This window comes from Callospermophilus lateralis, chromosome 10, assembly GCF_048772815.1.
Source record: "Callospermophilus lateralis isolate mCalLat2 chromosome 10, mCalLat2.hap1, whole genome shotgun sequence".
NCBI classification, from domain to species: Eukaryota; Metazoa; Chordata; class Mammalia; order Rodentia; family Sciuridae; genus Callospermophilus; species Callospermophilus lateralis.
In genome coordinates this window covers 39,977,307-40,099,202 of record NC_135314.1, presented here as the reverse complement: position 1 = coordinate 40,099,202, position 121,896 = coordinate 39,977,307, and the positions used below count along the sequence as shown (strand labels likewise).

The following is a 121,896-nucleotide window of genomic DNA, read 5'->3' as shown; positions in this document are numbered from 1 at the left end:
AGATGTGTAGGGCCAGCAGCATCAGGAATGTTAGAGATAGGTGGAATTTCTCAAAGCACATGGAATACAAATGTAAATAACCAGAGCTTCCTGCTCACGGATGTGAGGTGGGAGATGAACCAAAATAACCACTTCTGGAGAGTGGGTGACTCTGAGAAGCCACCCCTTCTCCCCTAGAGTTCCCTCCTGCACGCCCACTCTAAGTAATTTCTAAGTCTGTGATAATTCACAGAAAGAAGAAGAATAGGGAGTTGCTGGCGTTTGTAGTAACAGGATGAGAAAGTGCGAGACTTCCTGTTATGTGCGTGTGACAGCTGGTGATAAGTGGAGGGCCCTGCACAGGAAATCCGCTCAGCTTCTGCAATGTGACCTGCCTGAAACTTGGGCGCTCCTTCAGTCAGGATGTCCATGGCAGGACAAAGGGGATCCTGGACCATGGGCGACGAGGTAGAGAAGAGTTTGGAAGGGCCCCTGGCACCCTCTACAGAAGAGCCCTCCCAGAAAGGTGGAGAATTGGTAGAAATCTTAAATGGGGAGAAGGTGAAATTTGACGACTCAGGACTGTCCTTAATTCTTCAGAGCGGCCTGGAGACCCTCCGAGTGGAAAACGCTCTGACAGATGTCATCTTGTGTGTGGACATTCAGGAATTCTCCTGCCACCGCGTGGTGCTTGCTGCGGCCAGCAACTACTTCAGGTCAGTGCGCCTGGAACCAGAGCCAATCTGGGTGCAGATTGCAAAGAAAATCAGTGTTGATGTGAAAGCCCAAGCTAGCTAGTTTGCTTTCACATTTATGGTTCATATACATCTATTGAGGTTTGTGTGTCTACTTAAAAGTACCAGAAAAGGAGGTATTGAACTTTAGATTTTAGGATGAAGGCCACATTTTGAGAGAGATTGGCATCATTTAAAAGCACGTTTATATATAATGGTGAACTTTCTGTGTATATGTATGTCCTTGTTCCAAAGGATGGGATATGACTTAAGTCATGGGGATTTTTTTACCCTGTCTTTGTTCTGACTAACATGTTGGAAAAATAATGATGTCTTTATTCATCAACAGAAATAGAGAAAAAGGATGTGGCCCCTCTTTTGAAGTTAGCGAGTGAGTGACTTGCTCAAAGTTAAGGGCCTTTGGGTGTGTGCGGGAGGTAGTGGGAAATTTAGAGCAAAAGGCTCTGGTTCCAAAAGATCTGTGGTCTCAATAGTGGGAGGACCTGGTGTCAGGAGACCTGGGTTCCATTCCATTTGATCGCCTCTTGACCATGAGACTAGACCGAGGGGAGTTTCTTAATGTTCTGAATTTGTCACCTGTCAGATGAGGACAATGATGATTACCTCTCAGGATTCTTGCAATATTCAAACACAAGGGTGAAAAGAGTCTGACAGAGTGCCTGGCATATGGTGGACTCTCATGTATCTTCATTGAAATTCTTCACCCGATTCTGCTTTATTCTGCTAAGAATTGCTTTTTGAGGGTTTACCATGAGCAAATCCCTGCAGTAGGAAAGTGGGAGAATCAACGAACCCAGTGAACACAGCTGGATCCAGCATTGTCCACGTGAACAGGGACTCAGGCAGGGAACCAGTCCATGAAAACAGTGTGAATGCAGAAGGTATTTTGGGAATGTGAAAAAGAAATACCTTTATCATTTTGCTTATCAAGATTCTTTTTAACTCTGGCTGAGGAAATCAAGTATCCTGAAAGGCGTTTTATGTTTTTATTTTTTTGAGGTACTTGGGGGAAAAAAATGTCTCTCTGGAATTCAAAGAGCAGGGTTGGCTGGTTATTGTGGGATGGAGTAGCTCCCGTATGTTGATAAAGTAAGGAGATAATCTTGAGTTTGTGGAAATTCATGCCTGTTATGCACCCAGTAGACATAGTTATCTGATTTTATTTTTGTAGTGGTATGATGGAGATAACTGATGTCCCCTTTTACAGATGAGGGAATAGAAACCCAACATTTTATATCTGGTCATTATTGCAGCAGGGAATCTGAACATTCTAGAGGTCCTGGTTTTTAATGCAATGCAAGTTTTGGGCTTCTTTTCACAGCCTAGAAAGTAGAGTGCAGTCATAGCCATAAAAATGCGTGGACATAGATAATCCAATAGTATCAATCACTTGCTTTCACAATTGATCACAGACCTTCTGGGGGTGAATGAAAGCTAATTTTGCTCAATGCCCTGGGTATTTGTTTTAGAGTCATTCTTTCTGTTTTGAGTCACTGGGAAAATGCTAAAATAAAATGTATACCTGGTTAGTAATTTTGTTAATGGGTCAGCCTATGGGACAGGACCACTGGCTGTGTGCCCTCGGCACATCACTGCTCTCTTCTGGTCCTTGGGTTTTATTCTGCTAAACAGAAGGTGTCTGGGCTCAGATCCTTCCAGCCCTGTTGATCGAGGGCACTTAGGGTAAGTCTCTGCCAGTCCTCAGAGGAGGTGGTGGCAATGAGAAGTTGGAGGCACACAGGGATGAACTTATCTCTGCATGTATGCAAAGTTTTTCCCAAACTGTCTGGTCATGAGGGGAAATGCCTTCTAATCTTCAGAGCAGTGACTTTAGATCTGTATCTAGGGATTTCCAATGTGGCTTTTCTTCTGTAATGAACACAGATCTGGAGACAGGATTCTTTTTTCAGTACTACTATTAGTAATGGCTTCTTTTTGTTGAACTTTTGTGTAGGCTGGCCCTGTACCACCAGTGTCACATACACTAACCCATTTAATGGGAACAACAATGCAACAAGGTAGGGATTTCATCCCCATCTCACAGAGGAGGAGCTTAATAAGAAAGTAGCCAAGTTAGGCTTTGGAACAAAGACTGAGATTGAGTCTGACACTGCCTCCTTGCCTCTCCTGCTGTTTCTAAGGTTTTGAAAATCATCTGGAGCTGGGTTCTTCTTATATTCAGACTTAAGAAGGCCAAAGAGGCTCCCCACACAGCCTTCTGTGCTTTGGGAGGGTTTGGAAGCTGGCTATAAAATTATATAGGCTTTTTTCCCTTTATTTCATTGAGAAAATAAACATTTTGGCTGACTATAGTTTACTTAACCAGTCCTGCACTGACAGATATTTGGTTTGGAATCTCTTGCTGCTGTGGACAATGTTGTAATGAATACTCTTATGCATGTGCCATTTCATATGTGTGCAAGTGTATCTGGGGATGCACTTCTGGAAGATGGTTGCTAAGTTAAATGCATCTGCAGTCATAAGAGATTTGGTCAACTTCTGTCGGAGACAGGTTGAATCACTTTACATTCTCCATGACTTTACCAAAAGAGAGTAGTATCAAACTGTTGAACTTTTGTATTATACACTGACAACTTAGAGCTGTATATATTTACAGGATATAAGAGATGTTATGATTTTTTAATACAACGAAGAATGACCAAATCAAGCCAATCAACCCATCATCACCTCAACATTTAACATCTTTTGCAACGAGAACATTGAACTGAGGTTTTGTACCTTTTGATTATCATCACCCCAAGTTCTTCAGCCCCAGCTCTGCCATCCATCATTCTGTTTTCTGCTTCTATCAGTTCAATCGTCTTAGGTTCCACATTTAAGTGAGATCACATGGTATTTGTCTTTCTGTTAAACCGTTGAATTTTTGCCAGTTGATAGATGAAAAAGAATATCTCAATTTAGTTTTATTTTTGCATATCTCTTATTTTAATAAGGTCATGTGTTTCAGGGTGATCTGAAGTTCTTCTTTTGTGAACTGTCTCTTTATATTGTCTTTCAAATTATCATGTTTACTTTTAAAAATTAAAATTCATTTTTTTATCAAAGATATGCAAATAGTTAACAAAAAGTCAAATAGAATTATGAAAAACAAAAATTCCTCCTCACTACCTCTATCCTTCAGTTTTGCTCACCAGAGGCCACCATTTTCAACTTCTTTTTTTTTTCTATTTTATCTCTATATTTCTTTCTTCTCTCTCTTTTTTTCTCTTTCTCTCTCTCTCTTTTTTTTTCCCCACCCCGGTGTCAGGGATTGAACCCAGGGGCACTTAACAACTGAACCATATCCCCAGCCCTTTTTTAATTTTTTATTTTGAGACAGGGTCTTCTAAATTGCTTAGGGCCTTGCTAGGTTGCTGAGACTTGTTTTGAACTTGCAATTCTGCCTCAGCCTCTCAAGCCGCTTGTCAACAGGCTACTGGGCTTGGCTTATCTCTATATTTCTATAAAAATATACTTATGCTATTTCTTGATTTCTCAATATTAGATATCATTTGTTTATTTCAGATAAGAACATAGCATTTATACCTAACTCCCTTACCATACACTCCCAATCTCTCTCTTTTTTAAACTTTATTTTATTTGTTTATTTTTTCAATAACCCAGTACCTCACACGTGCTAGGCAAGTGCTCTACCACCGAGCCACAACCCCAGTCTTCTCTGTTGTCTCTTAACATAATGTCATTGTAAACTTTTTGCTGAATCTCTGTTGAGTTTACATGATCATGTTCGTGAATATAGTATTTCCTGTGGAGCCAAATAATACAATATATTTCCTTCTTTGTAAACTTAAAAAAAAAACATTTATTTTTTAGTTGTAGGTGGACACAATACCTTTATTTTATTTTCATAGTGCCCCATGCATGCTGGGCAAGCGCTCTTCCTCTGAGCCCCAGCCCCAGCCCCTTGTAAACATTTTTGTTTTGTCTGAAGTTACTAGTCCACTCTTGGGCTAGGGATGCAGCTTAGTGGTAGGGTACTTGCCCAGTATTTGCAAGACCCTGGATTTGATACCCAGTACCACAAAAAGAAAAAAAAAATCAATTCCTTTTTCCATTTACTTAGTTTTTTTTTTTCATTTGCTTAGTTTTTGAAGTGTCTTTTTCTCACAGTCTCTCATCATGCTCTTTAAGAACCTATCAGTTCCATCCCCGCCCCACCCCAAGTTCTCATATCCAACACATGTTTTCTGGACTTGCAGTCCAGCTATTGCCCAGCTGCTTCCCACCATCCCCCAAACTCTCTCTGACTCTCTGCTTTGTCATATAGAGCCTCTCTCTCTTCATCCCCCTCTCTTCTCTCCTTCTTACTCTGATGAAACATATCCTCCAATAACTTCTTAAGAAAGGATGTATGGAAGGTAAATTTTCCAGGCTTTGCATGTTAAAAATATCTCTATTCACTTGATACAGAGATTGATAATCGTTCCCCAAAGACATCTATGTCTAATCCTGAAACTGTAAATGTGCTACTTTAAACGGCAAAAGGCACTTTGCAGATGTGATTAAGTTAAGGATCTCGAGATGAGAAGATCATCCTCGATTGTCTGGCTGGGCTCAATGTAATCACCAATCCTTACTAGAGGGAGGCAGGAGGATCAGAGTTGGAGTGAGGAGCCATGGCAGTGGGAGCAAAGGTTGGAGTGATTGGCTTTGAAGATGCAAAAAGGGCTCAAGGAATGTTGATAACTTCTAGAAGAAGAAATGAGCAAGAAAGCAGATTCTCTCCTTTAACCTCCACAGGCAACATGGTTCTGCTGATCCCTGGGTTTGGGCTCAGTGAAACCCATTTTGCATTTCTGATTGCCTGTACTGCAAAACCATAATTTTTGTTTTTTCAAAAGCAACAGAATTGGGACTGGGAATGTAACTCAGTGGTAGAGTACTCACCTAGGATCCTAGCAAATGTGAGGCCCTGGGTTCAATCCCCAGGACTTGGGGGGGGGGAAGCCACAATGCTTACAGTTTTTCAGTAGTTTGTTACAGTAGATATATGAAATTAATATACTAAGATATAGATTTTTTTTTTTTTTTTGTGCTGGGGATTGAACCCAGGGGAGCTTTACCACTGAGCTGTATCTCCAGTCCGGTTTATTTTTTATTTTGAGATAGAGCCCACTAAGTTGCTGAGAGTCTTACTAAGATGCTATGGGTCTGACTAAATTGCTAAGGCTGACCTTGAACTTGGATCCTCCTGCTTTAGCCTCCCAAGGCACTGGGATTAGAGACATGTACCACTGAAAATTCTTAAAAATAATTGTCCTTCCAGATTTTGAAAGTATTGCTACATTGTCTCTGGATTCCTTTATTGCTATGAAGAAGTTTGATGCTCTTCTGATTTCTGATCCTTTGACTGTGATCCTTTTTTCTCTCTAGGAAATTTTTAGGATTTTTAAAAAAATTCTAAAAAATTTAGAAAATAGGATTTTCTCTTAAAAATGTTTTTATTATAGTTATACATAAAATCATCCCGACATAATTATACATACATGGAATACATTTCCATCCTCAGTACTTCCTTGTTTCATGGTTATGTTTTATGTGTTTGTCTCTCTCTCTCCAGGTATTTTCCTCCAACCACTTTGATATGCATTTAATAGCACCTTTTAACTTGAAGACTTATATCATTTAGTTCTAAGAAATTTTCTTGGGTTTTCTATAGTAATTATCTGTCCACTTTTTCTTTATTCTCTAGTTTTGGATCACCTGTTCAGTTGATATAGATTCCTAATCCTCTAGCTTTCTTCTCTTTTTTCCTCTATTTTCTATTTTTCATCATCTTATCTTTATATTTTACTTTCTCCAGTTATATTTCTCAAATTTGTCTTCCCACCTGCTGGGATTTCAATTTTAATTTCCATTCTTATTTTATGAAGTGTTGCTTTTTTTTTTTTTTTAAAGAGAGAGAGAGAGAGAGAGAGAGAGAGAGAGGGAATTTTAATATTTATTTTTCAGCTTTCAGCAGACATAACATCTTTGTTTGTATGTATGCTGAGGATAGAACCCGGGCCGTGCTACCAGGCGAGCGCGCTACCGCTTGAGCCACATCCCCAGCCCCTGAAGTATTGCTTTTGACAACATCCTGTTCTTGTTTTAATGTGGATTGTATTTTCCTTAATCTCTTTGAGATTTTTATATATATATATTTTAAAAAATACTTTTCTTCAGTTCCTTGTGATGGTTCTACATTTCTATTTTTTCTTTTTAGTCTCTGCCTTTATTTCAAAGGCTATATTCAAATATATATTCAAATATCTAGTGATCTTTAGATATCAATTCATACTTACAAGTGAAGAGTGAAGCACTAAAAAGCTAATGGATGCTAGGATGGGGTGGGGTGAGGCTTTGTTCTGGAGTCATGGTATGGAGCACACTTTTTGTTGGGAATTTCCAGATATTAATATTAAAGGTTTTTGCTCCTTGTACCAACTTTCTAAGGAAAGAATCTCCATATTCTTACCTAGGAAGATATAAGATTCGTTGTTTGCTTTCTGGGAAAAGAAGAAGACAGGGTATATCACTTTTTGGGTTTTAGATGTATATTTAATTCTCCTGTTGCTGGTTCCCCTCCCTCCTCTGTGCTTGGGGGCACAGGTTGTGCCAGGTGTCCATGAGTTGGTTAAATTTCTCCAGAACAAACCTTGTGAGTCCTTAAGTGATTGTTCCTTTGACAGGAATGGTAGGGATGGTGATCTGAGCGCAGCCAGATGAAACTGCTTCTTTATATAGAATCTCAACCAGAGCCTGTGTTTGGTCCTATTCTGACCCTCCTTGCATCCCACCTTCATCTTCTAAGGTGGTCATGTGTACCAGAGTCTTTCTGGGGTTCTCTGGAGAGGACTATCTCAGGATGTCTTAGTGGCACTTTGGTTTCCGCTTCTTCCATATGGATCTTCTCTGAATTTTTTACCTTCCCAGTTCTCAGGAGGAATTCTGAGATGGCAAGAAGTAGAATTCATTCCAGGCTCAGCTCTATGTCTAGTCTTCTGTGACTCTCAGAGGAGGTACTGATAAAACTAGCTGTCATTCTGTCCTGATGCACTGGGCTTTATCTTTGGTGTCAGGCATTGCACCTAAGTGTTTTATAATAGTATCTTGTTTAATCTTTACAATATTTACTTCAAAGTGTTGTTATCATCCCCACTTTACAGAAGCAGAAGCTGAGATTCTGAGTGGTTAAGTAACTTGCCCAAGGTCATGAGCTAGTGGAAGGAAGAGTATTGCTTTGTCCCCCCTCCCCCCACCCCAATTGTACTGGGAATTGAATCAACCAGGGCATATGTTCTATCCATGTCCCTTAAGACAAGGTCTTTCTAAGTTGTCCAGGCTGGCCTGAAGTTTGTGATCCTCCTGCCTTAGGCTCCAGAATAGCTAGGATACAGGTGTGTGCCACCATGCCTAGCTCTTCTTGCTCTCTTACATGTGATAATTGGTGATTTTTGCAAAGACCTGCTACTCTAAAGAACTAAGCAAAATGCAGAGCATGTATATGGCAATAGCTCTTATTACTCTGTGACTAGTTAGATTTCTGTTAGCTAAAGAGATAATGAAACCAATGCTTTGTGATACTTTTTATATGAGGGAGAAAACCTTTTTGGCTACCAAGTATCCCATTGTTTCTGCCACAAACTGTTCTTAAACCCAAACAAACACATAGAGAAGCAATTTCAAGAATTTATTTGTGATGCCAGGAGACTAATGGGTGGGAACATGTTAACCAAATAGGGAGTACATTAGTAACTCAGACAATGTATTTCCTTTTGGAAGTCTATTTACAAGTCTTGGTAAGAATGAGGAAGTTGGGGGAAAAAATGTTTGGTTGAGACTGAGAAAAGGGTGAAAAAGATTAAATCTTAAAAAGTAGCCTATATACATTTAAATGTAAAACAGCCAAATGGCAAGATGTCCCAATATTTTTATGGCAGAAAATTTGGGGAAGTATAGATTTAACATCTCTAATATATTCTTTATTTTATGAAACTACTAATGTCTATTATAAGTTCACAATAAAGCTGCCATTTGTGTTATGCCTTTGGACAGATCCCAAATCAGTCACTGGAAGGGGTTGTGTGTGCTGCGCTCTGAGTCCTACCTCGTGAAGGGCTTCCATCTAAACCAGGGCTTCTCACCACTTGGGGGGCTCATATCACTACAAAATATGGCATATTATGTGACAGTGGTCTGTGAGTGTCAGAATGGGATGTAATAGTGATAAGGAAGCTGTTACAAGGCTTCTCTCAGTCCCATAGGATGACTGGCCCTTTCTATAGGTATATAAAAGCTGTCAGGATGAGACTGAATCCACAGCAAACTCTCTTGTTACTGCTGATGCCTGAAGTCTTTGCCTGGATTCTGACCCCTGCTGTGTACCTTAGTCTCTGGGTCTCATTTCCCGAGCTTATCCTGAGGGGATTTAGCCCACAAGCTACAACAATCAAGCATAAAGTCAGGAATGAGAAGGGAATTGTGGGTATAGTCCATGCATTTGTTATCATTATTACTTATTAACCAGTGACTGGAAGGCAGAGAGTGGGGCAAGAGGCTACTTGTAGGCTATGTTTCCATGTTGTAATCTTTAACTCTTTCTCCATAATGGTGTTAGGTGTCTAGAGAGGAACCAGCAAGTCTAGGTGATAGACTAAGTGAAGAAAACAGGAATGAGTCAAGGCTGAGTCTGAATTTAAGAATCTGGCAAATGGTGAAAGCGTTGAGGACTATGGCCGTCATTGTAGGTACATTACCAGTGTCATGTCCTGTATTTTATACTTTTAATATTTCCCAATATTGTGGACCAGAATCAATAGGGTGGTTAATACTTTAAGCATTGGAGCTTTATAATCACTTTCCTGCAATTCCAAAATTTCCAAAGAGCTGCTAAATGAAAAGTTTTTTTTTTTTTTTAAATAATTTATTTGACAACCAAATTCAACTTGAACTGTAGTCATTTGATGGAGATACCTGCCCTAAACTGAGGTAAGGCTACTTATGGCAACTGTTGATATATTCTCTCCTGTAATGCTAACACATTAAGTTGTGCTGGAGGTGCTATATAATATTGAATACAAGAATTCGGAATTCCAGAGCACATGTGGCTATAAGATTTTTGGGTAAGGGATTATGGGACTTTCTCATAAAGCTATCAGGTTTCACTGTGGTGTTGTCTACCTTTTATTCACATGCATGTTTTTACATATTTGTAAATGTAGTTTTCATACAGTTTTGCATCTTGCTTTGCCCCCTCTTGTCATTATGATCTTTTCCCCTATGGTATTCCATAGTTTTGTAATTATCACTTATTTATTTATTTTGCTATTAGATGCATAATATGAAGATCATTCTCTGTCTGTGGACATTTAAGTTGCTTCCAAAATTTTGTTTTTATAAATGATGTGGCATGATAATCTTTGTATTAAGTATTTTTTGTAGTTTAGAATATGGAAAGGATGAAATTTTTTGAATACTTACTACATGTCAGGCACCTTGCTTTACTTTGATTTCATTGAACCCTCACAACAACAATCTCAACAGTTAGATAACTACAATCTCAACAGTTAGATAACAAGTATATAGCATGGTCTCCATTTCACTTTCAGTGGAACTCACTTGGATAGGAAGAATGACTTTTCCATGGGGAAAACAGATCTGAACCCAGAGGACAGAAATGTGGCTAGAAGGGTGTTTTCCAGTGTAAGACCATTAAGTCTCCCCAACCCCCATGCACCTAGTGTGGGCTGCATAAGCTGAAAATGAGGAGAAAATGTAAAAAGTACCTCCCTGTGCAGGTACACACATGCATGGGCAGGATGCTGTCAGAGCATTCATCCCAATTTTTGTCTGAGGTCTCAGCAAATAGACCCCAAAGCAACAAAGACCCAGCATGTCTGAGAACACCCATCTAGGGCAAAGGGTTTAATAAGAAGTAAGAGGGTGGGTCAGGGTATGTGAGGTAAACACACGCTCTGAAAGAACAAGATCTCAAGATCCTGTAGGCCATCACTGGGCCAGCACCAGAAACTACTTGGTCTAGTGAAAGAATTCATGACTCTGGAAGTTGAGTCCAGATGCTGCCATTTACTGGCTGTGTAAATCTTGGAGGGACTGCTTGGCCTGTCTGGGGCTCAGCAATGGTACCTACAATACAGTCAGGCTAGTGGTTTATGTGTACTTATCTTGGTGAGTTGCTATGAAATGCAAATAATAAAATGGATTTATTTGTGAATTTATTTGTCTGCAAACATTTTATGTACAGTAATAAGTCAGATTTCTTAGTTTCAGTGAACAGGAATCGACTCTGGCTTATTTGAGGAGAGGAATTTATGTAAATGATAGTAGGAACTTGGAAATCCCCCCCGCGCCCCAATCCCCAAACAAATCTGAAGAACCAAAATGAAAAAACAGACAGGTGCAAAGGAGGTCAGGCAGCAGCCAGGACCATAGCCCAAGGCCACCCTGAACTATGTGGGGAGGACTCCCCAGCTGCTGCTGTCCTGGAGGTCACAGCTGCACAGCTGCAGTCTCTGCTGTTGCTGCATCGCTTTCTCTGAAAACTGGAGGTTGCTACTGCTTCTGCTGCCTCTGCTAAAATTGGCTCTCTCCTCTGTCCCTGCTTCTTAGACTCACTAGCTCCCAGTTCAGAGCCTGGAGTTGATTTATCTGATTGACCAGGGCTGAGTTTTACATGTTAATGCCTTAGATGGAATAGGAACTGAGAAAGACAATACCAGGCCTTTGTAACTTCTGCCATCACTGTGTGTCCCTCAGAGGGATAATTCACTACACCTAGGGAGGGTTTCAGATGTTGGACAACTGGAAACTGACAAATGGACCAGGCTTGCATAGGATGCAGAATAGATACTAAGGTACCATGAAAACTATACAGGCATTAGGGGACTCTGTGACTCTTGTCACATTAGAGATATGGATTCTGAGATCCTAGTAAGCAAGAGGACAGTTATTAGTAGCACTTTCACTCTTATTCTCCCCCAAACCATGAGAAGTCCTGTGTTCACTTGTGAGAATGTGACACAAAGGTGCCATCAGCCATGGGTAGACTAGAAACAGTTTGAAAAATGTGACCTATGTGGAGGCAGTGACTACATTATTTGTCTCATTGTCCTTGGCACTACTGCAATGGCTGGCATTCAGCAGACACCCTGGAAATGTTAGAAGTGAGTAAAACCTCGCTATTCCTCCTGCAGATTTAGTTACTGATGAAGTAGCATCTAGGCCTGAGCAGGAAGTCCTTACAGAGTTTGGAAGCTATCACATGCTTTAGAAAAGGGAAGAATGATAAAGTATTGCCTTCACAGGAAAAATTGAAAAGAGCATTTAAAAAATCCAAAATGTTTCAGAACATTGAGGATTTAACAGGTTACTTGTATCATCATGGATACAGATGTGCTATGCCTATAGATTCTTGTAGGAATTCAAAAAAAAAAATTTTTTTTAGCACTGGGAAGTTGTGCTCTCAGAACAGAAGTGCAATCAGGTCCTTTGATTTTTTTTTCTACTTTTTAAAAATTGTGCATTGTAGTTGTACATAATGATGGGCTTTGTTATTACATATTTGTTTGTGAATACACTATACCAATATAATTTATCCAGTATCATTCTCTGGCACATCTGTCCTTCCTCCCCATCTTCCACCCACTCTATTGATCTCCCTCTGATTTTCATGAGATCCACCCCATCTTTCTTTTCCCCTTTCCTCTCTAGCTTCCACATATGAAAGAAAACATGTTCCTTGACCTTCTGAGTTTGATATATTTTGCGTTACATAATGGTCTCTAGTTTCATTAATTTTCCGGCAAATGACATAATTTAATTTTTACTTATGGCAGGTCCTTTGATTTTTAAATAAAGTTTCTCTGTCACCTCCACTCATGGTGTCTAAGCATGTGGGACTTCTTTCAACCAGGAACAGAACATCTATTCTTCTCCAATTTTGAATAATCTTGTGTGTAAACTCCCAAATAAATCACAACAGATAAATACGTCTGTGATTCATATCGAGTCATGAGCACATCTCTGCATCAAGCCCATGGATACCTGTCCCTCCATTAAAATGTTTTTTATAGAACTGAGTGCTAATATGGTAAACCCAATGGCACAGGAGAAGGGCTGGCCACGTGCTCAATGGTTGTGTTTTTGGTAAAACTGCCATGGAGCTCACCATCCATCATGTTGCTCAGTGTTTCTGTACTAGTTAGCATTTTTGTCTTCAAGGGATTGAAGCTCAACTCAAATGAGCTCAGACAAGGAGGTAATATACATCATAGGAATTGCTGGGATATAGCAGAGCCCAGGGAGAATAGGAACCAAGTCCTCAAACACAATGAGGCTGCTCTCTCTCCTCCTCTCACTTGTCTCATGTGGAATTTTCAGTTTAAGTTCTGCCACATGGTTGGCAGCTTGCCTGTTGGCAGATCTGAGACTCACTTCCCCCAGCTTTAGTTCTAGAGGGGAATTGAAGGACTTTGTTTTATCTTAAGCCTGAAGAGTCCTTGGGAAAGAACTGATTGGTCCAGCATCATTCAATTACCCATTCTTCCACCAATTGCTGCCATCAGGGGGCACTATGATCAGCTCAGCTTAGGAGTTCACCATTGGTCAAAGAGGGATGTTTGTGTATGGTGGAGGGGAGGAGAGAGGGAGAAAGAAAAGAGAGAGGCAGGGAGAGAGAGTGTGAAGAAGGAGAGAGAGAACGAATCAGATCAGGAAATACAGACAGAAAAAGAGACAGAGACATCTGCAAAAACGTGAGAACTCCCACATGAACAACATAATTTGAGTGGCACTGGTTGAGGAGAAGAGAATTTCCCAGAAAAGGAAGACACTGGATGAAAGGAGAAGCAAATGTTCACTAAAAAGGAATCAAATCCTGTTTTTTTTTTCTTTCACTAGCCAATTTACCATATTTCTGATTTTGCTTTGGCTGTCCTTAGCTTGAATTTTAATAACAGTTTCCTCTTGAATCACTTAATTCTTGTCTTCTTATTTTGGTTAGCACTGCTTTGAATTTTAAAACCCATCTCCTTTTTTAGGATAAGCCATCTTAAATTCTTTTTGGCAAGTCCATCTCTATATAAAGTTGCCTTCCTTGCTATGAAAGAAGATCATTTAGGCAACTGTGTGCCCCCCACCAGCTGTAAGGGTATGTGTTCTTTCATTGCATGTATGTTTCGTGGAAAGCTTGAAGGTCACAGTAATTACAGGAGTGTTGATACTGCTCTGACTTTAAAACACAATCAAAATAAAACTAGCAAGATACATCAAGGATTTACAAAAAGTAATAGACATTCAGCAGATTTGAATGTAGTGATTCAGATCCTGGGGTCAAGTAAGAGCTTACTGAATTCAAAAGACCCTATGTCATGTAGAATAAGCTTGGGTTTAAAGAGGGCAGAAGAACAAGACATTTTAGTTTTGGGAAAATTGTGGGAGGGGCAGAGGCCCAGTGAATAATTCCTGGAAAGAGAGGTTAGCAGACACAATGCACACACAAATGGACAGAAGAGAGTGGAGATTAGGAAGAGATAGAAAAGTATCAGGTGTATCACAGCATCCTCAAAGCTCAGGACAGCAGGTTGGGTTGGAGGGAGGTGGCTGTCTCATTTGCTGGTGGACCCAGAAATGGAGAAGAGAATTCTTAGTAACCTCTATGAAAATCCTCCTTCTTCCCACACGTCTTCACCTTACCACTGTTCATTGGCAAGCCTTCAGTTGCAGAATCCTGGATCATATTACCTCTCCTGGAGTACAAATACCTGGAGAGGATGGAATGCAAAACACTAAACTTTTGTTACTGTAGTGTTGAGTGGGTTTAAGGAAATTTCATTTGTCCATTCATATAGTCAACCAATGGACCCAAATTTACTAAGTGCTTACATACTCTAGGCCTGGCATAACGTATGCAAAGGTGAATGAGTTATGGTTCCTTCTAACCCGGAAGACACAATCTAGTTAGGGGAGAGAGATGAGTAAATCGATGTTTAGAGTATGGGGTGACAGGCACCATGATGAGCCCTGCAAAAGGGCTATGGGAGCTATAGGAGGGCATATCAAGCCAGAGAAAAAGCTGTCAGAAAAGTCTTCCCAGAATAGATGAGAATTGAGGCATGAGTAGACATTGGCCAGAAGGGGCCAAGTGAAGGGGAGAAGGAAAATATATCTGGGGAGGAGGTACCATGCAGGGCCAACGCAGGAACCACAGGGAGAAGAGCAGAGGTGCAGTAAAGGAGATGTGTAGTCAGGGAGAGGGGCAGGTCAGGTCATGACAGGTTTTGTTGGGCGAAGCTGAGGGGTAAAACACATGTCACAGGCAGTGAGAAGCCAAGGAGGAAAAGTTAAACAGAAAAACAAAATGATCTGAGATCTCCCTATAGGGTCAAGGTCCCATCAGTCTTTGGAGACCCTCAGGTGGTTTCAAGGAGTTACAGTGAGAAGGAGATAAGGGTCAGAATGAAGGCAGAGGTGGTGGCCTGGGGAGGCCGACTTAAGATGCTGAGTTCTCTCTGAGGGCCTGCAGGGCAGACAGACCTCCCACAGCCCCAGGGAGAGGCTGCACTGCCTAGTGAGAAAGGGGAAGAATGGAGAGTGGGAAGATTGGAAGACAACTACACGGATGTCACACTTCCTTGAGGGTTGACTCTGAGCTTCAAGATTGGGAAGAGAAACAGGAGGTAGTGTGACCCTAGCAATCCTTCATGTGCTCACGCATCCCATTTTAGAGAAATGCCCCAAAACATAATGAATAATTTAAAAGTAAGTCAAGTTCTGAACTTGCAATTTTTGAAGACTTTGAAGGAATTTCACACTACAGTTATTACTAAAATCTCTTTCCCTTACCTCCGGAGCAGACCAGTGTTAGTTTTAAGGTATCTTCCTTTGAAAAATTTTTCAATTTTTATTTTTGGTATTGGGAATTGATACCAGGGGTTCTCTGCCACTGAACTACAACCCTAGTCCTTTTTGGTTTTTATTTTGAGATAGGGTCTCACTAAACTGCCAAGAGTAGCTTTGAACTTGCAATCCCCTTGCCTCAGCCTCTTAGGAGTTGGAATTGCAGGCTTTTCTTTAAATTTTCAAAAGCCCTCTATCTCAGAGGACCAGTTAGAAATAGGAGCCCCTTTCTCTGCAGCCCACATTAGGATGCATGACTTGGAAAGTGTAGCAGGGACTAAGTGAGACTGGGTCCTGGTACCCCTGGTTAGCACAACCTTCAGCGGCTCCTCCTCCACCTCTGGTCTCACAGCTGCTGCCTGTCAGAAGCTCCTGCGTTTCTCCCCTTTCCCTCTGGCTTCTGTATCATGAAAGGCTAAGGAGGAGGCCTGGCTATCCAGATTGCACTGTGACAGCTGTCAGAGAAAGTAGTCTGGAATACACATATGACCACCATTGTCCTGTCACAACAGGCATAGCTTTGATGAGGGGAGCCTCAACATCTGAATACCTTGGGGTGAAGACTGGACCCAGTGTCGGTTTGTGAATTTCTAAGTGGTTGAAACCAGGGAATGTTCAAAATATCTCTAGACAGGGCCAATCTTTGAAATCTGGTCAGTGACAGTAGTCAAAGGGAAGCCAGCCGGCATCCTGGGGGGAAGGGTGAGATGGAAAATGTTCAGAAAAAGAAGGTGATGTGGAACCTCCAGGGCAGTAGCCTGGTCAGGATGTGGCAGTGGACAGTAAGCACAAATGCTGACTTTGCTCCTGACCCTATAGGGAAGTGAGAATCTAAGCAAAGCTCACAAAAGAAGAGTGTGAAGGAAGTGGTGTTTGGTTAGGGGAAGCCAGGTTTTCATCACCAGCAAAGATGTGGGAGATGTACAAAACCAAAAGCAAATTAAAGCAGAGAATAACCACTGTGTTCTGAAATATAAAAATCTCTAGGTCCTGGGATAAACAGCAATGAACATGGAATTCTAATTCAGAGAATTGCTAGGTATTATGTCTCCTTGACACAATGCCTTGGACAAAGTCTCCCAGGAGCTTATTGCTAATTTATTCTCATAGCAGTTAGAGGAGAAGTGTGGGTTTGGAGTTTGGGGTCGAGTAGGCAAATCTGTGGGGCTTACTTGAAATATGGGACTACATTGTATGTGTGGCTTACTTTCCATCCATCCATCCATCCATCCATCCATCCATCTGTCTGCCCAACAACTACTAGAAGTGTCTCCTCTGGGCCAGTAATTTGAATTGAGAGAGAAATAAAATCTAATCCCTTTCTCTCAGATGCTTATTAGTCTAATAGAGAAGACATATTAAAACCAGACCACCAAAGTATATCAGAGAGGCCTGCCTGGAGCCCAGGGTGCTGATGTGAACGTATTGGAAACTGCTAGTCACTGGGTATAGCTGTACTGTAGGATGGGGAAGAAAGTGCACAGACCACATTGTAAAGGACCTTTATGACAGTGTTGACAGGACTCAAGGTTTACTTTTTCTGGGCACCTGTAATATAATCTTCATTGGCCCTTTGCTGTTCAGGATTTCTCTTGTCCAGTTGTATCAGTTGGAACTCTGCATTGCAAGTGACAGACAGTCAGTTCATACTGGTTCAAACATAAAGGAAAAAAAAAGAATTTGTTCATATGCTTTTAGTTTTTTCGTGGAACTAGATTAAACCCAGGACCTCATGCATCCTGGACAAGTGCTCTATCACCCAGCTACACATCCAACTCTTGTTCATGTAATTTTTTTTTTTTTGGTACCAGGGATTGAACCTAGGGGTGCTCAGCCACTGAGTCACATCCCCAGCCAGTTGCTGAGGCTGGCTTTGAACTCACAATCCTCTTGCTTCATCTTCCTGAGCCATTGGGATTAAAGGCATGTGCCACTACCCCTGGCTTGTTCATGTAATTTTAAGACACCCAGGAGTATTGTTTTAGTATAGTTGATCCTTGTCCTCAAACTAATCTCATCAGGACTCAGTCGCATTTTTTTTCCTCTCTCTCATTACTTCTTTCCTCTCCCAGGGAGGGTCTTCACTCAGGGAGGCAAGTATCTTTGAACTTTCATTTCTACCAGTTTAGCAATCTCATGGGAGGAGAGCTTCTGTTCCTCAGTAATTCCAGAAAAGTTCTGGAATTGGCTTTGCTTAGATCAGCTTTGTCGTGTGTCTGTCTCTAACCAGTCACTGTGGCATAGAGGACATAACATGTGACTTGGACTGTGTTCGTGTCTGGTCCAAGAGGTAGGGTCAGCCCCATCCAAACATCCCAGGCTAACAAAGGATGAGAGGTAGCTCCCAATGGAAAATACGGGTACTCCTACTGAAAAGGATAGGAATGGTGCTGGGCAGGCAAAACAAGAACTGCCCATTAGATCTCTGAGACTGAGTCATTGCTGAAGCCTGGCCACAAGTATTGTTATGATTGATGGTCTGTCCTGCCTGGTTGTGCAGATCAAAACAAGCTCTTCTTTCTGTTATAAATTTGAATGGAGTGAGTTACTTGGCATGTTGAGACATCAGCAGTGGTCCTGTAGGTCTTGAAGGACTCTAGTTCCATAGTAATATGGCCAGGTTCTAATATCTCCAAAAGGTCCAGGTGTCCTTGAGGAGTGGTGAACTTAGCCAAGGAGCATGGCAGAAAGCAATTATTTTAAGGTTTGGTAATGCTTAGAGTCCATGATGGCAAGCTCTGGGTTTCCAGTTTTGTCTGTCATCTTGGTGTAAGACTCAGCCAGTGGCTGGGGGTTCAGAGTTAACTTCAAACTCCAGAGAGAAACATAGAGAATTGTTATTCTTGTATCTGTACTGGAAAAAAGAGATGGCCATGAATATTCAAATGCTTCTCTGAAGATGTACTGGTCAGTTCTCCATTATTATAACAAAACATCCAGAGGCTGGATACTTTTTTAAAAAAAGAAGCTATTAAGCTCATCATTCTGGAAGTTCAAGGGTAGGCGTATAGCACTGGCTTGGGTTTGGTGAGGGCCTCCTTGGCTGTGTCACAGAAACAGTGTATCATCGTGGGAGTGCATGCTAGAGGGAGAGAACACATGGTGAGGCAGGAAGCCAGAGAGCACTAGGGAGGGGCCAGTATTGCTCTCCTACAATAACTGTCTTGTGAGAAGTCATCGGTGTCCCATGAGAACCACCTCAATTCCCTCTGAGTGCAGTACCCACATCAGCCCAACCACTTTGCACTAGGATCCATCTCCTAAAGTTCTTACCACCATACACCACCACAAGGAGGACCAAGCTTCCAATCCATGAACCCCTGGGGGACAAACCACATACAAACCTCAGCAGAAGGCATCACTCCAGCTGTATGCAGTTTGCATGTGCACAGCAGATAAGAACAAAATTGTATGCTATTATTATTAATAGAGCTTTGGTGCCAAGCCCTCTTCCAGAACTCCTACCTCCAATGAACTGTGCTACTTAAATATAAACTGTGGTGCCTTTTCTTTGCATCTAAACTAGGGAAAGACTAAGAAGCCAGGATGAGGCCTTCTTTCATCTGAGCTACGTAGGTTAGGAAGAAGAGATTAATTCATTCTCATTCTAGGATTCTAGGAGGCTAGATCTCAGAAGGTGAAAGGGAGACTCTACAGCAAGAGGGAACTTTCCTGGGACATGTCTGCCCGAGCACTGCAGCAATTTTTTTCCTTGACTTTAATCTTTGTTCAATCTCCTTCTCAGATGTGAACCAAGGGAGCCCGTGTAGGGGAGTTGGGGTGACTTCTTTTTAGGGCAATGGTTCTTAAGCTTTACTTTGCAAAGGAATTATAGGTGGAGCCCAGAGAAGCCTAATAAGATACATCTCCCTAACCCTACTGCCGAGGATTTTAATTAAGTAGGTCTGGGGTAGATGGGGTTTGGGATTCTGGGTTCTTAACAGGTACCCAAAGTACTAAGCAGCTGGGCCAGGGAACATGCTTTGTGCCTACCTCCCAAGGCTGCTGTATCTGGAAGCCGAGGATTTAAGCAGGACTCTAGTGTTGAGATGGGATCCACATGATAGGACTGAGGGACAGCTTGAAATCAGAAATTGGACTGAATTGAATGTTTATTTGCTTCCCTTGGTTAGGACTATATGGAAAATGGCAGGTGAAAGATTTCAGTGCCTTGAGCTTAGAGTTGCTGGGAAGCATACAGAGTGATGTCATGCCATACCAGGTCACATTTGCATCTGCTGACTCCCTGCTTTGTTTTGCAGTGGAAACCCCTATGATTGGCTGCATTGGTTTTATATCAAATAATCCCTTTTTAACAATAGTAGTCATTGTGCAGCACAGGATGACTAGTTTGAAACATTATTTTAGCTGATTCCTTACACATTGGACACTTGTATTCTTGAGTAGAACTTCACTTACTTTGTAACTAATGTTAAAGCCAGTCCAACACAGAAGATCTATCTCAGTGAAGCAGAGGAGTCAGTTCTTGGTATAAATGGGAATAGTGATGGGTTTGGAGGCAGAATAGAGTAGAGGCAGGCAGGGAGGAAGCCAGTATAAGATAGTGGAGCTGATGGGGTTTATAGGACTTAGATTGGTGTTTGGAGTTCAGAGCTATGGTGGGTTGGGGAGTGAGTAAGCTATAAATAGTCGAGCTGGGTAAAATGTTCTGAGCTGCTGAGTTTAAGAATTACAGGAGCCCCTAGAACTCATCAAAGTTATAAGTAGAATGCTTGAGTGCATGTGTGTCCTCAAATTTCAGGCTCTGGGATTTGGGGCTGTGATGTGTTCATCATCATGGGGGTGGAGAGCCCATGTCCTCTACAGGGTGCTTAACCATTCTTGGAGTGGCAGATTCCTGTCAAAAACAAAAGCAAAGGAACTAGGAAGGACAAGCTGACTTATACCTTCATTTGCTCATTCCCTCATTTTTTCTGGAAACCAAGTCCCTACTGGGTGGTAGCGCTGGTCTAGTCCTTGGGGATACAGTAGCAAATATGGCAGAACTCAAACCCTCAATCAGTTCACATTCTAGTCAGGGGACAATTGTTAAACCAGTTAACAAGTAGTTCATAGCAGGGTTATGAAGGAAAAATACAGGAAGTGAAGAAAGTGAAGGTGTTAGGGAATGACTATTTTGGTTTGGGGACAGCATCACGGAGAGCTTCTGAGGAGGTGACATTGGGTCAGAGATATGAAGTGAGGAGAGGTTAGAAGGGTGCGGGGCCCAGGCAGAGCTTGACTTCACCCCAGAACACCTTCAGGCTGTGGATGTTCTCATGGCTGATGTGGGAGATGGGCTCGCTGTACTAGGCGTCTGGCTCCATGTTATGAGACCGTTTATGCTGTAAAATGAGGATCCTAATAGCTACCTCTGTTTTACAAGAAACTCATGAGAATTGGTCAGCATCTTTGGAAAGTAGTTTTTATTATACAATATCTTAAATGTATGCTATGAGTTAAATTGTTACCAATTAATCCAGCTGTGTGATCAGAGAACAAAATGTGGGCTGGTACACTTAGGGCTGATGCTGAGCTGACACCCTCCACCCCACCTATACAAAATTTGGCCTTGAACTCTTGCTGATTTTCTTGCACTGTTGAGTTATGGACCAAGTCCAAAATGTTAGGTTCTGGTCATTGCTGATCACCTGTGAGGACCAAACTTTGACTACAGCTTTCCTGGATCTCCCGGCAGGAGCAGCGGGAGGCCTAGAAATTTAATTTTTGAGAAATAGATCTCTCCCCAGTTTTACTTTATTCATATTCAGTATGGTGGCCATGGCCCAGGGCAGTCTATTTAAGTGGCAGAAAAATAAGCAAAAATATCTTGGAAAAGAGCAGTGAAATGCTGGGATTTGGGAATCAAATGTGAGAGAAGGATACTGTTTTTAGAATACTTCCCTCCTTTCTCCCAGGCACAGTTACTGAATTAATGTCTTTAGAGCAACCTGGGTGTTGGTGTTTCCTTGGCTCTGGATGGATGGTGGGCAGAAATATAGCAACTCTGACATCAGTCACACCAGTCATCCAAACACATCAGGCCAAATGCTGCCAGGTCAAGGGTCACAAGCTGAAGTGATGCACAGTCTGCCCAGATACCTCTGGGTATCTCCCAACAGCCTGCTGAGGTCCTATGATCTGGTCTGAAAGGCCTTCCTTGATTGAGTGCTTACCAGGTGCCAGGTATTGTGCTAACCACTTGATGCACATTACCTTGCTTATTCTTCCAAACAATTCACAGAGGCAGTGACTGTTGTACCATTGAACAGAGGAGCAAACTGATGTTTCTTCACTTGCACTGAGTCCTGCAGTGAGAGCTGAGTGTTGAGCATGGAGCCTACTCTGGACTGCAGCCCTTCTCTGCCTTCCAACAGCTATCCAGCAATCTTCTTCCTTGCTTGCCCCTAGACTCCCCAAAACTCCTTTGCTTGTGCACATCCAATTCACACATAGAAAGAAAGCCACAAGTGCTGAGCATTTTCCTACTCCTGGGTTGGCCTTAACTGAAGGCTATCAGCAGTACCCACTGTCATAGCCTATTGGCTTTGCCTCTTTTGGGACCACTCTGAAGTATGTCTCCAGATCCTTGCAGGGTCAGGTTGAAGTGATTTTCTGCATGACTTTGGTCTTACTTGGCCTCCTCCCTTAACACATCCCTAGCATAGGAGGATCTTCTCCAGGTACTAGTTGGTATGGGCTGAGCTGGGGCAGGATGTTATCCAGTGATTGTGAATCCAAGAAAGAATTTGGATGGGGAATCTAGCAGTGACAGCCCAAATAAAAGTCCAAGTGACCCCAGAGAGACCAATAAAATATCACATTGAAATACATATTATTTATTTAAGAGTCCTCCTGTGTGTCAGGTGTCACAGGAGACCATTTCCACTCATACTTCATTAATGTTAGAACATCTCTCCATTAGGGTTTCTTAGTTTTCTTCTGAATGTTGAAGATCACAAATTGTCCCTGACTTAACAATAATTCAATTTGATTTTTTGATGGTGTGAAAGTGATGTGCACTCAGGAGAAATTGTACTTCGACATTTGAGTTTTATTTTTTTCCCCTGTTCACCATGTGCTGTCTCATACTCTGCTGTGGTGCTGGGCAGTGGCTCTGAGTCACACAGCTCCCAGTAAGTCATTTGATCACAACACTAAACCACAGAGGCTCAATAGCACACCGTGTTACTACACTGTGATGTTCAGTAGGTTAGGTGTGTAAAATGCATTTTTTTGTGGGGATTGTACCAGGAATTGAACCCAGGGGTGTTTAACTCTGGGCCACATCCCCAGCCCTTTTTATATTTTATTTTGAGACAGGGTCTTGCTAAGTTGCTTAGGGGCCTCGATAGGTTGCTGAAGCTGGTTTTGAACTTGTGATCCTCCTGCCTCTGCCTCCCAAGCCCCTAGAATTACAGGCATTTGCCACCATTGAGTGGCTTCATTACATGCATTTTTATTCTATGATATTTTCAATTTACTATGGGTTTAGAGACACAAGAATCCATAGAATGTTGAAGAGCACCTGCATATGGTTTCAAAAAAATTCACCTTTCACTAATCTTAAAATCACATTTGAAGTGAAATAGCATTTCTAAATTTGATGCTGGTGGGTTTCCAGAAGTATTGCATCCGTTATGTGAAACTTCATCCAACCCCATGATCATGCCCACTAAATGACCTATTTTCCATGTATTTGAACATAGGATGTTCATGTGGATGATTGAGGGATAATTGCAGATGTGGGTGACCCTGACACCGTGTGCAGGATTGATGCTGTAGAACTGTGCTGCCCAATATGGCACCACTACCACTTGTGACTGTCAAGCATTTGAACTGTGGCCGGTCTCAACCAAGATGATTTTAAGTCTAAAATATACATGTGGGATTTTTGCAGACTTAGTGTGGCAAAATAATAAAAATTATCTTATTAGTAATTTGAAAATATTCCTTTCATGTCAAAATGGTAATATCAGGTCTACACTGGGTTAAGCAAAATAGGTTATTAAAATGGGTTTTCATCTCTTTTTAATTTTTAAAAAGTGTGATGACTGGGACATGTCAAATTACATATGTCATTACAGACCTGCTTAGCAGCACTGCCCTAGAAACTCCAACAAAGGGAGGCTCACAGCCTGAGCTTGTCTAGTTCCTCCAAGCGAGAGGCACTAGCTGAGAAGACATTGTATGGTTGACCAGCAGGATTTTTTAAATGAAATCAGGAGGCAGCAAGGCAAGACCTGCATGACATCACTCTTAAAGGCATATGATTGTGGTTCTGCAGACAGCGCCCTGCTGCTGACCAAGAGGATTATGACTGAAGAAAGTGGCTTGTAAATCGGTCACCTGCCCAAGTGACATCATTGCTTCTTTGGTCCCAGGCTGGGATTTATTAACTTGGTAGCCCTGGAATTCACATTTTCTCTTCCTTTCATGCTGTCATAGTCTTGTGAGAAGAAAGACGCCAGTTGGGGGAAGACAGAAAAAGGAGGAGGAAGGAAGGGTGGGAGGGTCATCATTGGTTAAAGCAACAAGGACAGAGAAAGGAGGACAGAGGGACACCAGAGGGCAAGATCTCACTGGCTAAAACAAAAGCTTTGAGAAGTCAGCAAGTCAAATGATCCCTCCACCCTCGTGGGGTGTGTGTGTGTGTGTATGTGTGTGTGTGTGTGTGTGTGTGTGTGTGTGTGTGTGTGTTTGGACTTTTGGATGTTTGATCCTGGGAAGCCACAATCTACCTTTGTCTTACAGATTAGGTAAAGGGGAAGGGAAACAGATGAGTGACTACAATTCATCTTAAGACAAAATTTATTTCCAGTTGTGATAAATAGGAGGTGTGGGAAAGGAATGGGAGCAGGATATAAGGATATAATCCTCTCTGTGTCTAGATGGACGTCCCAGTTTGGGGACCCCTATTTTTTAATACCAGGACTCTACTCTGGGACCTTCCTATTTCAGTGATTTAGTTGGGAGATAATTGTTCTCTAGGCAATATTCATTTGTACCTGTTCAGGTGTCTGAGACTTACAGAGTTCATTGAAAACTAGCTGGAGAAGTTCCCCAGCAGCCTACTGCCTCGGTTAGTACATTTTCTGGGAAATGTCCCTGGCATTGTCACAAGCCTTGCAGCTCTGTTTGGATGCAGTTAATTCTTGACTCCAGGGGCATCCATCATCAGCAAACTATGGTGAGAATATACCTGTTAAAAATGTTCTCTCTGAGTTCTGCTGCTGTTTACAGACCTTCAATGGCTCCCCATTGTTCACTGAATAAAAACCTAGTGCCTTGGCCTTTTCCAGGACCCTCCACAATCAGTACCCAGGTTTACTTTCCCAGACTCCTCTTACTACCTCCTTTCAAATCCCTTGGACACCAGCTGAATCACATATAGACGCTTATAATGACCCTTTACCATTGTGCTCACATGGGTGACTGGGAGCTGTGGCTCGCTGCCAATGCCCAGCATTTTCAGAGAGTATTGTGTTGTATATCACTAGCTGGGGAGAAGATCAAAATTCTAAATTTGAAGAATGGTTTTTGCCCAATGTTTATGCCTTTTGCACCACTGTAAAGTTGAAAAATCCTGTCAAACCATTATAAATTGGAAATCATCTGTATTTGCTGGTTCTTTTATCTGCTCTTCTTCTTTATGTCCCTTCTACTCATAGTGTTTTTTTACCTGCAAATTCTATCCATAACCTTCACATATCAAAATTTTTCTTCTCCATGAGCAGCCACTCCTGGCTTCCACAGCACATTGTAGTCTTTTATGGCCTTTTGTTTGTGCCTATATATCCCTGCTAAATTGTGAACTATTAGGGTTTGGGGTTAATAGAGACTGTCAGTATTAGTCAACCTGAGCTGTTATAACAAAATATCATATACTCGGTGGCTTAACCAGTAGAATTTTTTTTCCCCCCTACACTTCTGGAGTCTGGAAATCTGGGATCAAGTTGCTAGTATAGTTGGGGTTTTGTGAGGGCTCTCTTCATGGCTTGTAAATGGCCTCCCCTCTCCCTGTGTCTTCATGGTCTTTCCTTAGTATATAAGTGAATGGGGGGGGAGGAGATCTTTTTCTCTTCTGATTTGGATATCATTTTTATAACTTTGTTTAATCTAATTACCTCCTAAATTCCTATCTCCAAATGCAGTGACATTGGGAATTAGGATTTAAACATGTGACTTATGGGAGGAACATAATTCAGTCTATGGCGTTCCACATTTGGTCCTTTAAAGTCATGTCCTTCTTATATGCAAAATACATTGATGACATCCCAACAGCCCCCTAACTCTTAGTTTATTTCATTGTCAACTTCAAAGTCTCATGTAAATATCATCTAACTCCGATATGGGTGAGATTTGAAGAACAACTCATCTTAAGACAAAATTTCTTTCCAGTTGTGGACCTGTAAACCCAAAATACAACAGTGGGACAGGATAGATATTCTCATTCCAAAGGGGAGAAATAGGAAAGATGGAAGAGGTGGTGGTGGTTCCCAAGGAAGGGCCAAACCTAGAAAGGTAAATCACATTTCATTTTAAGGATTGAGAATAATCCTCTTTGGTTTGATGCTGTGCCCTCCAGATCCAAGGAGGTGGCAATATCACTCCCATGCCTGTAAGCGGGAGTCCTGTCCCCAAAGCTTTGACAGAGGCTGTCCCACCTATTGAACCAGGTGGCCCTGATGCTCTATCTCTAAATCACCCTTCAGTGATTGTTTTTTCCTCTTGAGGAATAGTGCATGTTGGCAGTTGAGTACCTGAATCATCTTGTCCCCCACCATCAAGTCCAAGCTCAATAGCTTTTCCTCATTTGCCAAGCCTCCATCCCTTCAGTTAAAACTGGCAGTGTTTCATGTAATCCCATAAGTATTTTATCACCTCAGGTCATTTTATCAAATAATAGCCCTTGGTGCTCCCTTCAGAGCATGCTTTCTCATGTTTTATAATGTTGGTATGCTGAGAATTTCCCTAATCTTTAATTTCTGTTCCTTTTTTGCTTAAAAATCCATCTCCAATTAATTGCTCTCCCTTTTCGTTTTACTAAGCAGTAGGAAGGAAAGCTGTTCCTCAACCCTACTCAGAAATTGCCTCAGCTAAATATCTATTTAATCACATAAGAGTTCTACCTTCGACAAAATACTAGAACACTGTAGTGTTGAGGGGGTTTTTTTTGGCCACTTTATGAGAGCATACCTTTCTTCCAATGTACAATAACATGTTCTCAATTTCCATGTGCGATCTCACCAGAAAGACCTTTAATGCCTATATTTCTATGGACATTCTGTTCAAGGCAATCTAGGCTTTTTATAGCATTCACCTCAAAATCCCTCCAGCTTCCACGCATTACCTAGTCCCAAACCAGCTTTCATGTTTTTAATTATTTGTCATAGGAACGCCCCATTTCTTAGCAACCAAATCCATCTTACCTTGGGTTGCTATAATAAAAGATCATAGAAAGGGTGGATTAACCCACAGAAATGTCCTTTCTCACAGTTTTGGAGGCTGGAAGTGAGATCAGGGTGCCAGTGTGGTTGGGTTCTGGTGGGGGCTCTCTCCTTGGCTTGCAGCTGGTCACTTTCTTACTGTGTCTTCACATGGTGGGGAGGGAGAAAGAGAAGGGGGGGTGGATTTTGTTCTTTTTCTTCTTCTTGTAAGGTTAATAATACTATCAGATTAGGATCTCAATCTTTTGACCTCTTTTAATCTTAATTACCTCCTAAAGACCTATCTCCAAATATAGTCACATTGGAGGTTAGAGTTTCAATGTATGAACAGGGAGTGGGGGTTACAATTCACTTCAGAGCTGCTTAATATTTAAACCCCTCTCATTCCTATCCCAGTATCCTACATAGAGTGAGTGTTCTGTAAGTGCATGTTGAATGGAAAAAAATTGAATTCCAGCGCCTACAAGGAGTGTTTTTTATAAGCTGTGCTTTCTTAGCTTGTAGAATTTCTGAGGTCTCACATCTATTGGAAGGGCCACAAAGAGTGAACAGGTTTTTGTAGGAATGGGCTGAGGGAATTGTCTTAGCTACAGCTATTAAGGATCAGACTCATGGGGTAAGAATGTTGTGAGGCTGTTATTCATCCCCAAGAGAAATTCCATCTAGAATGTAATGCTAACAATCATAATTCTTCTAAGCATTTGGATTTGTTTTAAAAATATCTATCACAAGGATTATGAAATTGTGCATATGACCTAATTGCATTTCTTATGTGTAGGCTGAACCACCTGTGGTGATGGTGCTGCAGCCACGTGGTGGGCATTTTGACCTCAGTCACAGATTAGTTTCATGTTCCCACTCATGGTTTTCTATTGTCTTCCCTCCTATTTTAAATTTACATAATCTTGCCATATTTTTGGTACCTTTAAACAGAATTTGGTTACAGAATTTCAGAAATCTTTTCAGAAGCATAGTAAGATTTAAATGCATTTTAAAAATAAACAAAATTGCTCATACATTCCCTGAGGACTAGCAGCTCAAAAAAACCTAAAGAGTAGGATCAATTAACATATGAGCCCAGTATTGGGTGAAAAAAAAAAGCCTGTGTTTCTTCTTATCTATTAGTTAATGAGTTAATCCTTAACAAACTTTAAAAATAGCTCTTAAAGCCCCATTACAGATGAGAAAGCTGGAGCTCGTGGAAATGAAAAACACATCCCATTTTTGAATTGGTAGGGCTGATGTTCAAACCCTCATTCATCTGATGCTAAAATCAACATTCTTTCAATCCTGTTCCCCTGCTTTCAAGATAGAGGCAAAGTTCATTCCTAGGGAGGATCAGAGCCAAAAATGAGACAGAGTAATGACCTTGAAGAGTTCTGGTCCTGGGAATCCATGGACAAGTGTTCAACCTCTGGGCTGAGGGGCAGCTGCAAGAGCCATTTGCACTGTTGGAGGGAAGCTGGGTTCTGAATGGTATGGCTAAGTTCAGGCCACAGGAGAGCTCGTATGAGAACTGAGTCAGCTACTCCGGAGAATGAGGCAGGAGGATCACAAATTTGAGGCCAGCCTGAGCCTGTTTTAAAACAAAAAATATAAAGGGCTGGGTTTATAGCTCAGTGGTAGAGTGCCCCTGGGTTCAATCCCCAGTACTAAAAAATAAAATAAACATCAAAAAAATCCCCTGTTTGGTACTGGGCAATGAGAAGGAAAGAACAGATGAGGCTTTGAAATTTCCCAAGAAGGATCCCCAGCATTTTGAGTCCATAAAATAGATCTGAAACTGGTCTTGGGGACCACAGTTAGCCTTGGCAGAGCAGGACATTTCATTTCAGGAAGCAATGACTAAATGTCTGATGTGTGGTGGGTGCTGGAAAAACAGCCATAGCCAGGGTTCTGATCTTGGGAACCCCCACTGTTCTAGGAGGACAGACAAGTCTAAAAAGGGATCTCTTTAGGTCTGGAATCAAGGTTCCTAGTAGGATTCATATTCACTCATCTTTCTTCCAGGGCCATGTTCTGCAATGACTTAAAGGAAAAGTATGAGAAGAGGATCATCATTAAAGGGGTGGACGCCGAGACCATGCACACGCTCCTGGACTACACATACACCAGCAAGGCGCTCATCACCAAGCAGAATGTCCAACGGGTCCTGGAAGCTGCCAACCTCTTCCAGGTGTGTGAACAAAGGGGCTTGGTGCTCTTCTCTTAGGCAGGTGAAAGCAGCAGTCCCCAGAGACCTACCTGGACTGGCTCCCAGGCCTGTATCTCACCCCACCACACACACACTTAGCTGGGCCTGTGCTTACTTGAAAGTCAGAAGATGTTCATTTAGAAAATTTATGAGAGGTGGTGAGATGGGACATTGACTCCTTCATGAGATGAAGTCAGGGGATCTGGGTGCCTAGAACGTAGACATGGTTCTTGACTGCAGGCACAATGACACATCTTGCAACAGTCTAACTGGAGCCAGACCTGCAGCTAGTGCTTCATATGCATAACCTATGACTCTCAGCACAACCTGGAGAGGTGATTACTTCCCCATTCATGAGCAGGGAAAATAAGGCCATTCAGAGAATGATTGGCATGGCTGTGATTTGAATCCTGGGTTTTCTGAGTTTTCTGATTCCAGGGTCCACATGCTTTCTACAATACCATGCAATTTCTCAGGCAGTGATGTCTAAGTTCTGGGGGAAGCAGGGCCTGTTGTGATTACACTGTGTAGTGACTGAAAGAACAAGACTGAAAAATATGGGGTATCGTTGAAAACCCTCAGAATTAAGTTTAATTTTAATATAACATGTATTTCTTCCCATCCAATTATGTTGGCTTCAATGTGGTTACAATAATTGTATTTAACTTCATAAAATAATTAGACCCATAGATGATGTCAGTTGCATCCACAATTGTATCAGGGGTCCCAACCCAAGTCACCATCTTTACCTGAATTGAAGTTCACACCATTGAAATTGAGTCTAATGGGTTCAGGCAGAGACTGTCTCATTGCTTGGATGTTGAGACTTATCAGAAACATATACAATATGTATATACAGCATACTTTTTAGTATTTGCAAAACCGAGAGAAAATAGATACTTTCATTCATTGCTGGTGGAAGTGTGTAGAAATTTTCCTGGAAGTCATTTGGAAACAGATATGAAAAACTGAAGGAATAATTATGGATTTTCAAAGTAGTTCATATAAATAGTTCTGTAGTGAATTGGGTTATGTTCCCTAGAAAGATATGTCTGAGTCCTAATCCTTAGAATCTGTGAATGTGACCTTATTTGAAAAGAGGGTCTTTGCAGATGTAATTAAATATCTTGAGATAAGACTATAATAGCTGGTATCTTTGTGAGAGAAAGGAGAGGGGGGTTTTACCTAGAGGCAAAGGAAGCTTAGGACAACAGAAATGTATCCTCTTGGAGTTTTGGAGGCCAGAAGTTCAATATCAAGGTGTCCGCAGGGATGTATTCCTTCTGGAAGCTCTAGGGATGAATCTTTCTTTGCCCCTTCCAGTTTCCGGTGGGTTCTGGCATTTCTTCCATCGTGACCACAGCTAATCTCTGCAGTTGTGGCCACATTGCCTCTTCTTTGTCCACAGGTCCCTGGAGGTGTCTGTGTTTTATAAAGGTACATCTGAGTACATTTAGGTAGCATGCTGAGGAGAAACACCTCCTCTCAAGCTCCTTGCCTTAATCATGTCGTGTGTCATATAAGTAATATTCACTCCTTTGCCACACAGGGTAGTATTTATAGGTTCTGGGGATTATGGCCTGAACACAACTTTTGGGGGCCCAACATTCCACCCACCACAGAGGGTTTCTTCAAATACCCTCTGGTGATTTGATTCTTGGTAATCTAGTCATGTTTTGGATAGAGGCCTTGATATGCTAGTTTGAAGCTCAGTGTACATAGGCCAGGGTGGAAGGCCAGTGGACAGGAGAGTTTTTCCAGTGCTCTTAGCTAGTCTGCCAGTTTTCTTTTTATAGGGGGTTCCCAAATGTTAGAACCTATTGGGCTTTTCCTAGGATTGCTCAGTTTCTCCAGATAAGGCTCCTTTCTCCTGCTCCAGGGTTATAAGCCAACTGCATGTATTAGTTTGTGTGTGTGTGTGTGTGTGTGTGTGTGTGTGTGTTGTGTGCAAACCTTCACTTAACCCCTATATTTTCAATATGATGCCTGCATGTGTCTTCCTCAGGTTCTGGTGTCCCTGAGTCTACAGCTTCTTTCTCCAGAAATTAAATCTTCTTTTCTAGTGGGAGTGGGATAGGAATTATTAGACCATAAGAAGATAGGGGGTGAAAGGAGGCACAGGAACTTCTTCATCTGTCCCCCTGCTGTCACTGGCGCCTACCCTGGCCTTCCTTCTTCCATAAGACCTCAATAGTCCTGCTCTTTTGGGTTCAGAGGGGCAAGCTTGTTCCCCTTTAGGCCTGACCTTCCCTCTCAGCAGAGTCACTTGCCAGTCTCTTGTTTTCTGCGGTTTGGGGTTACTGATGCCGCCTGGTTTCATTGAGGATGGTGTTTTATGTTTCTGTTTTTTGTTCTCCTTTCAGTTTTGGGTGATTTTTCAAGAGATAAAAACTCTTACGATATTAAAGACTATGATCTTTTATAATGTCTTTTGAAAATATTTGTCACTGGTCATTTGACTCATAATTTTTAATTACAGCTTTATTCCACGTACAAAAGTATTTAGTCAGATCTATTCATCATTTCCTTATTTTTTTGCTTTTGGTATACATTTTTAGAAGGGCTTATTTAGAAGGGCCTTCCATTGCTCATTCTTATGCTTATTCACTTATAACATTTAATCTTTTGTATTTACAGCTTTGATATTTAAATGTTTATATATCTGGAATTATTTTGGCATCAAATATTTTCTTCTCCAATTCCCTTCTCCACCTCCTCCTTTGCTTCCTCCTCTTCCTCTTTCTCTATCTTCTCCAGGTGATGAGCCTCAATAGAGAGGTTGGTTTTTAACAAGAGAAGTGGGAGAAGGAAGATAGGATAGAGACAGGACAAGCTCTGTTCATTGTTTTTTTTTTTTTTTTTTTTTTTTTTAAGATCTAGTCTTTTTTTTTTTTTTTTTTTAAGAGAGTGAGAGAGGGAGAGAGAGAGAGAGAGAATTTTAATATTTATTTTTTAGTTTTCGGCGGACACAACATCTTTGTTTGTATGTGGTGCTGAGGATCGAACCCGGGCCACACGCATGCCAGGCGAGCGCACTACCGCTTGAGCCACCTCCCCAGCCCCTCTGCTCATTGTTGATTCCTCTACTCTGGTAATCCAACCTTAAAAATTTTCCAAATCTCTTTCTAAGAAAAAAAAAAAAAGTAAGTTTCTCCCTGAGGCTATTTTAAGAAAACTAGAGAAACAATCTGTGGACTTCTGGGTCTCCATTTAACCTACTGATTTCTCTGGACTACTTGCTACGAAGTCTCAGATATGAAAAACTGGTCACAAAAAATAAAAAGGAAAGTCAAACTTGAAAAAACAAACTGGGACTCCTTTCATGTGTTAAGGATAAAAATTAATAGGTCACTGAAATCACTTCATAGTTTTAAAAGAATTATTCTTTGGAATGGGTAAAACATGCCCATGTTCCAATTTCAGGAAGGCTGAAGGGAAGGCAGTGAGGGTTCACCATTGTCACTCCTAGTGAGGTCTCTCTGTTCTTTCTGCTCTATGTGCATACAAGACGATGTACACATATACCAGTCCCATTCATTGCTCTCATTTTACAGACACAGATGTTGGTATACTCTATTTCACATCCTGCTTTGTTTTATAATATATTTTGGAGATTGTTACAGGTCGGTGTGTGTAGAGCATTGTGTTTTCAATAGCCACATAATATCATTAAAGTCTCCTGAGATGGGACATGTTCTCCATAATGGTCTCAAATACGGCAGGGAGGGTAGAGGGGAAAAACCATGGGTTCAGAGTCAAGCAGATTTGGGTTTAAACCCCAAGCCAGCCATTTGTTTGCTGTGTGCTTGTGGACAAGTTACTTTTCTGAGCCTCAGCTTTCTTGTTTGTAAAATTAAGATGTAAAAATTAAGTTGTTTGTAAAAAATTAGCTGTCCTTCCAAGGAGCAATATTTTGAGGATCCAATGAGATGATGTTTGCAAAGTACCGAACATATAATAGATGCTGAAGAAAAGTCTCTTCCCATAATTTGTGTGTTAATTTTTACTTTACTTTGCATAGTTTGTGCCTTGGATAAACTGGCTGACACTGAGCTACAAGAACATTTCCCTAAGAATCCCTAAGTTTTTTTCTTTTTTTTTGGTACTGAAGATTGAACCCAGGGATGCTTAACCACTGAGTCACATCCCTAGCCTTATAAAGTTACCAAGACTGACCTCAAACTTGCAATTCTCCTGCCTCAGCCTCCTGAGATACTGAGATTACAGGCCTGCACCACCATTCCTGACAACATCCCTAAATCTTTTTGGTGTTATCCCCCCACCCCAAATTAGGATTATAAAGTACCATGTTTAAGTTTATTTATTTTTTTATCATGTCCACGTGGTATGAAGTGAACAGATGCTTTATTTCAATCAATTCAGTCATAGGTAAAGAAAAGTGTGCTGGAGTTGATATTTATGGTCATTTTTGAACACCCACAGAAGCCGGCACCTCCTTCGTTGAATTGAAATCAATGGCTGTGAGATTCTCACATGTCCCCTACCCCACCTGATAGTAAAGGTTTCTTCACACCACAGAGGTGACTCAGTTTGTTTTCTGCCTGTCCCTTTAGGTCTTCTCTTAGTCTCTTTCTGTTACCCATCAATTGTGTTTTTCCCAGAATTTTCCAGTCCAGAAAGGGCCAAATCGTTGACCAAGTCAGTTAACACTCGCTGTTTGGGAAGAGCAACTTCATTAGCTGCTGGCCAGTGTGCAGACTGGTGGCTCAAACCAATCAGGTATGGCTTGATATGGGACAGTTTCTGTCAGGAACTGTGTACAAGTACTGACTGATCTACCCACTACAGGACTTTTGAAGCAAGTTGACCAAAATTTATTGGTTGGTTATAGGAGAAACAGCTCTTCTCTGAGTACTTTTTGGAGAGATAAAGGTAAGAGAGACATCTAAAAGGAAAGGACCAGGGGACCTTTTCTGTGAGATGATGTCTTTGAGATGAATATCACCTAGCAGGGTGCCTTAACTGGACCTCCAGGCTCTGAGTTCTAGGTAAGCAGCCAGTAAGAAGCTATGAACACCGGACAATGATTGTATAAAGTTGGCAAAATTTCTCAATCTTGGAGAACTTCACCATGCTCATTACTTTTGTTTTTACTCATTTACTTTCACTTTTTCATTTTCTTATAAAAACTCATGAAAAAAAAATCAGGGCTTGGGAGCTTATCTACAAGGCAGTAAGAAGATGTAAGTTCAGGGTGGCCATATCCTGTATTTAATCTTGGAAGAGAAAGATTTTTAAAATACAGAGCAGTTGGTTAGAAGCAACAGCTTAGAAGAAGAAAAACAGAAAACAAAAATCAACACAGGTGGTTCTCTGTGAGGAAAGAAAGGGGGATGCTGGTCATCTTGCCTGGCCTGGGAAGAGTCACATGATACCTCCATGGTACCCTAAGAGCAGCGACATGACTTCTTTTCATGGTGACCATTTGAGGAGACTTTGGTGAAGATTCCAACGTTGCTTATTTTCTAGTTAGTTCTTCTGTGTGTGACAAATGAATGCTCGTGAGACCTATGTGGAAGACAGTCTTGTGGCCAGTGGCCGAACCAATTGCCTAGGTTGGCTCCTGACTTTCTAATCCATGGAACATAGTAGACACTCTATAAATATTGGTTGGATGAGTGAATGTGTGAATGAATGTGTGAATGTGTCATTCTTGTTTATTACTACGGAGTAGTAGGACTTCCTCATAAACTACTTAAGAACTCAATGAATATTACTTGGCCTGGCTCTTAGAAATGTCATGGCTGAGTAGAGGAGGAAGAATTCCACATGCTAATACCAATAAATTGCTTCAATTTAAAGTATCTACTAAGCCCACACACATAGTAAAAAGTAGGTAATGTGCAAATAGATTTCTGTTGTCATTGACGGGGGACCCACAGATTAGATTATATCCACTTAACACTGGAGTAGCTGATCACCCTAGGTAAGAAAATCAGCTCAACTATTTCTTTTTTCTTTTTTGGTACCAGGGATTGAACTCATATGTCATATTCCCAGCCCTATTCTGTATTTTATTTACAGGCAACGTCTCTCTGAATTGCTTAGTGTCTCACTGTGACGGAAGCTGGCTTTGAATTTGTGATCCTCTTGTTTTAGCCTCCTAGCTGCTGGGATTTCATGTGTGCGTCACTGCTCCTGGCTCAACTGTTTCTTTACTGTCATCTGGATAAAGTCTTAACACTCTTCAGATGAGGAAACTGTGGCTCAGAGACAGTTCAGTTCATCAAGTGGTGAAGCTATGATCTGGAGTTTAAATCTAGCACTTCTGACTCCATATTAGGCTTCTAACCCCTACCCCCAAAGCCTCTAAACAAAGATTCCCAAAGTGCTCTCACCCAGTGGCTGATCCAAGCACATTCCAGACAGGAAAGAGGAACATTGAACTGGACCTCACAGACTGGGTAAGAGTTCAACAAGTGGTGGCAGGGTTGAGGGGAAAGTACTCCAGGCAGCGTCTCTCTGTACTTGTCCCACCTTAGTGATTGGAGCTTTTGCAGGTCTTGCCTCCTTCCTTTCCTGCCGTCTCCTTACGGCTTCCAGGAACAAGCAGACCTCTCAAATAAGACTAAAGCAAGGACTGGAAGGAGGGGGATGAGAGCATCCTAAGGGACTGGGGGCAGTAACTCCAAGGCCACTTAGTCATTAGGGTTGATGGAATGCTGATTTGGACTAAAATAATACTTCAGTTACTGTGGAGCGGATTTGTAGGCACCTCAAGGGAGATGAAGGATCACGTGGGAGAAGTCTCTAAGGTCTTAAGGTTTTGGAGAATGTAAAGGGGAAGGGAAGAGGAGATTGGAGATGAGAAACATTAGGGTGCATCCTCTTTTTAAATTTTTTATTAACATGTGTAAACTATATATATTAATGGAATTTAGTGTGATATTTTCATATAGGCATCCAGGATGCACTGATTAAATCCAATTTTTTTCACCCTTCCCTTACCCCTTCTCAATCTAGTAATCCCAGTTTGATTTTTCAAAGTTTCCACATATGAAAATACAAAATATTTATCTTTCTGCGTAAGTTCTATTTATCTTGCTGAAAACGATGGAATTTCATTCTTAATTTAAGACTGAATAGTATTCCATTGTGTATTTATACCACATTTTCTTTATCCATTCACCTATAAATGGGCATCTATGCTGATTCCATTTTAGCTATTGTGAATAGTGCCTCAATGAACATGGGCACGCAGGTATCTCTTTGGTAAACTGATTTCATTTCATTTTGATATATAAAAAGAAGTGGGATGGCTGGATCTATTTTTATTTTTTTGAGGAAGAATAAAATTAGCTAGATGGGGTTTTATCAAACTCAGAAGCTTCTGCATATCACAGGAAACAATCAATAGAGTGAAGAGACAACCTATAGGTGGGGGAAAATATTTGCAAATTACTTATCTGACAGAGGATGAATATCCAGAATATAAAAGGAACTCAAAAAACTTTAAAATGTAATCCAATTAAAAGTGGACATATAATCTGAATAGCAAGATATTTTTCAAAAGACAAAATACAAATATATCTTTTGTCAGACCTTTTGCTAGTTGCTGCTGGAAATACAAATATATCTGCCTCTTTGGGACAGATATTTCTCATGGGAACTGCAGTCATGTCTCAAGTGGTTTCTTTGATCATATTTTTGGTCTCTCTGAAAGAGAGACAGGTGCTGGCTGTATGCAGTCTTTTGTTCACATGTCTCCCCAAACAGGAAGTTGGCAGTTTGTTGCCATTGTCTGTCATCTCAGCTCTAACAAGTTCATGTGTCATGGGTATACTCTGAGAAAGAACATTTACCCTAAAGTCTTGCAAAATCTTGTGGCAAAGCAAAAAAAAAAAGTATTAAAAAATAAATTCTTGTTCTCATGATTGCCCTGCACATCACATCAACCAATTTCTAGTTTTTGGTCAGGATCATGGGATGCTGACACTCAAAAATGTTGTTAAAACATATTTTGGAGAGACATAGATAACTTGGAGCCCCCTGCCCACCCTGTGCTCATAAAGCTGTTTGATATTCTTCTGGCATTTTGTTAGCTTGACAGTGCACGTTACACTGTTAGAGTAATGTTGAGTGAGGAGAGTTAGCAAGAAGAAATGGTGTATGTGTGCGCATGGGTGTGTGTGCATGTGTGTGCATGTGCCTGTGTGTGAACACTTATATGTAGTTCTGGGGACTGAACACAGGGCCTCAGAAGTGCTCTCCTAAGCCTGTAAGCAGAAATTGTGAGGGTCATTTTGCTGCCACTAGTTGAATGACTTCAGGCAACATTCTCTCTCTCTCTCTCTCTCTCTCTCTCTCTCTCTCTCTATATATATATATATATATATATATATATATATATGATATATATATGTGTGTATGTATATGTGTATATATATATGATATATATATGTGTGTATGTATATGTGTGTATATATATATATATATATATATATATATATATATATATATTTGTGGATGGACACATACCTTTATTTTGTTTATTTAGTTTTTTTTTTTTTAAAGAGAGAGTGAGAGAGAGAGAGAGAGAGAGAGAGAGAGAGAGAATTTCCAATATTTATTTTTTAGTTTTTGGCGGACATAACATCTTTGTTTGTATGTGGTGTTGAGGATCGAACCCGGGCCGCACACATGCCAGGCGAGCGCGCTACCGCTTGAGCCACATCCCCAGCCTATTTAGTTTTTTAATGTGATGCTAAGGATTGAACCCAGTGCCTCACATGCAAGCGCTCTACCAATGAGCCAAAACTTCAGCCCTCGGGCAACATTCTTAACTCTGAATTCTTGACTCTTTCTTCTATACAAATGGTAATACTAATATCCTCTTTGTTTACTTGTTGAATGAAATAACAGATAGAAAAGTGTCTAGCACAGATCTTAGTACATGCTAGGTGTCTGAGAAATGGTTCCTTCTATCTCTCCTTCCCCCTTTTCTCTTCTTTTGTTCCTGCTGGAAATAAAAACACAAATATGACCTAGAACCTGCCTTTGAGATGCTAGTCTCAACTGGCCAGAGTGCAAGGCAGAACACAGGTGCTCCACAGAAGGGGCAGGTATATCCCAGTGGAGCAGAGAGGAGAGAAGAATTCACTTTGTGTTGGGGAATTGGAAGCTATCAAAGAGGGGGAAAATAAAAACCCATAGAGAGGTAGAATTTGTCTACTTCTTTTCCATCCCCTGATTTTCCATTTCCTTCCTTTCTTTTTTTTAATATTTATTTTTTAGTTTTTGGTGGACACAACATCTTTATTTTATTTTTATTTGGTGCTGAGGATCGAACCCAGCGCCCTGTGCATGCCAGGCCAGAGCGCTACCGCTTGAGCCACAACCCCAGCCCCCTCCTTTCTTTTTACACAATTTTGACCCAGAATTTAAAATGTCCAGAGTTGGGGAAGGTTCCAAGCCCAGCCTGACCAGACAGGGCTCCATTTCTCTCAATGTGGCTCTCCCTCATTTGTTGGCTCTGTCCTCAGGTGGATGAATACCAGGGAGTAACTCAATGTCCTCTGAAAACTCAGTTCTCAGAAAAATGCTACATGCACAAACAAGGGTTTGTGTACACTTGTAGGGGTTCACAGACTGTCTGAAGCCAAACCATTGGTCTCTGCTTTAATACCTGTGAGTGAAGAAAAAATCCCTATGGAGGTCTTCTATCCTTAGCATGGTAATGTCATCAGGTATCATCACCCCTTCCTCCTTCTTGGGTAAACTTAAAAGGAACCTGTGTTGAAAAATCAGGCGAGCTATTCTGAGTCATTCCTTAAAAGTCAGGCTCTTGAGGAATGTGGGATTTTAACAGAGTCTTGGAAAAGCAGGATTGTGCGGGCCAAGCAGATGGCGTGAGCATCAGAAGGCACAACAGGGATTCTCAGGGAATGTCTGGAGGTGAGGCAGTGGGTCTAGCTGTGGCTGCAGCACTGTGAGGGAGGGTCATGGTGATGTCAAGAGCCAGCTTGTGGACGGCTTTGAGGGGTTGGAGGAGGACTATTTTTGGTTTCAGACAGTGGACTCACTGGACTTGGGTACATAGCACTGGTCACAGTTGTAATTGTACATTCTTTGTGTGATTAATTGATTAGTGTCTTCTGTTCCTCTGGTCTATCAGCTCTCATGTCCCAGGAACCATCTGTATCTAGCATGAGTCAAGAATGTCCAACTTAATGGATACTCAATATATATTGGTTTATGAACGGGTAGATTAATGGCTGAATTAACAGTTTCAGAGTGGAAAGAGAAAAGCTTGGATCAATGTTTCTAACAAACATGGGCTTTAGTACTTGATTTGATTTTGTCTCTGTTTCCTTTTTCGTTTATCAATGGGTGTCACACAGGGATGGAAATTGGCATCTTGTTGGTCCATCCTTCCTGTGTTGGGGCAGATTAGATTGAGCTCTGCGGTGAAGTGTACAAATGATCTGCCAGTTCCTGTCCCCCCCCCCCACCCCAGATCTTCCACATGTTATTTGACCTGAAGCACCTTGAAATAATGCAAAAACACACAGTTTTGGAATTAGATGAGATTAGTTCATTCTTTTACTCTATTTCTTTTTTCTTTTTTTTAAAGTACTTATTTTTTAGTTTTAGATGAACACAATATCTTTATTATTTTTAAAATGTGGGTGCTGAGGATCAAACCCAGTGCCTCATGCATGCTAGGTGAGCACTCTACCACTGAGCTACAACCCCAGCCCTGGCTCTATTTCTTATTAGCTTCATCTGTAAACAAGGAATGATCCCAAATATCTATTTTATCATGTTATTGTGATGATTAAATAACTCTTAGTATAAAGAGTTTGGCATATAGTAGGTGTCTTTGTTTTGTTTTTTACATTTAAGTTGATTTTTTTCTCATTGTGTACTTTAAAACCACAAGAAAATATTTTTGTAAGTTTTCCTTGATTTTAAAATGGTCATGTTTAGTAGGGAAAACATTGTCTATACAGCAAAATATTAAATAGTCAAACAAAACATTTTATTTACAATCATTATTAGCATTTTGTGTATTTCCTGTTATGGTCTTTGCTCCTGAGAAACTTTGTCTATTTTAAAAAGGTAATTCCTATACACAATGAGAGAGGCTACAAAAGGGTAAGCAATGAAAAGTAATTCTCCCTTTGACCCTGAACCCAGCCATTAGGTTCCTTTCCTAGAGACTATCAATCAACCAGGCCTTAAATGGCGCCCTACGGAGAGTCTAAATTTCTAGAAATATCTGTTTAACTTCATATCGTCTTCCTCTCATGTGAAGCTAGCATGGTGGATACGGTGTCTTACGCTGGAGGCCGCGGTTTAAGAGAGTTTCCTTTTAGCTCTCAGATGTCTTCATGGGCAGGGCCAGATAGGACTCTAGTGGCAAGTTCTGAGGGCTCAGTGATACTTGGTCTCGGTTGTGTATTTTTGTTCTTTGAATTGAAAATCTGCAAACAACTGAACAGGTGTTAGACTTCTGGGTCTCAACCGTTGACACAGTTGCTCAAGCGAGGAGCAGAGCTGTTGGAGCCACAGACAAGAGGACTGAGGCAGAAGTTGTGCTTTCTCCAACTTTACTTTGAATCCCAGGGAAATATTTTCTAAATGGACAGTGGGAAGATGTGGTCTGATATGGAAAGATTATATTTTGCAGTTGAGATCAATTCAGAAAGTCAGGGATGCATGTCTCCAGGATGCTCTGAACCTGAGTCAACTCAGTCCACTCTAAGACCACTCCTGTACCTACCCTTTCCCTCAGATTCCACAGTCCTATGTCCCTTCCACTCCATATCCTATCACCAGATCCCTCCTCTGCACACTTCACCCCTGCCTGGCCAGATCTGTCCCATCCATCCTCTCACCAGAACCTGCCTTCTCCACCATGCCCTTCCTCTCAGCCTTTCACTTTCCTCTCCTTCCATTAATAGACCTGCCCAAGCACACTGAGAACTCTACCCTTCAAGGGGCCCAGTGGACAAAGAGGGAAGATAGGAGACTGCACTTGATAAAAGCTAAGCTCCATAGAACAACAAATAAGAATGGACTGATGATGCATCTGAGACAACTCATCTGTAAAATGGGCATTAAATAATATAATGGATATGACACTGCTTCAAAATCTGTAAAGTGTTGTCCGAACACAAAAGACTACGATTCTTATGAGGATGATGATAAGTTAAACTGGGATATGGAAGCCAATCAATAATTCTACCAATTAATTTTTAACTATTAAAGTGATACTAATTCACTTTAGAGGATATATATATATATATATATATATTACAAATAAAGATAGGAAAAAAATTCTCATGGTCTAATTAGAGAGTGTGGTTCCTTGGATTACAGTTCTTACTGAATACCTTATCCATCTCTGTGGGACCTGTTTATGTGGGAGGACTATTGTTCCTTTGGTGGTGAATTATGCTGTATGACTTTTTGCGGCCAGTTAAGGGTGAATGCAAATAGCACAGAGCCACCACTGAAGCTCTAAGAGCTCTTGTATGGTTCTGCCATCTTTCTTCCCCTTCTGTCATGAGACCAGCATATTTCAGTTATGAGCTTTTCCTTCATCTGGGTCCTGGAATAAAGAGCCCTGTGAAGGACATACAGTAACAGTGAGAGATAATCGTTTCTCTTGTGAGCCCCTGAGGTGTGAAGGTTGTTTGCTACTGCAGTATAATCTGTCCTCAGATACCTATATTGATGCACAGATTATTAACACTGTTAATCTTTAGTCTATTTTATTCAGTGATTACATCATATATATTTTTCTCTATAAAAATAGACTTGTAAATGAGCATATTATTTGGTGAAATGCTTTTCTCATCTGCAACAATTTCAGCATATAATCTTAGAAAATAAGGATTTAAAAGATAAGTATTTTTTCCTTAAAATACTCATAATACCAAAATCAATAATACTAAAATTAATAATTTCTTCATATCACCAAATATTAGTCATTATCAACATTTCTCCAACAGTATTTTATTCTTTATTTAAATCAGAGATTTAATTTTGCAGGAGACTTAGTTTGCAGTAGGTTGATACGTCTCTTAAATCTCTTTATCTTTAGGTTTGCCCTCTCCTTCTCTTTTTGCTCTTGTAAATATATTTGTTGAAGAAACGGAATCAGTTGTCCTGGGGAATTTCCCACAGTCTGGATTTTGCTGATTGTGTTTTTATGGTGTCACTTAGTATGTTCCTCTTTCCACTGTATTTCCAGTAAATGGTTTATTAAACCTAGAGACTTGGGCTAGGGATGTAGCTCAGTAGTAGAGTATTTGCCTTGCATGTGTGACGTCCTGGGTTTGATCCCCAGCACTGCAAAAACAAACAAACAAACAAACAAACAAATAAATCTAGGCTCAATTAGATTCAGTGATAGATTTTAAAAAAAACTCAATACACTATAAATATCTTCCACATCATTTATTATCCTATGATAATGTGTGTTTTTTTAAATGTTTATGGAGTTGTTGACTAGAGCAATGTATCATTAATTCATCTAGGCTGTTGTTGGACGTTTTGGTTGTTTCTGCTCTTGCTACTCTACACAGCTCACTGATAAACATCCTTGTGGCAGTCTACTTTCTGGCCTGATTCGCTTCCTTCTATTCCATTAGTTCCTGCGGATGGTGGATGCCTGCGCCAGCTTCCTCACAGAAGCCTTGAACCCAGAAAACTGTGTTGGAATCCTGAGGTTGGCAGACACACACTCTTTGGACAGTCTAAAGAAGCAAGTTCAGAATTACATCATTCAAAACTTTGTGCAGATTCTGAACTCCGAGGAATTCCTTGAACTTCCCGTGGACACTCTGTACCACATCTTGAAGAGTGACGACCTTTATGTGACTGAGGAAGCTCAGGTGTTTGAGACTGTGATGAGCTGGGTCCGCCACAAACAGTCAGAGCGACTCTGCTTGCTCCCCTGTGTTCTGGAGAATGTGCGCTTGCCACTTCTGGACCCGTGGTACTTTGTGGAGACGGTTGAAGCAGATCCTCTCATCAGGCAGTGCCCAGAAGTCTTCCCACTGCTCCAGGAAGCAAGGATGTACCACCTTTCTGGCAATGAGGTGAGTTGGAGATGAGAGATGCTATGTTTAACCAGATTAATTAGAAGATGCTATGCTGTTCAAAGTTTGAGTCAAGAAGTTCCAGAAGCCCTGAATGCCTGATCTGTAAAATGGGGATGATACTACATTTTCAGACAGTTACTGAGAAGATTGGGTGACAGAGGAAACCACCCAGCACCACACCTGATGCATTCTTGCTCTTCTCAATTGTGTGAGAGCAGGAGGTTGGTGAGGGGCAATGAACATAAAAAGGACCATGCTCTGTCCAGAGGCATGCCACTTTCCTAATTTGTCCACTCTGGTGAAATCTTGGATGGATTCTTAGGTTACTTTATCTTGGTTCAGACTTTCATCCTTTCCTTCTCAAATTTCTTGAAAGTTCCTCAGAACTCACCTCCCTGCTCTCAGTCTGGTATCACACTGATTCATTTCCACAGTAGGATTATCTAAAACTCAAGTGTGAGCCTCTTGCTCATTGGCTTACCTTCTTCACTGGATCCCTGTCATTTCTGGGGTGAAAACCACACTTCCTGCCTAACCCCCATCCAGCCTGGCTTCCTGGCATCATCTCCCACCTCCCTGTTCTGCTCTAGTCCTGATGTGTTGCTTGTTGTTCTCCAAAGTGGAAGTGTAGTCCAGTCTCTAGGCCAAGGCAGGTGATATCCGAATGCCTTTTTCTTTTTCTTCCTCTAGTTAACTTCCACTCCCACCTCAAAACTCAGTTCAAGCATGTTCTTCAGAGACCTATGTGTGTTCTTATAGCCTTTGGTGACTTCTTTAATTATAGCACTAGCTGTCACATGGTAAACCTTGAGTTCAGGATCTGTAAATTCCTCTAGATAGAGAGCTTGTTATAGTAGGAAATGTAATTTACTGGACTTTTCATCTCCAGATCTTAGAAGCGAGTCTCTGGTGCATAGTGAGTTAGTGGTCAATGTTTACTGAGTGCTTAGACAAATACCAGGATGTTGAATACACATAGCATCTGGATCTACCTGGGTCTCCTTAATAATTTCTGAAGAATTTTTTTTTATTCAAAACTTTATAAATGTGAGAGCAAGTGTATTAGAGAAGAACAAAACTGGCAGGAAGTAATGTTATAGGGACTTCTTGCTAATGATTTGTACACATGCAGACCTATATACATGTGTCACTATACAAGAGTTCTGAGATTAGCCACCAAGCCTTCTTTGTTAGGCCATTGGGAAAAACCTTAGCTCAGCAATCATTTGTCTGAGGCTCCTCTGGCTCTTCCCCCGACCCCACTGTGTGTCTTTTTCTAGCTCTCTGTCATTCTTAGATCCACTTTTTATTCATTCATTCTGCAAATGTTTACTTAAATATTTGGTAGAATTTACCAGAACCTGAAATTTTCTTTCTGAGATTTTTAAAATTACAAATAGCATAATTTTCCTAGATACAGTTCTATTCAGGTTATCCATTTCTTTTAGAATGAGCTTTGGTAGTTTGTCTTTCAAAGAATTGTTTCACTTCACGTAAGTTGCTGAATTTTTTAGCATACAATTATTCATAGTATTCTTTTATCACCCTGTTATTATTTATAGGATCTGTTGGGATAACTAATCTCTCATTCCAGATATTTAAACTTTGTATCCTATTTTTTTGTTTGTTTGCTTTTTTGTTCCCCTGAATAGTTTGGTTAGAGGTTTATCAATTTTATTGATTTTCTCAAATAGCTAACTTCTGGTTTTATTTTCACTATTGTTTTTCTATTTTTAAAAATTTATATATTTCTACAATGATCTTTACTATTTTCTTTCTTCTGCTTATTGTGGATTTAATTTACTCTTCTCCTAGTTTATTAAGGTAGGAGCTGAGAACACTGGTCTTGAGTTTTTTTCCCTTAATATTAGCATCAGTGCTGAAAATTTCCCCATAAGAACTACTTTTACTCAAACTGTATATTTTAAAATGTTGTGCTTTCATTTTTCACAGATAAATCCTGAACATCAACTTATGTTTTAGTCTATTTTGTGTTGTTATAAAAAATAACTGGAGGCTGGTAACTTAAAAATTAAAGAGGTTTATTTGGCTAATGGGACAGTCTCTGCCTCAGTAACTTTTTGGTCTGTCAGAGACATTGGGACAATTAGCAAAGGTGATAAGTGGACTATGGGAGAAGCCCAGATCACCACCCACATAGAACCTTTCCCATGGTGGATATGTGGGAACTTGACAGATAATTCACACTGGGTATCATACAACTGCAGAAAGGTTTCTCTTAGGTCAGTTTGAAGTACAGAGTCTTGGCTAACTATACTTCCAATATTCTATACGTTGAACATGCTAGTTACTTTTGCTTCTACCTGCTATTTTCTAAGACTCTAAAATGCAGGTAATAAAGGTTTTACTCTCATATACAAAGTCTCTATCCTGTTTTCTGCAAAAATTATTACAATTACACATCTTCACTGTTTTTTGTGTTTTCAAGGTCCAGAGGGTGGGGTGGGGTGGTGAGCAGATATGGGTTTTAATATTAACTGTACAATTTATTGACAGTGTAATTTCAGGCAAACTACTTTGCTACTCTAAGGCTCAATCTTAATCTGCAACACAAGAATGATAATATCTAACAAGAGACAGAACTGTTTTAAAAATTGAATAAAATAATAAATAAAATGTGTGTAGTACAGTGCTTAATACAGTGTCTAGTGTCTGATAAGTGTCCCACAAATGGAAGCTGGTGTTATTCTCACTCAATTCCTTTATGGTTGCTCTGTCTCCCACAATCAAGCATTTTCTTCTCTGGAACTCAAATCTCTTGTTTCACTGGTCTCAGTCTTTTGCTGCCTTATTTCTTCAAATCCTGAATAAGGCACTTTCTCATTTCCATTTTATATTCTGGACAACTGAATCAATCACAGATCTCCAAATTGGGTCTCATTGCCAGTTGGTCTCTTGAACTGTAATCTACGCACTGCTTGAATGATCTTGGGTTTATTCCTGATGGCAGTAGAGTGAATTTTGAGGTTACTCTTGTGAATACACTCATCTTAACCTTCATTTCCAACCTCCATCTCTTCTTCCCTAGAATCTTCTCCATCTTGTAGGCTGGTGGTAATGATAGAAATTTTAGAATCTTAAAAGCAAATGTTGATTTACATTTTGTTTAAAAGTAGTAGCTGGAACCTTCATTGGAAGAGTTTTTTTTGTTTGTTTGTTTGTTTTTTTAGGACAGAAAAAAGTTGCCTCTTCATTTAATTGCTTTCTAAGTTTCCAGGGACTAAGTTGGTCTATTACAAAGGTTTTTCTGACAAGTATGATATGGGAAGATGCAGGCATAGGCTCACTCTTGAGGACAGCTTTGTTGACCAATATGGTCATTTCTATTTGTCCTCAAGTATAACTCTGTGAACAATGAGCAGTTAGTCAGGTACAACTGTTCATTTTGGTTTGTTTGTTTGTAGTACTGACAATTGAACCCAGGCAAGTACTCTACCACTGAGCCATATCCCTAGCCCTATCTGTTCTGTTTTTAACAATATGAAGTTAAACTGGTTAGACCTGATCGTTGAGTGCAATTCATTGGAAAATATTTATGTAAGTCTACAACAAACTTTCACATCTCTGATTCAAATTGACATCTTTCAAGCCTTGGGGTTTAACATTTTACCAAATTTGCAATTTGATGTGCCAGCACTCAGCACTATTAAGTTACAAGCTTAGTTACAAGGCAATTCTCAATATCCAACCAATCACATCACCAAGATGATTGTATTAGTTATCAATCATTGAAAAACAAACTACCCCAAAACTCAACTGTTTAAAACAAAACAGACAGCTGGTGGAGCCCACTTGTAGAACACTTGCCTAGTGTGTACAAGGTTCTATATTCAACCCCCAGCACTGTAAAAAAAAAATAAAATTCAAACAGCAAACATTCTCAAGTCCTGGGTGGGGTTGGGCTGGGTATTTCTGATGCAAGATCCCTTACCAGGATGTAGTCAGGTTGCTGGGGCGACAGTAGTTTCAACGTTCAAGTGAAGTTGTAGGACACACTTTAAGCTAACTCACAGAGTTGTTGGTGGGCATCAGTTTTTTTACCGGCTATTGGCTGAAGGCCTTGGTTTCTTGCCATGTGGGAATCTCCATGTCAGCTGACTTTCCTCTGAGAATGAAAGAGCAACCAAAATGGAAGCTGTCTTGCCCCTTGAAGCCTGATGGACCATCATTGTTACTCTACTATTCATCATAGAGATCAATTCTGGAACAGTGTGATGAGAACTACATAAGGTGTGATTACTGGAAAGCAGGGATCACTGCGGCCATTGTGGAGGATGGTTACCACAATAATTTAGAATGGAAAAAATAATCCATGTAAGGGGCTGGGTTACCTAACTTGCCCATCCATCCATCCATCCATCCCCCCATTCACTCATTCACCCTATGCATATAGAAACCCATAAGCTCCAGTTGTTGGTGTTGAAACCCACAATTTTAGTTTACACTGATATTTGACATTCAGGAGCAAAGAATACCCTGTCAGCCCTGGGAGCCAGGAAGTAAGGCCATTGCCAGTCCAGGTCCCCATCAGCCTCCACTGCCCAGAAGGTTGTTGAGGCAGGAGAGTAAGCCTGGTGGATAAGACAGGAAGCTTCCAAGAGTAGGCTGAGGCCTGGTTGTCAGAACTGAAATAAGAGTCACAGAGGAACCAGTTCTGAAGGCTGATGCTGTCCTCTACACAAAACCCAACCACACCTAAATCTCCTCTGAAAGAGGACCAGATTGGTGCTGGATGTTGTGTCTCAGATGTAGGTAGGGGAAATTTAGGGACAGGAACTAGGGTTGGTAGCTGGAAGGAAAGTTGCAAAATGTCAAAGTTTGTCTTTGGTGCCAACTCATTGCTTAGATCCTGTCCTGCTGCTTTGGTGCCTTCAACTGACTCCAAGTTCCCTGGAGCATCCCTCCTGACCTTCCTACTTTCTACTGTTGATGCCCTCAGGCTCAGCCCATTGCTTAGGGTTTGTCCTGCTGCAAATTCTATGGCCATGGTCCAGTCTCAAGAATTTACTGGAGCTGGTTCTTTGGCACAGGAAAAAAAGGAAATAAAGACTCATGGAAAAGTCAAGGTTGGGTGTACTGTGGTCATTGAATTCACCCTGTAAGGACTCAGTCTTTGGTACTGTAACCAATTTGTAAACACCAATGAGGAAAATCAAAGTTCTGTAACTGTGTTAGATCAGCCTAACTTTGTAGGAAACAGTGGCTGCTTTGGCGGTGGGCAAGGGGGCACTGCCTCTCTGTCTCTCATCAGTACGCCCAAGGAACCTCCCCACTGAGCACTAAGGATGGGATGCAACCAGGAAGAGGCAGCTCTTCCTTTCTTAGTGATATCCATTGACATCTGCTATTGCTTCCACAGACAGGACAATCTGATGAGGGTTGTATATATGCCAGGTGCCCCACTCTACCTCATAACATCAAGAGTGTCCACAATGACCTAAAAACACAGAACCAGTAACAAGTATTTTACAGAGACTGTATCACTTCTCCAAAGTCACATGGCCACAGGTGATGGAAGCACAGTGTAGTTGACTTTCAAACCTCTGGTTTTACAACTGGGTTCAAATACTTGTAGTGTGGAGTTCCTTATTCAAGTCTCTTACTTGTGTAAGGACCAGTTCCCCAGCCTCCCTGGCTCTGCTTCTTTTTCCTCCTAAGTTTCTGCTCTATATGTCACTGTAAAGGACTTTCCTTCCAAAAGGAGGTTGGTGGAGAGCAAAATCTGAGATATTAAGAAATTGAAATCAGGGGAACTGAGAAATAGCCCAAAATGAAATTCAAGAATTTAAGGCTTCAGACAGGTAGGAAGCATGAGAGAGGGCAGTAAGTACATTTGATGGCAAATAGACCCTGTCTTCTTAAGACAAAATAAAAAAAAAACCCAATAGGTAGCATTTATTGAGTACACATTACACACCAGGCTCAAGATTAAGCACACTATATATCAAGCTACTTAATTCTCACAACAAACCCATAAGGTAGCTAACACTAAAATTTCCATTGTATAGATGACACAGAGGCACACTGAGGTGAAGTCACATGGTCATACATACAGATTTTGAATTGGGACCTGCTCCATATGGCTTCACAGCCTGAGCTGTGCTTCATCATGTTATCCTGCCTATATGTCCCCCCATTGATTTTCAGATCATTTCGGAGCGCACCAAGCCCAGGATGCACGAATTCCAATCTGAGGTGTTCATGATCATTGGTGGCTGTACAAAGGACGAACGGTTTGTGGCAGAGGTAACCTGCCTGGATCCCCTGAGGCGCAGTCGCCTGGAGGTGGCCAAGCTCCCATTGACTGAGCATGAGCTGGAGATTGAGAATAAGAAGTGGGTGGAGTTTGCATGCGTGACATTAAAAAATGAGGTCTACATCTCAGGTAAGCAGGAGCCATGTGGAGCCAAAGCAAGCCCATACTCCGCAATAGCATGCCACATTTTCCCAAGTGAGAGCCAGGGAACCATCCTATGAGAATGACTGTGAGTTGGCAATGATGTAACTCTGACTGGGTCAGGTCATGGAACCAGGAGCTCAGGTAGTCTTACCTGGAGAGTGCATTATTAATTAATAAACTCTAAAACGTGAGCAGCATTGTACGGGGATCTAGGGGAGCAGGCAGACAGGTCAAGTCCTTCTGGGAAAAGGAAGAAGTGATACCAGGGTTTATTCAGGGTCTGCTACAAGCTAGCATAGGACTCTGAACCAGGTGTGGGAATATAGTAAGGAATGAAAACCTCTGCTCTTCTCCCAAACCTGACCCCCTCCTAAGTTTATTAGGTCGTATTTTGAGAGACTTTGAAGTAATACGAAAAGCATACATTTTCTTGCTAAATTGTCAATTATTCACAATTACTTTATGGCTGTCTTCAATTAGACCTGAAGTTGCCATGTAAGTCAACACTATGTCTCCAGCCACTAGCATTATGCCTGACTTCAGAGTAAACAATCAATGTTTATTGGATGACATAGTCTCAACATTTTTTATTGCATAGTAGATGAATCTACTTTAATAACATTTAATCCCTTTTGCTCTCACATTGATTCTGTAAGGTAGATAGGATAAAACCGAGTCTCAGAGAGGTTCTAGAATAAAACTAGGGTCACACCCTGGTAGGTGTCAGGCAGGATCCCAACCCAGGTGCTGAGCCTGAGTCCCAGGCTCTCATCCTCACATCAAAAAACTCAACCCTTCTTGGGACCCTAGGGAAGAGTTGAGCATCCCTTCCCACCCTTGGAGGCTTTTCTGCAAATGAACTTGTTTGGGAAGAGCAGCTTCCCAAGTTGGTTTCTTCGAAAGTGAAGGGCAAGTCTGCCCTACTTTGAATACATTCATACCATCGATTAGGTTCTAGTTTTCTTTTATATTGTAGAAATATTTGTAATTGTTATAGAAAATTCAAACAATACAAAGAATAGAAAATAGGTAGTTTCTCTGTGCCATTATAATTCTATATTTTTTACAAAAGTAGTGATATTGTTTTGGGGTAAGTAGTGTTAGTGATGTAACAATCCTAAATCTCAGTGAATTAAGATGATAGAATGTGGGAGTGAGGGGAGGGGTCCATCTGCTTCCACTCAGACCCTCAGGGACCCAGCCTTCTTCCATCTTGTGATGCTTCCATTTCCCACATGGGGCCTTAATTTAGGGAAGACAGAGAAACCCAGTGGGTTGAGAAGTCACATGTCCTCATAAAAGCCTCTCAGCCTGGAAAGAGCACCTCGATTCTGCTCACATTCCATTGGCAAAGACTAGTTGTGTGCCCTTCTCTCCCAGCATACAAGTGTCCTGGGAAATGTCGTTTAGCCTTGTGTGGTGGGAGGGAGTGGGGAACAGGGTTGGTGGTCATAATCCATCTTTGCCATTTATACAGCACGTTATTCTACCACTGTCCTTTTCCTCTTGAATTTATTGTTCATTTTAAAATGATACCAGCAATACATGCAAGCATGCTTGTCTACACAGTTAAATCAACAGAAACGTGTACTTCCATTAGCAGTATAACCTGGGTATCGTTACATGTCGGCACAATGGATGTATTCATGTTAAGTGACATACTACATGTCAGCTACATGGTGAGAGCTCCATGAGACCTATCATTTTCACCAGTGCTCTTCCCTTCTTTGGTAGTGGGGATTGAACCCAGGGATGCTTTACCACTCAACTACATCCCCAGGCCTTTTTATTTTTTATTTAGAGATAGCATCTCACTAAGTAGCTGAGACTGGCCTCTACCTTGTGATCCTCCTGCTTCAGCCTCCTGAGTTGCTGGGATTACAGGAGTGTGCTACCAGGCCTGACACCACTACTCTTCTTTTTGCCAGCTGTAAAGCAGTCTATTGAATGAAAAAACCCATCATTTTTTACAACTTTCTTTTTAAAAATCTCCTTGGGGGAAAAAAAACAACCACTCCAGTAGGCATTCTTAAACACTTAAACTTTATATACTTGTGCTCCTCTTTGGAAAGTTCCTGGAAGCAGTCAGAAGGTCTGTGAATAGAGAAATTTGGTATATATATTGCTAATTGTCCCCCAGAAAGTTTGTATCAATTTGTTGTTCAATCAATGTTGGATGACAGTGCCCATTTTCAACATTCTTGCTAACAATTTTTATTATCAATCATTTACATTTTAAATAAACTAAATGTTTAAATTTATACTTTTGGAGCATTGGTGAGGTTTGACATATTTTTACATAGTTATTAGCTAATTGCATTTATTATAAAAAAATATCTGTTTATACTCTTGGGCTGTTCTATTGATTGTTGTCTTTTTCTTACTAATATTTGGGAGGTCTTATTATGTATCCTTTGCCTTTTGTGTTGCAAACAGATAATGGTTGTCTTTTTAACTTTGATTTATATTTATATAGTCATTTTCTTTCCTATATAATTCCGAGTTTCATGTCATGCTTAGAAATCTTCTTTCTGTCTGCCAGGACGGTGGAGCATGCCTATAATCCCAGCGATTTGGGAAGCTAAGACAGGAGGATTGTGAGTTTGAGGCCAGCTTCAGCAACTTAGCCAAATCCTAAGCAACTCAGCAAGATCATGTCTCTAAATAAAATATAAAACAGTGCTGGGGATGTAGCTCAGTGGTTAAGTTTCCCTGTACCAAAAAAAAAAAAAAAAAGAAATCTTCCCCCCCTCCCCAAGATTATTAAGATGGTTTCTTATATATTCCCCAATTACTTTTACAGCAGTTACATTTGACTTTTATTTTAAATGTAATGTGAAATCAGTATCTAACTTAATTTTTCTCCAAATGAATAGAAATTGTTCTAATAACATTTATTAAATAATTCTATATATTTTAGTCCTGTTTGTCTACTTTTGTGCTCATACTGTAGTGTTTTTATTTTAATAGCTTTTAAGCATATTTTAATATTTGCCGAGGAAAGCCTACTTCATTCTTTTTTTTTTTCAAATATTTCTTAGAAGTTTTTCCAGTGGTGGAGCACTTGCCTAGCATGTGCAAGAAGGCCCTGGCTTTCCTCCCCAGCACTGGAAAAACAACAACAACAACAGTTTTTGGAAAAGTATACTTTAAATTGGCCTTCAGGGAGCCAATCAGAGTGACTGTGCATTTGGAATGAGTGTGCAGCTCAGTGGTAGAGCACTTGCTTAGGATATAAGAGGCCCTGAAAAACAAACAAAAATACAAAAAAAAAAAAAAAGTCCCAAATTTACTTTTCTCAGTAAATTTTAAAATTATCCTGTAGAGTTCCCTTTAAAAAAAGTCCTTCAGGCACTGAGTATGCAGATCCCCTGAGGGAGGGTTGGTATCCCTGCAATAACATGTCTCCTCACCCACGCATACACTATGCTTTCCAGTTAGTCAGATTTTCTTTAAAATCCAGAAATAAAATCATAGAGCTTTTTTTTCCTGTTTTAAATAAAGATTGCATATATTCTCTGAAAGTTTATACTTACTTTATAATCTTTGACACTACCTAAATGGGATCAATATCGTACTGTTTTGAATAGAGACTTCTAAAAGCCAAAGAAAAAATGGTCAGAGTATAATGAGTAAGAAATTCAGAGAAAAGGAAGCTCAGCCTCCCTTAGAGTCAGGGAAAACCAAAGTGGGATAGCAGAAAGAGGAGCAGGGGGACTCTCCCCTGCCAGCTGTGGGTGGGACATGAGGAAAGGTCAACCAGCACAGCTTCCCAAAGATGCTTGGCGTGTGCTCATGCCTCTGACCTAGAAATCCCACTTTAGGGTTCCACCCTAGAGAAACACTTAAACCTGTGACCCAGAACATTGTCAGTGATATTTTTCTTTGCCCCACTAGTGCACATTCATAAGCCTGATAAAGATAGTCTTTTGCTTCAAGCAGTTGGTGGTGCTGCATGCTGGTGGAGAAATGGAAACATAAAGGTGTTTAAATGTTTTATTAAAGTCACCCCAAAAGGCAGCCCTCCTTTGTCTTGGTCTCTCTCACTAACTGCTGAATTATGTATTTTCTGTTTATCAAGAGAGTTGTCTTCAATATTGACCTATTCACTCTCAAATGAACTATTGTGAGAACCTCTTACTTTATAACAAAAATTAATTTTAGAAAAGGGCAAGTCCCACTTGTATTTTTACTAGATCAGAGCTATGAACCAAGAGAATTTTGTAAGATTTCTTGCTGATTTTTCCAAATTTGTGTCTTTGCTGTTTTGTTTAAACTTAGAACTTAAGCTGCCTTCTAATTTACCAGGTGGTCAAGGTCCTGCCATCTCTGCCTGGTCTCACTCCCTGCTCCTTGTGGGCAAAAACACAGAGTCCAGGCTCCCTCTGCCTCCCCACTCACCCAGAACTCCAGTGGCACTGATGTGGCACTGCACACCATGAGGCCATGGCTCCCCTCCCAGCCCCCCCACCCCCACCCCCCCCAGATCCCTGTATTTGCTTTGTCTCCCTGGAGTCTTACCATAGACCATATTCACCTTCAGGATTTCTCTTGTCTCCCCTTGGAGTGAGGCTGGCATGAGGATTTAGTGCTTTAGGAGTTCTAAAAAATGATGGGAGAAACTGCATTTCTGACTCATCTGGTGGTTTCTTAAATGTTTTGTTACTTCTTATAGGTGGCAAAGAAACACAGCACGATGTTTGGAAATACAATTCTTCAATCAACAAGTGGATTCAGATTGAATATTTAAACATCGGCCGCTGGAGGCATAAAATGGTGGTGTTGGGTGGCAAGGTCTATGTCATTGGAGGTTTTGATGGCTTACAGAGGATCAACAACGTGGAGACCTACGACCCCTTCCACAACTGCTGGTCGGAGGTATGGGAGATTATTTCTATGACTAACTCTATCTGTATTATTACTTCAGAGCTTAAAAAAAAAAGGCATGTACCTATGATGGTGGCCAGCATTTTGATTGCCTTGCTCCTATGGAGAACATTTTTGGTGGCTCTGAAAATTCCTTTCCCTAGGAGTCAGGGCTTCAGCATTGCTGATCAAGGCAAAGCAATAATGTCCTTCCAGGTGGGGAGGCTTTCTCTGGGCAGCCAGAGCCCTCTATGTGGAGGCTGTGGAGGGGAGGCTTACCCTGCCCTGCCCTGAGATGGTAGATCCCACGGTCACATGTCTGGCCCAGAGTCTTGTCCCCTCAGATGCGTTCCATGAGATTCATCTCCACACCAGGCATGCGGGCATCCGCACACTGCACTGTTTGTGAACCCAGAGTCATTTGGTCATGTTTAGAAGTCAGCCCTTATTTATTTCCCCATTAATGATGAACCATTTACATGCCCACATGTAAGACTCTCAATGTGACCTCAGGTGTATGTCATACCCAGGAAAAGTAAAGTGACTTCGCCTCCCATAGTTCCAGGTTATTCTCAAGTTCAAATTTTCTTTCTTCTCATCAGAGCATATTCCAGCTTTGGGAAGTATAAAACACAGTCACTCTAGGTACAAGCAAAGGTCCCCAGATCACCACAACATCCAACAAAGGCCTGTCATCCTGAGAATTGCTATATAGGGTGTCCTTAATATCTCTGGGGGTGTACCCAACATGTTCCCCAATCATCAAGTCCCATCACAAAGTTACTCCATGACTCAAAGGGGTTATGCAAATAGGTAATAGGCTCTTGAAATTCTTTTTAGTATCCTGGGATTTACAAGGTAGAAGTACAAGTCTGTCTTAATCCCCAAAGTTGCAATGTGCCCCCAAATGGCTGGTTAAACCCATATACTAGCTTTTCTTCCTGGCTATAAATACTAAAGACAATCAATGCTGTCACATAGTAGGTACTCAGATATTTTCTGAATGAACATGTAAATGAATATATATGTTTGAAAAATCATTTTCCTCCAACATTGGCTGACTTCATCTATATAACACTAATTTCTGCCTGTACCCTCTCCTTCCTTGAGAACTAGACTCGGGAAAACAGGTGGGAACATCCCAACACACAGCTTGCCCTAGCCTGCCTGTATGGAGGCTGGGAAATGCATGCTTTGATTCTCTCCACATCTTAAGGAGAGTCAAGGCCACGGGCCTTGTCAGTTCAAGAGAAGGATGCCCAGGTTTGCATCCCAGGGCATATGTCCTGTGAGTTCTTCCAGCAATTTAGACAGCATAGCTGACACCTTTTTTCTTGTGCCCCATGCCTCTGCAGGCTGCACCCCTCCTTGTCCATGTCAGTTCCTTCGCCGCCACCAGCCACAAGAAGAAGCTCTATGTGATTGGGGGAGGGCCTAACGGAAAACTGGCCACAGACAAAACTCAGTGTTATGACCCTTCCACCAATAAATGGACTTTAAAGGCAGCCATGCCTGTGGAGGCTAAGTGCATCAATGCAGTGAGTTTCCGGGACCGCATCTATGTTGTTGGTGAGTGAGTGACGGCTTTTTATTTATCTGAGGTCCCCCTTCATGCAGCTATGCCAGAGATCAGATATAATTCTCTTGAGAATTCCTGGATGAAGTGGGTGGAGCTGAAAAGGAAGAAAAGTTGGGGTTGGTTCAGGTCTTGGTGGATTTTCCTTTACAGTCCTAAAGGCAGATTAAAAACCGTTTAGGGGTAACAAAACAGATGGACACTGTGGTTCAGAGGAAGAGGCCTGAAGTCATTGCAGGAGGAAAGTTGTTTTGCAAACATTAGGAATGTATAGAAGTTGAAATGTGCATGGTATAATAAGTGCCCAACCAGTGGTGGCTATTATTACTTCCTAGTTTGTGTTCATGGAAATTTCTCTCTCGCTGCTTTTTAGGGGCTCTGAAAAGTTACATTTAGTTGAGAGAAAAGTCTAGCCAGCCAGACCACAGTTGGCATGTATTTGTTAAGGATGGTGGCTCCCAGTTAGAATAACCAGGGAGCTTTTGAAAAAAATATGGGTAACTGGTTCTTACCCCAGACCAATGAAATCAGAATTCAGGAGGGAAGGAGGTTGCTGGGGAACAGTAAAACTTTTTTTTTTTTTTTTTTTTAATCTCCGGGTGATTTTAATGAGCAGCCAGGGTAGAGAACTACTGATGAAGGAGATGCCAAGATGCCAGGAAATAAATAACTTCAGTGAATGAGAGCTAATCAGGGAAGGCATTTGGGAGCAAAACACTGGAACAGATTAAGGGGAAAACACTTTTCTCCCTTGCTTTAGATTTCCCCTGTGTTTGTGTTAGTTTTCTGACTGTTCCAAAAGTCTAATCTCAAGATGGTTACCTTGGGCTTGTGTCTCAGATCATGCTGAGTCTCTGAAGAGATGTCAACCCGGCTACTGCCAGGGATGGATGGTTTCTATCAACCAGTGCTCTACCGGATGCTTTATGTGCATCTTAGAACCACCATGGTCTTGGTGCCCATGGTAACAGAATAAAAAGTGCAGAGCTGGGATTATGGACCACGTCTTCCAAAGGCACCATGTTTCTTCCCAGGAGCAGTCTTATGGTACATTTTGATAGCCGCGTTAAGCCAGTTGTTCTTTAGAACCACGACTGCAGAATTGGAAGGACATTGTGAGTCATCTAGGTGGCAACTTGCTGCTCCTAGGATCCATCCTGGCTTTCTGGGAAAGGGCCATCAATCCACTGTTTCTCTTGGCAAGAAGGGAGTCCTGCCCTAACCGGAAGCAGAATTTTAGTGGCTAACGGGGTAGAAACCCAGAAAAATGGTAGGATGCTTCCCCTGTGTGTTCTTCCTCTCCAGGAGGGGCCATGAGAGCGCTGTACGCCTATAGCCCTCTGGAGGACAGCTGGTGCCTGGTGACGCAGCTCAGCCACGAGCGGGCCAGCTGCGGCATCGCGCCCTGCAACAACCGGCTCTACATCACCGGCGGGCGGGATGAGAAGAACGAGGTCATCGCCACCGTACTGTGCTGGGACCCCGAGGCTCAGAAACTGACGGAGGAGTGCGTCCTGCCCCGGGGGGTGTCGCACCACGGCAGCGTCACCATCAGGAAGTCCTACACCCACATCCGGAGGATCGTGCCCGGAGCTGTGTCTGTGTGACTGACAAGGGACCTTGGAGGGCGCCACCGGTAGCACTTAGTTCTACCTTGCGCCCTTCATCCGTGTCCACCCGCAGGCTCGGCTTGTGTTTAAGACCATGCATCTGGAGCGCACCCAGCTTGCTATGGGGCACCCAGCAAGTCACAACTTTGGAACACTTGAAAATGGCCAGGAATGTTTGCATGACCTACCTCAGGAGGAAGGCTGGAAGAAGAGTAATATTTAACATTTGCAACACTTCTACCCTATGCCAGGTCTTTTTCTATATTAACTCATTTAACCATGGGAATGACCGCCTGCTGGGATATTGTCACTCTAGTCTGAGAAAAAACTGAGTTTCAGAAAGGTCAAGTGGCTTGCCCCCAGGTACTCATTTAGCAAGTAGCTATGCCAGGAGTATAAACCCAAGTCTTTCCAGTTTAAAGCCAATGTCCTCCCCACCATGTGCCTAACTGAGAGGAGGAAAATCAAAACCCAAACCTGACTCAGGTCTTGTTCTGGCCAGTCTGTTAGAAGATTGACTCAGCAAGGCAGGGAAATAAAGGTGTTTCTTTTTCCTTTTTTTCTTTTAACTCCTGTCTTTAAACCTTATGAAATCCTTAGTGTTGGAGCCTTTGGGGGCTTTTGTCAAGAGTGTCTCATAGGCTGTCCCACTTGACAGGGGAGGCAGTTCTGGGAAGACCAGTTTGTATTGAAAGAGATAAAAAGTTTTGTGTTCTGTTCTCCTGGCATCAAAGCTTTTCTTTTTTATGGTCACTGGATGGCCCATTTTGGACTTAAACTGACATTGCCAGATGGAATTACCTTCACCACAGTCTGGTGCCTGGACTCTTAATGTCCAACAGTTGTACTGTAATGTAGAAAAGAGGTTTCCAGAGATTCAAACTATTGTTTTTTAAATATGTAAACATCTCAGCACTGCTGGCCACTGCAGGAATGTCAGATTCTTCTTGACAGTGTACTTTCTACTTTAAGACAGTGATCTGGACCCACTCACCTGAAGTTTTCAGGATCTTTTAAAACCTATCTTCTTGAGTTTTGAATAAACTTGGCTCAATTTTGATTCTAAGAACAGAGTCTGCCCTTCACTCTAAGAAAAGAACTTTCAAATGAGCTCATTGAAAATTCATTCTAATCCCCAAGATAGAGAAACAGGTTAAGAGATCCTGTTTCACACGCTGTAGTTAAAAACATAGCAACTGCATTACCCCAGGTACTTTATTTTCATTGTATGATTTCAGTTCTCTTTATAGAGTTTTAGTTCATGTCAGAAGGGGCATATTGTGCTTGTACTTCTCAGTGGTTTGGGAAGTCAGAGGTATTAGAGTTGATAGTGAACTTAATTTACAGAAAAAAAGTTAAGGTCTAGTCAAGTGTGGTGATCTAAGCCTGTAATCCCAGGGACTTGGGCAGCTGAGGCAGGAGGATCGCAACTTCCAGGTCAGCCTAGGCAACTTAGTGAGCCCCTGTTTCGAAATAAAATTAAAAGGGTAGGGATGTACTTAGTGGTAGAGTACCCCTGGATTCAATCCCCAGTTCCACAAAAGGAAAAAAAAAAGTCATGGTCAGAAGAACCTAATGTTGTAAACGTATATTTAAAACTTGGAAAATTATATATCTATGCCTAGCTTGTTGAAGATAAATATAAATACATGTTGGTGTGTAAAATGCTCTGCCTTAGGGTCAGGTGATCTATTCCCTGAGAGGAAAATTAAGACGGGTCAATGCACACATACTTATGGATATTGAGAACACACTGTCATGCACCACAAGCTCTAATGACCTTCACGAAGCTCTCAACTGCAACAATTTAATCTAGTTCAGTAATGTTATCTAGTTCAATGCATGTTTCTCAATCTTGGAACATCAAATCTCTACCCTAGAGACCTCAATAAATGGGTAAGTGGGCCACCAATCAGTATTCTAATTTTTCTTTTCTTCAAGTTAGCCAAAAATGAGATGCATACTTATGGGGCTGAGTCCAAGACTTGATTGCCTGTCAAGGGGGTCTCTTCTGAGAGCTGTGCACTTAGGTCAAGTAGTGGTGATTGCTTACATGTTTGTCTCTTTCAGATCACTGTCTGAGCCATTTGTGACCTACAGGAAAAATCAGTCTTAGTCCAAAGGCTATTTCAGGGAAGAGATTCCAAAGAGGAAATCCAATGACAACATCACTGGCACACAACTCTCAGAAAGAGAATGTTCCTTGCCAGGGATCCAATGGGGACTGTCCTTTGATAGAAGCAATCAGCAAACTTACAGTTCTTTGGAGGTGTGTGTATGGCCGGAGGGGGGGGGGGTTAAGATTGTGCTGGGAAAGTGAGGACGTAGGATCTCTAAGTTATAAACCTGATTTTAAATGCAGTTCTGAAGTTTCAGGGGTAATTCAGAATGTCTAAGTGCACACAAGGGGAGGAGTCTCTATGATTTTTGTAACACCAATAAACACGTGAATTGTGGTAAAGTTACAGGTATTCAAGATCCGGGAGTTCTTAATAATAACGTGGGTCAGCGGACAGATTTACCTATTAGGAAGATCTAGAGTGGTGCATGCCTGTTATCCCAGCAGTTCGGGAGGCTGAGGCTGAAGGATTGAGAGTTCAAAGCCAGCCTCAGCAAAAGCGAGGTGCTAAGCAACTCAGTGAGACCCTGTCTCTAAATAAAATACAAAATAGGGCTGGGGATGTGGCTCGGTGGCTGAGTGCCCTTGAGTTCAATCCTTGGAAACCCCCCCTCCAAAAAAATGATCTAGGGTTCTGCATTTGAAGCTGCCAGCCTGTAGCTTTTAGGAAAGGAAAAAAAAAGTTCAAGTCATTTTGGGGAAACTTTGCAAGTATAGTCATCAGAGTTTAAGCTTCTAGGCACTAGAAGCTCTTAAAATCTATTTTCCATTCCAAGTTAATAAAACAAAACCCCAAGTTTGCACCAAGTTAACGGTTATGTACCACCAGTATGGGGAGAGCAAGCTGAGGCTAATCCAGAAACAACCCCAGGACTCGGGGGGTGGGGAATAGAAGGAGGTTCTGCCACAGTTGGCATGTTGAGGCAGGGCCTCTGCGTGGATAGACATGGTAGAGGAGGAGGAGGTCAGGTTTTGAAGATGAGGGTCTAGAAAATGATATTGTGGCCCAGGAGTTTGTGAGCGTGACTCCAGTCCCAAGAAGGGCAAGAAAGAATAAAGGAGCAGGGGACTTGCACACAAGGAAACAAAGAGGAAACCTACTTCCTAGAACTGAGGCACAAGTTAGAGCAGGGCCAACAGTTGGGGCAATTTGCTGTGGGGCCTGTGAGCTGCCTGGTTGGGTCTTGCATCCTAATGGAGATAACAAGACCCAGAGCCTTTGATGGAGTAGAATCTGTAGAAGAGGTTAAGGCTGGTCAAGGCTGGTCTGACAGGCAGGGAGTTAAGCTCACCAAAACCCTGACAGATAAATGTCTTCTTTGCTTTCAGCCATTCTGGTCTCAGTGGTTTCAGGAAAAAACACACATGTACAAACTCGATGTCCTTGAACTCAAAGTAACCATGCTCTCAGGGAAATAACAATTATCATTCTCAACATTCTTTTATAGCTGTGAAAGCATAGCTTTGCTATTTATAAAAGTTGAGGTAGTAGTGTTCATTCTTTACTTGTCCTATTTGATCTTGAAAAATAAAAGTACTCCATAATTTTTAAAGTGAGTAGACATCAATGGATTTTTTTTTGTATGAAGTCCTAATTTGGGGTTGCAAAGTCATTTTTTCTTCTAAGTGTTAGATCTCATGATTCAAAGAGTCAACTTCCATATAAATTTCCATATGTCTCAAATATAGGTACTGCAAAGCCAGTCCTGACAGGTCAGATTTTTTTATTAATTTTTATTGTTGGTTGTTCAAAACATTACATAGTTCTTGATATATTATATTTCACACTTTGATTCAAGTGGGTTATGAACTCCCATTTTTACCCCGTATACAGATTGCAGAATCACATCGGTTACACATCCATTGATTTACCTATTGCCATACTAGTGTCTGTTTTATTCTGCTGCCTTTCCTATCCTCTACTATCCCCCCTCCCCTCCCCTCCCCTCCCCTCTTCTTTCTCTACCCCGCCTACTGTAATTCATTTCTCCCCCTTGTTTTTTCCCCCTTTCCCCTCACTTCCTCTTGTATGTAATTTTGTATAACCCTGAGGGTCTCCTTCCATTTCCATGCAATTTCCCTTCTCTCTCCCTTTCTCTCCCACCTCTCATCCCTGTTTAATGTTAATCTTCTTCTCATGCTCTTCGTCCCTACTCTGTTCTTAGTTACTCTCCTTATATCGAAGAAGACATTTGGCATTTGTTTTTAAGGGATTGGCTAGCTTCACTTAGCATAATCTGCTCTAATGCCATCCATTTCCCTGCAAATTCTATGATTTTGTCATTTTTTAATGCAGAGTAATACTCCATTGTGTATAAATGCCACATTTTTTTTATCCATTCATCTATTGAAGGGCATCTAGGTTGGTTCCACAGTCTTGCTATTGTGAATTGTGCTGTATTTCTGAAGTGTCTGTTGTGATATTGCCTTTTTCATCTCGTATGCTAGTAATTTGAGTTCTCTCTCTTCTTCTTTTCATTAGTATGGCTAAGGGTCTGTCGATCTTATTTATTTTTTCAAAGACCCAACTTTTAGTTTTGTCAATTTTTTCAATTGTTTCTTTTGTTTCGATTTCATTAATTTCAGCTCTGATTTTAATTATTTCTTGCCTTCTACTTCTTTTGCTGTTGTTTTGCTCTTCTTTTTCTAGGATTTTGAGATGAATTATTAGATCATTTATTTATTGGTTTTTCCTTTTTTTAAGGAATGAACTCCAGGCAATGAATTTTCCTCTAAGCACTGCTTTCATTGTGTCCCATAGATTCCGATATGTTGTGTCTGTGTTTTCATTTATCTCTAAGAATTTTTTTAATTTCCTCCTTGATGTCTTCTATAACCCATTGATCATTCAGTAACCTATTGTTCATTCTCCAAGTGATGCATGATTTTTTCTTCCTTCTTTTATTGTTGATTTCCAGTTTCATTCCATTATGATCAGATAAGATGCATGGTATTATCTCTACTCCTTTATAATGTCTAAGAGTTGCCCTGTGACATAATATATGATCTATTTTTGAGAAGGATCCACGTGCTGCTGAGAAAAACGTGTAACTACTTGATGTTGGGTGGTATATTCTATATATGTCAATTAAGTCTAGGTTGTTAATTGTATTATTGAGTTCTATAGTTTCTTTATTCAACTTTTGTTTGGAAGATCTGTCCGGTGGTGAAAGAGGTGTGTTGAAGTCTCCCATAATTATTGTATGGTGGTCTATTAGACTCTTGAACTTGAGAAGAGTTTGTTTGATGAACATAGCTGCACCATTGTTTGGAGTATATATATTTATGATTGTTATGTCTTGTTGATGTATGGTTCCCTTGAGCAGTATGTAGTGTCCCTCTTTATCCCTTTTGATTAACTTTGGCTTGAAATCTATTTTATTTGATGAGTATGGACACTCCTGCTTGTTTCCGAAGTCCATATGAGTGATATGATTTTTCCCAATCTTTTACCTTCAGTCTATGTATGTCTTTTCCTATCAAATGCGTCTCCTGTAGGTAGCATATTGTTGGATCTTTTTTTTTTTTTGATCCATTCTACTAGCCTGTGTCTCTTAATTGGTGAGTTTAAGCCATTAACATTTAGGGTTATTATTGAGATATGGATTGTTCTTCCAGCCATATTTGTTATTTTACTTAACATGGTTTGTTTTTCCTCTTTGATTATTTTTTCCCTTTACTGTACTACCTCCCACTGTTGGTTTTCATTGTTATTTTCCATTTCCTCTTTCTGTAATGTTTTCCCGAGGATGTTTTGAAGAGATGGTTTTCTAGCTGCAAATTCTTTTAGCTTTTGTTTATCGTGGAAGGTTTTAATTTCATCTTCCATCCTGAAGCTTAATTTCGCTGGATACACAATTCTTGGTTGGAACCCATTTTCTTTCAGCGTTTGAAATATGTTGTTCCAGGATCTTCTAGCTTTCAGAGTCTGTGTTGAAAGATCAGCTGTTATCCTGATTGGTTTACCCCTAAATGTAATCTGCTTCCTTTCTCTTGAAGCTTTTAAAATTCTCTCCTTATTCTGTATGTTGGGCATCTTCATTATAATGTGTCTAGGTGTGGGTCTCTTATGATTTTGCACATTCGGCGTCCTGTAGGTTTCTAGGATTTGGGGTTCTGTCTCATTCTTCAAGTCTGGGAAGTTTTCTTGTATTATTTCGTTGAACAGATTGCTCATTCCTTTGGTTTGGACCTCTATACCTTCCTGTATCCCAATGACTCTTAAGTTTGGTCTCTTTATGTTATCCCATATTTCTTGAATATTCTACTCATGGTTTCTTAAGAGTCTCACTGAGCTGTCTATGTTCTTTTCAACTTGAAATACTTTGTCTTCATTGTCTGATGTTCTATCTTCTAAGTGTTTTACTCTGCTGGTAGTATTCTCATTTGAGTTTTTAAGTTGGTTTATTGCTTCCTGCATTTCTAGGATTTCTGTTTGTTTGTTTTTTATAACCTCTATCTCCCTGTTTAGTTGATCTTTTGCTTCTTGGATTTGTTTATGTAATTCATTGTCGAAGTGATCTTTCATTGTCTGATTTTGCTGTCTAATGTCTTCCTTGAGACTGCAGATCATCTGAAGCATGTAAATCCTGAATTCTTTATCTGACATTCCATTTGCTGTAGCTATTACGTCTTCTAAAGTTGAGTTGACCTGCATTGCTTGTGGTCCTTTCTTTCCTTGTCTTTTCATACTGCTCGCGTTTCTTTCTGCTTGGTGAAACTGTTGTGTTATTGAATTTTCCCCCTATATATTTATATTGCTCTTGTATAGTTGCAAAGTCTCCCTTGCAGGGGCGGGCGCTGGCTGTGCTCCTCCTCCAATTGGGGTGATCTGTCTACCACGCTGGCGGGTCGCTGGGCCTGTTCTCCAGGTTGCAGGTTTGCCTACCTTGCAGGTGCGGGCGGCTGTGCCCCTCCTCCAATTGGGGTGATCTTTCAACTAGGCCGGCGGGCCGCTGGGCCCCTTCTCTGGGACTCGCAGTGTGCCTACCTTGCAGGCGGCAGCTGGGCCCTTCCTCCAATTGGGGTGATGTGTCTACCATGCCGGCGGGCCGCTGGGTCTGTTCTTCCTGTCGGTTGCAAGTGTGCCTACCTTGCAGGCGCGGGCGGTGGCTCTTCCTCTCCTCCAATTGGGGTGGTGTGTCTACCACGCCAGCGGGCCGCTGGGCCTGTTCTGCCTGTCAGTCGCAGGTCTGCCGACCTTGCAGGCGCGAGCAGCGGCTCTGCTCTGCCCCTCCTCCAATTGGGGTGATGTGTCTACCACACTGGCGGGCAGCTGGGCCTGTTCTGGTCGGTCGCAGGTCTGCCTACCTTGCGGGCGTGGGCAGCGGCTCTGCTCTGCCCCTACTCCAATTGGGGTGACGTGTCTACCCTGCCGGCGGGCCGCTGGGCCTGTTCTGGGCGTGGGCTGCGGCTCTACTCTCCAGGTCAGATTTTTATATTTATAGGCATAAATAGTGAACCAAACCATTTAAGCATTTTTGGTTTCATGAGATTGTAGTTTTTTTAAGTGATCAAAGCAAGGATGTTGTTTATATGTTAAAGAAGTTTTAATTTATTCAATAAAATGTGTATGGAATGAATAAGAATGTGTTGTATATAACCAATGATTTTTTTTTTTACTTCTTTTGGTTGATATGAATAAATACTATCTGAATTGAAATTAAATGTAGTTGGTGGGAATTTAAAATGTTTCAGTAGATCAAGAGAGTTTAGATTAATACAGAAGACAACATTCACCAGGTTTGCTTTGTAGAATGGTTAACAGTACAGTTTTTCCCTCCCTAAATCCACATTGCCTCTCTGAACAAGCTTTCCCAACTCATTTGCAATTTATGCGACTTTCATCCTGCCTGGCCTCACCCACTCTTACAGGATGCCCTCTTTTAGGTCTTGATTTCAGATCTGACTTCTAAGCCCTCTACCAGTGTCTTCCATGTCGTCTCTGAGGCCCCAACCAACCCCACTTTTTTCGCATCAGTATATGAGATGGAGGGCTGTAGTTCCCACCCACTGAAGAACTTGACATCATTTTGGTTTGTTTTGGATTATAATGCAAAAGTCCTACACAACTGAAAAGGAAACTTGAGGCTCCAAAGAAATTTGGTGTTCCATGAATAGCTTTGGACCGTTCCCTCTTGGTTTCTTATTCTTCTGCCTTAGGATGACTTGGTGGAAAACCTTGGGAAGCACAGATTCATCTCATGGGGAGAGTTGTTCTGGAGTTGATTCTGGGCTAGAAATCCAATGGACAGTGTACTGGCTATGAGTCAAAATGGGATTTTGACCTTATCAGGGATAATTGGATGCTCAGTCCTCTCCCTGTTCCTGTGGGCCCATGCCTCATTTTGAGTTTGTGTACACTATCATAGTTCAAGATCCCTGGTCTAGGGACCTGTCAAGGTCTAGTGCATCCTGGCCTTAGCATTGATCTGCCTGTTTACCATTCACTGTTTTTCACTTCTGTTTTTTTTCTTCATCTGAGATTTTCCTTTTCTTCTTGCCTGCTCAGATGTCTGAGGTCAGTTGTTAGCTACAACAAACTGTAAATTATTTCGACAATTTGAAGTTTTTCAGGTAGTACTTCAAAAGGGTGTTGGGGGGGTCATCCCAGGGTTGTAGCCTGGGAATACTGGAAGCTATGCTGTCATGGGAGTTTCCTAGGGCAGGGTTTGAATGGGAAGCAGGGGCAGGGAGCTTCAAGGTTCAGGCTTATTTGTTTTATGAAGCAGATAAGAGTTCAAGAAAATGATGTGTTGACTACTTGCACCGATGTTGGCAGTATTTTGGAAAAAGAATTGACCAATTTCTGCAACACAACTTGGGCCCACTGTGAGGCCAGGAGTGCCAAACCACTCCTTCTAGAACCTTCAGAAAACAACCAAAGAGAAAAATAGTATGGAAACTTCTTTGAACCTATATAGGCCTCAAGCAATGCTTTTAAACTTTTAAAATCATGTGTCAATAAAATACATCTTTCAGTATGTCTTCTTTTAGTTTTTCATGAAGTGCTGTTCACAGTCCAGCAAATTAACTTCATCACTGGCCAGTGGGTCACAAATCACAAACCACATCTGAAAGACAAGAAGGCACTGACTGACTAGGGAAAGGACAGGCAGCGGGTAAGGGAGAGGAGCCAACCTTTGGTTTCACATATAACTCAACACCACCTAGAAATCTGAGGGGCAAATATGACTGCACAAAGGAATCTTTTGAGTCTGACCTTAGATAGACAGAATTTTTGCAGATGAAATTCATTCTTTCATAATAAAGATGTAGTAATAGGAGCATCTATTGAGTAATTTCCCAGAAACACAAGACTGAACCAGAAATAGTCAAAGAGATTAGGCCAGTGACAAAACTCATCTAAGCAGAAATGCTAAGATTTTTTTTTTTTTTTTGATGCTGGGGCTCGAACCCAGGGCCTTACACATGTAAGGCAAGCACTCTACCAACTGAGCTATCTCCCCAGCCCCAGAAATGCTAAGATTTTTAATTGTCAAAGTGCATCCTGGTAGAATGTAGCATTCCCAGAAAAGGTCACTGTAGAAGCCTGGAGAAAAAGCAGTACATTAGGGGCTGTGGCTGTGGCTCAGTGGTAGAGTGCTTTCCTAGCATGTGTGAGGCACTGGGTTTGATCCTTAGCACCTCATAAAAATAAGCAAAATAAAATAAAGGCATGCTGTTCATCTACAACTACCAAAAAACATTTTTTTAAAAAAAGCAATACATTGGATTTTGTTCTAAGTCCTTTGTAGACGTTTGTGAAAGAAGTAATTGGGTGATATTACTTCTTTCAGATATTTTCTGAGCTCCTACTATGTGCCAGGCATGATTTTTAGGCACTAGGGCTCCATCTGTAAAGATCACACCTTGCTTTCATGAGCTGACATTCTAGTGGCAAGAGCAATAACCAAACCAAAACATAATATGATACCAAGTAGTGATAAGTTCTGGAAGACAAGTCAGGCTGGGCGAGGTTATGCAGGCTACTATAAGTACCTTGTCTGGTATGGAGACCCTTAAATAGAAACTCGCAAGAAGAGAAAGTGTGAGGCCCAAGGTACCTGGGGGAAGCTTGATCCAGGTAGCAGGAACAACCATAGCAAAAACTCTGGGGCAAGAGACTCAATGTGTTTAAGGACCAGTAAGAAGGCCTGTGTGAATGAAGTGAATTCAAACCTATGACTGGGAGTCTCAAAAGTGACTGTAAGCATGCTGAGTATAACTGCATAAGATGATAGCAAACAAGGCAATTTCAGAAAGGCTAAAGATTCACAAATGTTGCACACCCATACATATGGCTTTCAAATTCAAGTCAGCTACATTCATAGGAGGTAGTTAATTGGAAGGAATTGCCACCTTGAACCCCAAAGTGTTTGTAACCTAACAAACTTTGAGCTCTTTCTCCAAATCCTTCATTTTTTGGATCCTATCCTGAGCACTATTGTCATGGTGGGCAAGGATGGCTGTCCAAACTGATTAGCCAACCAGTGGAGTTGGGGAGAAGCCTCTCAGATCACTAAGACCTGCTGCTCATTCCTTGTGTAAATGGAAGTAGCAGCACTCGGATCGCATGGGCCCTCTTTTTCATTGCCTCTTCATCCTGGTGGTGGGGACAATACCCACTGGGAGGGATAAAAGGGAATAAAAGCCAAAACTTTTATAGTCGGTGAGATTAAAAAGCCTATTTGATTTTTAAAAACAGCTCATTGGTGTAGGCTGAGATTCAGCACATTAAAAATCAAACTGCAGTTGGCCCTCTCTGTGCATGGCTCTACATCCATGGATTCAATCAACCACCTGTTGAAAATATTTGAAAAAATTGTGCCTGTATTGAACATGTACAGACTTTTTCCTTATCATTATTCCTGGAACAATGCAGTATAAAAACTTTTAAATAGCATTCACGTTGTTAAGCATGATAAGAAATCTAGAGATGATTTAAAGTCTATGAGAAGATGTACAAAGGTTTTTGCAAATACTATGTCACTTTGCATAAGGAACTTGAGAGCATCCTTGGATTTGGGTGTCTACAGGGAGTTTGGTCTATTCCCCACAGATACTGTAATAAAACAGTGTAATAAAACACCAGAGTGGCTAAGTGCAAACCAACAGATGGTTATAAAAATGTATATAAAATGTGTGACAATTCAGATACAGAGTAGAAATGTAGTGCTAAAAATGTTTATTCTAGGTGATTTTAGAGAATATGTCTTCCTGGGAGGTAGGTTGGCATCCCCAGTGGAACCAAGGCTGGAAATGTAAGGGTGATAAAGGGTTTGTCACTCAACCTCCAATTCAGATGGCCTCTTCGCAAAAGTAGGGTAATAATAGACAACATCTCACAGGGTTTGGACGAGGATTAGATGAAATCATTCACATGAAACGTTTAGCTCATTGCCTGACTTTGTAAATGCTCCATAACATTAGCTGTTGTAATTTTCCTCACTTGACTAAGAGCCCGCAAGGCTGGGGACTATTTTCTTGCTAGTCTTTGTTCCCTGCAGCACATAGGGAACACTGAAGAATATTGCGGCATCAATGCCTGTCAGAAATAGTTGAGGTTGGGAGGACTGGTCCTGAGGACCTGCTGCCCCGTTAATTATCCCCATTATTGATCACCTGTTGAGACTTTCCACCCTTTGGAGGTTGAACAATGACAACATAGATATAATTTCTGGGTTATGCAATATTTTTAAGAATTTGCAACCAAACTGCTCAGAAAGCATATGGAATGCTCTTTTTAGATAAGGACTTGTGTTATCTGGAGTGCAGTCTCCACTGCTTGGCTCAAAAAGTATTTGAGTGTGCAGACTCTGACATATACTATCTTGTTTGATCCTTGCACAAACTCTGTGAAGTGAATTGATGTTTCAGGGTTGAGGCTCAGGGAGGTTGAATAACTCCCCTAAGTCAAGAATGTGATTCTCTGAAGCTGGGGATCTTCTTCTGCCAATTGCTGCTTGCAGGGCAGAGGATATACTGAATGTAGTGACGTCCTGGGTCTCATTTAACTTCAGGGTTCTACGATTTGAAGATTTTAGATCATGCATGTCACAATTTAAAGGTGATCCTGAAAAAAATCTAGGAATTCTTGTTACTAACTCACTGTGTGATCAATGCAAAGCCAGGGACCCATGTCAAAAAAACACAAAGGACTAAAAATGACTTTAAGTGGGTATATTTCCAGCTCTATCAGATTTTCATGCAGGAGGTAAGACTGCACTTCTAAAGGTTTCCACCAGGGGGCAAAAGATGTTCACAAGCGCCTTCGTTCTGCTCCTATTAAAGAGCAGAGCCAAGGACCAGCCAGGGTTGGTGTATTTTCTTAAAAAGGAAGAAACTCCTGCTAGCCCTAGAGCTCTGCTCTCTTAGGCTACCTCTCTGAGAGTGTGCTCTTAGAGTGCCTGTGGCCTTCTTTATCTTGGGATCACTGAAGAAGTTCCCATCAATTGTAAGACACGTCGTTATTTTAGATGATTCTAAGAAAGAAAAATGATATAATGCTTTAATGGTAGAATTACACAATGCAGTTTTTCTCACCAGCTTTTCATGGCCTTAAATGTCTTATACTCTATCATCAGGGCTTTGGTCATTTTCCCTGCCCTTCACTTGCATTGCTTGGCATAATATTGTATTCTAATATTTACAGCTAAGGCAAAAATACTTTAGCACATATTCTCAGTAACAAAGCTAATATAACAATATAGCTTCATTTGCTTTGTATCCCACAAATATTATTGCTTTGCAAGAAAATATTCGACTGTGGTCCTTTCCTCTCTAATAAATATGGGTTTCACTAATAAAAAAATATGTCCATTGCTCTATTTCTATGCTTTTCTGCATATAACTTGGTTTAATGCCAAATCAGAGCATTATTACCATTAAATAATTTCTTAGAAAGTCTTTATGGAAGTATAATTGACATACAATAAACTGCACTTAAAGTACATGTCCTCATATATATGAAACCAGTATCACAAACACGATAATGAAACGGTCTAGTCCAAAAGTTTCCTCCTGCCTCTTTACAACCCCTCCCGCTCACTCATCCCCTCCTCCACCCCTGTATACTGGCAGCCAGGGATCTGCTTTTTGTCAGTACAGATCAGTTTGCATTTTCTAGTATAAATGGAATCATAAATATATGCCTTTCTCCTCCTCTAGCTTCTTTCACTCAGCAATTATTTTGAGATTTATCATTATTGTGTGTATCAACACACTAACTCTTTTTCTTAAAAAAAAAAAAGAAACAGGGCTGAGTTGTGGCTCAGCAGTGGAGCACTTACCTACTACATGTGAGGCTCTGGGTTCGATCCTCAGCACCACATAAAAAAATAAACAAGTAAAATAAAGGTATTGTGTCCAACTACACCTAAAAAGTAAATATTAAAAAAGAAAACAGCCCTCATTGAAATATTATTTACCTTCCATAAAATTCATCCAATTTAAGTTAATGATCCAATGGTTTTCAGTATATGTACAGAGCTGTGCATACATCACTAATGTTCTAATTTTAGAACATTTCCATCATTTGCAAAGACAACTGATACCTGTTTGAAATCATACATTTCCATCCTGACCCGTAGGCAACCACTTCTGTACTGTCTGTACAGGTTTGCCTATTCTTAACTTTTAATATAGTTGAATGATACAAAATGCGTATGTACATATAATATATAGTACATATAACACAAAAATACATACAATATAATATAAAACATATTTCATGTAGTGGAATGCTGTACAATTCAATATTTCTTGAATGCTTTATTTTTTTGGTGACTGAACAGTATTCCATTATGTGGGTATACCACATTTATCCATTGATAAAAATTTTGGTTTCTTTCACTTTTGGGCTATTATGAATAAGGCCACTCTAGATATTTAAATACAAATTTTTGTGTAGACATATTTTTCATTTCTCTCAGATATATACCTGGGAATAAAATTGCTGGGCCACAGAGTAACTCCTTGCTTGATATTCCAAGAAACAGCCAAACTATTTTTCAAAGTAGCAGAACCATTTTGTATTCCCTCCAGCAAAGTGTAGCATTCCAATTTCTCTGTCTTCTTGTTAGCACATGCTGTTGTCTGTCTTTTCTATTATAGCCATCCCAGTGAGTCTGTAGTTGTATCTCCTCATACTACTCTTTTAAATGTGTATTTCCCTAATGATCAATAATGAGTATTTTTTTGCTTATAGGCCATTCAAATATCTTTGAAGAAATGTCTGTTTAAATCCTTTGTTTCTTTTAAATTGGGCTATTTTGTTTTCCTATGATCGAGTTGTAAGAGAAACTGTGATAATAAGCATTTACTGTTTTAAACTACTAAGATTCAGGGAATTTATTACTGAAACTAATTATTTTTATTAATGAACTTACTATATTTATAGATGTGGATATCAAATACATACACATATACGGGGTGAGGGGTAGTTAGCAGCTGGGACCTGGCTCAGGGATGTGCCCTACCTTCATTCTCCAGATAAGACTCTATAGGAAACCCCATGAGACTCCTCTTCTGGGCTATCATCCAGTCCAGTGGTCCCTTACTCCAGCAGCAAATAGTGTGAACAGGAAAATGACTGTCTTCCTGAGAGGTCTGCAAGGGAAGCTTGGAGGGATGGAGGGAGCTGTGTCCTCCATCAGCCCCTGCGGGAACCAGAGGGGCTGAGCCTCTAGGGTTCAATGGCCTCAGTGTCCCAGACAATTCAGGGGCTATCAGGGACCACAGAGCTCCCTGCTGGGAGGCTTTGGTGGTGACCCTGGCCTGGCTCTGAGGCCTGGCTCAGCCTGGAACCCCCACAGCCCAGGTGGGCAGCATGGGAACTGAGAGGCCTACAGGCAGCAGGCACCTTGAGATGAGGTGATCACCTGGAGCTGGGGCTGCTGTCCCACTCTCCTGCTGGGCCCTGCAGGGAAGAGGGAGGGGTAGGGCTGCAGGTCAGGACACAGAGAGGCTCTCAGACACTTGACTGAACCAGGTAAGGGGTCATCTAGGCCACCCTGCCCCACTCCAGGGTTTGCCTGAGCCTGGAGAAAGAAAGGATCCTCTGAGCTCCATCAAGACCCAGATCCCACCTCCCAGAGTCAGTGCTGCCTGTGACAGGGGAGAGAAAGAAGGAGACCCACATTGGACAGTAATGGAGACACTGGGTTCCCTCAGCTCCTAGTGCCTCAGGTGAGGATGGGAACAACTGAGGCACCCACAAGAACCTCAGTTTTTGTAGAACTGGATTTCCCTTCTCCTTAGAGGGAGATGCAAAACTTTACACCCTAACACAGTGTATACTTATAAGTACATTTATGAAATTAAACCAACAGCTTCCTGGAAGATATTTACCCTTAGTGTGATGGCCTCATCTGTCCTTCCCACCCCATCCCCATGTGTTCTGCTCTACTCTAGAGGCAAAGCAGGTGAAGCTCTGTGGGCATGTGTGAGGGGTCACCAGAGTCCTTCCAGGGCGAGTCTCAAACTTCAGCTGCTCTGGGTGTCTTCTCCTATGGCCTGGGCTCTGGGCAGCAGAGAATGCCCTATTCCCTCTCTATCCTGGTGGCTCCTGGAAGAAACCTGGAATTCTTAGAATCTGCAAACCTTGGAGAAGATCCTGGGGGCAAAGCCTGATTTATGGGGAGGAAAGTTCAGCTCACATGCATCCAGCCAGCTATGGTAATTGACCTGTGGGGACTTCTCAGTGCACAAATTGGGGTCAGGGGTTGTGGGTCCTGGCCCCTAGACTATGTTTCTTCCTTACTCTGACCCTTCCAGTCCCAGCTCCCAGGGCTGCCTTTTGCTCTAGTTTAAATCACTTGTACATTTAATTCATTCCTGGTTCATGGCCCTGGGCTCTGCAGACCTGAGTTTTTGATATTAAGTCTTAGATTCTAAAGAGCTGGCACAGAGACAACACAGAATCTCAGACTCAGAGTCTGGCCAGTCATGAGCATGTGTGTGGGTGAACAGAGGAGAGGCCCACTGCCCACTGCTCACTGGTGGAATAAGGGGCTTTGGTGCCAGCCAGACCTGAGTGTGTTTCTGTCTTTGCCACTCACAAGCTGTGATTTGGGGTATGCTCCTTTGCCACTCTATACACTTTTACTTATTTCTTTTTTTTTTCAGTTGTAGATAGACACAATATCTTTATTTATTTATCTTTATGTGGTGCTGAGGATCAAACTCAGGGCCTCGCACATGCTAGGCAAGCGCTCTACCACTGAGCCACAACCCCAGTCCATGTTTCCTTATTTCTAAAATGGGGAGGGTAGTGTGAGGAATAGCAAAAAATATATCTAATGTACAATTCATCTGAATTGATGTGAACTCAAAAATAGCACATGCTATGTTTATTGTTAATAGTATCACAATGATTCTAACTGGTGAGTCTCAAAACAACTCTGGATAACTCTGTGACAACTTTGGAGGGGATTTGGCTGCCATTGTTTGTATCATCCCAAACAAAAAGAAAACTTTCATAAAAACTTCGGGGAGTAGGGCTGGGATGTGGCTCAAGTGGTAGTGCGCTCGCCTGGCATGCATGCGGCCTGGGTTCGATCCCCAGCACCACATACAAACAAAGATGTTGTGTCTGCCGAAAACTAAAAATAAATATTAAAATTCTCTCTCTCTCTCTTAAAAAAAAAAAAACTTCTGGGAGGAAGCAGATTATGTTTGTGAACAGGTTGAATAATAAAAGGAGAGGAAAAAACACACACAAAACCAAGCAGAGGACACAATCCCATGCCAAGCATTTCCTTTGGTTACAAGTGATAGCTGCATTGTTGGAAAATGAACAGAAAAACTCTGGTTCCAGCCAAAGCCCCCTGGTATGCTGTGAGGATATAACCCTGGCATCTGAGCCACTCTCAGTCCATGCACCAGAATAAATACAGTATGTTGGGACAGGAGGATAAGAGGAATGGGAAAGGTGGGGAAAATCCATGTGAGTGATGGGAAGCCCTGTTCTTTCCCTCAGAGGCAAACACAGAAAATAATTTAGGAAATCATTTTGGGGGGCTCAGCATTTAAAACCTAGCAGTCATTTTTGTTTAAATAATTGAATATGTGAAAATTTTCAGAATAAAAATGGAGTCATTTTTGTCAAACCCTAACAATAAGAATACAACCATGCCAGGAAGTTATAAAGGAGAGGTCTCATACATGTAAGAACTATTATTCAAAAAAGACTTTGCCAGAACCCAAATCTCACACAAAGGCCACCACAAACCTTACACAGAAAATACTTGTGCAAGGATGCCTGCCCAGCAACTCTGTTTATCTTGGACTGACACCACCCTTTCATTGATCCTTGTAGCCAAGTATTATTGTTTCAAAATATCTTATGTAATACTTCTTAAAAAAACTTAAAAAAAAAAAAACAAAACTTCCTCTTGCCTCAATCTCCTTGAGTTTCCCCTTGAATGGGTCTGCTTTTCTTCAATAAACTTTATTAATCTTTAAAGAATCTCTGATTGTTATTTAGGTTCACAAGTTGAATACCTTCATGATCAAACATACATAGGATTTCAATTATTCAAAAATTATTATCAATTCAAAAATTATGACATGATTGCCAATTTTGCTCTAAATTCGGCATTTCTATTCATGTTCGCTAGATGGCGGAATGGGACCACAGCAGGTCCCCCAGCTGTGGTGTCAGCTCTTTTCACATAGGTTTAAAATGAGGAAATTGGGTTCTATTCGAATTTTTCTTTTCCTTCCAGAAAAGAAAGGTCAAGAATTATGCACGGTTTTCCAAGGACCCTCTCTAGCACACAGAGGTTTTCCATTTCCCTGTCTGAAGGTCTGAACCTGAGGCGTTTCTTATCTTGGAGAAAGGAACAGTATGAGAGAAAATTGACCCTAAGCCAGGGGCTGTTCTGTGAACTTCATTTATTTATTCTGCACAGGGAGACTCTAAAGTGTCACTTCTGTTTTGATTAAAAAGTGCCTTCATTTTGTTGCCTGGACATTCTCTAGGCATATGTATTTCAAATGTGACTACCAGGCTCAAATGAAGGATCAGCCTGGGAGAGTAAATCTAGTGACACTAGAAAGAGACCTCTTTGGAGGTGCTCAACCTTTCATTCCTGACAGTAAGAACTAATGTGACAGAGTTCTATACTTCTTGAGCAAAGAGGCAGATAACTGACTTAACACACAGCCTGATCCAGAAACAAAGATGCAGAGCTGTGGGAGCCAGTGATCACAATAGCCAGAGGCCAAGGCCTCCTTCCTTCCAGTTTGGTGATCTGGCTTCCTTGTAACACAGCAGCAGGAGGGCCACTGAATCAGCATCTGCCAGGTTTCTCACCAGGATGTAAGCCTCACTGACTCCTAACAGCCATGCTTTGATGCAGGACGCACAAGGCAATTGCACTGAGTCACTGAGGTTATTTATCCAGACCTAATCTCTGCACCAACGTTCTGGTAAGGGAAGTGGAGACTAATACAGAAATATAAACCTTAGTGCTTTGCCTCTATAGAGTTTATGATGAAAAAGAACTTCCATTGCTGAATTTACACAAACTGGTTCCAGAAAAGAAAACTGGTTTGTTCAGCATGAGTATTCAGACTTTGCAGCTGGTTCCTGATCAGTCAGGATTAAATGGGATCCAAATGCCTTCCTGTTATGCATTGAATTCAATAGAGAAAAGTCATTCCACATGTGGAGGGAATTAAATTCATTCTGGTTGAGAGCTATAAGGATAGTCTCTGAAAGTGCCACCTCCTTGCTGCGTCCCCCACCCTGAGATCCCCACCTTATGATTTAGCCAAACTATGAATCAATTGAGCACACACAACGGGGAGAAAATTGATTTTTGTATCAGAAGAGAATCTCCCTTAGGTTTTTCACTCATAAATTCATCCATTCAAGTTTAACTACTTCCTATTACAAAACCAGGTTAAACTTCGACTTCATGATCCTCTACAGACTTTAAATCAAATCAGGGCATTTCTCTGTTCAAACCCAAAACTTTTTAATGATTCACTATTCTGCTAAAGCCAAGTTCTCAAGAAAAAAAAAGCCTATAGAATCTTTTTTTTTTTTAAAGAGAGAGAGAGAGAGAGAGAGAAAGAGAGAGAGAGAGAATTTTTTAATATTTATTTTTTAGTTTTTGGTGGACACAACATCTTTGTTTGTATGTGGTGCTGAGGATCAAACCTGGGCTGCAGGCATGCCAAGAGAACGGGCTACCGCTTGAGCCACGTCCCCAGCCCCCCTATAGAATCTTATATAGTCCCATTTCTCATTATTTATCTCTCTAGTGTCATTTGATTTCTTCCTTTTCCTTTTTCTTTTTCCAAGCATTTTTTTCTGCCCTTTGCAGGACCCCACATCACTCCCTCTTTCTTTCTGTTTTTTCACATCATGTCTCAACAAATATAACTTTCAGATCAAATGCTGGTTTTGTATGGCCCATAGCTGAAAATGGTATTTGCATTTTAAGTGGTTGAAAAATTCAGAAGATGAATACTGTTTTGTGACACATGAAAAGTAAATGAAATTTAAATTTCAGTGATCATAAACAAAGTTTTATGGGAACAGCCATGGACACTGTTTCCCTGTTGTCTATGACTGATTTTGTGCTATCAGGTCACAGTTGAGTAATTATGATGAGACCATGTGATCCATAAGCCTGAAGTATTTACGAACCGTGTCTGGCAAGGTGGCGCACACCTGCAATCCCAGCAGCTTGGGAGGCTGAGGCAGGAGGATTGCCAGTTCAGAGCCAGCCTCAGCAACTTAATAAGGTATTGAGCAACTCAGTGAGACCCTGTCTCTAGATAAAAAAGGGCTGGGGATGTGGCTTAGTAGTTAAGTGCCACTGAGTTTAATTGCTGAGCACACACACACAGAAAAAAAAAAAAAAAAAGAATGTATTTATGATCTGGCCCTTTACAGAAAAATTTTCTGATCCCTGAGTAAGGTCAGTATGATATCACTGTCTTTCACATCTCTCCAATTCTACCCACCCTTGAAAATTCAGTTCCAATCATCCTCTTCCAAATGTTACATCTTTAACAGATTCAGCCAAAATCAATACCACAGCCTTGATTCATTTCCCAACCTAGAATTATTATTAAATCAATTCACTGAATGTTTATTTCCTTTCTGCAATAAGCCTATGGATAATAATTGGTACTTAGGATAGAAAATAAACTGGTTGTAATCCTAGTCTTTTGTGATTTTGCATTCTATTTATGAAAATTATTTTAATGCAGAGTGATAAGATAGTAGTACTTACGCAAGATTTTTTCATACACTAGAGTGATATCTAACTTAGCCAGGGGTAGGGGGAAGGCACTGGCAATATTTAGTGAATTAAGCTTGAACAGAGTTTGGAAAAAAGTAAGTGAGGGGAAGAGAAATGGAATTGTAGCTCAGACTAAAGGGGGAAGTGGGAGGAGAGACCAGAGGTAGGAGGTGTATGCTGTACCACTTGCTTCTAAGTTATTTGGTGGGGATGATGAGGTCATAAATGGGTAGAACAGATACTGTATAGCCTTACAGGCCATTTGGTTCATTACCTCCTTTTATAGATAAAAAAGCCACAGAGGCTTAGAACCATGAAATTATTTGCTAAATTCTGGGCTTTGGAAAGCTAGAATGGGAGTTGAGATCTCTTAACTCTCATCAACTTTAATACTCTTTTTCCCACTAGGATGTTTTGAGCCTGTATTTTGGTGAATATCTAAAGTCCTATTTGCAGGCTATTAAATAAAACACAAAGTGAAGTCAACATGATCTTACAAGAATGCTGGGTTTCAACCAGCTGCAGTGGCACTTACCTGTAATTCCTGCAACTGGGGAGGCTGAGGCAGTAGGATCACAAATTTGAGGATAGCCTTGGTAATTTAGCAAGACCCTGCCTCAAAATAAAATAAAAAGATCTGGGGGTGTAACTCAGTGGTAAAGTGCTTGTGTGCAAAGCCTTGAGTTCAACCTCAGTACCAAAAAAAACCCCTCAAAAACAAACAAACAAACAAACAAACAAACAACAACAACAAAAAAACTGGGATTCAGGAAACTGGGCTTCCAATTCTATTCCTTCTTCAAACATACAGAGTAAAGCACTTTGATTCTCAGGGGCTCAGTTTCTTCAATAGACTGGATTAAATAATTTTGACAACCCTTCCTGGCTCTCATAGATCATTTTTAAAATATATTATCATTTCTATTGAAATGTATTAGGTAATATTTGGTCTAGTGACTCTTGCTTCTCATTTCTCCCAAGAAATGAAGCAAAGGTCATGAGGCTTTCTATTCATTTACAAACTTGATTAACTAATAAACAGTTACTGTGTAACTGGGGGTGGTAAATAGGGACCACAGGGAGAAGGGGAAGGGAGGTGGGTTGCAGAGGTCTTGGAGAAGGTGAAATCTGACTGTTTCATGTGAGAGGTGCTGGGCTTGGCCAGGAAGTTGGGAGAGGCTTCCAGAAAAGAGACACCACAGGCACTGGAGTCCATGCCACGTGAGGGAACCAGGCTGCTGAAGCAGGGTTTGGATGAGGAGCATGGGGAACAGGGGAGCCCACTGAGGAGAAGTTCATCATCCAGGGAACAGGGTGACCTCAGCCCAGGAGGCCCAGGGAAAGTACAGGCTATTGATTGTGCCACAGCAAGCAGGGCAGATAAGTGTCCAGGAATCCGTTCATTAAATGTAGAATAAGGTCCTCAGGGCTCAGACTTAGGGAAACACACTCTTAGTTTTACATTTTCCTTCTGATTTGGTGTTCTCAAATTTCATAATAAATCCCCAAATCTGCAAATGGCAACAACATGAAGCATGGTAGACCCATACAATGATCATGCTGAAACTAATGCTATTTTAATCAAATGCATTAATAAAAGCTCTGATGAATATGAATGCTTCCCTAGCTCCTGGGAGGAGAGTTCTGCTCAGTTGCTCAGATGCCCTATGTATTTTTCTCCCTTCTTTTGTATCTCAGTTCAATGTTTGGGGTCATTTGACTTAGTCTTAACATATATTCTCATTTTTACATAATAAGGTATCTGATATGCTTTTTGGAAGTGGGTGTGATTCAAGTAAGTTTCTCCATATATATGTTCTTCAATATCATGCTCTGTTACATAAGGACGAATAGTTCTTCCTACATGCATTCTTTTGAACAGGGGACTTGAAGTCCTTTCTACACTCAATCTTATAACATTTCTATTGTATTTTAAAGATTAAAGAGGATTTTATTTTGTTAATGTGTCTTATTTTATTTGTGCCACAAAACCTCTGACTACTCTTTCATCTTCAGCACCTAGCATAGCACCTTCAAACTAGTTAGAGTCTCAGTGATTGGTTAAAAGAATGATTGATCAAGTTAAGTAAGAAACAACAGTCTGTGAACAAAATATGTGCTAGTTATTATTTGCATTTCAATGAGGAAGAAAGGTGTTGTGCTGGAGTCACGAGGACCTGCTCAGGGAGCCAGGAGCCCATCTTTCTTTTAGCTTCATGCCCTTTAAGGGACTTCATCTTGGCAATTTGAAATTGGCCACGGTGGGAGTATTTGCACCATAGGAATTGGCAAACACTACAAATCAGCACCCTCTGAGAGCTAGTTTTTAAACATCTGTCAACATACCAATGAAATTAGGATTCAGACTAGTTATGAGACCTGGCTGAGGTTGAACAGCTGGCTAAGAGGTCAAGTGCAGGTCTCTTGGTTCGTGGTCAGCGATTATTCGGGCATTGGATGAGTCAAGGATGAAAGAGTAGCCAATTTTTGAGTCTCTAATGGGCCTGGCCTTGAAGAACACCAAGGCCTGTGATCTGAATCCATAGGACAAGTACTGCGCAGGGCCTGAACTGACAGGTATCCAGGCAGCAAATTAAATTGTACTAGTGGACCCTGCTACCATGGTGGCATGTTTCACTTGTGTTAGCCATTAAACAAATCTGTTGTCAAACCTGCTTCATGAATATGCCTGTGCTCTCTTGCTTTCAGGGTTTGGTCATCTCCATGATTAATAACACTTACCCTCCTCACTGTGTGTTCCCCAAAAGTCTATTTCTCTCCTGTTCTCCCTGTTCTCTATCCCTAATCATACTAACATGCACACTGCAGCTACTCTCATTGTCTAGTCCATCTCAATATCACAGTTTTCTTGTTCTACCAGTTTCCAGAGTTCTCTTTTGCTCTGTAAATCAAATCCCTATCTTCCTTCCTTTTAAGCAGCTGCTGTCGAGTCTGCTATTTTTATTTCAGTCAAATTGCATCATCACTGAGCTCTGTGTTTATTTCCAATCTATTTCAAAATCTTTGTGCACTTTTCCTCCAACAGAAACACTTTGTTCTGAACCATAAAACGTACTACTCTGTTTATATCCTCTAAGGCTTTCCCTGGGGATCCAGTTTCCTCTAGAAAATGTTCCCAGATGGGCAAAGGGTCCTCCCTTTACACCCCACTTCCCTGTGTTTTTTTTTTTAAAGTTGTTACTTGAGGAATAATTTACACACAATAAAATTCACCCTTTTTCATCTATGGTTAAGGATTTTGACACCTGGATACTGTCCTGCACTCTCCACCGGGATCAAGGTTAGCAGCACAATTCACAATAGCTAAACTGTGGAACCAACCTAGATGCCCTTCAGTAGATGAATGGACAAAAAAAATGTGGCTTATACACAATTGAATGTTACTCAGCAATAAAAGAGAATAAAATCTTGGCATTTGAGGTAAATGAATGGAGTTGGAGAAGATAATACTAAGTGAAGTAAGCCAATTCCCCCAAAACAAATGCCAAATGTTTTCTTCTGATATAAGGTGTCTGATTCATAGTGGGATGGGGTGGGGGAGCATGGGAGGAATAGACAAACTCTAGATAAGGCAGAGTAGTGGGATGGGAAGAGAGCAGGCGGGGTTATAAATGATGGTGGAATGTGATGGACATCATTATCCAAAGTACATGTATGAAGACACGAATTGGTGTGAACATACTTTCTATACAACCAGAGTTATAAAATTGTGCTCTATATGTGTAATATAATTGTAATGTATTCTACAGTAATTTATTAAAAAATCAGAAAAAAGAAAGAAATAGCAGAATAATGACTGCCAGGGGCCCAGGGGTGGTTGGGCTGTGGACTGGTAACGTGCTGGTCACAGAAGACCAAATTACACTTAGATGGGAGGGTTGAGTTTAAAGGGTCTACTATCCAATATAATGACTACAGTTAACAACATACAACAGAATGACTACAGTTGGTAATGTTATATACACTTGAAAATGACTCAGAGAGTCGATTTTAAGGGTTCTCATCACAAATAAATAATGAAAGAGTGTATATGTTCAATAGCTTGACTCAGCCATTCTTCAGTGAATATGTTTCAAGATATATTGTATGCCATAATCATGTACAAGTTATCATCATCATCATCATCATCATCGTCATCATCATCAGGGATTGATCTCAGGGTTGCTTAACCACTGAATCACATCCCCAACATATTTTATTTTTTATTTTGAGAGAGAATTGTGTCATAAAGCCCACCCCGTTAGTGAGGGAAACTTGGAGTTTATTTAGTTGTGTAGAATGCTACCTCCTTCTCCAAACTGGAACTCTGTTAACAGAATGAGAAACAAATAGAGATAGGATGAGCAATGAACACTGCCTGCTTCAATTAGCACTGGGCCTGAGAGTGGATAACCATCACCAAACTTCTCCCCATGCCATCTCCCTAAGAACCATATTATATGGTCTCTGTATTAGCCTGCTTTCTGTGGCTCTAACAAATTACCCAAGAATGGGTACTTTATTAAGAGGTGAGGTTTATTTAGCTCAGAGTCCAACATTTGGCAGCCCCTGTGACTAACCTTTGGTGAGAGTGCTCACAAAATGGTGAATGGCATCATGGTAGGAGGACATGCAAGGGGTTGAGACTTCATCGCCAGAAACTGGGGAGGATGAATCTTGTTCTTTTTAGAACAAGCCTCTCTCACAGGAACTAATGGGACCCATGAGAATTTCATTACTTCCTTCCAAGGGCCTCATCCCCAGTGGCACAATTACTTCCCTCTAGGCCCCACCTCTTGCAGGTGCTACCAGCTCAACACTGCCACACCCAGGACCAAGCCTCCAGCCTAAGAACCTTTGAGGGACAACCACATCCCATCCTCACCAGCTCCAACAAAGCCACCATTGTAGGAGCAGGATATCCCAGTCTACAGGTGTGTATGTGAGAGCAGGGGAGGGTTGCTCTCAGAGGGCACTGGAAGCAGCCAGAGCCCCCATTCTGGAACCTCTCTGATGTCACACTTGTAGTCATGGTACTCTGGGTGCCAAGCCAGGAGAAGGAGCGGTTGGCTCTCATTTGTTTGAGAGCAGGCTCAGCATGAGTATCTCAAATGCTTTCTGGTCCCCACCCCCACCCCCAGCCAGATTCTGGCTTTTCTCGAGCCTTTGGGCTTGTTTGACTACGGCAGCCCTGGTCTCTCTAAGCCTAGTGTTCTTCACGTTTCCGTGAGTCTCCATGCCAGCTGCTGGGTTTCTCACCAAGAGACAGATGGGAAATAGACAGTGAGAGTGCAGAGGCAGGGAAGTGGAGGGAGGCCAGGAGGGAAGGAGGATATTTAGTGAGAAGCACAGAGATGTGGGGAGCCTATTGGGGAACTATGGGAGGCTGTAATGCTGGTGACATTTGGTGGAGGGAATGGGGTCTGTATGTAGCCTGGATATTAAATCTGCCCTTAAGGTGTGTGAGTCTGATCTCAGGTGAGCCGGGCCTCACGGGGGCTCCGGGTTGCCCCAGACTAGAACTGAGTCTGGCCCTGATTTCAGATGCCAAGCACTGGCCCAAGATGGAGAGTGGGGCTTGCCCGTGGCCACGGGGCTTCTGTGCCTCCTCACTATGTACAGCCTCATTTCTATGAATGCTTCAGACCCAGGCATCTTACACAGAGGTAAGGCCAGAGACCCCTTGAGAGAGGGAGGTGGCACCCCAAAGACTGGTGCCTACAGAGGTCATTACTAAAGGGCTGAGCCCCCCTGTGGCCTCAGGATCCCTTCTTACCCTGTCATTACTTGGGCCCTGGCACTTCATTTCCCAAGCCACTGAATTGTGAAAAAATAGAATCCTGGAGGTTTCCCAGTTGCTTTAGAAGAGAGGCCTGGGCAGACTGGCACAAGAGGCCAACAGGCTCTTCCAAAACCACGCACTTTACTCTTCCTCCCCCACATGACTCCAAGCACTGATCACTATTCCAAAGGGGGGAGCTCCATGTAGATCTCTTGTGGCTGGAAAGTCCTTCTCTGACTGCCTGTTCATCTGAGTGGTCAGTTTGCTCAACAGAGACCGGGATTCCCCTGCCCACCTCCTCCCCATCTTCTTGTTGCCCAGTGATACTATGGGACTGCCCTGAGCAGCAGAGTGATACAAGGGCCTCCTCCACTGCCCAAACCTCTTTCCCTGCCAGGCGCCTTCGAGCAGGACCCTGAGGCTCCCTACATGGTATGAGTGAATGGCAGGTTATACGAAATGCCATGGTGTCCCACCTGTTATTTTCACCGCCTGCCCCGAACCTTCCACTGCGAAAGGTGTGACATCCGTGTGGAGGTGAGTTCTCCTCCTCCCTGTCCACTCACCAACCTACCTCCGGGCACCTGGCCAGGACCAGGAACCTCACATCATGAGTGGGCCAGGTGGGGGTATCAGACCATGTTCCCAGAGTGCTTCAAGTGGCTCTCAGCCACTGTTGGTCACTTATATATGTCATCACCTCTGTATCTGCACCTGTCCAGGGAGGCTTGCCTTGTTTGCACAGGTGTTGATATGCAAAGGGCATCACAACTGTGCTGAGCCTTGTGGAGTCAGGGGAAGGAAAAGCAATGACTGTCCCCTCCCCTGGCTTGTTGATAGTAGATCCCCAGCTCTTTAGGCTGACTGCTGCCATGTCCTGGGGATCTTTGCCGGTCTTGGTCTGGGTGTCCCAGTTGGAGGGTTTTCTGGATTCTGAGTGCCTTTCTCTGATGTGAACACCCTGCTCGGGTTCACAAGTGCAGATGGCTGGTTGGGCAAGGGTGTTTTTTCATCCTCATCCAGTGTCTGAGAAAACGGAGGACCAGACATGTTCTATCCTGCTCCAAGTGATACCAGGCAGGTCTTGTAGTTAAGAATCTAGGGGGGCCACAGAGTGGGGTAATAAAAGTTGAAAAGGGACAGGTGGGTGGACAGTGTGGTGGAGTGAGGTTTCACTTGGGTGTACTGGACTAACTGTCCAGTCCAGGGAGGGAGAGTGTGTGGGCGGTGCTAGCTGGGGTGGGAGGGAGTGAGGGAGGAGTTGGGTAGAAAAGCGGGGCCAGGGAAGAGCTATTCCATGGCTTCACTTCTTAGCCTGTGCACAGCATCCTAGTGGCTGTACCTGCTGGGGCCCTCCTGCTACCCCTCATTCTGCAGTTGTTCATCAAGGGAGTGGACATGGGCACTGCCAGGCGACCCTACAAGGACCAGGTAAGTGGTTTGAGTGCGTGTGTCCTTGACTGTGTGGAGGCGTCATGCACCTCTGCAATTAGGCACTTTGTGTGCTTTCTCCACTGCCCTTGGCCCTGATGTTGCTTCATGAGTCCTTCCAGACCCACCTCTAAAGATGCAAGTCAGATATCTCTATACCCTGGAGCTTGGTGGCCATTCTCCCTCCTGGGTGCATTGCATTGAAAGCCTACTGTGTGCTAGGTGGCAGTTATTTGAGGGATGGGTGTAGAGATGAGTAAGTATGTCATGCACTTCTGTTGATCAGCAACCTGCAATCAGAATAACACCAGGAGACACCCAGGAACACTGTGAGAAGAGGGGTCCATCCTGAGTGGTGTAAGAGACTGGAAGAGACTGGGAGTTTGGCGAAGGTCATGCTGTAGAATAGAACATGCCACTATCTGTGTCCTGTGTGCTTTTGGACAGGAGACAGGAGGGCATTGACTGTGAGAAGTACCATTTTGCAGAAAGGCCCAGAAAACTGAAAGTAGGGTGTTAACAGAATGATGAAGAAACAGATCTAGTTCAAGCACAAGGTGGCATGATGTTGGCCCCAAGGGCGTCAAGATTAGAAAGACCCAGAACGTCAAATGTGGAATGTAGTTTTCAAATAGTGGAGACCTGGAGCCATGGTAAAATTTTGTAAAAATGTCATTTATTGAGGGTAATCACAAACAGTAAAATTCACCAATTTTAGTCTATAGTTAGAGATTTTGACAAATTACATCGCATACTCTCCACCAAGATCAAGGTTAACCAGTTTCATTACCCCAGAAAATCCTTTCATCTCTTGTTGTCACGTTCTCTCCCTGAGTCTTTGTCGTGTTTCTCTTTCCAGATTCATGCATAAATTGTGTTTTGGGCTTTCTGGTCTGGCTTCATTTACTGAGCACAACACATTTGAGATTCATTTATGTAGTTGCTCATATCAGTAGTTTACTGTCTTTTGTTTCTGTGTAGTATTGTATTTACCTATAGACTATTTATACATTCACCAATTGAAGGATTTTTACTTTGCATCTAGTTTTGGCAGTGTTTTTGTTGGTCTATTTTGTTTTCTTTTTGTACCAACGATTGAACCCAGATGCCCACAACCACTGAGCAATATTCCCAGACCCCTCCACCCTCCCCACTCCCTGCACCCTTATGTTTTCTTTTTTAAAAAAATTTTAAAATTTTGAGAAAGGGTCTTACTATGTTGCTTAAGGCCTTGTTAAGTTACTAAGTTACTAAGTTTCTGAGGCTTTGAACTTGCCACCCTCTTGCCTTTGCCTCCCAAACCACTGAGACTACAGGCACGGGCCACTGTGCCCAGCCAATTTGGGGCAGTTACAAATAAAGCTACTACAATAACCATTGGTGCACAGACATGCAGACATATGTTTACATTTCTGTTGGATAATTTGTTAAGGGTGGCATTGCTGAGTCATAAGGTACATATGTGGGACTTTTTAGGAAACAACTGTAGCGTTTCTACTTTCTACAAGCAATGAATGAGAATTCCAGTTGCTCCACAACCTCACTCGATTTTGACACTGTCATTTGTTACTATTCTTTCTTGTTTTCAAATTGTAGCCTGTCTAATAAATTAGTAATGGTACCTCACTAGGGCTCCAGTCTGTATTTTCCTAATGACTAATAATGTTCAGCATATTTTCATGTCTTCTCAGGCATGGGTATATTGTGGGTAAACTCTTTGCTCCAATATTTTGCCCATTTAAAGAAAAAAGTGTTGTTTTTTATTGTGTTTCAGGAGTTCTGTATACGGGATTCACATCTACATTTTGCAAATCTTTTCTTGCAATTCATGGCTTGTCATTTCATTTTCTTCATAGCATCTTCCAAAGAGCAGGAGTCCTTAGTGTTGCTGTTTTTCCAACACTGGGGATTGAGACAGGGTGCTGGACCACTGTGCTTCTTCCCCAGCATTCGTTGTTGTTCACTCTTAATGGAACCTCATGTCCTGTGTGAGGAACAGTTTCATTGCTTTCTTCCCCATCTGTGTGTCTTTATTGCTTTTTCTTTGAGCTTTGACTAGGAATGATAGGAGTGGGCCTCTCTGCCATGGGATTCCTTTAGTATGGCAATCACTTGACTAAAGGCTCTTTCAGGAAGACTGGTGGGCAGCATCAGTGGGGGAGGGGAAGCTGAAGACCCGGAGACAGCTGAACAGACAGAGGAGCCTGTCTGCTCATCACCTCCAATCCTTTTAGTCACCAGCCCACCACTGCCATTTGTGGTTCCCTCCGACCTGTGACTCCTGTGCTTGGCCCTTATTCCTCAGCCCTGTGGTCTGCCTGTCTTCTCCTCTCTCCAACTTCTAGTATCACCATTGAGTTTGCCTGGCAGATTTTACCCTTCCCCCATCCTGTGGTTCTTCCAGTCCCAGGTCAGGCCATCCGCCATTGCCCTTCCTCATCTGCTCAGAGTGAGGCCCTATAAGTTCAGGGTCCCCAAGTCTCAAGGAACCCAAATGCGGTCTACACTCTGGGATTCTTCAGACAGGGCTCCTTTCCATTACCTGCAGCACCTATTTCAGGCACTGATCCCATGCTCCAACTTTTACTCCCACCATACTCCATTCCATTACTATAACTCCTCCTGGAGTCACTTGTTTGGTGGTTGGTGGCAAAGACTCTGGCGAAGACCACATAAGTTCAAATCCCAGCTGTAGAACTGACCAGCAAGGAGACCTTGGGTATGCTCCTTAGCCCCTGGTCACTCAATCTCCCTAGGTGTAAAACAGGGAATTGTGGGTTAATTCATGTAAACCACATAGAATAGTGACTGGTACCAAGAAGTTCCCTAGGTGCTGCTGTTACTATTACTACCATTCCTTCCCGTGGTCATCTACACATGTCTGTGCCTCTTCTTAAAAGCCACACAAATCCCACCCTTAACATCCCAGGCCTCCACTCCACCGGTTATACCTTTTGGGCCTTATTTCCTGAAAGAGTTGACCTTGTTCACTAGCTCCCCCTTCACTTCTTTGCCCAGGTCCACCCAGCCCTTGCTGTCAGGATGATGCTCTCATTAATGGCCAAAGCCAGCAGACATCTTCAGACTACTCTTTCTGGACTGGACACAACCTCTAAAACCAGAAGTAGCTGTCTCAGCACTGAACTCTCTGGGCATCTCCTCTTTCTGTACCTGGGTGCTATGAGCTGGGTAGCCTACATGATTCCCATGGTAACCTCTCTCTGGTCTACCCTGGCCACTCCCCATGGTGCTCAGGGCCTTGTGTTGCAGCTGCCCTCACCACTGAAAGTAGGCTGGCCAAGCTGTTTGCAGGGTTCTTTCCATCCCCAGTGCAGTGACTGGGTTTTATTTTTGTGCTACTTGGTAATGAACCCTGGGGCACTTTACCACTGAGCTACATCCCCAGTCCCTGCTACTTTTTATTGTAAATCAGGGTCTCGCTAATTTGTTGAGGCTGTTCTCAAACCTGCCTCAGTGTCCCAAGTCACTGGGATTACAGGTGTGTGCCACCATGCCTGGTTGGACAGAAGCATTTTTGATGCCCTGAAATATTTCTGATGGGGGTGCATCTCAGTGGTAGAGTGTGTGCTTAGCATGTGCAAGGCCCTGAATTCTTCAATCCCCAGCACACAAAGAGAAGACATCTGAGTCCCCCCCTGAGTGAAGCCACAAACAGAAGAATCAACATTTGGGGATAGAAGGAAAGAGAGAAAGGAACAGAGAGAGGCCTGGTGCCCTGATCCCCCAGGATAAGGGGAAGAAGGAGAGGCAGCAGGAAGTTGGTCAGAAGATGGGGCAAGAAGAAGATGCCGCTGGATTTTGGTCCTGTGGAGTGTGAGGGTGTTTGAGAGACACAATTGGAGCAGGAGCCCCAGGAGTGGAGCTAGTGGGAGAGGCTAGTCTGGGTGCCTCAGAGCTGTTGGATTCCAGTTGTGTGTGATAGGGTTCCATGTGGGGAGAGGAAGGTATTCAAATTTGCTGCTCAGTTCTTAGAAATTTATTAACTATCATTCCTTAAGTATTTTGTATACCTAATGTGCAATCAATATTTCCTATGCATGATATATATCTAATCAAACTTTCTTTCTCTAAATTTAAAAATTCTGCAACTTTTTAGTACTCTGACATTAATTTATTTCTTCTGGTACTAGGGATTGAACCCAGGGGTGCTTTACCACCAAAGCTACATCCCTAATCCTTGCTATATTTTGTTTTGAGATAGAGTGTCAGTAAATTGTTGAAGGCCTTGCTAAGTTGTTGAGGCTGGCCTTGAACTTGCGATCCTTCAGCCTCAGAATCCCAAGTCCCTGAGATTCTGTGTGCACCACTGCACCTGGTGGTATATTCATTTATTAAGTGCTGTGAACACCATAGAGGAGGCAGAACCTCATAGAGGACAATGATTCATAATGCTTTTTGGACATATTCCAGAGATATTCTGATATGGAATCGTCTTTCCTTCAGTGGAGAGGAGTGTTGAATAAAGGTGCTGGATAGTCGTGGATAGAGGTGCTGCTGGGCCACTTGCCATTATAACAGAGTATTTGCTACCTAAAGCTCATGAAGTTGGATTGAAACTCCACATGGTCTGGAAGGAGGAGGGGTCAAGGGTGATGGATGAACTCAGGGGAAAGAGAAAGTAGAGTAAGGGAGAGGAGAAGACAGTCATTGTCCAGGGAAGGACATGACCTTTGAGCTTGACCTTTCCTGTTTTGTGTACTGAAGGTCTTCAGCTCAGATTTTCCTGGAAAATCTGATTTTTGATTAGGGAAATATGTCTGGGCATCCCCTGCTGCTACTAGTCTCCCAGATCGTTAAATTCAATGAAGTAGATTTTTAGAAAAAATTGAGAGATAAAAGAGTAAAATGGGAGCAGGGTGGTGACACCATCTTTGGACCAGTTGAGCAAAACAGTACTAGAAAGATCTTAAAAGGTACCTGGAAGGATTAGGTGAGAGGACAGGTGTGGCCTATGGAGACAGAGCAAGGATCCTGCAAAGGGAAGCACAAGGGGATGAGGAGCCCTGAGAAGGCAGGAGAGGTGGGTGCTGGGTCAGCACTGTCTGGGAGAGCTGCTCACAAGTGGGTCGAGGGAGGTCACTCTTCCTTGGAGCCTGGGAAGGCAGGAGGCCCTGGTCAATCTTGGAGCCTTGCCATGAGCCCATGTTGAGCCATGGCTTAACTGACCAACTTAGCAAGGGTCACTGGAAGATGGCCTTGCCTAGTCCTACTGATTCTGAGCTCCTCTTCCCTTCCTCGTCTCTCTCCAGCATGATAACCCATATGATGCGGGCTGCAGAAGAAACTGTTTCATCATTCTCTGTGCACCCTTGGGACCCAAGTGAGTTGGTAAACCAAGGGCTGAAGTGGTGGACCCTGGGGCTGGTGGTGTGGGATGACTCTAGGTCTATTTCCCTGGTCCCTGTCCCCAGCTCCCAGGCCTTAACACTTCCTGTTCCTTTGCTTTGGGGTTTTCTCCAGGGCACTCTGGGAGTTTCTGGGATTTTCACTCTTCCTTGGTGTTTTAGATTCTTGCCCCAAGAAATGTGCTAGACATAAATGGCGGCCTGGATAAGGCTCCTGGATGAGAGCCCTGGGCTCTGTGCTTTCCCAGCTGAGGGTGAGAATGGTCAGCGAGACCAGGCCAAGGTGGGTAGTGACTCCTTGGATTTGGCCTGTTGCTTCCCAGGTACATGTCAGAGGCTGTGTGCCTTCAGATGGAGCAGGGCACCACCTGGGGGCCAACATAACATCTTAAAGACCTCCTTGGGCCCAGGTCTGCAACTCAGGCCCTCCCAAGGTGTGGCAAGTCTGCACCCTTACAGAAGGTAAGGAGTATCAGGTGAGCTTTGAAACATGGGAGTCTGTGGTTGCACAAGTGTTGGGGAAAGCCCTCAGTGTCGGGCTGGCACTGAAGCTGAAGCCCTGGGAGCCTAAGGAGTGGGATTATGGGCCTGGAGGATGTAGGGTCCTGGTCACAGGGCTTCAGAGCACACCCAGTTGTCCCTAGATATACAAAGAGAAAAGACTGCACTGTTAACTAACTGGTTGGCCTGGGACAGTCCCTACCTTCCTCAGCCACTATTGAGGTCTGAGATTAGTCCAGTAGCTTCTAATGTTTTAAAGTAAATTCTTTTTTTTAATTGGAAATTTTTACTCAGTCCCATATGAATCAGATGGAATGTAGTATGAGGAATGCAGTGGGGTGAGCCCTACATCTAGGTCTCTCGGGCCTGAGCCCTCACTGAATCCCTTGTTGGGGCTGCCATAACCCCCACAGTTATCTAATCCTTATAAAATCTATTTTTTGTTGGTTTTTATCACTTCTCTGTCTGTTTGTTCTATGTTTTGAGAAGCAAGTTTCCTGTGTGTGTGGGGAGGCTATGAGGGTCTGGTCAGAGCCCTCCTGGAAAGGAAGATCCTTGCTCTCTGGAGACCCAAGCTCAGGAACCAACACTGTTTGACTTTTTGACCTTGGGAAGACACTTAGCATTTCTCTCATTCTTAAAATATGGCAACAGTAATAATCACAGTGACTGACCTGTCTGGCTTCCTGGCAAGGGCAGGAGATGAGAGGAGAGAAAATTGACAACCTGGAAAATACCCAATGCACCTCAAACTACTCCAAAATTTAGAAATGGAACTTAAATTTATTAGTAGTTCTAATTGTGTGTGCACATGTGTGTATTATTTAGGAGTGTTTGTGTGTGTGTGTGTGTGTGTGTGTGTGTGTGTGTGTGTGTGAGAGAGAGAGAGAGAGAGAGAGAGAGAGAGAGAGAGAGAGAGAGATTGATTTTGTGTGGTACTGGGGTTTAAATCAAACCCAGGGCTTTATGCATGGTAGGCAAGCCCTTCACCCCTGAGTTCCATCCCCAGCCCATTTTTATTTTCAGACATTCTCTCACTAAATTGGCCAGGCTGTCCTCCAACTTGGGGTCCCCTTTCTCAGCCTCCCTGATAGACTCCCAAGTTACAGGAGTTAACTGCCATGACTATCTTAGGGTTTTCTATACGCAAGATCTTGCCACCTGCAAATAGTTTTTCCTTCTTTTTTTCTCACATGGATATTAAATATTTTTTTGCTTAATTTCTGTGGCTATAGTTTTTAATAAATACAAGATTTTTCATAAATGTCCTTCATAAGTTTGAGGAAGTTACCTTTTATCTCTGTGTGTGTGTGTGTGTGTGTCTTTTTTAATTCTGAAAAGGTATTAGATTTTGTCAAATGTTTTTTCTGCACCAAATGATCATGTATGATATTTTTCCTCCACTATTAATGTGGTGTACTACAAATTGACATTTTCTCCAAGTTTTAGTGTTTAATAATTAATAGCTTGACTGACTAGGTCCCAGACACAAAGATACTGTATTTAAGAAACTGAGGGAAATTACTCTTTAAAGTAACTACATAGTATGTGATAAGAATGGGCATTATAACATAAAACCTTTCAACGTGTAGTAGTTAACTGCAGAAACCATTTTTAGTTTAGGAAAATGGTATTCCAAAGTTCAGTTGAAACTACTAGCAAAGTTCAATTCCTTTGTGTGGCAACTATCTTATTTCTGTTTTCAAACTCTTCCACCCCAGCCTGAGTTATAAGGTCTGGAGTGCTTTTTTTTCCCCAATCACAAGTGTGATTACCATTATTTTCGATTCTTACAATGATCTGATGAGACTCGGTCCAAGATGTGTCTTGCATTCATTGCAAGAGCACCACCAAGGTGATCCTGCATGATGTTGCAGTCATCTTGGCCATCTCCCCAGTTCCCAGTTTGGTGATGATGTCTCAGACTATCACCTATACAACATTTCCTTGGGGGGGGGGGATGTACTAGGGATTTACCAGAAGATGATTTATCCTGAGATTTGTCCCCAGTCCTATATATTTTTTATTGAGTCAGAGTCTCATTAAGTTGAGAAACTAAGTTGCTAAGCCTGGCCTCAAAATTATGATCTTCTTGTCTCAGCCTCCTGAGTTGATGGAATTACAGACATGTGCCACCATGCCCAGCTATACTCTATACTTATAAATGTTGAATCATTTTTGCATTTCTGGGATTAATCCCAGAGTCAATGAAACATAATATATTTAATATGCTGCTGAATTTAGGTTATTTTTTTAAAATATTTATTCTATAGTTGTAGTTGGACAACTACCTTTATTTCATTAATTTATTTTTATGTGGTGCTGAGGATTGAACCCAGGGCATCACACATGCTAGGCAAGCACTACTGCTGAGCCACAATCCCAGCCCCAGTTGTTAGGATTTTTTAAAAAGATTTTTTGTATTTAATACTCATAAAGGGTATTAATCTTTGTTTTCCCCTGTGATGTCTTTGTTTGGCTTTGGTATCAGGGTAACATTGGTCCTGTAAAGTAGGTTAGGAATTGTTCCTTTCTCTTCTACTTCTTGGTAGAGTTTGAGAAGGAGTTGTGTCTATTTCAAGTTTTGGTAAAATTACTAGTGAATCCATACTTTTTTTTAGACGAGCCTACTAGCTTGTCTATCTTGTTTATCTTCCCCTTTACTACTTTTAGCTGTTTTAGACTAGATTCTTTTTTGTTATTGGTTTTTAAGAAATTAAGTGCAATTCTAGTATCAGTTCTATTGACCTTATGAAATACTTCCTCTTGCCAGAATTTCACTTTGTAATAAGTTGTCATTGCAAAAATGTTTTATGTTGCAGCTGAGATTGGTGGGAAAGGAAGATGCTAGTGTGTTGTTATTTTGTCTTGTTTCTTTGTTATTAATATTTTGTTTTTTTTTTTAGATTGAGACTACAGTAGAGTGTATTTTGACATATTATACATACATGGAGTATAACTCCCCATTCTGGTAGTTGTACATGATGTGTACTTTCACTGGTGGTGTGTTTATATATGAACATCAGAAAGTCATGTCCAATTCATTTCACAGTCTTTCCTATTCCCATTCTCCCTCCCTTCCCTCCCTTACCCCTCTTATTGTGTGTTAGCATCTGTATATCAGAGGGAACATTCAGCCTTTGGTTTTCTGGGATTGGCTTATTTTACTTTTGCTTTCAAAAATATTTTTTATATATTTTTAAATAGTAGATGGACACAATAGCTTTATTTTATTTTTTAAATGAGGTGCTGATGATCAAACCCAGTGCCTCACATGTACTAGGCAGTGCTCTGCACTGAACTACAGCTCCAGCCCCTTGCTTTCATTTTTGAGATGGAGTTTCACTATACTGTTCTGGCTAGCCTCCAACTTGTGGTCTTCCTGTCTGAGCCACTGAGTAGAGGGGATCACAGGCCTATGCCACCATGCTTGGCTCAAGATGCAAGTTTTAAATGAAAGATGTTTGTGTTCACAAGTGAATATTTTTGTGTTATGATTTGTACATGTGTGTGTGTGTGGGGGGGTTAATGTGGTACTAGAGACCCAACCCAGGTTCTACCTCACATGTGCTAGGCAAGTGCTTTACCACTTACGTATGACACCAGTCCTTGTATGGGGTTTTGTTTACTCTATAACATCATAACTCTATGGATTCAGATGAAAACAACCAAGAATTCAAAAAGCTTTTTGTATTTGAAAAATACAAAAAAAAATTCAAAATACATGGTGCTAAGATCAATAGATTAATGAAAAACAAAATATCCACAAACAGACACTAGAGATCAATATGCAGGATGTTTAGAAGGAATTATTTGGGGATAAACACCCATGAAAGAAAGGGAATGGAATGGGAAGATGCAAGACTGAGCAAGGGGAGTCACCTGAGGTAGGGGCACAACAAATCTCAGGAAACCCAAAAGTCACTTGGCACTTCAAAATTGTCCTTCTTTGGGGTACAGTGGCTGGGCCTGTATGCCTGTAGTAACCACTCCTTGGATACAATCTGTCCCTGGAAGAAGGGGAGACAGGACCCAGTTTTGCGGTTGTCTCCCATCCACACTCCAGCTGCTGGGTGGCTAAGTTCTTCATACTGGAGGAGAATCTGGGAGGCACCTTCCAGGGTCCACTCCACAGATCTTAGTGTGTATGGAGAAGTCCATGTCTGTTTAAGTGTGGTCATGAATCCTGAAATGAAATCTACTTGATAAGTGATGCTGGAAACATTGATTGTAACCATGGGGAACACACATGGATTACATTGTTATCTCATCTTACCCGACATTAACTTCAGATAGATTAAAGAACTGAAAGAAAAAAAGAAACAATATACCTAATACTTATCAGCTTGAAGGTGAGGGAAATGCAAGTAAACTTAGATGATGCCAATAAAATGATTAATAGATTTGATCACATAAAAAAAACATTTTGCATTCAAAATTTTACACAAAATTAAAAGATAAACAACAAAACTGAGAACATGTTTGCAATAAACACACTGAAAACATTAACATGTATTCATTTATATGTGATTGGTTCTTTATGTTTATCCTATCCATTCCTCCCCCTTTTTCTTTATTTCATTCCATCTTCTGCATTTGACAGAAATCATTTGACTTTTGAATTTCTATGTTTGGATTTTTTCACTTGGCATGATCTTCTCCATTACCATCCATTTACTGGCAAATACCATAATTTTGATCTGTTTTTAAAAAAGAGATCCTGGGGAGGAAGAACATGGCAGTGGGAGGGGAGGGAGCAATCCTGTACCTCCTCAGCTATGCTGGCAAGGAGAGACTTCAGAACAACTGGATGATGTCTGCTCAGGAACGTCCAACAAAGTTGGGCTGAGGTGGTGCCTAAGTGAGCAGTTTGAGTTTCTCAGAGGCCCCAGTGTGCTGGGGAACAGGTGAATCCAGGCCACCCTGTGCGGAGGTACTGGCTGGTTGATTGGCGACCCGCCACGACTCAGTGTTACACAGACCCTCGAGTGGAGTAGAGAAAAAAAACTTTGGATCTTTTGATGATATTTTGAGGTGGTGCCAACCGAGCCTCCATGGGCCAGCAGACAGAGAGTTGAGGTAGGATTTAAGAGAGGCAGACCAGACCCACCCTTACCACTGGTCACCCCCGCAAGGAGACCAGTATCCACCATGGCAGAGAACTAACGTCATCAGAGTTCGGCAGATGGGATTGCTCTGCAGCAAAATTGGCGACCACAGGTGTGTGACCCTCAGCAATCCCTCCCCATATAGCTGGGAAATCTCAAAAATCTCTCCCCAGCTCTCCATGAGCATGATTATCAGAGCCAAGGGAAACAGGAGGGGTACCTGACCTCCAACTCCCCCTCCCACCAGCACTGACAGCTGAGGATGACTTTTTTGCCAGCTCCTTGGGGTGTGGCTACCAGAGGGAATCAGGCAAAATAGGCTGATGGCCCCCAGCTCCTGCACTCCACAACCTTGAATGGCAAAGAGAGAGTGCCCAGTCATTCAAGAGAAGAGGGCACCCAGGGGGCTGCAGGCTTGTAGTGTATAGTGTAGGTAGTTCTGTGGAGAATGCCACTGGTGAGGGGGGCCTCTCTGGCAGGAGATGTGGAGGAGGGCGGGGTGGGGGGGCGGCTGGAGACCAGGAAAGGCACTGGGCAACCAGGATTGGAGAGTTGCTCAATGGGGAAGAGGAGCCGCCTCACAGGGATTGTTTCCTGCATATTGAAGGCAGTAGCTTGGCCCAGAGGGCACAGCTCCACCTACTGGAAGAGAAGATAATCGAACTCTAAGACTGCATTTATCTTTCTTTTCTTTTCAATTTTCCCTCCTTTCTTTTATTCTTCCTATTTTTTTTCTCTCTTCCTATTTTGTGACTTCTTCCTTCACCTTCCCCTAGCTTTCCTCCCAAGCATTACGACATCTAATGTGTAATTTACTTAATGCCTTTTGGTGAATGTTCCAAGACAGTCTATAATGTTCCCAAGTCCCTAGCTACCCTCAAATACTCCAGCCCATTCTCCTAATATCTCCTTTCAGTAGAGCAATATTCCAAGGTTGCTAAGATATACCAACCCCCATACCATCACATAACCTGACCTAAACATAAAGTCCTAAGACCAAACCACAGATCACTATACACCTTCAGAATCTGTATGCCTTTTATGAAACGAATGAATTTGCTTTAAAGTACAATTAAACCCAACATCATTAGACATAGTCTCCCATCACAAAGGAGAGTTATACAAAACCAAAGATATACAAAACCAAAACAAATTTATAGGAGTAAATATTAACACTGCAGTCAAACAGAGGTGCAAAATTATTTGAGCATCATGAAAAAACAAGGAAAAAAAGGATTACAAATAATGCAGGAGCCTAAATCTACAGGAGAACCTAGAAGCATCAGAAAAATGGTCAGACATAGAACTCAAGGCATACCTGACTCAGATGGAATGGAATCTTAAAGAGGTCATTAGACAGTAAATGCAAACAATAAAAGAACACTTGGACAATGAATTACATAAACAAATTCAAGAAGGAAAAGAACAACTCTACCGAGAGATAGAGATTATAAAAAAAATCAAACAATAATCCTAGAAATGAAGGAAACTATAAACCAAATTTAAAACTCAAAATGAGAGTATTTCTAGTAGAGTAGATCAAGTAGAAGTCAGAACAATCAGACAAGGAAGACAAAATATATCAACTCAGAGTCTAGTCAACTCAGAAAGGCTGGTAGAAAACCACAAGCACCAAGAAATGAAGGAAACTATAAACCAAATTAAAAACTCAAATGAGAGTATTACTAGTAGAGTAGATCAAGTAGAAGTCAGAACATCAGACAAGGAAGACAAAATATATCAACTCAGAGTCTAGTCAACTCAGAAAGGCTGGTAGAAAACCACAAGCAAAACATCCAAGAGATATGGGATATCGTGAAAAAAACAAATTTAAGAGTCCTTGGGATAGAGAAAGGTATAGAAGTCCAAACCAAAGGAATGAGCAATCTGTTGAATGAGATAATTTTAGAAAACTTTCCAGACATGAAAAATGAAATGGATGTCCAAATCCTAGAAGCCTACAGGATGCCAAGAATACAAAACCACAAGAGACCAAATCCCAGATACATTACTATGAAGATATCCAACATACAGAACAAGGAGAGAATATTAAAAGCTATAAGAGAAAGGAGGCAGATTACATTCAGGGGTAAACCAATTAGGTTAATGCGTGATTTTTCATCACAGACACTGAAAGCGATAAGATCATGGATCAACATATTTCAAACACTGAAATATAATAGATGCCAACCAAGAATATTGTATCCAGCAAAATTAAGCTTCAGTTTGACAAAGAAATAAATATCGTTCACAATAAACAAAAGTTAAAAGAATTCACAGATAGAAAACAGCACTGCAAAGCATTTTGGGCAAAATAATACACAAAGAGGAAATGAAAAACAACAATAAAAACCAACAGTGGGAAGTACATCAGTAAAGGGGGGGAACTAATCAAAGAGGGAAAAACAAACCAAATAAAATAAATAAATAAACATGACCAAAAGTACAAACCATATATCAATAGTAACCCTAAATGTTAATATTTAAACTCAACAATAAAGTGACATAGGTTGGGAACCTGGATTTAAAAAACAGATCCAACAATATGCTGCCTTCAGGAGACTTATATGATAGGAAAAGACATACACAGGCTGAAGGTGAAAGGTTGGGAAAAATCATACCACTCACATGGTCCTCGGAAGCAAGCAGGGGTGGCCATTCTCATATGGAATAAAATCAACTTCCAGCCTAAGTCAATCAAAAGGGATAAAGAAGGACACTATATACTGTTAAAGGGAACCATTCTCCAACAAGACATAACAATTATCAATATTTATGCACCAAACAATGGTGCTGCTACGTTCATAAAACAAACTCTCCTCAAGTTCGAGTCAAATAGACCACAACACAATAATTATGGGTGACTTCAACACACCTCCCTCATCATTGGACAGATCTTCCAAACAAAAGTTGAATAAAGAAACTATAGAAAACAATAACACAATTAATAACCTAGACTTAACCGACTTATATAGAATAGAATATATCAACCATCATCAAGGGGATATACTTTTTTTTTTTTTAGCAGCACATGGATTCTTATCAAAAATAGACCATATAATATGCCATAGGGCAACTCTTAGAAATTACAAAGGAGTGGAGATAATACCATGCATGTTATCTGATCACAATGGAATGAAACTGGAAATCAATGATAAAAGAAGGAAGGAAAAATCCTACATCATTTGGAGAATGAATAATATGTTACTGAATGATCAATGGGTTACAAAAGACATAAAGGAGGAAATTAAAAAATTCTTAGAGATAAATGAAAACACAGACACAACATATTGGAATCTATGGGACACAATGAAAGCAGTTCTAAGAGGAAAATTCATTGCTTGGAGTTCATTCCTCAAAAAAAGAAAACAACAAATGATCTCACACTCCATCTCAAAACCCTAGAAAAAGAAGAGCAAAACAACACCAAATGTAGTAGAAGGCAAGAAATAATTAAAATCAGAGCTGAAATCAATGAAATTGAAACAAAAGAAACAATTGAAAAAATTGATAAAACTAAAAGTTGGTTCTTTGAAAAAATAAATAAGATCAACAGATCCTTAGCCATGCTAACAAAGAGAAGAAGAGAGAGAACTCAAATTACCAGCATAGGGAAAGAAAAAGGAAATATCACAAGAGACACTACAAAAATACAGAAGATAATTAGAAATTATTTTGAAAACTTATATTCCAATAAAATAGAAGATAGTGAAGACATCGATAAATTTCTTAAGTCATATGATTTGCCCAGATTGACTCAGGAGGATACACACAACTTAAACAGACCAATATCAATAGAGGAAATAGAAGAAGCCATCAAAAGACTACCAACCAAGAAAAGCCCAGGACCAGATGGGTATACAGCAGAGTTTTACAAATCCTTTAAAGAAGAAATAATGCCAATACTTTTTAAGTTATTTCAGGAAATAGAAAAAGAGGGAATACTTCCAAATTCATTCTATGAGGCCAACATCACCCTGATTCTGAAACCAGACAAAGACACTTCAAAGAAAGAAAACTACAGACCAATATCTCTAATGAACTTAAATGCAAAAATGCTCAATAAAATTCTAGCAAATTGGATACAATTATATATCAAAAAGATTGTGCACCATAATCAAGTAGGATTCATCCCTGGGATGCAAGGCTGGTTCAATATATGGAAATCAATAAATGTTATTCACCACATCAATAGACTTAAAGATAAGAACCATATGATCATCTTGATAGATGCAGAAAAAGCATTTGACAAAGTACAGCATCCCTTTATGTTCAAAACACTAGAAAAACTAGGGATAACAGGAACTTACCTCAACATTGTAAAAGGAATCTATGCTAAGCCTCAGGCTAGCATCATTCTAAATGGAGAAAAATTGAAGGCATTCCCTCTAACGTCTGGAACAAGATAGGGATGCCTCTCTCACCACTTCTATGCAACATAGTTTTCGAAACACTGGCCAGAGGAATTAGAAGAAAGAAAGTAAAGGCATAAAGATAGGAAAAGAAGAACTTAAATTAGCAGTATTTGCGGGTGACATGATCCTATAACTAGCAGACCCAAAAGGTTCCACCAAGAAACTTCTAGAGCTAGTAAATGAATTCAGCAAAGTGTCAGGATATAAAATCAACATGAATAAATCAAAGACATTCCTGTATATATGTGACAAATCCTCTGAAATGGAAATGAGGACAACCACACCATTCACACTATCCTCAAAAAAAAAAAAAAAAAAAAAAAAAAAAAAAAAAACTTGGGAATCAACCTAACAAAAGAGGTGAAAGACCTATATAATGAAAACTACAGAACCCTAAAGAGAGAAATAGAAGAAGACTTTAGAAGATGGAAAGATATACCCTGTTCATGGATAGGCAGAACTAACATCATTAAAATGGCAATATTACCAAAAGTATTCTATAGGTTTAATGCAACGCCAATCAAAATCCCAATGGCATTTCTTGCAGAAATAGAAAAAGCAATCATGAAATTCATCTGGAAAAATAAAAGACCCAGAATAGCAAAAGCAATTCTAAGCAGGAAGAGCGAAACAGGCAGTATAGCGATACCAGACTTTAAACTACAGAGCAATAGTAACAAAAACAGCATGGTACTGGTACCAAAACAGGTGGGTAGACCAATGGTACAGAATAGAGAACACAGAGACCAATCCACAAAATTACAAGTACCTTATATTAGAAAAAGTTGCTAAAAGCATGCAATGAAGAAAGGATAGCATCTTCAACAAATGGTGCTAGGAGAACTGGAAATCCACATGCAACAAAATGAAACTGAATCCCTTTCTCTCGCCATGCACACAAGTTAACTCAAAATGGATCAAGGAGCTAGGGATAAAACCAGAAACTCTGCATCTTATAGAAGAAAAAGTTGGCTCTAATCTCCATCTCATGTGGTTGGGCTCCAAATTCCTTAATAGGACATCTATAGCACAAGAGTTAAAATCAAGGATCAACAAATGGGACATACTCAATCTAAAAAGTTTTTTCTCAGCAAGAGAAACAATAAGAGAGGTAAATAGGGAGCCTACATCCTGGGAACAAATACTTACCCCTCACACTTCAGATTGAGCCCTAATATGCAGAACATACAAAAAACCCCAAAAAATTAAACAATAAGAAAACAAATAACCCATCAACAAATGGGCCAAGGATCTGAACAGACACTTCTCAGAGAAGGATATACAATCAATCAACAAATACACAAAAAAATGCTCACCATCTCTAGCAATCAAAGAAATGCAAATTGAAACCACTCTAAAATACCATCTCACTCCAATAAGAATGGCAGCCATTATGAAGTCAAACAACAAGTACTGGCAAGGATGTGGGGAAAAGGGTACACTTGCACATTGCTGGTGGGACTGCAAATTGTTGTGGCCAATTTGGGAAGCAGTATGGAGATTCCTTGGAAAGCTGGAAATGGAACCACCATTCAACTCAGCTATTCCCATTCTCGAACTATTCCCCAAAGACCTAAAAAGAGCATACTACAGGGATACAGCTACATTAATGTTCATAGCACAATTCACAATAGCTAGGCTGTGGAACCAACCTAGATGCCGGTCAATAGATGAATGGATAAAAAAATGTGGCATTTATACACAATGGAATATTACTCAGCACTAAAAAATAAAAAAATCATGGCATTTGCAGGGAAATGGATGGCATTAGAGAAGATTATGCTAAGTGAAGTTAGCAAATCCCTAAAGACTGATGTATGAGAAACTGTGGCCTGGTGAGCAACAGGTAATCCCTCCAGCCTGCTTGGAGGAGGGGTGGGGCCTGTCACTGAAGCTGGTGAGGCTGAGCTGTTAGGGCCATTGGCAGGGATTGATGAAGGAGATCACTATTCAGATGGGATAAATGACCTTTAAGTTCCCTTTCAACCTTGAGATTTTATGATTCTTTAATTCCATGTGTTGTAAGGAACTTAACAAAATCAAATGACTTCCATCTTATTCAAAATATAGTGGCCTGCCCTTCAGCTTAACAGAGGGAGTGGATTCTATAGTTTTCATTGTATAAATCTTTCACCTCTTTTGTTAGGTTGATTCCCAAGTATTTTATTTTTTTTGGGGGGGTATTGTAAATGGGGTGGTTTTCCTCATTTCCGTTTCAGAAGTTTTGTTGCTGATATACAGGAATGCCTTTGATTTATGCGTGTTGATTTTATATCCTGCCACTTTGCTGAATTCATTTATTAGTTCTAGTAGTTTCTTTGTAGACCCTTTTGGGTCTTCTAGGTATAGGATCATGTTGTCCGCAAATAGTGATATTTTAAGTTCTTCTTTTCCTATTTTTATGCCTTTAATTTCTTTTGTCTGTCTAATTGCTCTGGCTAGTATTTCAAGGACTAATTTAAATAGAAGTGGTGAGAGAGGGCATCCCTGTCTTTTTCCAGATTTTAGCGGGAATGCCTTCAGTTTTTCTCCATTTAGGATGATGCTAGCCTGAGGCCTAGCATATATAGCTTTTCAATGTTGAGGTAAGTTCCTGTTATTCCTAGTTTTTCTAGTGTTTTGAACATAAAGGGATGCTGTACTTTGTCAAATGCTTTTTCTGCATCTATCAAGACGATCATATGGTTCTTATCTTTAAGTCTATTGATGTGGTGAATAACATTTATTGATTTCGTATATTGAACCAGCCTTGCATCCCAGGGATGAATCCTACTTGATCATGGTGCACAATTTTTTTGATATGCTTTTGTATTTGATTCGCCAGGATTTTATTGAGAATTTTTGCATCGATGTTCATTAGAGATATTGGTCTGTAGTTTTCTTTCTTTGAAGTGTCCTTGTCTGGTTTTGGGATCAGGGTGATGTTGGCCTCATAGAATGAATTTGGAAGAGCTCTTTCTTTTTCTATTTCTTGAAATAGCTTGAAAAGTATTGGTATAAATTCTTCTTTGAAGGTTTTGTAAAACTCTGCTATATACCCATCCAGTCCAGGGCTTTTCTTGGCTGGTAGTCTTTTGATGGCTTCTTCTATTTCTTCCTTTGTTATTGGTCTGTTTAAATTGTGTGTGTCTTCCTGACTCAGTCTAGGCAGATCATATGACTTAAGAAATTTATCGATATCTTCACTGTCTTCTATTTACTAGAATATAAGTTTTCAAAATACTTTCTAATTATCTTCTGTATTTCTGAGTGTCTGTTGTGATATTGCCTTTTTCATCCCGTATGTTAGTGATTTGAGTTTCTCTCTTCTTCTCTTCATTAGCATGGCTAAGGGTCTGTCTATCTTATTTATTTTTTCAAAGAACCAACTTTTAGTTTTATCATTTTTTCAATGTTTTTTTGTTTCAATTTCATTGATTTCTGCTCTGATTTTAATTATTTCTTGTCTTCTGCTATATTTGCTGTTGTTTTGCTCTTCCTTTTCTAAGGTTTTAAGATGTAGTGTGAGTTCATTTATTTCTTGGTTTTTTTTTTTTTTTTTTGAGGAATGAACTCCAGGAAATGAATTTCCCTCTTAAAACTGCTTTCATTGTGTCCCATAGATTTCAGTATGTTGTGTCTAAATTGTCGTTTATCTCTAAGAATTTTTTGATTTCCTCCTTTATGTCTTCTGTAACCCATTGATCATTCAGTAACATATTGTTTATTTTCCATGTGATGCAGGATTTTTCCTTCCTTCTTTTATCATTGATTTCCAGTTTCATTCTATTATGATCAGATATGGTGTATGGTATTATCTCCACACCTTTATATTTACTAAGAGTTGCCCTATGGCATAATATATGATCTATCTTTGAGTAAGATCCATGTGCTGCTGAGAAGAACGTGTATCCACTTGATGATGGTTGATATATTATATATATGTCAGTTAAGTCTAGGTTATTGATTGTGTCGTTGAGTTCTATAGTTTCTTTATTCAGCTTTTGTCTGGAGGATCTGTCTAATGGCGACAGCAGTGTGTTGAAGTCACCCATAATTATTGTGTTGTGGTCTATTTGACTCTTGAACTTGAGGAGAATTTGTTTTATGAACATTGCCGCACCATTGTTTGGAGCATACAAATTTATAATTGTTATGTCTTGTTGGTGGATGGTTCCTTTTAACAGGATATAGTGTCCTTCTTTATCCCTTTTGATTAACTTAGGTTTGAAGTTGATTTTATTCGATATGAGTATGGCCACTCCTGCTTGCTTCTGAGGGCCACGTGAGTGGAATGATTTTTCCCAACCTTTCACCTTCAGCCTGTGTATGTCTTTTCCTATCATATGAGTCTCCTAAAGGCAGCATATTGTTGGATTTGTTTTTTTGATCCAGGTTACTAGCTTGTGTCTTTTGATTGGTGAGTTTAGTCTATTAACATTTAAGGTTGCAATTGAAATATGATTTGTACTTCCAGTCATGTTTATTTATTTATTTATTTTAGTTTGGCTAGTTTTTACTTTTTGGTTATTTTCCTCCCCCTTTACTGAGATACCTCCCACTGTTCGTTTTGGGCACTATTTTTCCATTCCTGTTCTTGTAGAATTTTGCCCAAAATGCTTTGCAGTGCTGGTTTTCTGGCTGCGAATTCTTTTAGCTTTTGTTTATTGTGAAAGATTGTAATTTCATTGTCAAATCTGAAGCTTAATTTTGCTGGATACAGTATTCTTGGTTGGAATCCATTATTTTTCAGCGTTTGAAATGCATTGTTCCAGGATCTTCTCGCTTTCAAAGTCTGTGATGAAAAATCGGCCGTTAACCTAATTGGTTTACCCCTGAATGTAATCTGCCTCCTTTCTCTCATAGCTTTTAATATTCTCTCCTTGTTCTGTATGTTGGCTATCTTCATAATTATATGTCTTGGAATTGGTCTATTACGGTTTTGGATGTTTGGGGTCCTGTAGGCTTCCAGGATTTGGCAATGCATTCCATCTTTCATCTCTGGGAAGTTTTCTAGGATTATTTCATTTAATAAGTTGTCCATTCCTTTGGTTTGAACCTCTGTGCCTTCTTCTATCCCAATGACTCTCAAATTTGTTTTTTTGATGAGATCCCATATCTCTTGGATAGATTGCTTGTGAGATTTAAGCATCTTTTCTGTGTTGACTATATTCTTTTCAAGTTGATAAACTTTGTCTTCATTATCTGATGTTCTGACTTCTACTGGATCTAGTCTATTTGTAATATTCTCATTAGCGTTTTTAATCTGGTTTATGGTTTCTTGCATTTCTAAAATTACTGTTTGGTTTTTTTTTAAGATCTCTATCTCCTGGTAAAGCTCGTTCTTTGCAGTTTGAATTTGTTTGTTTAGTTCATTTTCAAAATATACTTTCAATGCTTGGACTTGCTGTCTCATGTCTTCTCTAATATTCCTTTCCATCTGAGTTAGGTATGCCTTGATTTCTTTCCCTGTCCATGTTTCTGATGCTTCTAGGTCCTCCTGTAGATTTAAGTTGTCCTGCATTATCTGTAATCCTTTTTTCCCGAGAGATAGAGGAAGATCTTAGAAGATGGAAAATGTACCCTGTTCATGGATAGGCAGAACCAACATCATCAAAATGGCGATATTACCCAAAGTTCTCTACAGGTTCAACACAATGCCAATCAAAATCCCAATGGCATTTCTTGTAGAAATAGATAAAGCTATCATGAAATTCATATGGAAAAACAAAAGACCCAGAATAGCAAAAGCAATTCTAAGCAGGAAGTGTGAATCAGGAGGTATAGCAATACCAGATTTCAAACTGTACCTCAGAGCAATAGTAATAAAAATAGCATGGTACTGGTACCAAAACAGGCAGGTGGACCAATGGTACAGAATAGAGGACACAGAGACCAATCCACAAAATTACAACTTTCTTATATTTGATAAAGGCGCTAAAAGCATGCAATGGAGAAAGGATAGCATCTTCAACAAATGGTGCTGGGAAAACTAGAAATCCATATGCAACAAAATGAAGCTGAACCCCTTTCTCTTGCCATGCACAAAAGTTAATTCAAAATGGATCAAAGACCTTGATATCAAATCAGAGACTCTGCGCCTGATAGAAGAAAAAGTTGGCTTCGATCTACATGTTTGGGGTCGGGCTCCAAATTCCTTAATAGGACGCCCATAGCCCAAGAGTTAAATACAAGAATAAACAAATGGGACTTACTTAAACTAAAAAGTTTTTTCTCAGCAAGAGAAACAATAAGAGAGGTAAATAGGGAACCTACATCCTGGGAACAAATTTTTACTCCTCACACTTCAGATAGAGCCCTAATATCCAGAATATACAAAGAACTCAAAAAATTAAACAATAAGATAACAAATAACCCTATCAACAAATGGGTCAAGGACCTGAACAGACACTTCTCAGAGGAGGACATACAATCAATCAACAAGTACATGAAAAAATGCTCACCATCTCTAGCAGCCATTACGAAGTCAAACAACAATAAGTGCTGGCGAGGATGTGGGGAAAAGGGTACACTTGTACATTGCTGGTGGGACTGCAAATTGGTGCGGCCAATATGGAAAGCAGTATGGAGATTACTGGGAAAGCTGGGAATGGAACCACCATTTGACCCAGCTATTGCCCTTCTCGGTCTATTCCCTGAGGACCTTAAAAGAGCATACTATAGGGATACTGCCACATCAATGATCATAGCAGCACAATTCACAATAGCTAGACTCTGGAATCAACCTAGATGCCCTTCAATAGATGAATGGATAAAAAAAATGTGACATTTACACACAATGGAGTATTATGCAGCACTAAAAACCGACAAAATCATGGATTTTGCAGGGAAATGGATGGCATTAGAACAGATTATGCTAAGTGAAGCTAGCCAATCCTTAAAAAACAAATGCCAAATGTCTTCTCTGATATAAAGAGAGCAACTAAGAACAGAACAGGGAAGAAGAGCATGAGGAAAAGATTAACATTAAACAGAGACGAGTGGGGGGAGAGAAAGGGAGAGAGAAGGGAAACTGTATGGAAATGGAAGGAGACCCTTATTGTTACACAAAATTACATATAAGAGTTTGTGAGTGGAAAGGGGAAAAAAAAAACAAGGGAGAGAATTAAGCAACAGCAGATGGGGGGTAGAGAGGGAAGATGAGAGGGAAGGGGAGGGGGGATAGTAGGGGTTAGAAAAGGTAGCAGAATACAACAGTCATTAATATGGTATTATGTAAAAATGTGGATGTGTAACCGAGGTGATTCTGTGACTTGTATTTGGGGTAAAAATGGGAGTTCATAACCCACTTGAATCAGATTTATGAAAGATGATATGTCATGAGCTTTGTAGTCTTGTGAACAACCAATAAAAAAAAGCAAAACAAACAAACAAACAAACAAACAGAGGGAGTGGATTTAAGGACATTGAGCACTCAGAGTTGATTATGCAGCTGCCACACTCTCATTCCAGGTTGAATCTCCTAAGTACCAGGGTACTTAGGAGGACACATCTGCTCCTCATCTTGAGGACTGATGAGTTAGCCCAGTATTTATCTCTCCTGTGCAGACGTGATGGAGAAGTCTAACAGGGAGCAACATTCTGATGAATATTCCTTTGGTATGCTAATAACTTTTCAAATTCTATTATTAAAGTTACATTTTCCTTGTTGACTCTGGATTGTTAAAATTTTGTATTCTTTAAAAAATTTTATATAACTCTTATATCTTACAAGCAGCTTTGTAAAGTTGGCAGCAAGAAAGATTGGAGATGCTCTGGATGGCCCTCACTGCAGAGGTACCACAGTTTTTGCTGATAGCAGCACCCCATCTGAGTACTGTATATCCCATTTGTTCTGGAAAGAGAGAGAGAAAGAAAAACCTTCCTAATGTCATGAGGTTGCTTCATACTGGGACCAAGCTGTGGGTGACCACAGCAAGGCTCAGAGCAACCTTGCAACAAGGCTCACTTTGGAAGTCACATGATCACTGAACATTTTGCAATTTTATTCTATTTTCAGTGACCCCTGCCAACTACTTCCATAACTCTAACAGTCCACTTGCTGACCAGCAGAAGATGGATTTTTTTTTTTTTTAGGAGAAATGGGAGACATTGGCTCATTAACAAGCCCTCCAGCCCCATGAGGAGAGGTTTAAGCCCTCTTCTTTTTAAAGTGGCTTGTCACTTCTCCCAAACCCTGACATATTTCACACAGAACAGGGCCTCCCAAAGTTCTCCAGAATAAGAAATGTTGCCTTCAGTCCTCATCAGAAACTAGGGGATAGCAACAATGCATGAGTTCCTCATCCATGGGAGTCAAATGTTCTAGGAGTACAGGGATTTTTGCCCTGTTGAATATACAATGAACTTGGGTACATCATGATAAAGAATGAAAGGGCACAACTGTTCATCCAAACCCCAATCTGCTGAAGTCAGGGACCAAAAAGAGCTCCTCACTTCTGGTGAAGGTCAGCCCCACCAATGTGGCCTAAAGTATTTCATTACACCCTCTTGACCTTCTGTTCCCTCTGAAAATATTGGGATTGAAAGAGAGTCTGTCTACTGATATCATCCTGGCTATTTTGACAATGGATGTTAAATGACTCAGTAAAAGAGCCATAATCCACATGATTCTTTAACCAGAATCATAGAAGGGGAACTGAGTAGAAAAATCGGAAGAGAAAAGAGATGTATTCGACTTCCAGTTCAACTTGAGTAACTATGACAGCCACCAAAATTCATGTGTTTTTTAAGTATCTGTGAGATTCTCCACCAGCCTACACCCCTACAGTTCTCATAAGGAATAGTAACTTGTGTTTATCAAACATGTCTTGGAAAGACAGAGGCTAGAGTGGTGATATGAATTGCCATAAGGCCCAGGGAGAAAAAGGACCACGGGAAATGGTGAATAACATAAACTCTTCTGCAGAACATACCTGGATACGACATTACCAGAGTTATTAAAAATAAATGGACAAATGCATAAGCCAGAAAGGAAGAACAACAGCACCACAAGCAAGGAGGGAATTGATAGCTGTTCCAGACATGACTGAGATCTGCCTATTCCTGGAGAATTTGGAATCAGCTGCTGGGAGAGATTGATGATGGAGGAGCATATGGTGGTCATGATATCACAGCTCCTGAAACTCAGGTGTAGGGCTTCATACCCACAGAGTAGCAGGAGAAGAGTCCTGGGCCCTGTAGAGGGAAGTCAGCTGTAACTAGACCTTTTAGCTGGTATGCTGGAGGTCACACCCCCAGGGAGAATATAGATTAGGAAAGATCCTGTGCACTGGTACAGCTGGGTGACAAGGAAGCATGTCTGTGTCTGCCTGGGCTCAGGGTGAAAAATTGTCCCTTGAGAAATCAAAACTCAGGTCCTGTGTGTCATGTAAATTTAAGTTAGTATTGTTATTCAGAAGTGTGGGAAACTCCCAAGCTTTAATATAAGATGGGTACAGGGCTGCTATTTTCAATTTGCATGGAGAAGTAAACAAAGCAAGCTTTGGAGGAACTCTTTCATAAGGTAGGATGAAAGGAGTTTTCCAAAACACATAGCTACATTGAAGCTGAGAAGAACACACACCATGCACAAAAGGATGAGGACACAGTAAGAACTAGAATTCCAGAAAATCAGGGGAATAGAAAGATAGATGAAGAATGCAAGTTTGTCTACAATTGATGAAGAAAGATCTTGTCCTGGTAAAGAAGTGACTATGTACAAGAAGACTACAGTACTATTTGTAAGAGAAAGAAAAAAAAAAGGAAAAAGTCCACATTCTTCTTTAGAAGACTGATTTAATAAAAAAACAAAAAACAAAAACACATGATCCATCTACACAAAGCACTTTTAAGAATGTTTTGTGTTTGATGCATACCAATGTGAAGAGAGGGGTGTGCTGTTAACTGAAAAAAGCAACCAAAGAAAACAGTATATATAGTCAGTCACTTTTTTATCTAAGAAAAGGTGGTAGGAAGGCACCAAAATTTATATCTGGGTCTGTATTTATATTAACACAGAAAAATACATACAAAAATTATAAATATTGTTGCCCATAGAGATTGAGGTATAGATGTTGTATGAGCAATGTGGCCAGAAGTGAGACTTTTCAATGTTTGTTTTATGCTATTTTGATTTTTGAACCATAAGAATGAGTTATGCATACAAAACTTAAAAGTTTGTTTTATGAAGGAAGAAATAAAACTCCAAAATAATAATTAAGCTTTGAAAAATTATAAGCAGATTTGAAAAAGGAGCAAATATAACTGATGGAAAAGTTTTATTTGAATTGGAAAAAATTTCTAGATGAGTTAGAAGACTAAATAAGGTTTCATAGGAAATTAATAAAGTAGAGGGCAATTCCAAGAAACTTACCAAAATGAAGCACAATGAGTTTGAAAAGATGGAACTCACAGGAAACTTTAAGAATTTCAGAGATCAGAAGGGGAAGTGAAATGTAGGAGTCCAAGAAAATATAGAAAAAACAAGGGCAATAAAATATTTACAGAGATAATGGCTGCATATTTTTACGAATTAACAAACCTTACACAAAAGAAACACAGGCGATCCCAGGCAGGATAAATAAAACAAGGTCCACACGTAGAGACATCAAAGGAAACCTCAAGATAGCAAGAACAAAGATAAAAATTTAAAAACAACTTGTGAGAAAGACACATTGCCTACAAGGGAGAACAAGAAGGTGGAAGACTTCTGGACATTATTCTAACCATCCAATGGAATAATAGTTCAAGGATGAGAGCAAAATAAAGACATACACAAGGTCTAATAGAAATTTCCACTCAAACCTTAAATATTTCAGAAAGAAGGAAAATCAAATTGGAAGAAAAAAGAGTAATGCAGGAAACAATGAGGAGAAGGAAAAAATGGTGAACAACAACAGGAAATCTAAACAATCAATGACTATCAAATAATAGCAAGGATAGAATATTTGGAAAATCAAATGAAGTCAAACTAAAATAGTGGCAAAACTATTATACAACATGGAAACAGAGATAAAGTTCTAAGTAGGGCTAGAAATAAATGGTGCTTACCTTGGGCCCAAAAGGTAAAAAAACATCCAAAAAGTCAAAATTAAGATAAAGGACATTTTAAGGTGATATTTTAAAACCAAAACTAAAACAAAAGTCCATGATGCACAAATACTAAAATTTCAATAAACACAAGATCAATATGACCGTTTTTCCTTTTGTCTCATATTCCAATATGGCCTGACATGGTTCTGATTCTAAGGTTCTTACTTTTTTCTGGGAAAGGCTTTAGAGTAATTAATGACCTTTACACATTGTATATCAAGTATGAGTCTTAAAAATTTTTAAGTGAAACCAATAGAATAATACAAACATAATGAAGAAATATTAAGCTGTTAAATAGGTCAATAAAGAAAAATTCACTCAGTTCAATGGAAGCTAGAAAAGAGGTGGAAAAAATCTGACAAAAAATAACACAAACAACATGATAATAAAAAAAAAAAAGTAAAATTACCTCAATTAATAGAGTAAACAAAAGTGAAATGATCCTAACCAGTTAAAAGTCAGAAGCTCTCAAATTTAAAAACTAAAGGCAGCTATATGTTATTGATCAAAGGCAAATCTAAAACACAATGACACAAAGAGACTAAAGCAAACAAATGAAAGATACTGTATCAGGCAATTATTACTAAAAAAAAAAAAAAATACTGAGCTAATAAAACTGATAGCAGATGAAACAGACTTTAAGACATCAAGCAGTTTTAGGAATTTTGAGTCAGAACATAAAGTGAAATGGACAATTTACTGGAAAAGAAATAACATTTTTGAACTTGCATGAACCTAATAATAAAGTTCCAAACTGTACAACTCAAACTTGTCAGAATTACAATGAGAAATTGGCAAAGACACAACCAAAGTTTTTATTTTAAAACATAACCTGAAAATTAAGTATGAGTATATCATTTAAGAAATCAGCATAAGCATAAAAGAGTACCTAAAGTAAGTAGAAAAAAGAAATTAATAAAGGTGAGGACAAAAATAATGAAACTAAATAAACACAAGAGTGATGTTTGCAAAAATTAATAAAATAGACACGCCTAAGATGAGACTGTTAAACAATACATGAGAGAAGGCCCAAATAACTCATATTAGGAATGAAAAGGGGGCTGTCACTAAGATGCTGAGATATTGGAAAGATAGCACAAGGATATTATGAGAACATTTGTGCCAATAAGTTAGACAATTGAAAATAAATAGGAATTCACCCCAAATTTCTGTAGTCTGAGAGATAACAGGCCTGTTAGGCTTTTGAACATAGAGCAATTAAAGTTATGGGGAGGAGAATGCTTATTCTGGAAACAGAATAAACTTGGATATGGGAAGAGGCAGGGAAGAGCAGTGGGTAGGGCACCTCTGGGTAGAGCACCTTGGAGGGAGGGATGTGACACTGGGACACCAATGGGCACTGGGGCCTGGAGAGAGCTCCATGAGAGGATGAAGGACTTTAGTGGCCATTTTCTTGGGGTCTGGGTCACTTGTGCAGTGCTTGCCTTCTCTGTCCTGAGTTGTTGTCCTGCTCTGCTGTCACCTGGCCTGCAGTCTTAGGAAGCTCCTTCTCCTGTTGGGGTTTCTGGTTTCCTTCTTTTGTCAAGTGAAAGAATTGGACCAGATTATGTCCATGATTCTTTCCAATCCCAGATTCTATGAGTCTGAGTTGTCCTATTTTCTAGTAAGAGATATGAAATATAAAGTGTTTGGTGGCAATGCAGGTCCTCCACAAGTCCAAGTGGGACTAAAAGTTGGAAGGGACATTGTGAAACTCTCCTGCTTCTAGTTAGGGGCTCCATCTTATGTGCAGGCTCAGTTGCTATGAGGGTTCTGAGGAGGCAGAGCCACCAAGACTGTCAGAGGGCTTCATCTGGCAGTCATCTCTGAAGACACATGTCCAGCTGCCATGCTCCTGGTGGCCTCTTCTGGAGCCTGGGAAACACAAACAGGAAATGACGGAACAGAAAACTAAACTGTGACCACTAGGATGCTGGGTGTGAGACACCATCAGGAGATGAGCTGGGTACTGAGGCCTGGTGGGCTCAATAATTAGAGCCATCACACAGGCCCAGTTAGCTTGGCTCTGCACTGTCTAAGCAGTGCTCTGGGCCAAAGGCACATTTATGAAATGCCCCCATTCATTTTCTGCCAGAGATCCTATCTGAATCCAGGGTTCTGGCCTCCTAGAGATTTAGCTGTTCTTATAACACACTCCCTTCCACTAAGATGCTGAGGGAGTCTTGGGGAGGAAAACTCCCCATTTGGCAAAGCCAACTCCATTGCGGTATGTTTCTCATATATTTTCTTAAGTATACCTCTTTGCTTGCTTAAACATCTGGAATAAAGTATTCCCAATAATGTATGCCCAATTTAATCCTGCATCATTTCCTATCACATATTTAGGTTGATCTGAGAGACTGGACTTAAAAGTGCTGAAAACAATCTGAGTCACTGTAAATGCTGCTGTCACCAGTCACAAAAAAAGCAGCTGGATTCTGAAATTGCAGATGTAAAGTTGTCTGAGATGTTTTCCCTCTCTGCTAGGTGCTCTCACTGAGACTGCTAATATACCCAGAGGTGGAGGCAGGTAGTGAGTAATGTCTCAGTTTTTGCAAAGCAACCTTGCAGGTAACCACTCATGTCAACCAGCTCACACAAATGGTTAATAGCATGGAGTATTGCTCTGGCCATCTATCCTATAATGACAGAAGGATCAATAAAATCCAGTAATTAAAATGGGGTTGGTTAACTAGTCCCTGGCCTGAGCCTGATGGAAATCCTTCATTGTGTAAATCTGGTAGAAATTCTCTGGATTCAAAGTCAAGAACCAAGGTTCAGAAGTCAGAGCTTTGATTGAAAATCCTGAGTGACCCCTGAGTTTGAGTCCTGGGAAGACCATGTACTTCCCAGCCTCAGCCTGGGTTGGGCACCAGCTGGGGGAGACAGATATTCCCCTACTCTGCCCATGGCTTCCCTGAGGCAGCACAAGCGGCAGAGGGACCAGGATTGCAAAGCCAGGGCAATGCCTGTGGGACTGCCAGGGAGGCTGTGTATTGAAATGGAGGGACAATGAGTGTTTCTGAAATTACAATATAATGAATGGGAAATAGACAAAATTAGACAGCCTTTCCTCAAAACAGTACCTCCAAGAAAAGTGAGGCCACCTGCCCAATTCTGCCCTGATCTCCCTGTATCCTGTAGCTCTTATGCTAAGTGAAGTAAGCCAATTCCAAAAACCAAAGGCCGAATGTTCTCTCTGATAAGTGGATGCTGATAATAATGGGGTTGGGGACATAGGAAAAATGGAGGCACATTAGTGGAACAAAGTGGAGGCAGAGTTTGGGAGGGGGCATGGTGGTAGGAATGATGGTGCAATGAGATGGAAATCATTACCCTAAGGAGATGTGCTGGTAGCAGGCCCGCCCTGGCCCCCAGGGCTCAGCCCCCAGTTCCTTGTTCTGCATGTCAAAGTGGCCAGCTCACAGGGTCGTGATGCAGGTTTGCGGTTTCCCATTTATCTGCCTCAGTCATATGTGCCTCTTTGGGAACATCTTGACCTGTTTGGAGCCTCCTGATAGGGGACTATGATGGTAACCCAAGGACGCAGTTATTACTCTTCCCTCCTCGCTTTTGAGTCATTTCCCCAGCTGTTTCAAAAGATATATAAGGGGAACAAATTTGGCAATAAAGCGCGGCAGCACACGCTTCCTCCTGGATGAAGAACCTTGGTGTCCTGTGTATTTCTTAACCTCGCCGTCCCTTGCAGGGACTCGGCTACCATAGCCGGACGCGGCAAGTGGAGGTCCTCACGGAGACCCGGAAAGCAGGGGTAAGCGGACGAGGCTCACCTTCTAAGGAAGAAGGGGGAGGATTGGTTTAAAGATAATTTAAAGAGACAGGGTACGTACCATGGGTAACTCAACAGCGAAGCTTCGTCTGGCCAACGAAGTTAAAGAGCTGTTAAGCAAACAAGGAACAGGAATTAAGACTAAGACAGTAACTGAATTCGTTGAAAATATAGCCCAGGCTTGTCCTTGGTTTCTGACGGGAGGCTTTCTCAATAACAATGATTGGGATTTGGTGAGACAGGATCTAACACCTAGTGATTGGCAACAGCTATGCAGGGCTGTCTTGTCCGGAGGGGATTTTTTGTTGTGGAAAAGTGAAAATCAAAAGAGGTGTTGCGAGCTAGCCCAAGTCAATCAGGACGCCGGCTTCCCGCGGCGTAACATAGAAATGTTAACAGGATCAGGACAGTATGCTGTCATAAATCAGCAAATTAATTATGATCCTGAGGGTCTATGCTCAGATAGCCACAGCAGCCGTTCAGGTCTGGAAGGCTCTACCTGTTTCAAATGCTGAAACAAAAATTTCAAAAAATTGCTCAAGGACCCTCTGAGCCTTATTCCGACTTCATAGCCCGTGTTGCAGTAATTCACTTGCAGGTCAGCATGGGAAAAGAAAGAAGAAGCAGAGCAAGGAAAGCAGCAACAACAACAACAACAAAAAGTCCTTTATTGTGTACAAGCAATCTTTTTATAGTATTGTGAACAAAGAAGGTAGCCTTCCAACATCAATAAATCAGGTCTTTCAGCTAATTAAACATAGCATATAGAAGTTTTACTTTCTAATCAGAAGTGACCCGCTTCTCATGGCTAATCTACTTTCGGCCCGGAGTATGTTGAGCTCTGCTCTTTGTTAAGAACAGATAATAAAATTTTTCTCAGCGCCCTCCTAGCCCACTTGGCAGAACATCCCGTTTGCAGGTAAGTCCTCCCAAGGACAGCAGACACCTCCCTCGTTTTCAAGCATGTCCGATGTTACCTTACCTAAACCTTGAAGGAGCCTCTCGTTTGCGAGCTGGCATGTCCCCTGTTACCTATCTATACCTTGACTGAATATCCTGTTTGCAGGCAGACTCCATCAAGACAGTAATAGTAACGCAGTTATATCTGATTCTCTACAGCCCGACTGATGCAGATAGCAGGAAAGATATTCCCTAATTTGGAACAAGCCATGCCGGTCATTAAACAATTGGCCCTTTGCTGGAGGGAACTGTGGGACTGATACTGGGAAGGGGCAGCGCTCTACATAAAGGGCTCAGAATTCTTACAAGTGTGGTTGATGGTGATTACCACAGGGAGTTAAAAATTGTTGCCGAAGCTACCCAAGGGATGGTTATCATTTGCTGGGAGCCATCAGCCAAGTAGGTATGACAATTTCCTTGCCAGCGTACCCCCATGTTTCTTTAGTGGAAGGACTCATGGAAATAGGACATTTTGCAGGACATTGCACGTAAGGTGACCTTGCTCAAGGACCAGGGCGGATCCGTGTTTAGGGTGTTCCTGGTTTAGCATAATAGGAGATTAGGGTGTTCCCCCTTTAGAATAGGGCGTATCCTGCTGCCTGGTTTCCTCTTGAGTTCTTAGGGTCAGACAATACATTTGGGAGACAGAAGCCCAGGAGTGGTGGATTTGGGCAGAGAACGTGGATTCCCCCAGAATGTGTTTGTAGACGGCCGGTGTGAGTTCGGGAATAAAGAATTGCTGTTTGAATCTACAAGCTGTGTGGAGACTCGTGATTTGTGCCCAGCCAGAGACTGCGGCAATCATTCCTCCCGGAGAACGCATAGCACAATTATTGCTGCTGCTGGCGGCGTCCCTACCCAGCCGCGCCCTACAGGCAGCCCGGGGTAATGGCAGTTTTGCTTCTACCGGCACTCCCCAAACCTTTTGGGTGGCACACTTGGACTCCCGACCACAGTTAACCATTAAAATACAGGATAAAATCTTCAAGGGGATATTAGATTCAGGAGCTGATGTCTCTATTATCTCTAAGAGACAATGGCCATCTGCTTGGCCTCTCCAAGATCCCTCAGCTGTATTACAAGGGATCGGGACACTGTCTGGACAGTCCGGGCCCCAGAATCTTCACCATGGCTGATTTTAGGACTTTCAGCAAAAGAATCTCTACAAAAGAGTTTAATTTAGATAAACTTCCACTTTTCATGTTGCCCTGTTTTACTTGACAACTGTCTGAAAAAATCAGCACTCCAGGTGCTGGACACCCCCTTACTAGTTTTTCACAAAATATGTGAATAAGACCTCTGGCCTTGAGCTGGGCTTCACAGAGATGGCTACATTTCTAAGATAAGGAAGTTACCACCTGGGCTCCATGGTAACAGCTGGCAGGGGGAGGAAAGAAAGGGAAGGAAAAGTTCTCCCCCTCCCAAGTGTCCTTGAAAAGTTAACTTGCCCAGAACAGAACAACAACAAAACAAACAAACAAACAAACAAAAAAACCCTGCTTTTTGTGAACTTCTGCAGACTGTGACCTTCTGAGCCCCTCCCCTCATGCTGGGTGCAAAATTCTGTAACTAAATTTGGGATTCAGGAAATTAATTGACTATGGCAGAAGCTGTGCACTCTGAATCTGGCTGCAACCAAATAAAACTGTTTCCCTATATTCATGGCTATCTTAGGTGCCTTGCCTTGTCCATCCCTGCAACAATATAATTCTATATACTTAAACATTGTTAATGTTTTCATGAAATGGTCAACAGATGTAATTAATTGTGTGCTGCAAATAAGAAAATATCTCTTATTAAAATGGAATAATTTACCTAAGTTCAGAAATTTACAAGGATTGTTTCAAAATGTGAATAAGGAAGGACACAGTGGTTATTTTCAGCCTTACGTAGTGGCTGGACTCCCCACAAACCTTTGGGGAAGGGACCTACTTTAACAAATGGGAGCTATCCTCACCATTCAGACTCTAAAAGGGAGTAATAAATTTGTTAATGATATGATGTTAGATATGGGATGGCTTCCCGGAAAAGGACTGGGGAAAAGACATGAGGGAAGGACAATGCCTATGGATCCTACAGAGGAAATCACCCGAAGTGATGGGGACCGGAGGGGGCTAGGAAATTTTTCCTAGGGGCCACTGAACTGCGGCCACGTCCTCTATTACTTGGTTATCAGATGACCCTGAGTGGATAGAACAGTGGCTCCTAACTAAGGACAAATTGCAGGCCGCCACCCTTCTGGTTCAGAAACAGCTTAGGTTGGGACATGTGGTGCCTTCCACTTCCCCCTGGAACACTCTCTATTTTTGTCATAAGAAAGGGGTCTGGAAAATGGAGGCTCCTCCAGGACCTGCGGGCTATTAATAGTACCATGCAGCCCATGGGACCTTTACAGCCAGGACTACCCTTCCCCACGGCTATCCCTAAAGATTGGCATCTTATTATTTTGGACCTAAAAGATTGCTTCTTTTCTATTCCCCTGGCCCCCCAGGATTGCAAACGTTTTGCTTTCTCTTTACCATCAACAAACTTTAGGGAACCCTACCAGTGGTTTGAATGGACCATCTTACCTCAGGGAATGGCTAATAGTTCTACTATGTGTCAATACTTTATAGCAAAATTGTTGAACGGGCCCATCTACATCTTAAAACCTATTTGCAAAAAACAAAAGAGGGAGAGATATACCAGAGTTGTCAGGGACCTCATGCACTATTAAATATAACTTTATTCACTTTAAATTTTTTGCTCACTGACGCCGAAGGCCGTACAGTGGCGCAGCGTCACTTCTCCTCTCCCACCATGCAAAAAGCACAGATTAGATGGAAGGATCTGGCTACAGGGAAGTGGCAACCCCCTGCTCCACTCTTGGCTAGAGTGAGAGGAGCTGTTTGTGTCTTCCCTCCAGGGACAGAAAAACCCATTTGGGTCCCAGAACGTTGCACAAGACTGGTGGACGCAGACTCGGGAAGGAGCGACGACCCTGGGACTTCAGGTTCGGCCATTTTCGCTTCTCCAAAGGAGTGACAGAATGAGTTTTGCGGGTTGGATCTTCCTTATAACAGTCCTGGTATGCAGGCCTGTGGATGCAGGAATGGGTACCCCACCAGGTAATATCTACCAGCATCTTTTTGGGACCCCCTGCGAGTGCAGGGGAGGGATTTGGAATCAGGCCCCCAGTAGCTGGACTCAGACGGCTGATTGTGTTACTAAGGTAGCCTACCTCTGGGCTGAAGTTCATCAACAAATTGGGGGATTTCACCACCCTGAGTGGGTATGCGTGAACAAACCAAAGATTAACCCCCCTGGTCCCGAAAAAACCCTCTAACTGTTCCACAACTTGTACTTATACTTCAGCAGTTCATGTCTCCTGCTATGAGATGGCCTCGATTTGTGTACACAAGGGACAACAGTATTTTGAGGCCAGATTGACTGAGACCCAGTCGGGCGAGGGGGTGAGAGTAACTTATCACTTCACTCCGTCTCTTTTTGGCCAAGGGGAAGTTGAATCTAAACTCCGGTTGGCTGGGTGCCAGGGTGAGGTTGGTAAGTCCTCCTGTTGGCCCACTGTAGCCCCTACAGGGATATCTGATGGGGTGGGGGGACCTACTGATTCTGTTAAACATCTTCAAATCATCAGGCTTTTGAAACCACAGGTCCCTGACCTCATTAACCACCCCTTGGTGCTGCCTAAGTCTCAGCTCCCAGATCTAGATGTCAATACGTGGGATATCTTAAAAACCACCTTTTTCTTACTTAACAACTCTGATCCCACACTTGCTAGTGACTGCTGGCTCTGCATGACAACAGGGGTGGTCATGCCCATGGCGGTTCCTATCAATGTCACCATATCTGATGATGAGACCTGCCAGCCCAGACTGCCTTTCAAGGTCCAACCTATGGGCACTTTTACAGAATGTCTCCTGGGTATGATGCAAAACAACGCCTATGATGTTGATGTTGGAGTAACTTCCTTTGGAAACTGTTCAATCTCAACAGCCAAGAAATATTCCTTACCCACTCCAGCCCTCTGTCCCCCTAATGGCACTGTTTTTATGTGTGGTGGGAACTCTGCCTTCCCCCAACTCCCTGCCAACTGGACAGGTGGCTGTGTTCTTGCCTTGCTCCTCCCTGACATAACCATTGTCCCTGGGGATGAGCCCTTACCTATTCCCAGCCTAGACACTCTAGTGAGAAGACACAGGCAAGCTATACAGGCTCTACCGTTACTCGCCACACTGGGGATAACGGCTGCTGTGGGCACAGGCACAGCTGGACTGGGTACAGCGATACATTCTTATCTCCGTCTATCTCAGCAGCTTATAGATGATGTGCAGACCCTATCTGGCACTATTAGGGACTTACAAGACCAAATTGACTCTTTGGCAGAAGTGGTCCTCCAAAATAGGTGAGACCTAGACTTACTGACTGCCAATCAGGGGGGAATCTGTTTAGCCTTAGGAGAAAGGTTCTACTTCTATGCCAATAAATCAGGCATAGTTCGCACTAAAATCAAGGAGCTTCAAGAAGACCTAGAGAAAAGGAAAAAAGAGTTATTCGAGAACCCTCTTTGGACTGGGATGAATGGGTTCCTGCCCTACCTTCTTCCCCTCCTGGGGCCATTACTGGGTCTTCTTTTGATTGCAACCTTGGGACCTTGTATTGCAAATAGAATAACTCAATTCATTAAGGACCAGATTAACATTTTAACCTCCAAGCCAATACAGGTTCACTACCAACGCCTGGAGATGGACGTCTCTGCCCACGAGGTGTACTTTCGACCCATCTGGAGATGAGATGTAACTGGACAGGAGCCAATACCCGAGCCCTCCTATGTATGCCTGTTTTTGCCCAGGTCCCTAATTACCCTGCCGACTTGGTGCCGTCATCCCAGACCCTTAGGTTCAGAAAGCTCCCTGGTCATAGCTATCCCACTGGCAAAGATGATGACTGGGATCCGCAGTTGTGTCCTGCCGGCCATGACACCCTAACTGAAAAGTGTCCGTTTACGTAGGACAAGAGCTGATCTTGTAGTACCCAGTGATGGGCAACTTCCACGCTTGCACTGCAACCTAAGCCAGGGGAATGGGGCCTCCCCAGAGATGGGTAAGCAGTGCAGGGGCGGTGAACGACCTAAGACAGGGGCTACTTGATTCCCTTTGACATGCAAAAAACAAAAAAGGGGGACTTGCTGGTAGCAGGCCCACCCTGGCCCCCGGGGCTCAGCCCCCAGTTCCTTGTTCTGC

At 41.3% G+C, this 121,896-nt stretch overlaps 1 protein-coding gene across 1 annotated transcript; it reads left to right on the top strand.

Moving 5' to 3' along the window:
• The first annotated feature begins 402 nt into the window (after positions 1–402).
• On the top strand, positions 403–57,842 carry Klhl6 (kelch like family member 6). Its single transcript, XM_076867904.2, has 7 exons — positions 403–695; positions 29,114–29,279; positions 42,920–43,369; positions 49,541–49,778; positions 54,469–54,671; positions 56,015–56,228; positions 57,541–57,842. The coding sequence occupies exons 1-7, from the start codon at positions 403–405 to the stop codon at positions 57,840–57,842; spliced, it is 1,866 nt and encodes a 621-aa protein (XP_076724019.2).
• The last annotated feature ends 64,054 nt before the right edge of the window (positions 57,843–121,896 follow it).

What these genes read in the sequence shown, in the direction of transcription:
- Klhl6 (XM_076867904.2), top strand. Translation starts at nt 403, where the DNA reads ATGTCCATGGCAGGACAAAGGGGATCCTGGACCATGGGCGACGAGGTA. An exon ending in GCGGCCAGCAACTACTTCAG is followed by an intron (nt 696 to 29,113) that starts GTCAGTGCGCCT and finishes TCTTTCTTCCAG; the next exon opens with GGCCATGTTCTGCAATGACT. An exon ending in AAATGAGGTCTACATCTCAG is followed by an intron (nt 49,779 to 54,468) that starts GTAAGCAGGAGC and finishes TACTTCTTATAG; the next exon opens with GTGGCAAAGAAACACAGCAC.